The following is a 134,758-nucleotide window of genomic DNA, read 5'->3' as shown; positions in this document are numbered from 1 at the left end:
AAGCTGATCACTCTGTGTTTTATCAGCATTCTACTTCAAATCTCTGTATTTATCTTGTGGTTTATGTTGATGATATTGTTATTATCGGTAATGATATGGATGTTATTACTCAGTTGAAGCAACATCTCTTTCAACACTTTCAGACTAAGAATCTTGGTAGATTAAAGTATTTTTGGGCATTGAGGTAGCTTAGTCTAGCAACGGAAGTATGCCTTAGACAAATCTTGAGGAGACAGGAATGACAGGCTGTAGACTTGTTGACAGTCCTATGGATCCGAATTCTAAACTTCTGCCAGGACAGGGGGAGCCGCTTAGCAATCCTGCAAGATATAGGTGGTTGATTGGTAAATTAAATTACCTCACGGTGACTGGACCTGATATTTCCTTTCCTGTGAGTACGGTGAGTCAGTTTATGGATTCTCTATGTGATATTCATTGGGATGCAGTTGTCCGCATTCTTCTTTATATAAAATCAGCTCAAAGGATTATTGTTTGAAAGATCTCGGCCATGAGCAAAATGTTGGATACTCAGATGCTGATTGGGCAGGATCACTTTCTGATAGACATTTTATGTCTAGAAATTGTGTTTTAGTAAGAGGTAACTTGGTGTCTTGGACAAGCAAGAAACAGAATGTCGTTGCTCGGTCTATTACAGAAGCATAATATCAAGCAAAGGCCATGGCAACATGTGAGCTAGTTTGGATCAAACAGTTGCTCAAGGAGTTGAAATGTATGTATATATATATATATATATATATATATATATATATATATATATATATATATATATATATATATATATATATATATATATATATATAATAGGAGTAGATTATTTATTAAGTGTACTTATAAAAAAGGTTCATTGTATTACAATTAATTTCAATTATATATTTTTCTCTCGTGTTTTATCACAAGAGGTTATTGCAGTAAGATAAGAGGCGCTAGCAGGAAAAACGAGCTATTGATGGCTTATTTCAGTCAGATTTTCAGTGGGGCGGCCCTGGAATGGTACACTTGACAAGATGCTAACAAGTGGTAAACATGGGATGATATGGATCAGGACTTTGTCCACCACTTTTTGTACAATATAGACATTTTCTCGGATCGCCTATCCATGACAACATAGAAAATAAGCTTAATGAAAGGTTTAGGGATTACGGGCTCAGATGGAGAGAACAAGATGGCCAGGTCAATCCTCCGATGGAAGAAGACGAGTAGGTTAAGTATTTTCTCCAAGCTCAAGAGCCTACTTACTTTGGCCACTTGATCTCAACCATGGGTATGAATAACTTAATTACTCATTTTAGTACTTTTGAAATCATAATATACATCAATTAAATAGTAAGAAATAGAATTTATAGGGTAAATGATAATATTTTCACAACGACATTAATGAACAACCAGTAAGCACCCCCAAAACCCAGTGTCACAAGTGCATGAGCATCAACTAGGAAATATAATAAAATACAACATCTGTCTGGAATACAAATTAGACAGGAGAACATAAATAACTCTGATGGAGACTCTGTAGGTTGCGGATCGTAACATGAAACCCCACAACATCCGCGCCACTACGCCCAAAAGACCACCAGATATATATGTACCTGCACAAAAATGTGTAGCAAGTGTAGCATGAGTACGTAAATCAACGCGTACCCAATAAGTATCTAGCCTAACCCCAGAGAAGTAGCGACGAGGGGTCGACATCGACACTTACGAGTGTATAAGACAGTTACAATAAGAAGTAAACAGATATGGGGCACAGTAAACAAACAAAATAAAATAAGTGCAAATACGTGATACAATCCTCCTCTCTACAATAGACTCAAGCTCTCAATTACAATTACCTCCTCAACAAGAGCGCATATATATATATATATATATATATATATATATATATATATATATATATATATATATATATATATATATATATATATATATATATGTATGTATGTATATAATGGACCTCACCAGATAGGTCATCATAATTCAAGTCAGGAAGACTCATAGATACACTGACTTCTTGTCAAATATTACGCACGATTCCATGAGAGTGTTTTATAGAAATGCTGAGGCGTATGTCCCGATCCTATCATAATCTGTGCATTGCCAAGGGTCAAACGGCATAAACCATAGATGCATCTATTATACTGTTGAGGCAAACGGCCTGTACCATGAGAGTGTGGTACATAATTCTGCCGAGATGAACGGCCCGATCCCATTAGAATAAGAAGCTTTAACGAGTCCTCGACCCCGCTCACGAATAAACGTGTGAGTTATAATTTTAAGGAAAACATTTCGATGAAACCTCATAGCGCGGGATAAATCCATAAGAGGAACACAATTATTCCACGTCTAATCATGAAACTCATCAAATCTCAATAATAGCAAGTCTATCACTCTACGCGCGTCTAATGTCAAGTCGAAATGCGAAATAAAAGAATTAAACGAGCAAGGATAACCCCTATAATAGAAGTATGGTATAGTGTGAACCCAAGTCTACCGGACTATAACATGAATCTAGCTACGTACGGACTCTCGTCACCTCGTGCGTACATAGCCCCCGCAACAAGTAACACTTATCAAATACATCACCCGGGGGCGGTTTTCCCCTCACACAGTTAAACAGGAGACTTACCTCGCTCCGGAGTTCCATAACCGGCTCCAACGCCACTCTAATACCTCAACCTGATGCCTGTTGCTACAAAACTAGTCAAACAATGTGCAAGACAATAAAGATATACTCCAATGCTTACAATTTAACAATTTATAAAAATTCCCATCTCCGCTCGAAGAGCCAATAAAGTTAACCCTCGGGCCCACGTGCCCGGATTCCGAAATTTTTCGAAGATAAACATTACGCATAACATTACTAACTCAAATATATAATTTATTCCCAATTTCATGCCCAAATTCATGGTCAAAATCCAACAATACCAATTTCTAGGTTTTCTAACAAAATCCCAAATTTCCACTAATTTTCCATGAATTTCCATGTTAAAATCTATATATAATCCAAGTATTTAACTTGCAATAGGTGGGAATCACTTACCCTGAGTTGATTGACGAAAATCTCTCCTTGAAGCTCTCCAAAATCACCCAAACCAAGACAGAAAATGAGTGAAATGGGCAAAAATCCCGACTTAAAAAATTCTGCCCAGGCCCGTCCTTCTTCGCGTTCGCGGAAAGACCATCGCGATCGCGAAGGCCAAAAATGCATTGCCTCCAATTTCCTCTTCATGTTCGCGTAAGCTACTCCGCGTTCACGATTCCTTCAGATGGAACTGCTTCGCGTTCGCGGTAGAAGCTCCGCGTTCGCGAAGGCTTAATGGCTCCAGGTCCCCCGGCTCCCTTCCTTCTTCGCGCTCTCGACCCTTGTGCCACGTTTGCGTAGGCATGCTCTAGTTCTCCTTCGCGTTCGTGACCTCTATGTCGCATTCGCGTTGAGCAAAATCCTCAGCCCAAAATATCCTTCTTTACAAATGCGGGAGACCCTTCGCGTTCACGAAGGAGAAAACCAGATACCAGCACCAGCAACTTAGCCAAATTTGGTCTGAAACCACCCCGAAACACACCCGAGGCCCCCGGGACCCCGTCTAATCATTGAACACGTTCCAAAACATAACATGGACCTGCTTGAGGCCTTAAATAATACCAAATAACAACAAAACTATGAATTGCGCATCGATTCAAGCCTAATGTACTATTGAACTTCAAACTTCCACATCTGATGCCGAAACCTATCAAATCACGTCTGATTCACCTCAAATGTTGCACACAAGTCACATTTGACATTACGAACCTACTCCAAATTCCAAAATCAGAATTCGAACCCGATATCAAAAAGTCCACTCCCGGTCAAACTTGCCAAACCTTCAAATTTCCAACTTTCGCCAAATGACACCGAAATGACCTACGGACCTCCAAATCCTCATCCAGACGCGCTCCTAAGACCAGAATCACCATACAGAGCTATTTCTAGGCTCGGAATCCCAAACGGACATCGATAACATTGAAATACTCTTCGACCCAAATTCATGAAATTCTTCCAAAATGCCAACTTTCCGCAATAAGCGTCGTAACGCTCTCGGGTCATCCAAAAATCCGATCCGGACATCCGCCTAAGTCCAAAATCATCATACGAACCTATTGGAATCCCGATTCCGAGGTCGTTACTCAAAAATCAAACCTTAGTCAATTCTTGCAAATTAAAGCTTCCGAAATTAGAGATTTCCTTCCAAATCAACTCTAAACTTCCCGAAAATCATATTCCGACCATACGTACAAGTCATAATACATTAAGTGGTGCTACTCATGGCCTCAAACCGCCGAACGACGCGCTAGAGCTCAAAATGACCGATCGGGTCGTTACATTCTCTCCCACTTAAACATATGTTCGTCCTCGGACGTGCTAAGAACTGCTCTAGAGTTGTCCAAAATCACAGTTTAACACCTCGTGCCACCGCAACCCAGTTGAGCACATTAGCTCGAGCCAGACTGAAGATCCTTCCTGCTACCTTAGCTAACAAGCTTTAGAACAAAATTCCAACACCCGAAATTCTCCACGATACCAGATTCTAACACACGAACATCGTATCAATCACCAGACACTGAACCCAATGTGACCATGCTCCTCCGATGAAATCACACTATGCACCACATAACTCATTTGCCCAAGGCAATCTCCGCTAAGCACAACAGCAGATATTTCCACTGACCCGAAGCCTATAGTATACCTCATAACATATATAATCCCTATTCCAACTCTCGCAATACTGCCACGACGGAAGGGATCTGTAGAAACTCATAACCACCTACCGAATCACAAATCATGGAGTCTCTCCTCCTGACAAGAACCATTACTTCATTCTGAACTGAATAACGATATTTGCTCTTTAATATACCCTTCCTAACTCCGATTGCACTGATCCCATGTCCAATAACCTCGTCTCGCCCAGTACCAGCCGCTCAGGCAATAAGTCATCTCAGACATTGCCAAAAGTCTCATATGATGCCATAATGTACCAATAAGCTACAAACTCGAACGTGATACATAAGAAAAACAAACTCTGGAAAGAACTACTCAACCCACGCAACTAATTAAACAACTGAAAAGATATGAACCTTCCTCGAAAGATGAGAAACAAAACACATAAGAATAGATGTAGGGAACTGTACTCAACATCACATTGTTGCGGCATGCAACCCGATCCACACATGATACCGCTACGACGTGCAACCCGATCCAACCATGATAGTCGTGGCGGCGTGTCACCCGATCCAAATAACATACTCGTGGCGGCGTGCCACATGATCCCAACAATATACTCGTGGCGGCGTGCCACCCGATCCACACATAATAATCTATAAGGAAATACCTATCGAGCCAGATTGCTCATACCTACAAAATAACCGAATGTCGACCACAAGCATGCCAAGTGCATATTACAAATTCTGGGGAGACGGATAGGGTCATATTCTACGAAAGCCGAGCACAACTAAGGTGCAATAAATTACCTGCTTCTGGAGCCATCTTGCTCTCACAACACCACAAACTACATGGGATCTCAATACGTGTGCGAATAATAAAACTGTCTCGCAACCCACATGGCATAATAGAGATTACATGGAATAGCTGATAGCGGAAATAACATCCAAGGCCCGAAGACTCCTCCGTAAGCAATAATATACTCGTGGCGGCGTGCCACCCGATCCACACATAATAATCTATAAGGAAATACCTATCGAGCCAGATTGCTCATACCTACAAAATAACCGAATGTCGACCACAAGCATGCCAAGTGCATATTACAAATTCTGGGGAGACGGATAGCGTCATATTCTACGAAAGCCGAGCACAACTAAGGTGCAATAAATTACCTGCTTCTGGAGAGCCATCCTGCTCTCACAACACCACAAACTACATGGGATCTCAATACGTGTGCGAATAATAAAACTGTCTCACAACCCACATGGCATAATAGAGATTACACGGAATAGCTGATAGCGGAAATAACATCCAAGGCCCGAAGACTCCTCCGTAAGCAATGCTATGCTGAAATGAACACATATGGCTTGATATAGAGCACATATTCACATTTAGATCCATCCAGAGACCTCAAGACGATTCTGATCGTACCTTACTGGGCTAATAACCTTTCAAGGATCCACAATAACCTTTTCCCGTGACTCATAAAAACAGTTGTGAAATCCGGAACAAACTTCCACAGTCCACGACCAAATGAATAGAGCACCCTTCAGACATAATTTCTCACATTAGCGATAGTACCACAATCTCTATACTTAGTTTCAGTCTTTAATCAATCAAGTGACTACATGTCACACTTATACAATCTTCCCGTGGGATACGCTCCCACGATCTTCCACACCAGGTAACAAAGTCTGAACATCCATACCACCAGCCATACTAATGCTGTAAAGCAAATCGAGAATTCGCAAATCAGTACACAAAGCCTCTTACACAGGACACCGTTCTTAGGTGACACTAAAGAAAATACCAGCTTACTCTAAACGTCTGGATTCTTTCCTGCTCATCCGAGCTCGTGACATTCTTACCAACACCGAACTGCAAGTTTGATCCTCAACTTCAAATTCCCATGCCGTTCACTGCACCGAACATTCCACTACGCAAGAGTACCAGAATTTTATCATAACTCCTGAACCACTAATAGCTTAAACACTTCATCATATAGAAAATTTTCACCTAACTCATTTCAGGAGAACCATTGCATCACACAACTGAATTCGCATAACCGCAGAAAATACAAACCTCAAGTTGTGGTCTAAACCACCATAACTCTTCTGGGATCCATCTACACATAACAGGCCATAATAATCGAAGTCCTCCAATTAACTCAAATTACAGCGGTCGTCAAGCCTCGCACATACCGCCACAAATCACATGTATAATTTAACACGCTTAAGGAACTGATCATTGCCACCACCATGTCAATTCAACCATTGCTAAATGAACCAACTTCTTCTAATTTACTCCGAACTTGCTTTAGAAATAATAATAGCTCCATTCAAAATATAACGAACTCAATCTGCACTCATCCTGAGTGACCCAATTCATGAGACCCCATTGTCTCAAAACCCATGAACCATCTTGTACCTTCCTTATTCGTACATTCGCCTCTTCAGCTGGTACACCCATTTTGATAAGCCCTCTACGAATCCGAAGTTATTTTCTCCCATTTCTCAAATGCTGCACCACAGACCGATGATAACATGGAACACTCCAAGTCGCTTTCATAATCCACTGCAAAAAGCTCGATACTTAACCACACCACAAACCCAAAATCCTTAGGCACCGCGCTTTAATTTTTTTTTTGAACCCAATAGGATCGTTGTTAAAGTCACCCACTCTGACTTGGTCCCGAATATAACCAATTCTAAGGCTCTACTAGCACATGAACACCCTCTCAAAGAAGCAACCGGCTGAATTCCTTCCCTTGTACATCACATCCACATGAACCATAAATTCCGAATCTTCTTAAAACCTGAACATGAATCGATGAGGCCAAATATACCACTGATGTTTTCTTTCCATACTCGTATTAACCCACTGATACATCGATAACCAAAAATAGCACAAGTAGATAACCACGTAACTCAATTGTAGACGGTGGGGCTCCCCCACTTTGCTTGAATCTACCATTACATAACCCTGGAACCCACCAAGATTACTCCTTCCCAGTGGACATCAACTGAAATTCCAACAATACATTCCAAACTAGAAGTCATGTTGCATCCAAATAAAATCCGTGGACCTAGTCACTATCCACCATGAATTCCCCATATTGCTCTAAACTTTCCTCAAGGCATGTGGCTATCCTACCACAGAACCCATATGTTACTTTGCCACTCTCTCACTTTGGTTAAACTCTCTCCTTTAAGAAACTTCTCAACTTTTACTTTTCATACTCGACCTGCTAGTAATTCAACCACCGCGAGAGACCTCCCGCCATGCCCTTCCTTATACTTCGCTGTCCGAATATTGCCCCAAATCAAATCCATACCTGTAGCACCTGAACAAATGAGTCGCTACCAACTTTAAACCTTATAAAGATCATCTTTCTCGAGCCATCAATATTAGAAACACCAATTTGATTCTGAACCACTACACACCGCTATCTATGACAACCACTCCTGGGGCACAATTTCACAACACCCTGCCTCGAAGGCCAAAAATCAAAGAAGACCATAACACCGGCGAACCTTAATGTGTTTCAACAAGAACGATGATACCACATCAAAATGAGAATTCCACCACACTCGGGAATATCAAGTCTCACTACTCCATCAACTAAAGCCTGAGAATTCATAGACCGATTGTCTTTCCTCCACTGGATTTAAATGCGGAACCCCTAAATGATGCATTGAAAAATTCTCCTTTCAAGTCATTCACCGCCTCGACACATAGACAAGCACCCTACCATTGCACCAACACTGTGCGATAACACGTCTGAACATTATAGCAATCTGCATGCAGCCTCGAAGCTATTGAAAACATAGCTACTGAGCCAAAATGATAGAACTTCCTTTTGCAAGAAGACGATAATGACTTGCTCGAATACGCAGGGAGAAACATCCTGCCCACGTCTGTAGTACCACTACAACTCCTCGATGCCCAATTGACACAAGTGCTGAACATCGTATAAGATTGAGTAGGAATGATATAAAGGCATAAGCCTCAAAGGAATCAAATCGCACGATGAGGGATCAAGAAAGGGTAGTTCTCCTAACAGCCTTATAGCCTCTCGAAGATAAGTACAAACGTCTCCGTACCAATCCGCAAGACTCTACTAGACTTGCTCATGACTCGTAATACCTAAATTAACCTAACACTCTAATACCAAGCTATCACGACCCAAAATCCACTAAAGGTCGTAATGGCGCCTAACACCGCTATTAGGTAAGCCAACGGTGAATGATTAACTTAATTACTCATTTTATTACTTTTGAAATCATAATATTTATTAATTAAATAGTAAGAAATAGAATTTACAAGTTAAATGATAATATTTTCACAACTACAGTAATGAACAACCCGTAAGCACCCCCAAAACCCGGTGTCACAAGTGCATGAGTATCAACTAGGAAATATAATAACATACAACATCTACCTAGAATACAAATTAGATAGGAGAACATAAATAACTCTGATGGATACTCTGCAGGCTGGGATCGTAACATGAAATGCAGCTCACAGTAAGTCCCGGCAACATCCGCGCCTCTGCGCCCAAAAGACCACCAGACATATATGTACCTGCACAAAAATGTGCAGCAAGTGTAGCATGAATACGTAAATCAACATGTACCCAGTAAGTATCTTGCATAACCCCAGAGAATTAATGACGAGGGGTCGACATTGACACTTACTAGTGGTCCAATAAGACATTTACAATAAGAAGTAAACAGATATGGGGTAGAGTAAACAAACGAAATAAAACAAGTGTAAATACGTGATACAATCCTCCTCTCTACAATAGACTCAAGCTCTCAATTAGCAATTGCCTCCTCAAGCGGAGCATATATATATATATATATATATATATATATATATATATAATGGACCTCACCAAATAGGTTGTCATAATTCAAATTAGGAAGACTCATAGATACATTGACTTCTCGTCAAATATTACGCATGATTCCATGAGAGTATTTTATAGAAATGCCGAGGCGTACGACCCGATCCTATCATAATCTGTGCAGTGATGAGGGTCGAACAGCATGAACCATAGATGCATCTATTATATTGTCGAGACGAACAGCCCGCTCCCATGAGAGTGTGGTACGTAATCCTGCTGAGGCAAACAAACCGATCCCATTATAATAAGAAGTTTTAATGGGTCCTTGACCCCACTCATGAATAAACGTGTGAGTTATAATTTTAAGGAAAACCTTTAGATGAAAACGGATTGCGTGGAAAAAATCCGTAAGAGGAACACAATTATCCCGCGGCTAATCATGAAGCTCGTCAAATCTCTATAATAGCAAGTCTATCACTCTACGCGCATCTAATCTCAAGTCAGAATGCCAAATAAAGGAATTAAACGAGCAAGGATAACCCCTATAATACAAGCATGGCATGGTGTGAACCTAAGTCTACCCGGATAATAACATGAATCTAGTTACGTATGGACTCTCGTCACCTCGTGCGTACGTATCCCCAGCAACAAGTAACACCTATCAAATACATCACCTAGGGGTGGTTTCCCTCTCACAGAGTTAAACAGGATACTTACCTCGCTCCGAAGTTCCATAACCGGCTCCAACGCCACTTTAATACCTCAAACCGATGCCCATCGCTCCAAAGCTAGTCAAACCATGTGCAAACCAATAAAGATGTACTCCAATGCTTACAAATTAACAAATTATAAAAAATTCCCATCTCCGCTCGAAGAGCCAATAGAGTCAACCCTCGTGCCCACGTGCCAGGATTACAAAATTTTTCGAAGATAAACATTACCCATAACATTACTATCTCAAATATATAATTTATTCCCAATTCCATGCCCAAATTCATGGTCAAAATCCAACAATATCAATTTCTAGGTTTTCTAACAAAATCCCAAATTTCCACTAATTTTCCATGAATTTCCATGTTAAATTCTATAAATAATCCAAGTATTTAACTTGAAATAGGTGGGAATCACTTACCTTGAGTTGCTTAATGAAAATCTCCCCTTGAAGCTCTCCAAAATCGCCCAAACCAAGAGAGAAAATGAGTGAAATGGGAAAAAATCCCGACTTAAAACATTCTGCCCAGGCCCGTCCTTCTTCGCATTCGCGGAAAGACCATCGCGATCGCGAAGGCCAAAACTGCTCTACCTACGATTTCCTCTTCGTGTTCGTGTTTGCTTCAGCTACGTGGCGTTCGCGATCCCTTCAGATCCTACTGCTTCGCGTTCTCGGTAGAAGCTTTGCGTTCGTGAAGGCTTAGTGGCTCCAGGTCCCCCAGCTCCTTTCCTTTTTCGCGTTCGTGTCCCCTGTGTCACGTTCGCGTAGGCATGCTCCAATTCTCCTCCGCGTTCGCGACCTCTGTGTTTCGTTTGCATTGTGCAAAATCCTTAGCCCAAAATATCATTCTTCGCGAACGCAGGAGACCTTCGCATTCGCCAAGGAGGAAACCATACACCGGCATGAGCAACAGCAACTTAGCCAAATTTGGTCTGAAACACACCCGAAGCCCCCAGGACCCCATCAAATCTTACCAACCCGTTCCAAAACATAACACGGAGCTGCTCGAGGCCTCAAATCATACCAAATAACATCAATACTACGAATTGCACATCAATTCAAGCCTAATGAACTATTGAACTTCTAACTTCCATATCTGATGTCGAAACCTATCAAATCATGTCCAATTGACATCAAATTTTGCACACAAGTCACATTTGACATTACGGACCTACTCAAATTTCTAGAATCAGAATCCAAACCCGATATCAAAAAGTCCACTCCCGGTCAAACTTCCCAAAAACCTTCAAATTTTCTACTTTTGCCAACTTTCGCCAAATGACCCCGAAATGACTTACGGACCTCCAAATCCACATCCAGACGTGCTCCTAAGACCAGAATCACCATACGGAGCTATTCCCAAGCTCGGAATCCCTAATGGACATCGATAACATTGAAATACACTTCAACCCAAATTCGTCAAATTCTTTCAAAATGCCAACTTTCCACAATAAGTGCCATAACACTCCAGGGTCATCCAAAACCCTGATCCAGACATACACCCAAGTACAAAATCATCATACGAACCTATTGGAACCTTCAAATACCGATTTCACTCAAAAGTTAGAGATTTCCCTCCAAATCAACTCTAAACTTCCCGAAAATCCAATTATGACCATACGTACAAGTCATAATACATTAAGTGGAGCTACTCAGGGCCTCAAACGCCAAACAACGCGCTAGATCTCAAAACAACCGGTCGGGTCATTACATATACCGTATAAGAACATCAGGATTGGATACCGCCATGGCTCGCCCATTATTATCTGCTGGAACAACCCATACATCTGGCCAGACATTCCGTCAAGCTGACATGATGTGGGGATCCGAGGAAAATGAGATTTTGGCCAGTATGAGGAAGCTATTTTTAGACGAGGAAGACATGGAATGCAGCGTAATCATGGAGGAGGAGGAAGACATTACAATTCAGACAATGGGAGAAGGAGTTATTCTCAAGAACTGGACCGCTACACCATCCCGGGCTCGCTGAGTTCCTGGGTAGCTTGGCAGATTAGCATGACTTGTTTTCAAATTGTTTTGAGCATTTAAGACATTTTCAGTATTTTGTTTTGAATAATACTCGAGCCATCGAGTCGTACTTGTTAACAACTTTAAGTTTTATTAATGCATTATTGCTTTTCGCATTTATTATTATCTTTCTACACTCTTTTCAGCATAATTATTACATATCCTAATGAACCTACGACTGTGACATGTAATGAGAATGCAACATAAGGATAGTGATTCGGAAGATCTGGAAGATGATATAGTAACTGAGGAAATTGTCAAAGAAGTAGAGGATTTTGAAAACAAACCAAAGTCTAATTTGCAGGAAACAAAGGGCGTTAACTTTGGGGATTTTGAAACAGTTAAGGAAAATCGTATAAGCATTCATCTATCACCTTTAGAGAAAGAAGAGTATATCAGGTTCCTAAAGGAATATGAGGATTTTTGAATGGTCCTACGATGATATGATTGGGTTAAGCACATCCATAGTAGCTCACAAGCTACCTACCAATCCCATGTGTCCATTGGTAAAACAGAAGCTCAGAAAGTTGAAGCCAGATATGAGTCTGAAGATAAAAGAGGAGGTCACCAAGCAAATCAAAGCCAAGGTTCTTCAAGTGGTCGAATACCGACCTAGCTAGCCAACATTGTGCCTGTTCCGAAGAAAGATGGAAAGTTAGAGCATGTGTCGATTACCGAGATCTGAACAGAGCAAGTCTTAAGGATGATTTCTCGCTGCCTAACATAAACATACTGATTCACAACTGCGCCAAGCATGAACTCCAATCCTTTTTGGATTGCTTCACAGGATATCATCAGATTTGGATGGATAAAGAGGATGCCGAAAAGACCGCCTTTATCACACCATGGGGAATATATTGTTACAAAATGATGTCGTTGGATTTGAAGAATGTTGGGGCCACCTACATGAGGGCCATGACGACTATCTTCCACGACATGATACACAAGGAAATAGAGATATACATGGATGATGTTATCATCAAATCTAAAAGGAGTTTAGATCACATAGCGGACCTGAAGAAGTTTTCTGACCAACTTAAAAAATACAATTTGAAGCTGAACCCCGCAAAATGCGCCTTCAGTGTCCTTGCTGGAAAGTTGCTAGGTTTCATCGTCAGCCGCCGGGGTATTGAGCTAGACCCGTCAAAAATCAAGGCTATCCAAGACTTGCCACCCCCGATGAATAAGAAGGATGTGATGAGTTTTCTGGGGCGCCTAAATTAAATCAGCCGCTTGATAGCACAATCAATGGTAATATGTGAGCCGATCTTCAAGATGCTGAGGAAAGATGCTGCAACAAGCTGGACTAAAGAATGCCAGAAAGCCTTTGACAAAGTCAAGGAGTATTTATCTAAACTGCCTGTGTTGGTCCCGCCAGAACTAGGAAGACCTCTGCTGCTTTATCTGTCCATGTTGGATGGAGCCTTTGGCCGCATTTTGGGGCAATATGACGAAACTAGGAAGAAAGAGTAGGTGATATATTATCTTAACAAGAAGTTCACACCTTACGAGACCCAATATTCTCTGTTGGAACGCACCTGGTGTGCTTTGACATGGATAGCCTAGAAGTTGAGACACTATTTCGGCGCATACACTACATATCTCATATCAAGGATGGATCCACTAAAATACATCTTTCAGAAACCTATGCCTACGGGTAAGTTAGCAAAGTGGCAGATATTGCTAAGTGAGTTCGACATCATCTATGTGACTCAGAAAGCGGTCAAGGGCAAGCATTGGCCGATCACCTAGAAGAGAACCCCATAGACGGAGAATACGAACCATTGAAGACGTATTTTCCTGACGAGGAAGTGTCATTTGTAGGGTAAGATATTACCGAAGCATACGACGGTTAGAGGATGTTCTTCGACAGAGTAACAAACTTCAAGGAGTGGGCATCAAAGTTGTCTTAGTACCAGAAACCGATCAACACTACCCGATATCCGCAAAACTAAGGTTCCCGTGCACCAACAATATGATGGAATATGAGGCCTGCATCTTGGGACTGAGGTTGGCCATCGACATAAACGTTCAGGGGTTGCTGGAATTCGGAGATTCTAATCTATTGGTACACCAGGTACTAGGAGAATGGGCCACTAAGAACACTAAAATATTGCCATACTTGCATTGTGTACAAGAGTTGATCAAGAGGTTCACAGAGATAAAATTCAAACATGTTCCAAGGATTCAGAATGAATATGCAGACGCATTAGCCACCCTATCTTCCATGATACAACATCCAGACAAGAATTTTATCGATCGTATCTCGATAGGAATTTATATGCAGCCAGCTTATTATGATCATATTGAAGAAGAGTTCGACGGAAATCCATGGTTCCACGACATCAAGGAATACTTGGAAAAGGGAGAATATCCAGAGAATGTTACACACACGCAGAAGTGCACACTTCAAAGTTTGGCCAATCATTTCTTTCAAAGCGGAGGAATTATGTATAGAAGGACTCGTGACTTGGGATTATTGCTATGTGTCGATGCCAAGGAAGTATCTAGATTGCTCGAAGAAATACATGCCGGAACTTGCGGACCTCAAATGAACGGTATTCTTTTGGCCAAGAAGATATTAAGAGCAGGTTATTTCTGGATGACTATGGAGACAAACTGCATCAAATATGTTCAAAAATGTCACCAATGCCATATACATATTGATATGATACGAGTACCGCCCAACGAACTCAATACAACGTGTTCACCCTGGCCTTTCTCTGTTTGGGGCATGGATGTCATTGGACCAATCAAACCCGGTGCTTCAAACGGACACAGGTTCATCTTGGTGGCTATAGATTACTTCACAAAATGGGTTGAAGTCACTATAAGGCTGTAACTAAGAAGGTCGTAGCAGATTTTATCCGGGACCGCATTGTTTGTCGATTTGGAGTACATGAGTCAATCATTACTGGCAATGCCGCCAATATCAATAGTGACCTGATTAAAGCTATGTGTGAAATATTCAAGATCAAGCATCAAAACTCTACAGCATATAGGCCGCAAATGAATGGAGTCGTAGAAGCCGCCAACAAGAACATCAAGAAGATATTGAGGAAAATGGTGGACAACTATAAACAATGGCATGAGAAGCTACCGTTCGCTTTGCTCGGTATCGCACCATCGTTCGTACGTCAATTAGGGTGAGCTCAGCGATGCGGAATGGGTACGAAACTTGTATGAAGAACTAGCTCACATTGATGATAAAAGAATGAACGCAGTGTGTCATGGTCAACTTTACCAGAACACAATGGTAGGGGATTTCAATAAAAATGTTAGGTCAAGGAAATTTACACCGGGACAATTGGTGCAGAAATGGATCTTCCCACATCAGGATGAAGCAAAGGGGAAATTCTCACCCAATTGGCAAGGCCCTTACATGGTTCACCGAGTACTAACAGGAGGAGCACTTATACTTGCATAGGTGGATGGAGAGATATGGCCAAAACCTATCAGATGCAATCAAGAGATATTATGTTTAAGACTATATTTGCACTTTCTATTTGATGTAACCTGAACTACGCTTGACCTGATGCCCAATCTCATCGTTTTTAGGATCACCAAGGAATGTATCGCCAGAAGTACGCATTTAAACTGGGGCAGAATTTTGAGGAGGATCCTCAAAATTCCGAGTGAAAGAGGTTGCAATGTCTCAAAATGTGTCACGGTCTCCGATTCGAACATTACTTGTTTTATGCATCATCATATATTTTGAACAAACTGCATTATTATATAAACGATTTATCACAAACTCATACTTTTCGAAAATTTCATTTTTTGTAGTAGCCAGACGTTACCCAGGGTGACTCAAACAGGACCTCAAGTCAGGGGCGAAGGCTAAGAAAAGAATCAAGAGCATGAACCAATCTTTCCCCCAAACTCACGATTTTTCTTTGGATGCAGGCACAATGGACATAACAAGAACATTCGCAAATATACACATACAAAAAGATCACTATCTTCACACTGACATAAGTCGCCACAAACGCGCCAAGCTAAGAATCATTTTTCCCTTTTTGCATTTAATCGTTGCTCTTCCTGCATAAGGCTAAACACTGCCCTCATTCTTTGCATAAGGCTAATAACTACCTTCCTTTGCATGAGACTAAGCATTATCTCCATTCCTTGCATGAGGCTAAGAACTGCCTCCATTATTGCATAGGGCTAAATATTGCCTTTCATTGCATGAGACTAAACACTGTCTCAATTCCGTGCATGAGGCTAATCACCGCCTCCATTATTTCATAAAGCTAAGCATTGCCTTTCCTTGCATGAGACTAAGCAGTGTCTCCATTCCTTGAATGCGGCTAAGCAATGCCTCCATTATTTTATAAGGCTAAGCATTTCCTTTCCTTGCATGAGACTAAACATTGTCTCCATTCCTTGCATGAGGCTAAGCACTGCCTACATTATTGCAAGAGGCTAACCGCTGCCTTTCTTTGCATGAGACTAAGCACCGTCTCCATTCTCTACATGAGGCTAAGCACTGCCTCACCATTGCATAAGGTTAAGCACTGCCTTACCATTACATAAGGCGAAGCACTGCCCTCATTTCATACAAGACTAAGCCTTATCTCTTCTCGTTCTCGCATATGACTAAGAATTACATGTTTCCTCTATCAAACGATCGATATCACCGCATCTTTGCATTTCATGTGCTGAAATATCGCCACATTATCTGAAGGCGCCATAGTCTGAGGGCATCGTCCTCATAGCCTGAAGACATCATGCCATGGCCGGAAAATCTCTCAAAATTGCATATCATTATTCAAAGGCGTCATAGTCTAGAGGCACCATCCTCATGGCCCGAGGACACCATTTTATGCTTGCGAATCCCTTATCATACCCTTCATGGCCCAGGACGTCATGTTCTAAGGACATCATCCTCATCGTCCGAAGATAACTCTCATGGTCCGGAGGGAATATATATTCGCGTGCATCGTGTTTTAATTTTTGTAGGTAACTCGGGAGGTAACTGTTCTACAAATAAAAGCAATTCTCGCTACGATTTCTGTTCACAACGTTCATATCCTTTGATCACCTCAAACATAACCGACGATCAGGAATTGATTACCCTTTGTTTTATAACGGTTCAAATATTCGCTTTATACACCTGTAACGTTCAAATTCGCATCCATAGCTCTACCTAAAAGCATCCATTACTCACGACACTATCATATCCACAAAGATCCTTTTTGAAACACACGATCACTCTTATAATAACTCCATCAGTTTTGTTCGCCGTTGGATCCAGAACTACACACGGCCTGATTTTCGTAACACCGGAGATATGTAGGCAACTCAAGAACCAGGGTTAGGCCCCCATTTTTCCAAATACATCATTCCCCACTTATTTCGAACAAAATTGGTCATCATTTTCTTTACCCAACAACTCTTTTCGTCATTCCCGTGTAAAAGAGGGGCACTTGTTAATATCCAATTTTGTCCTCACTTTTTATAAATATCATGCATACTTTCAAAATATCATTTTTGCATTATTACCTAATTTACAAGGGTCATTTAAGTATTTTTATTATTTTTCATAAGTTTTAAAGCTTTTAAATTGATTTTCTTGCATTTAAATTGTTCAAATATTTATTAATTACCCTTTTAAATTACTTTGTGATGACTTAATCATTCTAATTTCATCATTTATATCTACATATTTGTTTTATAATATTTTACTTCATTTCATAAAATTACATTTATATTTTTAGGCTATTTACACAATTTTTGCAATAATAGCCTATGTCCTATAAATAATTACATTTATTATATTATTTATGCCAAAATATCATTTTTATATTTTTATGATGTTGAGTTATTATTTTCAAGCATTTTTTACAGCATAAATCATATTTTTACCATTTATTAGACGTTTTAATAATTTATTTTCAATTAAATTTGGGTATTTCAAAAGTTGGCCCAAAATAGGCTAATTTCAGACCAATTTAATGGCCCAAACGCCCAAAACCCTTAGCCTAATCCCCCAGCCCAAACCAAATAACCCCTTTAATTAACCCGGTCGGTACCCATTTTAAACGACCCGCCCCACTCTTTCATTCAATCCAGCCATTGATCTCTGAGATCAATGGCCCATAGGCCATCACTCATCTTTAAACTACCCAACCCCAAACCCTAACACCCATTTCCCTGAGACCGCCACCCTAAACTCCTCTCGTGCTCTCTTCTCTAAAAGAAACCCTAGCCGCCCCACTCAAATCCCAGTCCCAATCCGATTTTACATGGAAATTTTCCATGATTCCTTTATTTTCTTTCACACACGGAGATTCTTACCATCTTATAAATATTACAAGTATTTGGTACTTGATTATTTATGGAAGCTGAGTCATTGGTGTTTGTTCAACTCCGATTCTATACTATCTTCATGTTTCTAACCTGATACACTTACTAACAGCCCATATGGGTCCGATTCAGTGAGATCTTTTACTATTTTTGTTCTCTGTTTTGAACTAGGGTTTGCCGGATTCCTCCTAAATTGATTCTGAATCGATTTTGAATGTTATTATTTCCTTTTTATGTTTAATTGATTGTCTTTCCTTGTTTGTGTGTTTAATTTTGCTACTATATAAACCCATCCCCCAAATTCCCTTTAGAGAGACCTCATTACTGCTATTACTCTCACTATTCTCTTCTTTCACTCGCTCACTTACTCTGTTACACTCGAATATTTTCTGAAACTATTGAATTCTTGGTCGGCTGAAAGCCAAAGCCATATCATTAAATGGCCTCCTCCGGTGCAAGCACTGCTCGGAGCCCTTCACGAGGCTCTTGTAAACTCTGAAGCACTGGGGATTTGGGGTTCCACTGTCCTCTTTAAATTGTTGCTACTGAATCACTACTGATATTCTAAGTTCCTCACTCTTTTGCTCGTTTAACTTTGCTAATGGTTAGTGTCTATGCCTTTTACAATTTTAACTATCTCCCTTATGTTTGTCTATGACATGTGTGTTTTGTGTGCCAATATTGTTTGAAATTTCGTGAGTAAGCATGATTCAGTTTTCTTTGCTATTCATGAATCCCTGGTACTATGTTGATGTATGCTTTACTGCTATTCTATTGCCTTAGCGATGCTCTACAGTTCAATGTTCTCTAGTATTTGAACTTGATAGGCTTCAACATATGTAGTGTACTCTCATTATGTGTGTTTGACTTGAATGGATTCCGGCCTTCTTAAGTACTAATTGACTTTTATATTAACTTTGAATTTTGCATAGTCTCATCTGCCATGAGTCCCAGTATCACCTTAAACCTTCTTGAGATGATTGATGTCTTCCTTGAATTCGAATGTGTTTGTCGATTTTGTCTATGCCCACTAGCCTGCCTACTTTTTGAGTGTCAGTTATCTGTGATCATGCCTTCCTTATGTTTCATATACAAGCTGATAACTTTTCTTAAAATTAATCATGATCGTACGAGTTCTTGCATGCCAATATTGTTTAAGTTTTCAGACCAAGCATGAATTATGTTTATACCTTTAGTGAACCCCAGCAAAGTTTTATTTGTTCTGTGTAATCTTGTTATCATCCTACCATGCTAGTGTTAAATTTACTTGAGTCTAATGCCCTTGGGTAATCCTGGATGCATAACTCAACTTGCCATACCTGATCAACCTGCAGAATCTCGGTTTTATTTAGAATTAACTGAATACCTGCTAGTTACTCTGTCACCCCATGGAATTGTATCTATATGATTGTTCTGTAGGACTAGTTTCAAGCATGTCTTACTTTAAATCCTCCTGGTAAACCCCCTATATGTGAACTCCTACTGAATCAGTTCTACACCATGTTTGTCTTAAACCTTTATCTATTAAAACCTCTTTGAGAATTTTGTTCTATTCTTTTTCATGTGCTTATTTACCTCTGGGATATCATGTTTAACAAGTCCAGTTTCTTCATTAGCTATAACACCTAAGTATTCCCTCGTGTACACGTCTATGTCTGAAATTGTTTGAGTAATTTAATTTGCGTGGGTTGTTGCTTGTGACATTTGTCATTGGCTGTTGGGTAAGCAAGACAATTTTCTTCGCGTTTGGGCCTGATTTGATGGGTCATATGTGTTGTTGGACTTGGGTACTGGATTCAGGTGCATGCTAATCATCCTTGTGAGCTTGGGATTTAGGCCCGCTGGTAGTTCGGAGAGCAAGACTGTCGAAGGCCCAGAAAGTCGGAGGACTCCTTTTGTGTTGGGCTTATAGCTGTCCAATTATGCTTATGACTGTTTATTTTGTTTACATTATTATTTCGTCTGTAATAATTTGTAATAAAGAATAATGGGGAGATTGGTAAAAGGGGGTCGAGGTACTATAATACTTGCATGAAAGGGGTAGAAAATATGCCTATAGGGTCTATGTGTTCTATTTGCTATTACGTCTAGCATGTCCTATTTGTTGCACACTAATAAGAACCATGTCTATAGGAATCGCACACACTTCACCTAACTTGTCTAATACTCGTACATTATCTCAATCATGTTAGTAATCGCTATACTTGATTTCATGTCTAGCATTGTGCACTCTTAGACAACATGCCTATAGGATATTGATAATACATGTCTTCAATACTTTTGCTCATCTAAATATCATGACTATAGGATTCTAATCTATTACTTTTGTCATTTTCATTACACTTCCCCGCCTAGATGACATGCCTACAAGGATAAAGTGCTATAAAATCAGTTTCAATTGTTAATCGTTAGAAATCCTGCCTATAGGATGTCGCGCCCCCTTTTTTCCCTTTTTTGACGGGGAAGTCTGGGTTTCGACATTCATGGGGTAATAACTCATTTCCTTTTGGGATTTGGGTATTTGAAGAGTCGCCACCTAACAGATTATGGTGCGTTAGGGCACCTAGAGCGATTAACTCTCAGAATAGTTTGCATTACCAGAGATTAGGGTAAGGGCTCGAAATAACCTTGAGGGGAAGGTGTTAGGCACCCCTCTCGGTCCACAACTGTGGGTCCCGGCCGAACTTATACTTACGAATTAGTCCCTTAACAAATAAATAGTTGAAGCAAATAATTGAAAATAAAGCATGTTGGGCATTGTATAACTCAAATAATAAGACAAGAATTTAAACAAGTTATGTGCATAAAAAGGAAAGTAAAGTTTTCAAGCAAAGAGGATTTGGGAGAGAGGGGTCCTAGGTTGGTTAGCCTATAGGATCATATCACTACAATGCACGGTAATCACTCCTTAGAAAGGGGCTACGCGTGGCATTAGCACACCGGTCATCATATCCATATCTACCCTGCCCACCCCTTAATGGTTATTAACGCGAGTGTTGGGTAGCGATCTCTATTGCGTGCTGGTACCCGTCCCTTCTTAATGATCATGGAGAAAATTTAGGACCTCTACCTATAGGTGGTTCTAGACGGACCCTTAAGGTTTTAAAGGAGAAAATACTAAGGCGACAAGCAAGAACACATAGGACTTTGGCAAATAAAAGCATGAAATAGCATATAAGGGCTCAAGTTCACCTCCACAGATAATGCATGTAAAACAGCACGACTCAAACACAAATAAAGGCCATAGTGTTAATCAGTATCCTAGGACATGATATCTAAGCGAATATCAGAACACACGAGACATGTAGTTTATAAACTCAGGAGTAGGAGCCCTATCAGTTTGCCTACCGATTTTTTTATACCTATTAGAACGACATTAAGCAGTAAACACAATAAGGCAGTTTCCAGTTTTATAAGAGATTTGATTACCTAAGGCTTGCCTAGGCGTAGGGTGATGCACAACATTTATCAGAGTTATTAAAACCGTTTAGAAGTTATTTTACCTAAAGCATGTTGTTCTACGTGTTGCAAAGATATACAGGATTATGACCGGTTTTACTTAAGCAGGATAATCAAACGCGAGACTGTTTTTATGTCCTTTTTTTTCATGCGTCAGTAGTTCAACTAGGTGTGACTGAGCGAGTGTGAGCGTGATCCTAAAAACAGGGTATCTAATATGCACATAAAATGCAGAATGATTTATATGCAAAATTCCTAAAGCAGGATTTCTAAATGCACAGCATGATTGCAGAATTTCCTAAAGCAGGATTTCTAAATGCATAAAGGTTGCAGTATTGTAGAGCATGCGGTCAAGCGTATAGGAGTAGCAGTTTTGGTTTCAATGCCATTTTATCCTAGAAACAGGACTTCTAAAGGATGGCAAGAATATCAAAATGAGATGCTGAAACAGTAAACCTAAGAACATGATATCTAATGCATGACATGCTTAGAATGTATTGGTCCTAGACATGGATTCTAATGCGCATATAGGAAACGTAAACCTAAGGCATGGTTTCTACCCATTGATATTGATAACATATGTAACTACCCTCCCCTTTTCGCTAGCCAACCCCAATGTCTATTTACAAATAATCATTACAAACCAAATGAACAAATTACATACTGTAGATAAGAAAAAGAAGAATTTACGCTATAGGGAGCCTGAAGCAGGCCCAAGTAATTTCCCCAAACCTCTAATAGCCTCAAATGCCAATTTCACAGACTATATCATTGTCTAGGTGCGTCAGAGTTCCCTAAGGATCTCAAGGATCCTGGGCAGTGCTCACACCTAGACTTGGTAACCAAATTGAGTAAGTGCAGTGTGGAAGGGCCAGCTTCAGTGTGCCAGAGTTCAGAGGGTTCTCAAAAGGATCCCAAGGCAGTACACACACTAGAAGGGGCAGAACCTAGAGACTTAGGAACAGAGTGAGAGTGATTGACATAGTTTTGAAAGGGTTTTAGTAAGAAAACAGTGTTAAGAGAGACTTGTTTGAAACAGTTTTGTGGAGTAAAAGAGAGAGTCATGCAGTAAAACAACTCTGAAAAGGGAGAGTTACATAATTAGACAACAGCAGATCAAAAATAGAGCCAAACCAACTCAGCAATACTTAAGGAACACAAAACAAAAGGAACAAACCTACACACATGGGTGATAGGATTGGGGACACATAGAGCACATGATGGTAAACACAGAGGTCCACATAGATACAGAATCAGAAGCTCCTAAGGGGTTCATGGGATTGGGATACAGCATGAATCTTTAGAATTAACACAGAACCAAATAACTTTAGGGTACAAATTGTTTTGCCAAAGAGGGATTCATACTAAAACCAGTTAGACATAAAGAGGATCGAGTCACATTGACTACAGAAGATAAACATGCTGATCGTAAGGGGTAGTATATGACTAACACCAAGAGATTAATTACATGTTGAACGGCAGAAACATAGGTAGAAACAAATTAGGAACATGATGAACTGAAGAAGGAAAAGAAACATGTTGTTTTTGAGACTTTTGAAATCAGGACATACCAGTAAAGAAGACAGTAAACACAAAAGTGAAGGGGCAGGAGAGCACAATAGTCAGCCTTGGCTTGCAACCGGCTAACTCAGAGTAATAGCAAGTAACCAAAGAAAGAGAGCAGAAAGCTTTTGAGTGAGAGAGAGAGAGTTTTTTGAACCATAGTGTTCGTCTTTGTGTTAATGAGAGAGTATGTATATATAGTAGTTCGAAACTAGGTAAAATAAGGAAAGAATCACAATAGCACGGTAATTATGGAACTCGGAACCAATTAGAGCAAAATCAGTACAAGTACCCCCTTAAGTTAAGGGAATCAGTTCAAACGGTAAGAACAAGCAACAAATAAGGGAAGAAATCAATGTACAACCAATAAGGAAAGATTTCAAATATAGTAAGTATAGGGTGAACAATTAGGGCTGAGTTTCAGAAAAAACTCTAATTAAGGAGATAGTCAGTAAGAATAAAGTACCAGTGCAGACAAGGTAGGCTAATCAATCAAATTGAATAGAAAGTGTAGGAATCGAATGTCTAAAGGAAGGTCTTCTAATCAAACCATGAAACAGGGGATCCAGAATCAATCAAAGAAAAAGTCATGAGTCATGTTTTAGCATATAAATAGAGTAAGATAGGAATAGTCAGACATAGGAAGCAAAGAGGCAAGTCTTGAACAGTCAAGATGAACACAAACACATAGAGCTGATATAAGTTAGGCGTAAGAAACTCAGTAGAAGCATATTCGAGGTGAGATAGTCACAGAAACTCAAACGAGAACAGGCCAGTCACAGAAATCAAACGAAGAAACCTAGAAAATTAGGGCTTTCAACATAGGCGAGTTAAAGATGTGATAAACTCATAGAATCAGTAAAAATAATACAAGAAATAGAAGTTTAAACACAAAGAATCAGTTAAACAAAGTTCTAAAAAAGTTGCGAAACCCTAATTTTTAGAAGAAGGTGAAAAACACTCGAAATCAACGATTCTTGTAAAGAGTTCTAAGGACAGTGTAAAACATTAAAGAAACAAACTCAAATCGTCCTAGATCTTGTACAGATCTAGGAGATATAGGCAGAAATTAGGGTTTCAGAGGGAACCCATATAGAGATGAAAGAACCAATCTAGAATCCCAAGGATCGTAGAAAATACCGCACGATTCTGCCTGAAATCACATTGAAGTAGCCAAGAACAGACAAGTGACGAACCCTAGATGCAAGTCGGCATGGCCCTGGGCCCTTGAAGACCTGAGAGGAGGCAAACATGGCATGAGAGAAGCCATTGTAGGCTTAGGAGTTGATGGGAGATCACTAGAGAAGAAAGGTCAGTGGTTGAAAGGGGCTAGGGTTTGGTTGAGTTACTGAGAGAGGAGAGGAGATGAGAGAATACAGCGGCGGCGGGTTTGGGAGAATGAGTTAGGGTTAGGGTCGTTTAGGATTAAAAAAAGGAAAGGGTTAATGCGGGCCATGATTTAATTGGTTCTGGGTTGGGTAAGCGGGTTTAGGGTTTGGGTCGGGTACTTTGATTAGAAATTGGGCCGGGGTTGGGTTAAAATTGGGGCTAAGATTGAAATGCAATCTGGCTATATTTTAAATAGCCAATTTATCCCTATATAATTTATAATAAATTGTAAACAATTTCTACAAAATAATTTCATGTACTAAAATGATTTAAAATAGATTTTCAACATTTTAAAAATATAGAAGGTCAATTTTATGCATATAAATGTAATTATACATTAATAGGTCTAATATTGCAATTATATGCAAATTAGTTTTAAAAATATAAATGCAATTATAAAAAATGCACAAAAATATTTTAACCATATTTTGGCATAAACATAGAATTTAAATGACTAAATCACCACAACAATAATTTGAGGAATAACTATTGGAGATTTTATGAGTAAAAGGGAAGGAAATAAATCAATTTAAAATCTTTAAAATTATAGAAAAATTATAAAAAACCTTGTGCATGCTTATATATGCATATATATATGCTATTTTGAAAGTATTTATGCATATAAAAATATAGGGAAAAATTGGGTATCAACACCCCTCTCCGGTATTGGTTTCTTAGGGGCCTTATCCGCAAAGCGGTCTTGAGCCTTGGCAGAGACGAACCTGCTGCTATCAAAAGGACGAGTAGGAGCTGACCCGCGTGCCCTGGAATATCCAGCTTGATCGCTGGATGAAGCACCGGCGGTTTGGCATTTCCTGGAGGGAGCCATAGTAACTGGAAGAAGAATAGTATTAGCACAGCACAAAAGGTGTGACTCAACTGCGGTTACTCAGACTTCACCCNTACTAAAATGATTTAAAATAGATTTTCAACATTTTAAAAATATAGAAGGTCAATTTTATGCATACAAATGTAATTATACATTAATAGGACTAATATTGCAATTATATGCAAATTAGTTTTAAAAATATAAATGCAATTATAAAAAATACACAAAAAATATTTTAACCATATTTTGGCATAGACATAGAATTGAAACGACTAAATCACCACAACAATAATTTGAGGGATAATTATTGGGGATTTTATGAGTAAAAGGGAAGGAAATAAATCAATTTAAAAATTTTAAAATTATAAAAACCTTGTGCATGCTTATATATGCATATATATGCTATTTTGAAAGTATTTATGCATATAAAAAAATATAGGGAAAAATTGGGTATCAACATAGGATACCGTTACTAACCTTAGACAACATGTTTATACAATTAAATGTCGTTAATTCTGAGCTTTCAAACAATTTTACTGCCTCATTGCATAAACAATTTAGAGATCACGCCTATAGGGTTTGTAATACCTATAATCTGCAAATTCATTAGTCAGAAACAACAATGTTATTTGTACGATGCTGGAAATCAGAATCGCCTAGAAATTATGCCTATAGGACTTAATGACACTAAGTCTTAATTCTAGAATTGTCTACTGCCTAATATAAGAGTCTGTTTGCGTGCTTTTGTGCTTATGTGTGGAGGTCAACTTGAGCCTTTCATTGCAACTGTGTGCAGTCTTTATCCATTTTGAATGTCGCCTAATTTTATCATTTTGAGTAACCTAAGTAAAGTTTAGAACCACCTAATAGTAGGTACAAAGCCTCCTGGACCATAGGCATAGACGGGTAGTGCACGCATAGGATACGGTTTAGAATTGAATTAGAGCGCCTTTAAGTAATAACTTCAACATAGTAATCGGGTAGCATGAGATGATAGTCTGTGCCCGCTAAATAATATGAGAAACCCCTACCCTAAGGAAGTTGCAAAGTATTATTTATGTTGCACGGGGTGATCCTTTAGGCTAAAAAACTTAGGACCCCCCCCCCCCATCCTTTTTATATACTTGTTGTTCACACTTAGTCACAGATCGACGCAATTGTACTCCTCGTGATTTCTAAGGCTTGTATCAATTAGTCACATAGTTAATCTAATATCATAATAGAGTCTTCCACTTCTATATTTTTCTTTGCTCGCCTAGCTTAATTATCTAATCCACATAGTATAAAATTCGGCCAGGACCCACAGTTGTGGACCTCGAAGAGTGCCTAACACCTTCTCTTTGAGGTAATTTGAGCCCTTACCTGATCTTTGGTGATATAGACTAGTAAAATAGAGTTATTTGCAAATAGGTGCCCTAACTCACCTTAAAAATCGTTTGGTGGCGTCTCTTCTCTTTTAATACCCCATCAAGCCAAAATGCTTATACCTACAAAATACCCGAATGTCGACCATAAGCACGCTAAGTGCAAAAATACAGCCATAGGGAGACGGATAGCGCCATACGCTAAAAATCCCAAGCACAACTAAGGTGCAATAAATGACCTACATCTCGAGAGCCATCTTGTCCGTATAACACCACAAGCTACACGGGACCATAACACATGTGCGAATAATCAAGTCGTCTCACAGCCCACATCGCACAATAGAGTATGACATGGAACAGTTGACGACGAGAATAACATCCAACGCTCGAAGACTCCTCCATAAGAAATTATATGCCGAATGAACACATCCGACCTGACGTAGAGCACACACCCACATTAGACCCACTAACGGACCTCAAGCCGATTCTGATATACCATACTGGGCCACAACCTTCCAAGGATCCACGATGGCCCTATTTATGACACACACGAGCAGCCGTCCCAATCCGGAACAAACTCCCACAGTTCACAACCAAAGGAATAGAGAGTCTTCCAGGCATAAACTATCACATTAACGATAGTACCATAATCTCCATGCTTGGTTTCAATCTTTAACAATCAAGTGACTAATATATCACACTTATACATATTTCCCCGTGGGATACGCTCCCACACCTTCCTCAGGTATGCGCCTTCATACCACTAACAGTACCAATGCTGTAAAGCAAATCAAGAATCTGCAAATCAATACACAATGCCTCTTCCACAGAACACCATTCTCAGGCGACACTAAGATAATGCCAGCTTACTCTGAATATTTGAATTCTTCCCTGCTCATCCGAGCTCGTGACATTCTTATCAACATCGAGTCGCAACCTTGATCCTCAACTTCTAATTCCCATGTCGCTCACTGCACCTATCATGCCGCTACGCGAGAGTACAAGGATTCATCATAACCTCTGAACTACTAGTAGAATAATACTTCATCGGCTAGAAACCTTTCGCTTAACTCCTTTCAGAAGAACCATTGCAACACGCAATTGAATTCCCATAACCACAGAAAATACGAACCTCAAGTTGTGGTCTAAACTACTATAACACTTACGGGATCCATTTACACATAATAAGGTCGTAGGAGTCGAATACCTACCAAATCAAGCAAATTATGGTGGCTATCAAGCCCGTACTTACAACCACAAGCCACCTATATAACTTAACATACCAAATGAACTGATCATTTCCACAATCACGCCGATTCAAACTATTATTAACCAACCTAACTTCTTTCAATTTACTCTTGACTTGCCTTAGAAATAATAGTAGCTCCATTCAAAAACATAACGAACTCGATCAGCACTCATCCCGAGTGACCCGAATCACGAGACCACATCGTCCCAATACCCATGGACCATCATGTAGCAATGACCTCAAATAATGAAAATCGACAACGAAAGAGATAACGTGAACAATAACTTCAAATAATGGTAATCAACAATGAAAGAGATAACATGAACAATAAATTCAAATAATGGTAATCAACAATGAAAGAGGTAACATGAACAATAAATTCAAATAATGATAATCAACAATGAACGAGATAGCATGTAGCAATAAATGAGGCAACAAGTTCAACTAAATCATGAGAGCAATTTATCAATTAGGATGTAGAACGAGTGTTAATGAAATTATTCAAGGCATGTAAGGTTAGACTAATACAAATAAGAATAGATTGACTACGAGAAAATTTAGAACATGATATGGAATTTCAATTAAGGCAGGGAAATAGTCTAAGTAGACTAAACCGGTCAAATACCACGTACAACCTGTGTACCCACTTGTCACCTTGCGTACACGGCTTTCACACAGTACAAATGAATCAATCAATACCAATCCTAGACAAAGTTAGGCAAGACACTTACTTCAAATAGGCTAACTCAACCCTCCAAAATAGCTTCTTCCCTAAATTTTGCCTCCACGCGGCTCAAATTTAATAAAAATGACTTAATAATATCAAACAATGCAAGAGAAAATAATTACAATAAATAAAATTATGATCTTTACGTTTTTCGCATAAAGTCAACAAAAGTCAATGCGGGCCCGCCTTGGATTTCGAATCCAAGCTTACTCGAGCGAAGCCCTAGCCAATACAATCTCACAAGAATGAAAACTGACTCAATCAGAATCCGATAGCTCAACCAATTCGCCAAAACATCGCTCTTGGGTGTTCATAACCCAAGAGTCCAACCCACACTAGTTGGGTCCCATATCTCCCGCAATACTCCTCCAAAACTTGCCAAATTCAAGTAGGTTGTTCTCCTAATATAGGAGAACAGGACCCCAAAAGGAATCGGGAAATAAACGCCTCTAACTCATTTTCAATTTTTAAAATTTAGGACATAACCCTAGGTCTTGGTTTAAAGAATTAAATGAGTTTTCAATTAAAATCATGGATTAAAGCTTAAACCAAGTGAATGAATCAAAGAAAAATACTTAGGTTAAGGTTTAGACCTTACCCCATGGAAGAAACTTGAAGCACATTCTTGAATTCTCCCAATCCCAAAACTTTTAAGATGAGAAAACTCTAACAACATTTAATAGCCAAAAATACCCAGCTATTCTACCTCATTTCTTGTGCCAAAAAATTCCAAAACTCGCTTTTGATGCCTCCAATGTATACCTCCTGAAATTTCATTCAAGTTAGACTTTTGAATCACTCAATTTGACCCTATAATGAAGGAGATATGTTGGTTTCAATATTTGGAAATGGTGCAGATTTTTAAATACAAATTCAGTGGCAATTTCATAATTAATCTGAAAAAAATATGGCAACCCAATTCTTAGTAAAATGACCATAAATTCCTCATACGATGTCAAAACTTGATGATTTCAGTTGCTATGGTTCCAAAAGTACGATGCGGATATAATGGTTTAGTTGAAACACGAATCAAAGGTCGTCTGCTAAATATGGTAACTTTTCTGCTCAAATCAACGTCGAAACTGAAAACATCACCATACAACCCAAACTAATCAAAAACTCATCGAAGTTTAACCAAACTTTGTGGAAATCTTCAAAGTCATCATACAAACTTATTGGAATAATTAAAACTCGATTTCGAGTCCGTTTACCTAAAAGTCAAACCTTGGTCAACTCTTCCAACTTAAAACTTCTAAAACGAGAATCATTCTTCCAAATTAATCTTGAACCGCTTGAAAACCAAAACTAACCATACATACAAGTCGTAATACATAATATGAAGCTAATCAAAGTCTCAAACCACTGAATAAAATGCTAAAGCTCAAAACGACCGCTCGGGTCGTTACAGCCCTAGAAAGTTTTGAGCTTGTTTTTCGAAAGTTAGAAATTTGAAGAATTAGAGAGTTTTTAAGTTTGACTCGTAGTTGAATCTAATGATATTCGGCTCCAAATGTTTTTCTAAAAGTTAGAATGGGTTCGTTTGTTTTGTTTCGAACTTGTATGTAAAGTTTGGACATAATCTAGATTGGTTAGGCTTGAATCGGATGGTTGTTTGGAAGTTTGAAAGTTCTTAAACTCAAGAGAAGTTCAACTTGTGGTTTGATCTTCGATTCGTTGATGTGAAGTTTATAGTGTCACGCCCCAATCCTTGGGGAGCGCGACCGGCGCGCAACCGAGCGAACCTGGTCGAGCAAGCCTGACCAGCCTTTCCTACCTGACCCATCCAATATCCGAAGAAGAAATGCATCACCAATTATTAAACACGGGAGAGAGAGAGTTGTTATATAAATGCATAAACGTTGCTAGTTAAATTTTTACTTAAATACGACATGCCATAGTTAAGTTTCCAAAAGTACATACAGTTGACAATCTATTGGAGAAAAGTTTCAAAATACACCGTGATCCTATGACCACCCCGGCACCCACACATGAGCCACATAAACGTCTACAGAGCCTCTAAGGATACGAAAGACCAAAATGACAATGCCGGCAACAGGGCCCCGGCTATACCTCAAAATATGTAAATTTGTACAAAAGAAGAACTACAAAACCCCTGGGAGAAATGGGGGCTCACCAAGACTGCTGTGAAGAGAGAATGAGAGCACCACTATCTGCGATTGGCGTTATCACCAACGGAACCACCTACATCCATTCAAAGATGTAGCACTCCCGGCAAAAGGGACGTTAGTACTGTCGAATAGTACTAGTATGTAAGGCAAACATAATTCTTAATAGGATGAACGGTGAACACATAGAAGGCAATTATAACATCAACAAGTACTTCACAGGATTACAAGGAAACAACAAATAAGGTTCACATGGTTCCGGTTAAGTCTTTCCATTTCTTTAGGTTAATATTCTTTAATGCCAAGTGCCATAACCCATAATGCCACCGTGATTTTTACACGGAGTCCGGTCTCGACCCGACCGGCTAAGCCATCCCAAGTGAGACATATCCAAATTCATAATGATAACGGAAGTCCCACATAAATGTCACCATGTGTACAACATGGCGTCCGATCTCGGCCCGATCGGCTAAGCTATCTCACTTGGGACATAACCTCTTTCAATTATCCATTTCATTTACATTTCTTTCCATCTTTCATTACTTGACACAAGCAGCCCCATTTATTAAGTAGTTCTTGGCACTTGGACACGTTTTATAATTCGAGTCTTTCTCTTTATTATTTGCCCAAATATCGTCAATAACCATGTCAACAAGTGCTATCATATAATATAAGGCATGCGCACACAAGGAAAGGAAAGAAAACAAAAGGAAAGCTTGGAGAACATGATCACATTTTCAAATAGCATGATTTCATGGCAACTCTTAGAACAAATATGGAACATAAATCTTTTACCCCAATACATAAAGGCAAACCACTTAGTATGATCAATTCAGAACTCACGCCAATTATTCGGACACCAAGAGTTCAATACTAAGAAGAAGAGGGTTAGCCATACATACCTCAATGGAGCCTTTTTCTTAAATTCTTACAATAAATTCCGGGACTCTTAGCCACCTCGATCTATTTTATGAGAATTACAAGTTGATCCAAAAATTAGAGAGATAATCAGGATTCTAGCTCACTTGAGCATACTCTCAAGCACTAAGTGTGCATCATGAATTTTAAGGTCTTTTCTGAAAAATTCTATCATCTTACATCCCATTTGTTACATTCTTAGCTCACAATCTCCCCATACCCTCTTATCATACATGCTGCAAGACAATTAACCCTTATACCCATGAACCCATTTGTTAATTACTTATTTTAGTAGGAATTTCGAAATCAAAGGTTAAAGTACAAGTTCTTACCTCTTAGGATGAAGGCCTAGTAACTTTACTTGGTAATCTTCAAGGATTTGGCAAGGATTGAGTAGAGGCTTGGTGGGGATCACTTTCTCCCTCTAGAACTCTTGCTCTCACTCTAAATGTAGTAGAAATTAGCTCAAGAGGGTCTAATGGGGTGATTTTAACGGAATGGGGTCGGGTTTTAAAAGTTAGAAAATAGGAGCCCCGACTCAATCTGCGATCGCATATGCGACCGCATAACTGATATGCAGCCCGCAAAAGGGACAGCAAAAGTGGCCTCAAGACCTGGATACGCTGCCTGGGTATGCGACCAATATGCGGTCCGCATACCTGTTTTGGCGATGGCATAATGCACCGCAAAACTGCCCTATACAAAAATTCCAAGGAGGCTATGCGACGACTATGAGGCCTGCATATCGATTATGCGATCACATAATTGGACGCATAGTTGTTCTCAAATTGGCCAACATACTGACCTACTCTGCGGCAGATATGCGGCCCGCATTGTTATTATGCGGCCGCATAATGGGCCGCAGAAACGGGCTCTTCTGAAAAACATTTTTCCTTAACTTTTTAATGCACATATCACCCAAAAAGGTCTGAGCCGCGCTTAGCTTGGCACTACAAGTTTTCGGGTTTTTGGGTAAAAATTTTACGGGTCCTTACATATAGTATGTGTTTGGAGGCTTTGGATAGGTCCGGGTAGTATTTACGAACTTATTGGTATAATTGGACGGGGTCCCGGGTGGCTCGAGTGAATTTCGGACCACCTGGAGTATTTTTGGAGTTGGTTGATGTGCTGGTTTTGATGTTGATCGCGTTCACGAGGGGAGTCTCGTGTTTGGGATGAAGGATTTGGAGCTGAGAAAGATTCTTCGCGTTCGCGCCGCCATCGTGTACGCGATGGCTTGTGGATTTGTTCTTCGCTTTCGCATTTGGAGGGCCGATTTAGCCAAGAGAAGTTGGGAGTTGGGGGCTTTGGCCTTTGCATTCGTGAGGGCTTAGTCGCGTTCGTGTAAGAGGCTAACAGGGAAGCGTTACGTTAGCGAGACGGGCTTTGCGTTCGCGAAGAGGAATTTCAGGCATAAGCATTTTTTGTTTCGCGAATGCGAGATACGGACCGCGCTCGGGAAGAGTACCTCTGGACAGAATATTTAAATTTTGTATTTCGGGATTTTAGTCCATTCTCTCATATTTTGAACACTAGACTAGGAGAGGGGCGATTTTGCTTGGATATTTTCACACAAGACTTTGGGGTAAGTGATTTCTACTTATTTTTAATATTACTTTTAAAATCTACATGGATTAATAACACCCAAAACATGGATTTTTGAGGTAAATTTAGGGGTTTTCCTCACAACTTAAAAGAGGAAAAATTAAGGATTTGAGCTAAAATTTGGACTTGAATTTGAAAACCAAATATATATTTGGACTCGTGGGGTTATGGGTAGTTTGGATCTACTCATTGACTCGGGTTTTTATCATGTAGACCCGAGTTAACTTTTATTGACTTTTTGGGAATTAATCAAAGATTTAAGCTTTTTTGTTTGGAATTGATTCCTATGACCTTGTTTTTTGATATTTTTGAGTTGTATTTGACTAGATTCGAGACGGTTAGAGGTGTTTTCTAAAGAAAAGACAATTTCGAAGGTTGATTTGGGCTTGCTAAGGTAAGTATCTTATCTAATTTTGTGTGAGGGAATAACCCTTAGGATTTGACCCTATTTGTCTAATTGTAATGTGTGAAAAGCAACGTGTATGCGAGTGACGAGCGTATATGCGGGGTGCTATGCATGATTTATGACCGGATTCGACTTTAGCCTTCTATTATGCCTTATTTTGATTGTGTCCTCTATGATACATGTTTAATCGTTTGTATGACTACGTTTACTTATCCTTTCATACTAGAGACCATGTTTAGTTATATTATCTCCTAGTTTTCCAAGATGGGCTATTATGAAATTATTGGTATAACTGATTTAGCCGTAGTCATATTTCACATCTTGAGCACATATCCGTACTTTATTATTGTTATTATTATTATGTCCTTGTACACCTTATTGATTAATTGTGAGCATATGTCTCTTTATGATAAATTGGTATATTATATTGTTATGATTATAGCACATATGAACATATTGAGCGGGTTGGGTTGGTGTTGGCACGAGGTCTCTTCCATGCGCATATTGTGGTGTTGATGGTATTGTGGCACGAGGTCTTTGCCGTGCAGCTATGATGATATTGTTACTGTTTTGCATGTATATATTATATTGTGCAACGTGTGAATTTGGATCCACCTCCTAGGTTCGCCCTCTCATGTTTCTCTCTTGACGACGTACACGCGTATTATGATAAATTGGCTGATGTTAGTGGATTCTAATATAGAATCCGATGATGGAGAATTTTAAGCATAAATATGGAAGCTTTAACCATGCAAGTGAATCATTTATGCCTTATTAGGAATTTTGTGAGCTTTTATGTTGAATTTATCATGCTATTATATGCCTTTATTATTTGTATGTGACTCGATTGTCAAGGTTGATTTATCTATGTTGAGTTAATATCTCTTGATTTGGTAGTTGATGATATTGCATCTTGTTATATTCTTGTTGTGAGTATTATAGTTGCACATATACTTGATTAGTGAGTATCACATGATTTTAATCTCGTTACTATTTCACCAAGGTTAGTCTTGATATTTACTAAGTATACGTTATCGCGTATTCATACTACATTTCTGCACATTTTGTGCAGTTTCGGCCGTTGGCAGCAACAGATCTTAGGAGTGAACATTGTTTGCCGATAGAGAGGATTTAAGGTAATGCTGCATGATCACTGCAGACCCTTGATGTCCCCTTCCCTTATCTTCATACTATTATTCATAAATTCAAACAATATTGTACTATTGAGACATCTTCTTGTATTCAGTTTTAAATCTCATGACTTTGTACTACTTGGTTTTGAGAATTTGATATTATGGTATTTGTGTATTAGCTATTGTTTAAGATTTATTTTGCTATTTATGTTATTTCGGCCATATTATATCTTGTTTCATTGTTTTGCATCTTTATTTCATGTTGGCTTACCTAGACCCGGACATATATTGGGGGTGACGTATATGCGAGGTGACGAGTGTATATATGTGCACCATGGTTATTCATGATCCCGGTAGATCTAAGGTTATTATATGCCTTGTTTAGCTATCATGCTTCTTGATATCATGTTCTCTCAATTTGTATAACTACGTGAGCTGTTATTCGTGGTAGAAATCATGTCTAGGCTATTTGCTTATTTGTTGAGGCGTGATAGGGCTATTTTTGCTATGTTGAGTTGTTTGCCTTAGCCGTATTCATACTTTTTAGTCACGATATCATATCCATGTGTTATATCTCTGTCTCTGCATACTTTCTATATATTTTCTCACATGTTGTTGGTATCCTTGTGCGTGACACGAGTTTGAGCTTAAATGTAGCACGTTGGTATATTTCGTGTGGTATATTGAATTATATTTCTGTGAGATGTTGGCATACAGAGACTTAAGCGGATTGATGACTGATCTTGGGTCATAGAGCCGTGTTGATATTGATAGTGAGGTGACACATGCGCCAGACCCCATGTTGGGGTGTGTGGTATTGATAGAGAGGTGACGCGTATTCCAGGCCCCATATTGGGCTGAGTGATATTGATCGTTGACTTAGATCTTATCAACGCTTGGACTAGGATCCGCCCATCCGGAGTCAGGTGATAACCCACGTTACTTTGCCTTCTGAGTAATATGTGCTTAGTAAAGGGCTTATGCCCCGTACAGTGCTGAGTGTGTGTGTGTGTGTGTGTGTGTGTGATATGATCCACGGGCAATTTTCTAGGCACCGTGAGAGTGCTAAGAGTATGATTAAGGGGTACCTATGCTAGACACTATTAATGTGCTGAGATGGTGTCTACGTGATGATTTAACTGTGAAATTATTGATTTGGCATGTATATTTGATATGCAGGTATAAAGTTATATTTTTCTCATTCTATTTGGTGTTTGATGTCTCTACTTGATATTTAGAGCTTGAAAATCACAGTTTACCTTAACTAATCTCCGTCTCAGTGATTTATGTGGAAAAAGCTGATGCCATGACTGATATTCCCGAAAAGCATGTCTATTTATCTTTTATTATTTTAGAGTTGAAGTTGTTATTATCTGAGCTGCTTTTTCCCTATATGCTTTTATTCTGCTGTTATTATTGTTGTTGGCCGTGGAAAGTGAGCAACGGACCTTGCCAATCTTGTCACTACTTTCATCCTGATGTTAGGCTTGCTGCTTATTGAGTGCATGTGGTTGCTCGTACTCATACTATATTGTGCATTTCATATGTAGATCCACGTGTTGCTGATCATGGTAGTTGCCCGTGAGCCGGATCTGGACTAGTTGGAGATTTCAAGGTAGCACTGCTATTTCGTTCACAGGCCTTAAAGCCCCTTTCCTTTTTTCATGTTGTCACTGTTTAGTCTTTTCGGACAATATTGTATTGGACTCAGACCTTGTATTTACTTATTTTATAGAGCTCATCTACTCGGTGACCCAGATTTTGGGATGATTTTCAGTTGTATCGCTATTTTGACTTCAGTTATTTATATTAATCTGCATTTGAGACTAGTTAATGCTGTTATTGAAGTTTATTTATGCGTATTGGTTGTTGGTTTGCCTAGCGAGCAGTGTTAGGCGCCATTACGACTCCGATGAAAGTTTGGGTCGTGACAACTTTATATTGTCCCTTACAAATTTTTTTGTAGGAGCTATAAGGCCAATCAATTCATCACCAAATATCTAAAAGATCAAAATATTAAAATCTTGTATTTGTGTTATTTAACAAATCGTAATAAAAGTATTTTGTGTTTTTTATTTTATTTTTAGTATTAGGTTATAAAAATAATAATTTGCATAAAATATTTCTACAGAAGTTTTCAAAATTCAAAGTTACGCATTTGAGGATTTTTACGGGGCATGATTTTTTTCTTTGTTGAACTAGCAAAATGGGATTAATATTGATCGTTTTTGGAAACTTATTTTTTTTAAATTTATATTAAAACCCAAACACATTGTTTTAATGCATAATAGTTATATGATTTTTTATAATTGTATACTCATTAAAGTAAATAGAAAAGTTCAAAAAGGGAAAGAAAAGGAGGAAAACAAGAAGGATAATTTGCAAAAAAGAGGAGAAGAAGGGAGGAGGAAGAAAAAATATGAGCACCCTTCTGCTGTAATCCCAATTAACTTTGCTCGCCGGCTCTTTCTCTGGGGTTTTGTTTGGTTAAAACCCCAGCGGTCTTATCCTCCTTCTTCAACTTTCTCAGAAATGCTACTACTCTCCCAATTTCATGCGCTATAACACCAACGTCTTAGCCTTCATCACCGCCCTATTATGTATACTACTGCTACTACTACTCCATTCTTCACTTCCCCTACTCCTCAAAATCCATTCTTCAATCGCCCTAATAACCGAATCCGCTTGAAAAAATTCCCTATCAAATCTTCCTGTGAAGGAGATAAACCCAAAAATTCTCTTCTACTTCCTATAACTTCAGCTCCAGCTAGACTTCTTCTAGAGTGTTCTATCACCAAAAAAGACACAATAATACCAGATAGGTATAATAATGGCCAAAATCTTCTGAAACCCATTGTAAAGCCTTTAGTCTACACATTATTCTCTATTGCTTTTGCATTCTGCCCCATTCTAGGATTTCAATTGCCTCCTGCTATTGCTGCTCCGCCCGCTGCAGCTGAGCTGATTAACAAAACAAAAAAGAAAGGTAGTAGTAAAGGGGAAGAGAAGGATGGCACTAGACATGTATATTCACATTGTACTAAGAGATTGTTAGAGACTGTCTCGGGGTTGCTTAAAGTGATAGAGGAGGTGAAGTCCGGTAAAGAGGATGTAAAATGCGTGGAGGGAAAGCTAAAAGATGTGAAAATGAAGAGGAAGGAGTTGCAAGAGGAGATCATGAATGGTCTCTATGTGGAACTGAGATTATTAAATAGCGAAAAAGGCGTGTTGGTCAAGCGTTCGGAGGAGATTATTGATGTAGTGCTGAAGATTAAGAGGGAGGAGGAAGGTTTATTGAAGAAGGCTAAGGGAAATGAAGATGCAGTAGTAAAGGGAAAAGTTGCGATATTGGATGAGGAAGTGAGACGGAGTGAGGAGGAATATAATGGATTGTTGGAAAGGATTGCTGAGATAGATGATGAGATTATGAGGAGAGAAACACTTGCATTGAGCATTGGTGTAAGGGAGCTTGCATCTATTGAGAGGGAGTGTGAAATCTTGGTCAAGGAGTTTCTAAGGAAAATGAGGCTGGAAAGCATCAAGAGGTAAGACAATATTGAAATTTTAGGTCTTTGCTACAAGTAATGATAGCAAACAAGCTGTGCTTCTTTTAATCTAACACCTGATATTGGCATGGAGCTCTTTTGTTTTATTTGTGCACTCAGGTTCAGGGAAATCTTGGGATGCAACTGCCCCTGTGCACGTACTAATTTAGTTGGCACCTAAAACATATAGCTCTGTTGTGAACTGATTGTTTTTTCCTTCTTTTGAGGATTTAACCTTGTAAATTGTTCTGGTGTTTTCCTGGAATACCTCATCTAGATATTTTGTTGCTTAGTTCGCTATTATGTTAGCTAGAATTTAAGTCCATCTCCAATTTTACTTGTTCCCTGGTCAGCTAATCTACTTTATGCTGGTGACTAAATAGTTGACATTTAGCATGTTATTCTTGTAGGCTGTAGATATCCTTTTGTTCTTTAGAAGAGGTTAGTTTTGTTTAATACTATTTGTAACAAAACTTGCTATCTGATATTGTTTGTGAACTATATTGTTCCAATCATTTAATATACTTGTGTTCTATGTGTTTGCAGTGTGCCTGAAAACTCTCTCACCAAGCTTTCTAGATCTGAGATAAAAGAAGAGCTGCAAACTGCCCAAAGACAATTATTAGAGCAGATAGCTCTACCCAGTGTTTTGGAAAATGAAGAGAATGTACTCCTTTTTGATCAAGACTCTATGGTATTTGCTCAGCGAATAGAACAAACACTTAAGAACTCCAGAGAGATGCAACAGAGTCTCGAGAGTCGTATTAAGAAAAAAATGAAGAGATATGGTGATGAAAAACGTTTTGTTGTAAACACGCCAGCGGATGAAGTTGTTAAGGGTTTCCCTGAGATTGAATTAAAGTGGATGTTTGGAAACAGGGAGGTCATAGTTCCAAAGGCCGTTAGCCTCCATTTGCATCATGGTTGGAAGAAATGGCGTGAGGATGTTAAAGCAGAGCTCAAGAGGGATTTGCTGGAGAATGCTGAGCATGGTAAAAAGTACATGGCTGAAAAACAGGTAAGTTTTGCTGAAATGCTTAGATATGCCTGCTTATGTTAGGTAGTGCAATCATCCGCTTCTACTTTTGCCTTTCTATTACTATCAGTTTGATAATTTATCATTAAATTGATCATCTTGGAATTCCTCTTGTGGTTCATCGCTATCCATAGCTTATCTTTTCCTCTGTAGTAAGAGTTACTTTGTATCTAATTAGCTAGTGTTTCTCAGTAACTGTTTGTCTCATATCTTGGCTTCGATTTTGTGATCTAGAAGTGTGAGACTCTACATAAGTGAGGGGTTGGTACATTATAGATTGTGGGGTTGTGGTCTCATGGCTAAATAGGTGCCTGTTAGGTTGGATGATTTTCCCTAATAAAGTTCACTTCTACTCGAGGGATAGCTGGTTTTCCTGCCAAAACTGCTGTATTGGGTATCAGCAATCAGGAGAGAACATGAAATACTGCACCTTTAGAACTTGTATTAACCGATTTCATGGTCTAATCTTGAATGCTCCATTATGTGCCCCAATGAGGATAGACAGAAGAGCAGTCTAAAAAAAATAAGGATAGGCAGAAGAGAATCACATCACCAGCTATTTTTATGCTCTGGAGCAACCTATAATCGGGTTTCAATGGTAGAATTAGCTGAATATATGGATACTAACCTATGCCTATGCCATCCGGCCCTCTCCCCAGAGGAGAAATAAAATCTAGCTCATTAGGAATGCTTACAGGTTACAGTTATCTTAGAATGAGATCCTTCTGTTTTTAATTTTCCTGTTTGTTGGGCTGAGGGTGGGGATTACCTTCTGTGAGATCATATAAATGTGCTCAGATTGTGACTGGTACATGCTGAGGATCAATCTATAGGAATTTTCTAGTCCTTTTTAAAGATAAATGATGCTCCTGCAAAACACCCATTGACAGAACTAGAATTGCCAACGGCAATAGTTCATTTTTTTTTTCATTTTGTTACAGGATTTTTGGGGCTTTTGTTCCTTTGATATTTCACTTAGATATTTCACTTAGATAACTCTACAAACCAGTTTTCTTCATTTTGACTAAGTTCACCCTCTAAACCATTGAAGAATCGGTTGTTGTGCGCTAAAAGGTACTTACAAATTTTTGCATCAAGAACCCTCTTTGTAGAGAGCCATATTATTTTGTGGATTCGCTGCAATTCGGTGTGCAGCTTGCCTATAGGGTTTCCCTAGTCATTTTATTTGCCTTATATGGAAAAAATGAACGTAGCTCAAGAAGGGGAAAAGAAACTTTGCTCTTTTTTATGATGACTATTAGGTGTTTATATTACTATTTGACTTGCAATAGACTGTTCAAAATGATAAAACTTTGAACTATTTATTTTTTAGTTTTTAAATCGGTAAAGATAACTTCTATTTTCTCTGTCCGGGTTTAGTGTCATACTTTCTGTTTTAGTCTGTCCCGAAAAGAATGTCATACTTCCTTATTTAGAAATAATTTGATTTTAAAGTTTTTATTTACCCTTAATGAGATGATTTATAACTGTACATATATCTATGGCTTATTTTAAACCACAAGTTTGAAAAATCTTCATTTCTTTCTTAAACTCCGTGTCCAATCAAACACCACCACATAAGTTGGGACAAATGGAGTATATTAAGAACCAACATACAGGTACTACTAGGAAACATAAAAGCAAGGCAAAAAGAGCTCTTTACAAATTATGCAATGAGCAAATGAAGTTAAACATGGTGGTAGGGTCAGAGACATTTATATCAGCCATGTTACACCAGAAATTAAGCCCCCAAAAAATGTGTTTGACATGTATAACATTGTTCTTTCTTGCTTTCTAGATGCACCACCAGACTGCAGCTGGAATAGTCTTCCATTTGTTGTTCGAAGAGCATTGTGTACCTTTCCCGTGCCATCACGGCAAAAATTATACGACTTTTTTGGGCATACACCAATCAATTCCCAAGATGTTAAGAATAAAATCCCAATTTTTTTGCAGTTAATTTGTAATGGAGAGATGGGTGTTCTATATGCTCTTCACATAAGAGACATCTGGTACAAAGCTGCAGCCCTTTTCTGCTGGTTGCTTTGCATGAGACAAGCCTCTTTGGCCACCAACCATGAGAGGCACTTCACCTTGAGAGGCTAAAACTTTCCAAATGATCTTCCAAGGCCATATGACACACTGTGGGGATGTATGGGTAGATATAGAGTACAAGAACTAACAGAGAAGCTGCTTTTTGGATGCCCATTAAAGACAATCAGAGTTGAAAGAAACCACATGATATATGCTTAAACTTAGAATGTCTAATAAGGATAGGTACCTGTATAATTCCCAATTATTTAGATTCTTTTTGACAAACCAGCCATTGCCAAATATCATGCCAAAATCTTGTGCTCCTACCATCGCCTACATTTAGAATAAAGTTCACAAAGGAAAATTCCCATTTGGCTCTAATTTTTTGTTTTCCCATACCAAGTGGGGGAGGGGAGGAACATATTTGGATATTCAGGGATTGAGAAGTCCGTAATTAGTGCATATTACGACTCTCTAAAGAGCATTTTCTTCTTGATTGAACCTCCAAATCCACTTGCAGATCAAACTGTTGCGTTGTTAAGTGCCTTCAATTCTCTAACCCCCAACCTTCCTAGTTTCCTGCTTTTTGTGACGGTCTTCCACTCAACCAAATTGTAAGTCTTCTTTTCTCGATAATCTTGCCATAGGAAATTTCTCTGTATTATATCCAACCCCTTAGAGGCCTTTTGAGGCATAAGAAATAAATCCGTGATACTTATAAAAAAAAAGAATGAAATAAACCATAATATATATGGGTATAGACGTATAGTATCCGTCACACGGTAAATGAGAACTAATTTACCTCCTGATGAAAGATATTAATGTTTCAATTTGGCAACTTCTTATTCGAATGAATAGTTGGTAGGATTTATCAAACTACTTGCCATTACATTTCAAGCATTTTGAATGACCTGCTTGTGATATTCTTAGTTCTGGTGGGTATAGAAAGATGTAGTAGTTAATTAATAGATATGCTGAGCTAAAAGGTTGTCTAGGACCCTAGGTCCCATACAGGCTATTACAAGTTGTTGGCTCCTGTCATCTTTGTCCCAACAAATACCATTGCCAGATTAGCCGTGCAACTTCATCCTATTAATTGAAGATGCTCCATTTTAAAATTTCTCCGAGAAGGGAGGGGGGAGCTATTTTAAAGAGGTCAAGAGGAGCCATGTTCTCTTTACTTAATGGAGAAAGAAAATTGAATTTCAGGATATTTGGGGAGCTTTTGAGCCTCGAGATCCTTATTGGGTTTTTGCATCTAGTAATTGGTACATCAATTATTTCATGATTTATATAATGGAAGTTTGTTGCCGTAATCTTTTGGTTCTATTTGAAACTTTTAAAACTTTGTATGAAGAACTGGAGGCCAAAGGCAGGGATAGGAAGCTGTACAGGTTGCTAAGGTGAGAGAAAGGAAGTTCCGCGACCTGGACCAAGTGAAGTGCATCAAAGATGAGGACGACAAAGTATTGGTGGAAGAGACACTATTAGACGAAGATGGAAGGCATACTTCCATAAGCTCTTGTAGGAACATTGTGATAGGTGATTTGGAGCACTTTGAGAGTCATCGAGATTTTGGATATTGTAGGCGTATTAAGGCTGAGGAGGTTGTTGGGGGCTATACGCAAGATGAGCAGGGGTAGAGCAGACGAATTTCAGTGGAGTTTTGGAAGTACGCAGGCAAGGACGGTGTGGAGTGACTTACTAGGTTGTTTAATGTCATTTTTAGGACGAAGAAGATGTCTGAAGAATGGAGATGGAGTATGATGTTTCCCTTCTGCAAGAACAAGGGCGATATCCAAAATTGCAATAACTATAGGGATAACAAGCTGCTAAGCCATACCATGAAAGTTTGGGAGAGGATGGTGGAAGCGAGGGTGAGGATGAATGTGTCTATTTTCCAGAACCAGTTCAGATTTATGACTGGGAGTTCGACTATGGAAGCAATTCACCTCCTTAGGAGATTGGTGGAGCAGTATAGAGAGAGGAAGAGGGACCTGCATATGATGTTCATCGACCTAGAAAAAACATATGACAAAGTTCCGAGGGAGGTCTTATGGAGATGTCTGGCCTCCAGACGTGTTCCTGTAGCTTACATTAGGGTGATTAAGGACATGTACGATGAAGCCAAGACTCAGGTAAGGACGGTGGGTGGGGACTCATAACACTTCCAAGTTGAGATGGGGTTGCATCATGGATCAACTCTTAGTTCTTTTTATTTGCTTTGGCGATGGACGTTTTGACGCATCACATTCAAGGGAAGGTGCTATGGTGGATGTTGTTTGCTGATGACATAATTGATTGACGAGACGCGAGGTAGGGTTAACGCAAGGTTGGAGGTTTAGAGACGAACCCTAGAGTCAAATGGTTTCAAGTTGAGCAGGATCAAGATGGAATACTTGGAGTGCAAGTTCAACGATGTGACTCATGAGGCGGATGTGGACGTGAAGCTTGACTCACACGTCATCCCCAAGAAAGCTAGTTTTATGTACCTTCGGTAATCTAAGATAATGAGGAGACTGATGATGACGTCACATATCGTATTGGAGCGAGGTGGATGAAATGGAGGCTCGCATTCGGTGTTTTGTGTGACAAGAATTTACCTCCGAGACAAATGTAAGTTCTGCAAAACAATGATTAGATCGACTATGTTGTATGGGGTAGAGTGTTGGCGTGTAAAGTAATTCCACTTCTAGAAGATGAAAGTGGTAGAAATGAGAATGGTGAGATGGATGTGTGGGCATACCAGGAGAGATAAGATTAGGAAAAAAGATATTGAGGACAAGATGTGAGTGGTCTCCATGGAGGACAAGATGCGGGAAGTGAGGTTGAGATAGTTCAGGCATGTGAACAGAGGGCACTACTGCCCTAGTTAGTAGATGCGAGAGGTTGGCCGTGGTGGGTATAAGGAGAGGTAGAGGTAGGCCAAATAAGTTATGGGAGGAGGTGATTAGGTAGGATTTGGCGCAACTTCAGTTAACCGAGGACATTGGCCCTTGGTAGGAGGGTGAGAAGGTCGAGGATTAGGGCAGAAGGTTAGTAGATAGTTGAGCGTTTTTCTTTGCCATACCATTAGCATTATTGATCTTGTATTCCCTTATGCTTATTTTTCTATTACCACATGTTCTGGTTTTTTAATACTATCCCTAGTCTTGCCTCTTTCGCTTCGATTTATCTATTATCATGTTGTTGGTATTGCTTCATGCTATTGCTTTTTTCTCATATTTTCTCGTGCCGAGGATCTATCGGAAACAACCTCTTTACCCTCACAAAGGTAGAGGTAAGGTCTGTGTGCACTCTACCCTTCTCAGACCCCACTTGTGGGATTTCACTAGGCTTTTTTTTCTTTTTTTCTTGTTGTTGTTGCTCATTGCTTGTCTCAGTGCAAGATACCATGTCCTCTCGTAAGGTGGAATTTTTTAATAATTATTTCCAAATGCTTATTATAGGAAAGGATCCTCCTGGATCGGGATAGAGTGGTGGCAAAATCATGGTACAATGAAGAAAGAAATAGGTGGGAGATGGATCCTGTGGCTGTTCCCTATGCCGTGTCCAAGAAGCTTCTTGAGAGTGCTAGAATCAGACATGACTGGGCTGCCATGTATGTTATGTTGAAGGGAGATGACAAAGAGTATTATGTTGATATCAAGGTATGATGCTCTATTTGCAGTGATTTCTCTTTCTGATGTAAATATCTGTCATTGGTTTTTAACCTCATCATTTTTATTCCAGGAATATGATATGATTTATGAAGATTTTGGAGGTTTTGATGCCTTGTACCTGAGAATGCTTGCTTCAGGTATCCCGACTGTGGTTCAGCTGATGTGGATTCCTTTCTCAGAACTGGACTTCCGCCAACAATTTCTCTTGGTCACAAGACTCTGTCTTCAATGTCTAAATGGATTGTGGACTCTGAGAATTGTTTCTCGCGGAAGAGACTGGATTGTGGAGAAAGTTAGAAACATAAATGATGACATCATGATGATGATTGTTTTCCCTACTGTGGAATTTGTCATCCCTTATCGGGTATTTATATAGCTTGCAACTTGACCCTGTTGATTGTTTAATCTTCCTTCTTGTTTATTAACTGTGTTTTCAAAGCAGTCTCTTGCTGTTGTGGTGTAGGTGAGGATGCGGCTGGGTATGGCTTGGCCAGAGTATGTCGATCAATCTGTTGCCTCAACTTGGTACTTGAAATGGCAATCTGAGGCTGAAATGAGTTTCAGATCAAGAAAAAAAGATGAATTGCAGTGGTATCTCTGGTTCTTGATTAGAACTGCAATATATGGCTATGTATTGTATTATGTGATACGCTTTATGAAGAGGAAAATTCCACGGCTTCTTGGTTATGGACCTTTAAGGAGAAACCCCAACTTACGGAAGCTGCAGAGAGTGGTATAATTACCTCCTCGACTCATTTATATATCTAGTGTCTAGACAAATGTATGTTTCTGTTTATGCATAGTACAACTTCTTTCTTCATTAGATGTTACTTGGATGTTGTTGAAGCCTGAATTGAATTGTAAAATATGTTAATTCCAAATTTCGGGCTCCAATGTGGAGAAAAACCTAGTTTGTGTAAATGACTTGTGCTGATATATAGAGTGCTAAAAGAAAGAAAAGACGGTAGACAAGTTGTTTGGGGTCTTTTGTTTCAATGATAGGATAAGAGCCTATTATAGTCAAATAATTGAAATATAAGAATGTATTATGGATGCATGAAATGTGGTGGGACAAATAGGGGTTTTGTTAAAAGGTTTCCATACAGTGTTTTGTTCATGTGATTAAGGGCGAAATAGATGTGACATTGAGTTTTTGATGAGAATACTTTTAGCAATGCAGCAAATACTCTAGAATTTTGTTTCTAAGGGCCTTTCTTTTTGTTTGGCTTATCAAAATCGTTTCTGAATATTAAAATTGTTCTTTAGAGAATTTGGTTAAGATAATTAGTTTTGTTACTCTAACGAAACTAAAAGTTGTAAATGACAGAAAGTATGCTGGATTCTGTTAGCTCCCTATACAGCTTATTGTGAAAATACTTTTGTATATTTGTAAACTGCACTTTCTTGGTGCAAATTTTGAATAAGATGAACCTCACTTTAAGAAAAACAAAGTAGCTTGATTGAAGTAATTTTTTGTTATTAGCTCTAAGAATTGATTTTTGGTATGATGTTTGTATATTTGTAGACTAGCTCAGATCTTTCTTTTTGCTGCTAAAGGTTTTACGATTCAGGATATTCTTGGTCCAAGGGTAATTTCCTTGAAGGATTGTATGTGGTCAACTTATATGTTTCTGCATGAATCATTGCTAGATAACAGCTTACAAGTAATTGTTACTTCTTGCAATAATTTCAAGTAAGTCAAGTTTATGCATAATAATTGTTATACTTTGCTGCAGAAAGCATATTTTAGATTTAGGACGAGGAAAATAAAGCGAAAGAAGAAGGCAGGCGTTGATCCAATCAGTACTGCTTTTGATCAGATGAAGGTTTGCACTTTTGTTCTTTAACCATGACAATGCCGTGGTATACTTGCTTTCGGTGATCAATTCTCCTTTTCTCTGTTTCCCAGAGGGTGAAGAATCCCCCTATACGTTTGGATGACTTTGCAAGCATTGATTCTATGAGAGAAGAAATTAATGAAGTCGTAGCATTTTTGCAAAACCCTCGTGCTTTTCAAGAAATGGGAGCTCGCGCCCCTCGGGTATGTTACTGCAAGTCTGTTTGATTGAAGCAGAATTTCTTAGTTTAAGATAGGCGTGAATATGTTTTTCTTTAAGAGGTTTGCTTCCTTACTGGTGCATTTTTGTTTAGATCAATGTGACTGATTAAAAAGGCACTTCCACTATGTACCTACTACTTGACAGTTATACATTCATATACTAATAATTTAAGAGCCTTCGCTTTCCTATGAAGAATTCAGTCATATGGTTGTTTAAATATCTTATGCACCAATAAACGATAAACCTGTGTGAAAGAATGATGTTGATGGAGGAACTATTTTCTGGTGTTTAAAATGAACTAGTCTTATGATACGCGCGTTGCGCGTGTAACCTATTTAAAGGAGTAAAAAGTTTTTAGAATTTATATATAAATATTATGTTTGAGTTATAAAATAAAAATATAAATTCATGTAGAATAAGGAATATTAGTTCTATATAGTCAACTCAATAAGGAATGAAACTGCCATAGTCCTCAATCATCAAAATATAATTAAAAAATGAACAGTCAAAATACAAATACTGGGGAAGGATAAAGAAAATCAAAAGATCATTTATAAAAAGGATATTTGTCCGAAGTGTTTGGTTGGGGTGGGCAATTAATTCTATATTTTTGTGTTTTTTAAATCTTCATGGCAGAGAAAGCTGTCTAATAACACAAAATATTAAATTCCCGATATCTTAATTACCAACCGAAATATGTATTGTGCTAAAAGTCACAAATAAATGATAGAATACAATTACTTGTATAAATTTATGAATAGATACATACCATTTATGTATACTAACTAAAGTATATAATCTGAGTATTTATTATTACTTTAAATATAAGTATTACTATTATTTTCAAAACGGTGGCATGTCATAGTAATCTTGTTTACAGATATTTTCTTACTCGTCCTACTATGTGTATTAGTTTGGTTTTGCATTGTATAGTAATCTTCAATTTTGAAGGCATAAAATTAGATCTAAATTTTCATTAGTAAATTTGTAATGTATGTTTATATACACTTTATCACATACATATAGGAAAAAGGTTAGTTACTTTATACAATCTAAATAAGGAAAAGTTTTATAAGTAAAAAATTTATTTTATTTTAAATTTCTAAATAAGAGTTTTTATAGCCAAAATTTTAGTAGATTTCAAAGTCCTAAATATTAGGAAAATAGTTAAATTACAATTTTGTCTAATGTGAAGTCTATTTTTAAGGGGTAAAAAGACATTTCGCTAAGGGCTTCGTGCTTTTAATATAGTATAGATGTTATGGTCCTCTCAACAATAATCATAATCTCTGGTCCTACAAAAATGGTTCTTGCTGTATTTTGAAGTCAATTTGTGTATTCAGTTAAGTTCAGTGGCTTTCTATGTGCAGACTGCAGAGTCAAAGTCGCTGTGCTAACTTGACATCAAGTTAACTGCAAATTGGTGTAGATCTCCGATATATCACTTTTAGACTCCAATTCATCCTTTAAGTCTTGATGTATTATGTTACAACTAATTCAATAGGCTCATAAGTGACATCAAAGACGAAACAAGAAGATGGATAGGTAGAATTCTTCCTTGGCCCAGTTGTTGGTTTTGGTTGTTCCTGGACTGGTGTGGCTATCTCAGGCTCTCTTAGGTTAGTAGTGTAATCACATACTGGAAAAGAGTAATTCCGATTTTAAGAGTAACAATGCATAGTCTCTCTGTCCTAATTTATGTGATGGTATTTCCTTTTTACTCCGTCCTGAAAAGAATGACACTGTGAAACAAGAAGAGAAGAGAATTTGGGAAATAGATTGCTTGATTATTCACTCAAGCTATTGGGTTTAAATAATCTTTACAAGAAACAGAAAAAGCAAAGAAAATAATTATTTCCTACAAAATCTCCTAATAACTTAATTACAGGGATTTGGGATCCTTTCCATATTTACATTGTATCTGTATTTGACATATTTAACACTCTCTCTCAAGCTGGGGCTTACATATCGTATACTCCTAGCTTGCCACAAATGATGTTAATTCTGGACCCTCAGATTGATTTTGTGAAAACATCTGCCAACTAGTCTTTTGTTGACAAAACTTGTGACAATGCATCCAGATTCAATTTCCTGTCCAATCAAATGAAGTGATGATCTTTTTTGGTTTCGTTTTGTTTTTTGCCAAGACTTTAAGGCTCAAAATAGGCTAAAGTTTTCAATTGCAGGAGTTGCGAGAAATGGCCCAATTGCATGCTCTAGCCAGCTTATTGCACACTTTAGCCATTGTTTAGTTATGTAGTGGCTAATTTTGTAATTAGGAGCTAGCTACTATAAATAGTAGCATAGCTATCATTTCTCCTTAGACTTTGATGATGAGAGACATGATGTCTCTTTATTTCCTTTTATGTATTTTTGAATTTATGTATTTATATTTATCTTAATTGTTTCCTTCAATTTGAGCTTAATTAATGTATAGATTGTGAGTGTTTAGTAGTGAATTAATGCACTGCTTGATTAACTTTGTCCAGGAATTTGCAAGAGTCCTGATCTCTTGAGGATTTCCATAGTTTAGGTGCTTCATTAATTGTTCTTTGAGTTGATTAGGCTTTCTTTAGTCTAATTAACTTCTAGACTTGATTCCTTGTTGAATTTCCTTATCCATGTTTCCGTCCTTGTTTGTTATCATCTTGGTATCAAGATGATATGAATCAATGTCAAGAACATGGATATGGAAAACAGGAAAGAAAATAAGGATACAAGATTGATACAAGCAAGCAATGAAGTAATAGACAATGATTAGATGAGAAGATTCCTAATTATTTTCTATCAGAATCAAGAACAAACACCTAGGCAATTTGGATCCTGAAGAAAAATGCTTCCTCTTGCAAATCCAAGGGCAAGTCAAAAGGCAACATTGGGGTTTTCACCAATCACCATAAATCTCTCACAAAACTAATCACTCACAAGTTAAAACTTAATATCCTCAAATTAAAGAAAGAAATTAAGATAAACATAAATACTTAAAAGGAAATAAAGAGACATCATTTCTTTCATCATCCAATCTAAGGAGAAATGAGGGCTGAGCTGCTCCTTATAATAGCTAGCTCCTAATTATAAAATTAGCCACTACTTAACTAAATTATGACTAAAATGTGCAATTAAGCCGGCTAGAGCAAGCAATTGGGCCATTTCTTGCAAATCCACCACTTGAATCTCCAATTTAGCCTATTGTGAGCCTTCAAGTCTTCTTGGGAAGATCTTGTAAGCCTCCATAAGCTTGGTCATGTTGTAAGTTGTCATAAAATTGTTGACATTTGGTAACTTTTGCTACTTCTATGACAAACAGAAAAAGGAGAGAACAAAAAGCATCTAAATTTCAGAATTGAATTTGGTTATTGTGCACCAATTTTACAGGACATTCTTTTGGCAATCCTCAATTTTAATAAAGTAAAAAGAATGAAAGAACTTGCAGAGTTTGTCAAAGTGATATAATTACGCCGATGAACGTCATGTTATTGCTATAGATATAATGGTAGAGTTGTACCATAATGAGTAATATATGGCCAATCTACTGTACGATTAACAATGGTTCTTGTAAAAGGTTACCACCATATCATGTTGTGGGATGTATTGATATAATTACCAGCACATAATCCCAATCACAAAAAAAACCACTGTAGCATTGTTTGTGTGAGCGTGGGTGAGTATGGATGCGTATCCACAACACGTGTTAAAGCTAAAACGATGCTTTATGCTTGCACTAAGTTCTATTTCATGTGTGATATGACAGGGAGTTCTTATTGTAGGGGAGAGAGGAACTGGAAAGACATCCCTAGCACTAGCAATTGCAGCAGAAGCTAAGGTGCCTCTTGTTGAAGTTAAAGCCCAGCAGTTAGAGGCTGGTTTATGGGTTGGCCAAAGTGCATCAAATGTTAGAGAGCTGTTTCAAACAGCACGTGATCTGGTGAGTCTGGTTTCTTTGTGTATTGCCTCTCCTAACAATTCCAAATACCTGGTTATGGTGTCCATCTGCAACTTCTTGCCGTTATTCTAAAAAAGAAAAAGAAAAAGAAAAGGGTCTTGTTGAAATTGGCTGCTGATATAGCATGGATAATGGATAAAGACACTTCTCTCTTTGCACGAACTGACAAAAGCTGATTGATTTTGTTTCTGTGCATGTTTTCATTGAAAGGAAATCAAGTAAAACATGGCTTATCTTGAACTGCAACTATTATTAATTTTATGCAAGAGATAATAAGAAAGTTGGCAAAAGCTTACCGGGGTGGAACCTTTTTGTGGCTTAATCTTATGATTTTTACTTGACTGACTGAGTGAAAAGCCAACAATACTGGAGGAGTAATATAGAGTATGATTTCAAGGAACACATCTGGTGCATTCTTCAGAGCTGTTTTTCTGTGGTGATATCTGCTTACGTCATTATCCTGTTCAGGCCCCTGTAATCATATTTGTGGAGGATTTTGACCTCTTTGCTGGAGTCAGAGGGAAGTTTATCCACACTAAAAAGCAGGACCATGAAGCCTTCATCAATCAACTCTTGGTGGAACTTGATGGGTAAGTGTATTCTCATGTTCTTAAAAAGTTCAGATATTGCAGCAACAGACAAGCATCATGTTGATGTAAATCATACCTCAGGCAAATGGCCTCATATAGCTATTGTTGAGTTACCCAGCTCCTCTTATATAATAGTTATATAAGAGCACCCAGGGCTTTGATTCAGTGGTAAGACGCAATATTGTATGTGTGGATAGAGCACACGTTATCTTCACGAGGAGCCTAACATTTAAGTGGGAGCAGGGTAAGGGGAGCCATACTTCATCGAGTTTTAAACTTGTGGGTCAACTGATGTTGGGGTGGCCGTCCATAGGAGATTTCTCGGCTGTCATAAGGAAAATAAGGGTGGATATGATTTACTAGCTGTCAATTCTTCTAGGAAGAGCTTTTATTATTTACTAATTGTTCTAAATTTTCAACTGTATCTTCTTTTACATTGTTGAGTTGTGTCTACCATCTCATATAACATTTTAAAATATTAAAAAACTTAACTTGTTTATATTAGGCTTGCCATACGGTTTCTCATGTGCGAACCTTGTAGATTTTGAGAAGAAGAAAATGCTTCTTGTATTTCTGTATGTGTTTATATCACATGAGCAAGTGAATTTATACAAAGCTCCTAATGCTTATTAAGGAAATAAAATAAATCTGTACAATCAATCCAGCTATCAAATCAAATCAAATAAAATCAAATCTCCTAAAATCATGCTAATCGAACAATCTCCAAAATATAATAAATCTTCTTGAATCATGCTAATTAACACTCCTCCTCAAGTTGGTCCAAATATGTCGCACATGCCCAACTTGCAACTCAATGTATGGAAAGTTCGCTTGTTGAGACCTTTGGTAAACATATCAGATAGTTGTTTTTCCGATGACACATAAAACAAACTCAAGACACCAGTTATAACTTTTTCTTTGATGAAGTGTCGGTCAATTTTCATATGCTTTGTTCGGTCTTGCTGGACTAGGTTATGAGCTATACTGATGGCAGCCTTATTGTTAGATTACAAGGAATGTTTTCCTTTTTCAGACAGTCTCAATTCCTCTAATAGCTTTTGTAGCCAAAGCAGTTCTCAATCACCCTAGGCCATAGCTCTGTATTCTGCCTCTGCACTTGATCTAGCAACTACAACTTTGCTTCTTATTTCTCCAAGAAACCAAGTTTCCTCTTACAAGCATACAATAACCAGATGTAGATCTTCTGTCATCTAGAGATCCAACCCAATCCGCGTCTCTAAGGGTTTCTATTTGGAGGTGATCATATTTGGAAAAAAGTAGACCTTTCCCGGGAGCAGACTTCAGATACCGCAAAACGTAAAAGACAACTTGCATGTGAGGATCTCGGGGATCATGCTTGAAGTGACTCACCAGACTAACTGAATATGTTATGTCTGGTCTAGTGTGGGAGAGACAAATGAGTCTTCCAACCAACCTCTAATATCTTTCCTTATTAACTGACACTCCAGCTCCGCTTTGTAACTTGTGATTGCTTTCAATGGGCGATTTTGCGGATCTGCAACTTGTCATAGCAGTTTCTTTCAAGAGATCCAGAATATACTTCCATTTGGGAAATAAAAATTCCTCTTTTTGATCTAGCAACCTCAATTCCCAAGAAAGACTACAATTTTCTGAAATCCTTGATCTCAAATTCATGCCAAAAATTTCTTTAATCAGGCCATTTCCTCTTTGTCATTTCCTGTTATTATTATGCTATCTGTGAGAAAGCACGAGAGAAAATATTCTTCATTAATAATGACAATGATACAATGAGCCCTATATATATAATACATGTCCTACTCCTAATACATATGGGATTAGGGTTATTTACTACTATTTAACTATCAAACTAACACTCCCCCTCAAGCTGGTGCATATAAATCATATGTACCGAGCTTGTTACATATGTAACTAATACGAGGACCAGTGAGGGACTTGGTGAAAATATCAGCAAGCTGATCATTCGACTTCACAAATTTTGTAGCAATATCTCCCGAGAGTATCTTTTCTCTAACAAAGTGCCAGTCAGTCTCGATGTGTTTAGTTCTCTCATGGAACACTAGATTTGACGCAATATAAAGAGCAGCTTGATTATCACACACAAGTCCCATCTGACTAATCTCACCAAATTTTAACTCCTTGAGCAACTGTTTTATCCAAATTAGCTCACATGTGGCCATAGCCATTGCTCGATATTCTGCTTCTGCACTAGACCGAGCAACCACATTCTGTTTCTTGCTCTTCCAAGACACCAAATTTCCTCCTACTAAGACACAATATCCAGACGTAGAACGTTTATCAGAAGGTGATCCTGCCCAATCAGCATCTGAGTATCCAACGATCTGCTCATGGCCTTGATCCTCAAACAATAAGCCTTTGCCTGTAGCTGATTTTGTATACCGAAGAATGCGGACAACTGCATCCCAGTGACTATCACAGGGAGAATCCATAAACTGATTCACAACACTCACAGGAAGGAAATGTCAGCTCTAGTCACTGTGAGGTAATTTAATTTACCAACCAACCGCCTATATCTTGCAGGATCGCTAAGAGGCCCCCCCTGTCCTGCCAGAAGTTTAGAATTCGGATCCATCGGAGTGTCAACAGGTTTACAACCTATCATTCCTGTCTCCTCAAGAATATCTAAGGCATACTTCCGTTGTGAGATCACAATACCTGAGCTAGACTGAGGGACCTCAATACCCAGAAAATACTTTAATCTGCCCAGATCCTTAGTCTTAAAGTGCTGAAAGAGATGTTGCTTCAACTTACTAATACCATCCTGATCATTGCCGGTAATAACAATATCGTCAACATAAACGACCAGATAAATACAGAGATTTGAAGCAGAATGTCGATAAAATACAGAGTGATCAGCTTCACTACGAGTCATGCCAAACTCCTGAATAACCGTGCTGAACTTACCAAACCAGGCTCGAGGAGACTGCTTTAGACCATAGAGGGACCGGCGCAACCGACATACAAGCCACTAGACTCCCCCTGAGCAACAAAACCAGGTGGTTGCTCCATAAAAACCTCATCCTCAAGGTCACCGTGAAGAAAAGCATTCTTAATATCCAACTGATAGAGAGGCCAATGGCAAACAACAGCCATGGATAGAAAAAGGCGGACTGATGCAATTTTAGCCACGGGAGAGAAAGTATCACTGTAATCGAGTCCAAATATCTGAGTATATCCTTTGGAACAAGACGAGCCTTAAGTCGATCAATCTGGCCATCTGGACCAACCTTGACTGCATACACCCAACGACAACCAACAGTCGATTAAAGCAGACATCTCGTCAATCATAGCCTGTCGCCATCCGAGGTGAGACAGTGCTTCACCTGTAGACTTGGTGATGGAAATAGAGGACAAAGATGACACAAATGCACAGTGGGACGATGAGAGACGATGGTAACTTAAACCGACATAATGAGGATTAGGATTAAGTGTGGACCGTATACCTTTTCGTAGTGCAATCGGTTGATTAAGAGGAGACAAGTCCGCAGTATTAGCAGGGTCAGGTGCAGGATATGAATCAGCTGGGCCTGATGCTGGGGGCGGACGACGATGATAAGTCAGGAGTGGTGGAGCTGTAGAAGGTTGAACTGGACTAGGTGGTGGCACTGGAGCTATAGTTGGTGGAACTGGACTAGGTGGTGGTACTGGAGCTATAGGCGGAACTGTAGGCGGTGGAGCTATGGAGGAAGATGAATGGGAGATAGGGACTGAATCTCCAAAAGAAGGAACGGGTAGCACCTCAGAAATATCTAAGTGATTAACTGGACCTGTGAAGTATGATTGGGTTTTAAAGAAGGTAACATCAGCAGACATAAGAAATCGCTGAAGGTCAGGAGAATAAATCGATATCCCTTTTGTGTTCCTGAGTAACCCAGAATTTGCACTTAAGAGCACGAGGAGCTAACTTATCTTTTCCTGGAGTAAGGTCATGAACAAAGCACGTACTCCCAAAGACACGGGTTGGAAGAGAGAACAAAGGTAAGTGGGGAAACAGGTAAGGAAGGAAGTGGACTTGCTTGACCTATTGCAGTTGCCATGGCTTGAGACCCATCGGCCATTGTGACTGTTGGAAGCGATTGAGAATATGAGATACTAGTGAAAAGAGATTTGTTACCAAAAATATGATCAGATGCACCTGAATCAATGACCCAAGACTCAGAAGGTGAAGATTGGGAGACACCAGTCATGCTACTATTTGTTGGAACAATGGAGGCTAATCCTGAAGATGTTTGTTTACGTGCTTTGTACTGAAGGAGCTCAATATAATCTGGTAAAGAAACCATCTGGATTGGATTTAATGCATTCTATCCAACGAATTGTGAGTCTAAGGCTTCTAATAAGAATGACATTATAATGTTCACGCCGGAAAAGCTCAGAAAATTGTTTGGAAATCACTGTTTCACTGTTACTGTTCACCGGAAACACTGTAGCTCGCTGGAAAATAAAAAAGTCGTCGGAATCTGATGTAAACTTGAAGGGTAGGCTCGGAAAAGCAAGGCGATTACACTGTTCAAAAGAAACTTTTTGAAATTCTAGCCGGAACAACCCTCACCCGCCGGCGCGTGGGACAGACGCGGCGGAACTCCGGCAGGCGCGTGGGGGCGCGTGGCTGAGTGTTTTCAGGTGGTTTTTTCTGGGGTTTGGTCGCCTATCTCTTTGGGACCTTTTGGTGGTATTGTATTTTGCACAACACTGATAATTAGTGACTTTGACGCAAATAGTCACTTAGGTCACCGGAAAATCTCACGGTGACTGAGTTCTTTCTTCCCGGATGTCGCTGGAATGACGCACAGCGATCTATTCTCACCAAAGCTCTGATACACGGGAGAAAATATTCTTCATTAATAATGACAATGATACAATGAGCCTTATATATATTATACATGTCATACTCTTAATACATATGGGATTAGGGTTATTTACTACTATTTAACTATCAAACTAACACTATCAACATAAAATATGAGAAGAGTGAGTTTACCCGTTTGATGTCTTATGAAAAGGGAGTGATCAACATTGCTTTGTTGGTAACCAAAAGAGATCATTGCTTTGCTGAATCTGTCAAACCAAGCTATTGGGGATTGCTTCAGTCCGTATAAGGCTTCCTTCAATCTGCATACCTTTCCTTGACTTTGGGCAATATCAAATCCAGGAGGAATCTCCATATACACTTCTTCTTCCGAGTCTTCATGAAGAAATGCATTTTTCACATCAAACTGCTGCAAGTCCCAATCAACATTAGCTGCACAAGACAAAAGAACTCTAATAATGTTGATCTTAGCAACAGGGGCAAATGTCTCTTGCTATTCCCCTCCATAAGTCTGAGTAAATCCTTTAGCCACCAATCTTGCTTTGAATCTTTCAATTGAACCATCGGCTTTGGGCTTCACAGTGAAGACCCATTTGCACCAAACCAACTTCTTGTCTGACGGTGAAGTGACAAGTTCCAAGTCTTATTTTTTGAAAAGGCCTTCATTATTTCAATAATTGCTTGCTTCCATTTAGGATCTGCAAAAGCTTCCCTCGAATTCTGGGGAATAGACACAGATGAAATAGACAAGGCAAAAGCTCTATAGAAGGGAGACAAAGAATAGGAGACAAAATTAGATAAAGGGTGTTTGGTGGTGCAAGATCCGACTTTTTTTCTGTGAGCAATAGGCACATCTAACTCATTAGAAAATGTAGATAACTCTGAAGATTTTGAGAAGAAGAAAAGGCTTCTTGTATTTATGTGTATGTTTACATCCCATGAGCAAGGTAATTTATACAAAGCTCCTAATGCTAATTAAGGAAATAAAATAAATCTATACAATCAATCTAACTATCAAATCAAATCAAAATAAAATCAGATCTCCTAAATATAATCAAATCTCCTGAAATCATGCTAATCAACACTCCTAAATCAAGTCTCCTTGAATCATGCTAATCAACAAACTCACCGGTAGAACAAGGTTCAGCTTCGGTAGATTGCATGATGGCTTCTTCGGTTTTATTTCTCCTTGAGTAAGTTTTCAAGTCAGGCCTATCCAAACGCCCAATAGTCTCTCCTTGAATTCTTTCTCCAATTTCCCTTTCCCATGTGACAATGTCATCAAGAGATCCATTAATGGTACTAGGTAGAATCACCTCTTCCTCTTTACTGCTCTCCCCCTGAAGAGGTGATGATGTAATACTTAAATAGGGCTCAGATTCTCGAAAGTTACATCCATGCTAACGAAAGATCTCCTAGAGGGAGGATGATAACATTTGTAACGTTTGTGTGTTGGAGTATACCCAAAATAACACTTTATAGCTCTAGGATCAAGTTTCACAGAATTCGTAGTGTGGACAAAGCAAACACACCCAAACACCTTTGGTGGAACAATATATTCATTCTTACTCTTTAAAGCTTCCAGAGGACTTTGAAAGTTGGGGGTTTTAAGTGGCATTCTGTTAATAAGATAGGCAACCACCAGAATAGCATCGTCCTAGTAAGATTTTGGTTGATGCATGGTGAACATAAGAGATCTTGCTACTTCTAATAAATGCCTATTTTTTCTTTCCGTGACCCCATTTTGTGCACTAGTATGAGGAAAACTAGTCTGATGGATGATCCCATTGGATTCCAAATAAGTACCAAATCTTTTATCCATGAATTTGTTGCCATTGTCAGTTCTGAAGATTTTTATTTTGGCATCTTACTGAGTTTATGAAATGATTAAAAACAAGAGAAAATTTCATTTTTGGCTTTTAACAAATGTACCCAAGTCATCTTAGTGCAGCAATCAATGAAAGTAACAAACCTAATTCTCCTGAAATCATGCTAATCAACAATCTCCTAAAGATAAGCATATCTCCTTGAATTATGCTAATCGACAAACCTAATTCTTTTTCTTGAGCCCAGCACATCTATTGTTGATGTATTGTGGTGAGACTCGAACGTAGGGCCTCTGCCACTTTGATACCAAATTGAATTGTGTCTACCATATAATTTGAAGTTTAATCCGTTAAAGAAGGAACATGGCAACCTATTTGGTTTAGGTTTGCAGCATATACCTACAATGAGGTATGTCCATTCTCTTGGGTGATTATCTTGACCAATTTCATGCCAACAAGTTAGATGGAGTTCAGATTTTGTGTTCCATGTAAGCAACCTACAATGATGAACGAAACAATGCCTTACCCTTATAAGAGTAACTTTAGTATTCATCTAGCTACGTGAAATTCTCCATTGAATTTCCTTAAAACAAATTGTAATAAGAAGTAAACATTCTAATTCATATAACGAGTGTTCTTACATTGGTCATTACTCCCTTTTCTAGTCTTCTTATCATTACATCATATTAAGACATAATGTTCTTTTTCTTTTTTTCATCATCATCCTGCTTTTGTGTCTTCCTTGTTTTCTCTGTGCCGGTGAAATGCATTCTTCATCACTATTAGATATAATAATGCAGTTTATACTCAGGTCGAGTCTCATGTGGGTTAATGGTGTTGTCTGTGGTCCCTCGCCTCATGAGCTAGTTGGAAAATACATTCTGTGTCTTCCTTGTTTTCTCTGTGCCGGTGAAATGCATTCTGTGGCTTCCTTGATATTTTGGAATATCAGGCTAATCCGCACTCATATTAGTAAATTCATGGCCCTGTTGGTGCTCAGAGGATTTTAAAAAAAATTCTATTCAATTGTCTGCAAAACTTGCAGGCCTGTAAGTGGTGCCACTATGATTTTAGGAATGCCAATTTGTTTATACCAGCAGGAAATAAACTTGTCACACTTGATCTTGCTTAGGACAAACAAATTTTGATCTCCTTATTTGTTGTAGTAATAGTTTTTAAATAATATATCCAAAACGTTTATGTTGCAAGCAAGGACATAAGTTTTGTGCTTTATTTTGTTCTTCTAGGATTCTCACATATTGTAAACTGTAACTAGGACATACTTCAGGTCATTGTTACCTCGTAATTGGTCAAAGCATAATCTAAATTGATTGAAATAAATAATAAATGCATCTTCATGTTTAGTTTCTTACTGTTCTCTCATACCATCTTATGTTGCAGGTTTGAAAAACAGGATGGTGTGGTCTTGATGGCTACTACTAGAAATCTCAAGCAAATCGATGAGGCGTTGCAACGTCCTGGTCGGATGGATAGGATATTCCGTCTTCAGCGGCCTACTCAAGCAGAAAGAGAAAAGATACTTACGATAGCTGCAAAAGGAACTATGGATGAAGAACTTATAGATTTTGTAGATTGGAGAAAGGTGCACTTATTTGGTCTGCAGACCCTACTCTTGTAGAGCTCATCAATTATCATTTTTGTCACAGAATCATATAGGCCTGCCCTTCAAGTTTAATGAATTAAAGAGAAGCTCAGGCTACTTCAAACTCCGAAAGCACTTTCTCTTTTTTTTTTTTTTTTTTTTGATAAGTAAACTCTGGAAGCAATTCTTATACTCCCTCTGTTCCAGTTTATGTGAACCTATTTCCTTTTTGGCCCGTTCAAAAAAGAATGACCCCTTTCTAAATTTGAAAATAATTTAGCTTAAACTTACAATTGTACCCTTAATGAGAAGCTTTTATAACCACACAAATACTGTGGGCCACTTTTTGACTTGTTTAGGTCCACAAATTCCAAAAGTCTTCATTTTTTCTTAAAGCCCGTTCAAACAGGTTCACATAAATTGGAACGGAGGGAGTAGCTTGTTTCGCCAAGCTAGAAAAATCAGCTTATTTTGAAAAGTGCTTTTTCTAAAAAATGCTTTTTTCAAAAGTACTTTTGGTGAAAAGCAGTTTGTGTTTGGCTAATTAATTTGAAAAACATTCTGAGCAACAACTAGGGTTTGGCCAAGCTTTTAAAAAATGCTTCTAAGTGTAATTTTCTCAAAAAGTGCTATTGAGTTGTCCCACATCGATGGGATTTGAGGTCCTTGGTCTCCTTATATAGTCTTGGATAATCCTCACCTCATAAGCTAGCTTTTGGGGTTGAGTTAGGCCCAAGGTTCATTTATCAGGTTGATCCCAATTATGTTACCCCGTGTTGGCCCCCCATTTATGTTGTCCACGCTCCAGTTTGCCGGCCTGGCGTGAGGAGGGGGGGGGGGGTGTTGAGTTGTCCCACATCGGTTGGATTTGAAGTTCTTGGTCTCCTTAGATGGTCTTGGGTAATCCTCACCTCATAAGCTAGCTTTTGGGGTTGAGTTAGACTCAAGGTTCATTTATCAAGTGCTTTTCAAAAAGTGCTTTTGGAGAGAAGCTACTTTTTTCTGCTTCTACTTAAAAGCACTTTTTTTTCTTCTAAAAGCTTGGCAAACACTTCAACTTTGAAAAAAAGCACTTCTTTTTATAAAAAGAAGTGCTTTTGGCTTTGGATAAGTTTGGCCAAACAGGCTATTGGACAGCTCCTTACTAATTTGAAAAACTTCTTGATCATATAGGGCATGAGAATCATCCTAGATCATGTATGGGGATGATGGTGTATTCTAAACTCTGTTGACTTGGATACCTGATTATCTGAACTAGAAATGATTACAATTTTGTGGAAGTCTGTCAACAACGATAATTTAAACCTAGTTTGATAGTTTTGCATGATTTGTATTAAAAATTTCAGTGTCACAACTTAGTGATTGTGAGAATTAATAACTCCGAAAATTATATTATTGATATATTGACAATAATACAATGAGTCCTATGTATATAATACATGTTCTACTCCTACTGAATATGAGATTAGGGTTATTTACATATAACTATTTAACTAACAAAGTAACACTCCCCCTCAAGCCGATGCATATAATCGTATGTACCGAGCTTGTTACATATATAACTAATACGAGAACCAGTGAGGGACTTGGTGAAAATATTAGCAAGTTGATCATTTGACTTCACAAATTTTGTAGCAATATCTCCTGTGAGTATTTTTTCTCTGACGAAGTGACAGTCAATCTCAATGTGTTTAGTCCTCTCATGGAACACCAGATTTGATGCAATATGAAGGGCAGCTTGGTTATCGCACACAAGTTCCATCTGACTGATTTCACCAAATTTCAACTCCTTGAGCAATTGTTTGATGATTGATACAAATTATCTCACAAGTTGCCATAGCCATTGCTCGATATTCTGCTTCTACACTAGACCAAGCAACTACATTATGTTTCTTGCTCTTCCAAGACACCAAATTGTCTCCTACTAAAACACAATATCCAGACGTAGAACGTCTATCATAAGGTGATTCTGCCCAATCAGCATCTGAGTATCCAACGATCTGCTCATGACCTCGATCCTCAAACAATAACCCTTTTCCTGGAGCCGATTTTATATACCCGAAGAATGCAGACAACTGCATCCCAATGACTATCACAGGGAGAATCCATAAACTGACTTACAACACTCACAGGAAAGGAAATGTCAGGTCTAGTCACTGTGAGATAATTTAGTTCACCAACCAGCCACCTATATCTTGTAGGGTCGCTAAACGGCTCCCCCTGTCCTGGCAGAAGTATAGAATTCAGATCCATCGGAGTGTCAACGGGTCTACCGCCTGTCATTCCTGTCTCCTCAAGAATGTCTAAGGCATACTTCCGCTGTGAGATCACAATACCTGAGCTAGACTGATAACTCCGAAAATTAACAGTGATAGTTTGCAAATCTTATGTTGATTATGCTTTGCTTTCTTCTGCTGTTCTCAACTTGTTTAGAAGTTATTGTTGTTAAATGTTAAATGCAGAGCAGAAGAGCTTTGTCAAATTTAGTACTGATATTTTATAAAACTGCTACTTTGCCTAACAGGTTGCAGAGAAAACAGCTCTTTTGCGTCCAAGTGAACTGAAACTTGTTCCCGTGGCCTTGGAAGGTAGTGCCTTTCGAAGCAAATTCCTGGACATAGATGAGCTTATGACCTACTGCAGCTGGTTCGCGGTAATTACTGCCAATACCAGCTACTTTACTGCACTATATCAGCATGTACTTCAAGCTCCTTTCCAGCATATTTATCTGTGCACACTTCCTCTTCCACTATTGGTTGTTATGCTTCTGTAATTAGGATTTATCTTTTCCACTTTGGGGAGTCAAATGTTCGTCCACTGCATGTGTTTACTATAACTTGCCTAGTACTACCTCCGTGGCATTTTGTTTTTGCTTTGCATGCCAATACAGTTCATAAATTACTCCTTATGTAACAAGGGTACATTAAGTGCACTAATTACTCCTTATGTAAAATAGGGCGTGTTATGTGCACTTTAACGATGTGTAGACATCAAGGAAAAAAGCTGAAATGCAATTGAATCATTTTTTTTAATCAAGAATGCAATTGGAATTTTTTTTTGATAAGATAAAATAATTTTATTAATGATGGGGAAACACCCATATAAAAGATCTGACACATCGACGGCGTTGGAACTTTGGGAGGCTACTTGACAACACATGGAGGTGAGTATCCTGAAGTGGTTTGTTGGGGTTTGCTCGCCGCAGATCGAAAGGCATTGTGGTTATGTTGCTCCCCTAACTCCATCACTTTTCCCCTGCAACCCCGTATACCCACCTCAATACCCCCACCTAACTCCAACTGAAGCATCTCTTTCTAGTTTCTAACTCCAACATGGAGTTTGACTACTGCCCCCAGTTATTGCCCTTAAAGGCTGTCCTCGAAGCTCCTTCTTCATCCCTCCCTTTCTAGTTTCTAGTCCTAATACCTTCTTTCTCCTTGTATTTACCTGATTTTGTGACCCCATAAGGCCCACCTCCCTATTAAGATTGCTAGCAAACACATTAGGAGCTTGCTGCCTAGGTTGTGGCCTGAAGGAAGAAGAACCCAGGTCTTACAACCTTCCCTTAGGGGTTCGCTGCCCTTCTTTCGCTTTCATTTCTTGTTTATTCGAAGTTTTATCTCAAGCTTCAGGCAACTTGTGAAATTCTGTGGCTTCAGAAAAGCACGGGTTGTTCGTCCTTCCTCTAGGGTTTGCTCCCCGTTGTTCCCTTTTCATTCGTGTTTTTTAGAAGTTTCCTGCTTTCTTGAGCTTCAGGCAGCTCTCTCATGGAGTTTTCTGGTGGTTTCAGCATTCAAATCCTGTTGCCTGTCCTTTCTCATTCCCCTTCAGTTTAAAGTGTTTTGCCAGTCAGTTTTTATAGTTGTTAGCAGTATGACCCGTTTTTATTAGTGAAACGGCTGCATCGAGAAGTATTACTAAAGCCATTTTAATTATATCAGTATTAATTCAGCCATTTTCATTGAATCTTCAGATAATTAAGCTTTCTATACTTGAACGTGAAGGGATCCAGAAGTAGAGAGAACACAATTTTCCATTTCGAGGAAGTAAAGTACTTTAACATGAAATAAAAACAGCGCTGCTTAGTGAAAGAACTTTCTAATATGAGACAGCTAACAGTTGGTGTATTTGGATTGAAAGAAATAGCAGTTGTTTTGATGGTATTTCAACTCCTAGAAGTCACCTGAAAGCTAAATGTTTGGTTAACCTTTTTAGTTGGGTGAAACTTTCCCCTGTAAATAACTCTGATATGTTACTGGATTTTGTCAGCTCCTTAGCCTTATGATAGTTTTTTTTGGTATTAGAGCTGACATCTTCCCTCTTTTGTAATCTGTGCATCTTCGTGATGCCTTTTAATGACATTTCACTTACCTTATCCGAAAAAAAGAGAGACAGCTAACAGTATCCTGAAATAGGCTGTGAGAGTATATTCCAGGTATGGTAGTTAAGTCATGGGATATGATTGTTGGAATAATGCAAATATTTCATTTGATTGGAGCTCCTGAACAAAATGCATACTCTTATTTGTTGTCTACCCAGTAAAAGAGAATAAACTTGGCAAATTATGAGCATCTGTTTTCTATCCTAATAACCATGAAATACATATTTTAGAGGGCCAGTATATCTGAGTCTGGATAGAAACACATTATGCTTTGGGTCATTGCTTGAAAAGGTAATTGCTCCCATCTTCTTGCTTTGGGGGTGTGAATTGCATAGGTTGTTGCCTATTGTTTCTAAATAACGACATTATGTGTACTCTTGAATAATTTTGACTGGCTAAAATTTCAAATTTTGCAGCTATTGGACTGATTTATGAAAATATGCAATCTACCCTAAAGGTTTTTGATAACCACGACATTCAGTGTATGGTGTGGAGAAAACTATAAAAAGCATCTATAAAAGGATGTCAATTAGCTTCGTCTCCATATTCTAACGCACATTCCATTAGACAAGACTGATTTTTGTTCTGATGTTCACTCCCTATAATATGAGATACTTTATTCATCTATGTTGTTGTCCGTTGTTCACTTTCCTGAGCAGCTCAGCTCTTTGCACATAGTGGTCATGGTAATACTTTGAATAATGTTGCAAATACAGGGCTTGAACTTCTTGTTAACACATTATCTCCAGTGAATAATTATTCTAAAAGCTGGTGACTAATTGGGCTTTTTACATCTTGAAATGAAAATCTGATGGTGTCTATAAAGGTTGTGGTAGTAACATTCTCGCTTATCTAACCTATAAAGCCTGCTGCATCAGAATTGGCTCTAGCTGCCTAGGAATCTCATGACATTATGTTAGAACTGAAAGCTCATAATTAAAGGCGAATAAGAAACAATGATATCCGCGAGTCTACTGAGAGAAATAGAAAAGGGGGAAGATGAGATTACCATGGATCTCGTTGCTCTTTTGTAGACTAGACATGTATTTGAAGATTCTGAGAATTTCAAGAACATGGTCAAAGGGCACATCCATGACATCATCATTCTGGTGATGATATACATCTAAAATCCTGAACTTCATGAGAACAAATCTCTTAAAATCAATTCTTTTTTTTTTGAAAACAATTACGCATTTTGTAAAACCAATCTTATGATGAAAAAAATCTAGTACTGCTATATTGAGCGATTTGCAAAGGATTGGGAAGCTGAACTTGATGAAGTTTCTCTGTAAAATATAGAGTTTCACCATGTTCAGCTACCATGGGCTGATTTTCAATACACTTGTTTTCTTCAATTGTTATGTATATACTGCATAACATCTCTCAAAAGCTTCATCACTGAGATTCTCCGCATAAAAAAGAAGAATTTTTACTTTTGTCCTCTTCACTAGCCATTTTCTCAACTGGATAATTGGGTTTGCTGTTCGGCAGACCTTCAGCAGCCTTGTCCCGAAATGGTTAAGGAAGACCAAAGCTGTAAAGCAATTAAGCAGAATGCTGGTGAATCATCTTGGATTGACATTAACGAAAGAGGATCTAGAAAATGTTGTTGATCTGATGGAGCCTTATGGTCAAATAAGCAATGGAATCGAATTGCTAAATCCTCCTCTTGATGTAAGCATTCCCATTTTTATTTCCTTTATCAGTATGCATTTTTTGATGAATGATTAGACATCCTGTACGCTGCTACTGTATTTCCTTGACCCCAGTTAGGTGTAAAGCTATACTTATGCTTCCTGTTTATGTCTTTTCATTTATAAGTTCAGTTTATATATCATATATTTTTTATTCGAGTGATGATTGTTCCTCTTGATATACTAGGAAATGAAACCTTTCCCTAGATCATAATATCCTTTCACTATATTGTAATTGCACAACTTTTTTTGTCATTACCGTTTTGTCTTTTCTAGATCATTAGGGCATTTCTCCTGGAATTATTTTTGTAGGATTCTCAGTTTCCGTCTGATCACGTAAGCTGATTATAAGAATGTAACAAGTAGAGAAGCCTCTAACAACGACCATATACGTAAAGTTTAATGAATCGTCTGTACAAGGCTGCAGTATCATGGGAAATCCATGAAAATTAGGGCAAACAAGGAAAGGAAGAGCAAAGTTTCGCAAGGTGGAAGGGAAGCCTTCCAATTGCTCCTTAATGCCCATGCATGAGTACATGTTGGGCTATTTTCCTGGTGCTGCCCCCTTGGTTGCCACTCCCTTCACTTTCCAAAACTGGAGGAGCTGTTTTGCTGCAGCCAGCAGCACTATCCAAAAAGTGATTCAACGGAATATAAAACCGAGTTTTCTGTGCTGGTAAATGTGATTTTGAGAATCTTGATGTACTTTCAAGGTTTTGCACCTCTCAAGCACAAAGAAGAGAGAAAAACAAAAGCAGCCCGCTAAAGTTTTTCACAAAACTAGCGGAAGCGTTCTTCAAACTCACGTTAGAAGAATATAAGATGAAAAGAAACCTCACGCACACGTTTTTCAATCCCGCAAGATTGCAAGAAGCGTTGAATAAAGGAAGAACAACGAAATAAAAAGCAAATCACATTTTTGAAGTAAGAGCTTAAAAAAACTAATCACCCATGTTTATTTTTAGCATATTAAGTCCTATAAATAGGTCTTACAATGAGTAAAATTGATAAGATGAAAAACTTATCCTAATTAAACTAGAATAAGAATAAAGTTAAGAAAAGCCTATTCTAACTAAAATAGGAGAAGGAATTTTAGTAGGAATGGAATACCAACTAATAATCCTAGTTTGACTAGAACTACAAATATAATCATACTAAAAGAGGAAATAAGAAATCCTAATCTTAATTGGATTCTTGGACTTCTTGAATTTCTTGTATTCTGGGCTTTCTTGATCTTGCATCAACTCTCCACCTTGATATTACAAAATTGTGAATTTTCTGCTCTCTTTATGATGCACATGATCTTGTCTTACTGATTTGTGAACATCAAAAGACACTCTTTATCATAGGTGATTTTATTGAAGCTCTAAAAAAGCTAGTGAATCATCTCTACATGATGGAATATCGTGTGTGCTATATGTATAAACATTAATCACTTCGTTAAGAAATGCAGAATTCTCTTTTCCTTCAAACACCAAGTAAGTCGTTTTAATGGACGACGTTGTTACTTGAGGGACCAAACTCTATGCTCTATGATTCACATTTCTCCTCCATCTCTATAGAAGATAATCATATTTTCTCTAGGTCCTCTATTGTTTTGTATGTGGGATTTCCCATAACATCAATAGAATTATGACAATCACAAAACGGTTGTTGAACACCCCTTGGCATCATCCTTTGATGAATTCCTAAGGCACTTTGCAGGGGTATACTGAATAGTAAAACTTAGAAAGATTTGAGAAATGATATTAACCTTCTAAGTCAATCACCTTTATACCAACCAAATGCTACTTTTTTAAACCTCTAGGTTCCACCCCTTCTGAAATTCTAGAGCGGATAAATTCTTTTGCCAGTGAAGCAAGAATACAGAAAGGGACATAGTAGGTAGGTAAACAAGTTAAGGTGCTTGTAAAATAGTGACAGCTTTACCTCCTTTGGACTAGTATTTTTTCTGCCAGAAGTCCATTTATTCTTAAGTTTATGAAGTAATGGATTTCACACCTAAACATCTTTGTGGCAGCAAAGGAAGATGAAAATAGATGGGTGGGATTTAACTCAGCTTGAACCCATGGATTTGTTTAAGTGGTTAAACTACACTTCCCAACTTGGATGATGTCACATTCATTTTAGATTAACCAGCCTCAAGACTGTTTGCTACTAGCAGTATACTCTATCTGTTCATTTTCAACAGCATCACACAACAAGTAAGGTATCATATTTGAGGAGGTGAGCTTTTGCTAGACTTAGCCTGCCCATGTCCTGGTTGGAGGCCCTTCAGATATTCACCTTCTGCTGCTTTATCTAGGGTTATGCCTCCCATCACAAAGTCAGAGGCATAACTGATATTTCATCATCACTAAAAACCCCTAGAGTTTTCAAAGAAAAAGAGTGGATTATTAATGGAGATTGAGAATCTGACAATAGATATGCAGTACTAATCCAGCTTCTCCATTTTTCTTGGAACCCATCTTTCGATCAATGAACTCCGTTTGTGTGACACATTACCCTTTTTCCAAGTTTATTACCAGCACTTTCATTCAATTCTCTCGAACCAGTTAGTTCAGTAGCAATTAAAACTACATCAAGAATCGGCCTCTCATCAATAAAAGCATTTCAAGCGCCAGGGATTTCAAGTGCATTCTTCAGTCTCGTTGTTAGTAGTTCAGTAACTTTGTGAACTAGTGGCAAAAAAGATTAACCAGCTTTATAATTTGTAGAGCTGAGTTATCTTTAGTTAATACTGCCTATACTGAAAGCATCTTTATTGTCTCTTCATGTGAGATACAACATGAAATTTACTGTTCATTTGATTTTTTGTAGTGGACAATGGAAACAAAGTTTCCGCATGCTGTTTGGGCTGCCGGTCGGAGTTTAATTGCTCTTCTTCTACCAAACTTCGATATTGTGGATAATCTGTGGCTCGAGCCTTTCTCGTGGGAGGTACCATATTCTGTTTCTTCGTTAGAAGTAGCTTTTTTAAAGTATGATTGTAGTTATAGCTTTGTCATTTTTCTTAAAAGAGAAAGCAAGAGAAACTTATCGGACTGATGTTATTGATCTATGAGAGAAGTGATGGTTCTACAGAGTAAGACTGTAAGAGTCGCACTAAGTGTCACAAAAAGAAAATAAGTTATCAGTCAGCACTTGAATTATGGTGGCCAACCTTTTTGTTGTTTGTTCTACACAAATTTTACTTTGGAACCAGATCGGAGATCACAGATTAATTAGGAGAGCTTTGTTTTTTTTTTGTTTGAGAAAAAGGTAACAGAAGTTATAAACTTCAGCACAAAGGTAGTGCTGGAGGCTAAATTTACAAAACAAAGGATAGCTCCAGTTCATCATTGATTCTTCTTACAAGAATTCTAAAGCTTCTAAAATAGAGACTGAATCATCTGTATAAGTTTCTTTACACCAAAAATGAAAAAGTAAAATGCAATTCATCTTGTTCTTCTGGGTAGAACTATATCTATCTTCAGAACATGTTGAGTTTCTTTCCTCCCAGATAGTCTACCATGTGCATGCATGGATTAATTTCCATCTGTCTTGTGTCTGACACTGTTCTAACATGCCGACAACTCCCTCGTTGATCTTGGCATTATCCATGTAATGCCTATCACGTTTAGGAAAAGCTGCCAAAATTGATCAATTATTCCACAATGCAAAAACAAATGGCTGCCGCTCTCTAGCTTCTTCCCACACAAATTACATTTTGAACATAGATTAATCCCCCTTCTCTTTAAATTTCCTGTGTCAGGCAAGCTTCTTTTGCTACCAGGCCACACATAACAGGCCACCTTATATGGAATTTTAGTTTTCCAGATATGTTTCTATGACCACCAATTAGCGTGCTGGCCATTATGGATCAAAGCATAATATGCAGATTTGTTATCAATTATCAATACCTGGTGATTCTAGTGACTAGAAAAATGTCATCTACATATGTAATATTTACTGCAATATCTGTTCATTGCCTGAAGATGTGGTTTGTTTCATCAGAATTAGTGCTAAGCTCTTACAAGAGTATGTTCAATTGTTTGGTATAGGTTCTCTACTTTTTGGTATACTTGTATACATGAGTTTTCTTCTCCCAACTTTAATAAAATCATTTACTTTTCTTGTTAAAAGAACAAGGTTATTTACTTTATCAAAGAAAAAAAAGGGAGTACGTTCAGTTGCTCACCACTCAGTAACTACACTCCTATCAGCTGTATGAGCTTTTTATTCTCTTAACTTCTGCCTCCAAAAATAGAAGGAAAAGGGAATAGAAAGTTTCTACTATTCTCTACATTTTTCTTAATTTACTGTTTATTTTTAATTTCGCCTTCACATCAAGAAGCAATCCTTGAGCCTTTGAGTTCTAGTTGGGTGAATATGTTGTTATGTTGTGCTTTTCTTTAAGGTACATAATACTCCCTTTCTCTCATTTTATGTGACACACGATTTTCTAATAAGTCTTTCTTTATTTCTTGAACTTCGTGCGTAGTCAAATACCGTCACATAAAATGGGACCGAGAGAGTATAACTTGATGATTACGTTCTTGGAAATTTTCCATACATGTGAGTTTCAATAACTAGTTTACTCGTTTGAATGAGTATGGAGAGAGAGTTGTGATAAATTAATGAACTTAAAAGGATGAATATAAATTGTCAACTTAATGTTTATGTATTTTTGAATGTCCGGTTATACAAGATTAGATAAGATTAAAAATGACCACATTCGCCAGAAGCTTCAAGTAGCACGCACTGAGGATAAAATGAGAGAAGGTCGCTGAGATGGTTTGGCCATATAATAAGGTAAATGGTATTACTAAAAAAATGGGAAAACTCCCGTATACAAAAGGTATACCAAAAAGTAGAGAATCTACAACAAAGTATGATTTTCTACAGAAAACACTCAATCATCTATACAAGTGGGAATTTCAAGGAGCACCAAAAAGCAATCAAAGACAAAGGCTATTCGAGTGTACAAAATCATTTTCAATTCCCTCAAAGCTTTCTATTTCTCTCTCCATACAACCCGTATAAGACCTATCGGGGCAACCTTCCATGCCTTTTGTCTTCTATTATGTCTACCAGCCTACATGTGCAATACATCTCTAACAGTACCCCTCGAGCTCATGCAGTTCAGTGATTCTTGTTGTGCCCGCATCTTCCATGTCTAAGTTTAGCTGCTTCAATGCCCACCACGCTTTATGCTCAAGTTCCACTGGCAGGTGGCAGGCCTTCCCAAATACCAACTTGTATGGTGACATACCAATTGGAGTTTTGAAGGCAGTTCTGTAAGCCCAGAGTGCATCATCTAGCTTTCTCGCCCAATCAGTTCTTGTGGCGTTCACAGTTTTGGTTAACACACTCTTGATTTCTTTATTGGACACTTTAACCTGTCCACTAGTCTGCGGGTGGTAAGGAGTAGCTACCTTATGACGCACATCATACTTAGCAAGCAACTTTTCAAAGGCTCTGTTGCAGAAGTGAGTGCCTCCATCACTGATAATTGCTCGTGGTGTCCCGAAGCGGGTGAATATGTTCTTCTTCAAAAATCCCACTACCACCTTTGCATCGTTGGTGGGTAATGCAGCAGCTTCCACCCATTTGGACACATAGTCTACAGCAACAAGTATGTACTTATTGCCATAGGAGCTGACGAAGGGACCCATGAAGTCAATCCCCCAGACGTCAAACACCTCCACCTCTTGAATTGGGTTCATGGGCATCTCTTGGCGTCGGGAAATGTTCCCGGTCCTCTGACATTCATTGCAGCCCTTCACCCATAGGTGCGCATCTTTAAACAATGTTGGCCAGAAGAATCTAGCCTCTAGCACCTTTGCCGCTGTCCTAACTCCTCCAAAGTGTCCACCATACGCCGATGCGTGACAAGCCTGCAAAACAGAAAATTGCTCTATCTCGGGGACGCATCTCCGGATCATATTATCAAGGCATATTTTAAACAGATAAGGCTCTTCCCAGTAATACTGGCGGCTTTCACGATAAAACCTTTTCCTTTGGACTGATGAGAGGTCGTGAGGAACTATACCACTGGCCAGGTAATTAGCAAAGTCTGCATACCATGGCGCTTCCTGATGAGTGGTGGCGAGCAGCTGCTCGTCTGGAAAAGTTTCCAGGATTTCCTCAACCTCTACTACATTTTCAGCTCCCTCAAGTCGTGATAGATGATCAGCGACTTGANATCGTGACCTCCCTACCAGTCTGTCCAACATCTGATCAATGAGGGGAAGTGGGAAGTGGTCTTTCCAGGTGGCAAGATTTAACTTCCGATAGTCCATGCAAATTCTCCAGCCTGTGACGGTTCTTGTAGATATCAATTCATTGTTGTCATTTTTCACAACCGTCATGCCACCCTTTTTAGGAACACATTGAACTGGGCTCACCCAGCTGCTGTCAGAGATTGGAAAAATAATTCCCGCATCTAACCATTTTATTACCTCCTTCTTCACCACTTCCTTCATGTTTGGGTTCAGCCTCCTCTGGTGTTCCCTGGAAGGTTTGTGACCCTCTTCCAGCAGAATCTTGTGCATGCAGTAGGCGGGGCTGATCCCCTTGATGTCTGCCATGGTCCACCCAATGGCAGTTTTGCACTCCCTTAGTACCTGTAAGAGTTGTTGAGCCTGCACATCTAACAAGCTAGATGAGATAATAACAGGTAATGTGGAGTCAGGCCCCAGAAATTCATACCTGAGGTGGGCAGGCAAAGGCTTTAACTCCAGCTTTGGTGGTTCTTCAATAGATGGCTTGGCTGGAGGAGTTTCCCTTTTTTCTAAGTGCAAGGGCTCAAATTCTAGATTTCTATCCCAGAACCCTCTACCTTCTAGTGCCAACACCCATTCCGCTAGATCCTCCCCATTCACTTCATCTAAGTTCATCAAACATGCAGAAAGGGGGTCCTCAATAGTCAACACCTCATCATCAGACTCTACTATTACATCCACGGCATCAATAAGAGAGCAATTGGCGAACTCGCTTGGTCGCCTCATAGACTTCTGCACATTGAATGTTATTTCTTCATCATTAAGCCTCATCTTGAGCTCCCCAGTCTCACAATAAATCAGAGCTCTTCCCATGGCCAAGAATGGTCTTCCTAAGATTATAGGAATCTCTTCATCCACTTTGCAATCCAAGATCACAAAATCTGCAGGGAACACGAATTTCCCTACCTGAATCAGCACATCATCAAGGATACCAAATGGACGCTTCACAGTCCTGTCGGCCAATTGCAACAACATGGAGGTGGGTCTAGCTCTCCCAATGCCCAACCTCTTATAAATAGCCAGAGGCATAAGATTAATGCTAGCCCCTAAATCACAGAGCGCCTTAGCAAAGGCGAAATTTTCGATAGTGCACGGAATTGTAAAGCTCCCTGGGTCAGACAGCTTTTCTGCAATTGGCCTAGTCACCACTGCACTACAGGTCTGAGTAAGTGTAACTGTGGCCAAGTCTTGAAAGTCAAACTTCCTGGACATCAAGTCCTTCATCATTTTTGCATATCCAGGCATCTCCTTTAAAGCTTCGATCAATGGTATATTCACCTGGATTTGTTTAAGCATTTCAAAGAACTTCTTATATTGCTCATCCTTTTGATGCTTGGCCAACCTCTGTGGAAAAGGTACAGGAGGTCTCTTCTTCCCAATCACTTGGGACTGATCTTTACCAGCTACTATCTCAATTACTGGCTCCTGAACTGGGTCAGCTGCTTCCTCGGTCTCCTGCTGAATGCTCTCTTCTTCTTGTGCAGGCTGGACTGTCACCTCTGTCAGTTTAGTTGTCTCATCCAGCTCAATGGGCACTGGTATGAGTGTTTCATCCTGAATATTTCGTCGAGCCCTCTCTTGTTCTACATCCAGATCTCTGCCATTACGGAGACTCACCGCCATCAACTGCTTTGGGCCCTGATCTTTTGGATTTATTTGTGTGTCTGCAGGTAATGTCCCTTGAGGACGATTGTTCAGAGACATAGAAATCTGGCCCATTTACACTTCGATATTTTTGATTGCTGCATCATGTGCATCTACTCTCTCATTGATTTTGGCATTGGACCCAATAACCTGCTGCATCATTGCTTCCAGTCTAGAAAACCCATCTTCTTGTCTTCCACCATGCTGCTGCTGAGGTGGATGATACCCTTGCTGCTAATTGTGATTGTTGTACCCTTGTGGCGTGGGATAAGGTGCCATATTGTCGGGTGGTCTCATACCTCCCATGTTTCCTGTGTTAAACTGTGGCTGCGCCGGCCTGTATTGCTGCTGATTTTGCTGGCCCCAGTTCTGATTGCCCTGTCTCTGGCCTCCATAGTTGGACACATAGTTCATGTCCTCAGGGTGTTGATGCTGATGATCATGTTTTGCGTTCCAAGGATTACCAATTGGCTGGCTAATGCAAGATGTGCACAAGCCCCCGTTGGTAGTGTCTACAATATGTACTTGCTGTTTCTGCCCTGATTCCTTCACCTTTTTGGTGAGTATGCTCATCTGTGTCAGGAGGGTCGCCATATTTTCAGCCATGGTATTTGAGGGATCAAGAGGCACTGAGTGCACCACTGGAGTGATAGGTGCATTCCTGGTCGTCCACCCCGAATTCTGTGCCATCTTGTCAAGCAGATTCTGGCCTTCTCTCCAGGTTTTGCTCAAGAATGCCCCACCAGCTGAGGTATCCACAATATTCTTCATGCTGTCTGACAGTCCCATGTAAAACCGTTGTCCCAACATCTGTTCTGGAACACCGTGGTGGGGACACATAACCAACATTCCTTTAAACCTGCCCCATGTCTCATGTAGTGTCTCCATTGGTTTCTGTTTGAAGCTCACGATCTCATCAATTTGTTGAGCAGTTTTGTTGGGAGGGTGGAACTTGTTGTGAAATTGCTTGACTAACTCATCCCAAGTTTCTATAGAGTTTATGGGGAGCGAGTTTAGCCAAACCTGAGCAGTTCCTGTCACCGAGAATGGAAACAATAATAGCCTGATTGCTTCCGGAGTCACGTTGGGTTGCCTTTGAGTTTTGCAGATAGATAGGAAGTTCTTCAAGTGCTGCTGAGGATCTTCTATTTGCGTCCCAGAAAAGAGTCCCTTGTTTTGCAACAAGTGCAGCATGTTATTTGTGATTTGGAACGATTCAGCTTGTATTGCGGGCACAACAATGGCAGTGGCCAGATTGTCAGCTGTGGGTTGTGCCCAGTCATATAGTGCACCCTCAGGCACAGGAGGTGCCACTTCTCTGGCATTTAAGCCAACTTGCTCATTCCTGACGTTTCCGTTAGGATCGTTTACGTCTCCCATGTCAATTTCGAATTTGTGTGTTTGTTGGGATTGTTGAAGTCTTTTGTTGGCACGGTTCAATGTCCGGAATATTTTCTTGGGGTCTGGGAGTCCTTCAAGTAGTTCTCCAGTCCTCGTAGAATTTCTAAGCATACACCTGTGCAACCAGATCAACAACCGTCAAAATTTCAATGGAAAATTGGGTAGAGAGAAAACTGACCACACAAAGAATTTTTGTATTTCTATCAATGGTAATTGATAATTCCGTTAATTCCCCGGCAACGGCGCCAAAATTTGATCACACCCAACTATGCCTTATAAAAAGGACAATGCGGACGTTGCAAATATAACCTGAGTATTGTGCCCAGAGTCGAATCCACAGAGAATTAACCTATCAATCACTATCTTTAGACCTACTAAACTCTTTAGAATCAATTTCCCAAACGTTGAGAATCACAATTGATGGTGTTTTTAATAACTAAGATCAACAGTAACTAATAGCTACAAATTAAAGATGCTAAGCTGTAAACAATAATGAGAAAGTGCTAAGGTAATGATTTCCCCTATTGATGGAATTCCTTCTGTTTATGCTTCATACAGATTTACCAACACATCTCTATTAATCATGAACGCTCTTCTTACCGTAAATCTCTCCCGAGTAATCACAGTAATTTACTAGTTGCACTCTCCCGAGATACACTAGCTTGCTTTATTTAACACAATTCACTTTAGATTACACCCAAGGCTTCGTTATCCCTAATCCCGCCTTTAAACCCTCGGTTATTGATCCCTCATATACTTTGGGAGTGGTGTTGTTCAACAATTACCTAAATATGCACTCTCTCCCGAGTTATGCACACTAAATAGGCACAACTAATTGAGGATCCTGTCAATTAACTACAACAAACACATAGTTGAACAAATAGAGATCGGAACTAGCAATTTGTATTCACATAAATAAGAAGTTCATCCCCCAATAGGTTCCATCAAAACCTTAGACAAAGGATTTAGCTACTCATAACTATGGGTAAACAAACTAAAAAAATATTCATCATAAAACTTGCAATAAAAATCAAAGAAAAGAAGAAAGATGTTTTGGGTGATCTCTCACAATTGTTTTCCTTGCTAAAATATTCTCCAATACCATTCTTGCCTCCTTTGGGCGAAGTCTAGTATTTAAAATAGGGTTTTGGGCTAAAAATCCCGTGTTTTGCACTTAAGTCCCTGAACTCTTCCGCCTCTGCCGCGGTCGCGGTCAAACCGCGGCCACACACCTTCTCTGAATCTCAACTTATCCGCGACCATCTTCTACCGCGGTTCTGCCGCGGTCGCGGTGGAACCGCGGCAGTCCTTCTTCAGGCTTGGCTTGAGCTGCTTCGCTTGGTTCATTTGGCAAAATTTTACGATTGGCCTCTTTTTCTCCATATTTGATCCCAAAAGTACTCCATAGCCTTCTCTTGTCATATATCACCTGCAAAGCATGAAAAGCACTAATCAGAGCATTTTGTTATCACTTTTATCATCAAAACTATACAAGAAGGTGGTTCTTTAGGGCCTAATTATAGTTAAATTCACCTATTATCAACACCCCACACTTAAACCTTTGCTCGTCCTCGAGCAAGTTAAACCACACTTCTAGGCCTAACCGTTGTATGTATTGCCCCAAGTTTATGCTATACCCGCCATTATGAACGAATAACCTAAGCAGTGCAACAGTCACACTCAGATGCAGACTCTAACGCCATGACACACTCGTGCTTACTCTAGTTACTCTAACAGAGGTGAAAACTCACTTTTTCTTCCTGAGTCACATGCCCTCACATCACAAATCTGAGAGAAGTTCCACACATAATAAATTAAGCAACAAGGAACCATAGATAGACAAAATTCACTCACTCTCAGCAAAGAACATTCACATGCCACACAGATACACCATAGGCTTGCCCCTAGTGTAATACTCTACTAATCGAGCTGTTCAGTCAAAGATCAAAAGGTCTTTATTTGGTTGTAATGTAGGCTAAGGGACGGGTAGGATATATTTGGATATAGTGACTAACCTCCCTAAGCACTTTTAATACAAACTTCCTTTTGTTTCAACTTCCATGTTCAGCCCAATCGTTCTTCCACATTTTGTTGCATATTTGCCCCCCACTTTTCTTTAGGTGCACTGGCCTTTTTCTCTTTTCTTTTCTTTCTTTTTTTTTCGTTTTGTTTTGTTTCGTTTTCTTCATCTCTCTNCCCTATTATAAAAAGGACAATGCGGACGTTGCAAATATAACCTGAGTATTGTGCCTAGAGTCGAATCCACAGAGAATTAACCTATCAATCACTATCTTTAGACCTACTAAACTCTTTAGAATCAATTTCCCAAATGTTGAGAATCACAGTTGATGGTGTTTTTAATAACTAAGATCAACAGTAACTAATAGCTACAAATTAAAGATGCTAAGCTGTAAACAATAATGAGAAAGTGCTAAGGTAATGATTTCCCCTATTGATGGAATTCCTTCTGTTTATGCTTCATACAAATTTACCAACACATCTCTATTAATCATGAACGCTCTTCTTACCGTAAATCTCTCCCGAGTAATCACAGTAATTTACTAGTTGCACTCTCCCGAGATACACTAGCTTGCTTTATTTAACACAATTCACTTTAGATTACACCCAAGGCTTCGTTATCCCTAATCCCGCCTTTAAACCCTCGGTTATTGATCCCTCATATACTTTGGGAGTGGTGTTGTTCAACAATTACCTAAATATGCACTCTCTCCCAAGTTATGCACACTAAATAGGCACAGCTAATTGAGGATCCTGTCAATTAACTACAACAAACACATAGTTGAACAAATAGAGATTGGAACTAGCAATTTGTATTCACATAAACAAGAAGTTCATCCCCCAATAGGTTCCATCAAAACCTTAGACAAAGGATTTAGCTACTCATAACTATGGGTAAACCAACTAAAACAGTATTCATCATAAAACTTGCAAGAAAAATCAAAGAAAAGAAGAAAGATGTTTTTGGGTGATCTCTCACAATTGTTTTCCTTGCTAAAATATTCTCCAATACAATACTTGCCTCCTTTGGGCAAAGTCTAGTATTTAAAATAGGGTTTTGGGCTAAAAATCCCGTGTTTTGCACTTAAGTCCCTGAACTCTTCCGCCTCTGCCGCGGTTCTGCCGCAATCGCGGTCAAACCGCGGCCACACACCTTCTCTGAATCTCAACTTATCCGCGACCATCTTCTACCGCGGTTCTGCCGCGGTCGCGGTGGAACTGCGGCAGTCCTTCTTCAGGCTTGGCTTGAGCTGCTTCGCTTGGTTCATTTGGCAAAATTTTACGATTGGCCTCTTTTTCTCCGTATTTGATCCCAAAAGTACTCCATAGCCTTCTCTTGTCATATATCACCTGCAAAGCATGAAAAAGCACTAATCAGAGCATTTTGTTATCACTTTTATCATCAAAACTATACAAGAAGGTGGTTCTTTAGGGCCTAATTATAGTTAAATTCACCTATTATCAGTACCTGACATCACCCATTGTGCAACAAAATAATTCAGGACCAACCTCCACAAACCTGATGCCACTCTACAATGCACCACTAGATGATCAACTTCTTTACCCGAACGTTTGCTCATGTAGCACCAAATGACATAGGTAATGCTTCTCTTACACATATTCTCAGCTGTCAGAATCGCTCCCGCCAACCATGCAAAAAAGCACACCTTCCTAGGTGCCATAGCAATCCATATTGATAAATGTGGAAAGCGCGTCTCTTCTCTCACCAGCAAACTCTGGAAGATAGATTTGGCTGTGAACAAACCATCACTTCTTAGCGCCCATCTCCACGGATCATTGTTAAAGTGAGGTTTGATTTGCTTGTGAAGTAACTCCACTAACCTTTGAAACTCTCCCAGCTCCCTGTCTTGCAGATTTCTCCTAAACGTGAGATCCCAAAGTACTTCTCCTTCATACTCCCTATGAATCTGATGGAATGTCATCTCCTTCTGGTTCGAAACTCTGTACAGATTAGGGAATGAAATCCTCAAGGAGTCTTTCCCGCACCATTTGTGATTCCAAAAGTTAATTCTTCTCCCATCCCCAACCCTAAAGATGATCATTGTCTCCCACCCCTTCTGTGAGAATGCACGGGAGAAAATATTATTGATTAATTGACAATGCTACAATGAGCCATATATACAATACATGTCCTACCCCTAATACATATGAGATTAGGGTTATTTACTACTATTTATACAATGAAACTAACACTCCCCCTCAAGCTGGTGCATATAAATCATATGTACCGAGCTTGTTACATATATAGCTAATACGAGGACCAGTGAGAGACTTGGTGAAAATATCAGCAAGCTGATCATTCGACTTCACAAATTTTGTAGCAATATCTCCCGAGAGTATCTTTTCTCTGACAAAGTGACAGTCAATCTCGATGTGTTTAGTTCTCTCATGGAACACTAGATTTGACGCAATATGAAGAGCAGCTTGATTATCACACACAAGTCCCATCTGACTAATCTCACCAAATTTTAACTCCTTGAGCAACTGTTTGATCCAAATTAGCTCACATGTGGCCATAGCCATTGCTCGATATTCTGCTTCTGCACTAGACCGAGCAACCACATTTTGTTTCTTGCTCTTCCAAGACACCAAATTTCCTCCTACTAAGACACAATATCCAGACGTAGAACGTCTATCAGAAGGTGATCCTGCCCAATCAGCGTCTGAGTATCCAACGATCTGCTCATGGCCTCGATCCTCAAACAATAAGCCTTTGCCTGGAGCTGATTTTATATACCGAAGAATGCGGACAACTGCATCCCAATGACTATCACAGGGAGAATCCATAAACTGACTCACAACACTCACAGGAAAGGAAATGTCAGGTCTAGTCACTGTGAGGTAATTTAATTTACCAACCAACCGCCTATATCTTGCAGGGTCGCTAAGAGGCTCCCCCTGTCGTGGCAGAAGTTTAGAATTCGGATCCATCGGAGTGTCAATAGGTCTATACCCTGTCATTCCTGTCTCCTCAAGAATCCTGTCTCCTCAAGAATATCTAAGGCATACTTCCGTTGTGAGACCACAATACCTGAGCTAGACTGAGCGACCTTAATACCCAAAAAATACTTTAATCTGCCCAGATCCTTAGTTTGAAAGTGCTGAAAGAGATGTTGCTTCAACTTACTAATACCATCCTGATCATTGCCGGTAATAACAATATCGTCAACATAAACGACCAGATAAATACAGAGATTTGAAGCAGAATGTCGATAAAATACAGAGTGATGAGCTTCACTACGAGTCATGCCAAACTCCTGAATAACCGTGCTGAACTTACCAAACCAGGCTCGAGGAGACTGCTTTAGACCATAGAGGGACCGGCGCAACCGACATACAAGGCCACTAGACTCCCTCTGAGCAACAAAACCAGGTGGTTGCTCCATATAAACCTCATCCTCAAGATCACCGTGAAGAAAAGCATTCTTAATGTCCAACTGATAGAGAGGCCAATGGCGAACATCAGCCATGGATAGAAAAAGGCGGACTGATGCAACTTTAGCCACGGGAGAGAAAGTATCACTGTAATCGAGTCCAAATATCTTAGTATATCCTTTGGAACAAGACGAGCCTTAAGTCGATCAACCTGGCCATCTGGACCAACTTTGACTGCATACACCCAATGACAACCAACAGTCGATTTACCCGAAGGAAGAGGAACAAGCTCCAAAGTACCACTCGTATGTAAAGCAGACATCTCGTCAATCATAGCCTGTCGCCATCCGGGATGAGACAGTGCTTCACCTGTAGACTTAGGAATGGAAACAGAGGACAAAGATGACACAAATGCAACATGGGATGATGAGAGACGATGGTAACTTAAACCGATATAATGAGGATTATGATTAAGTGTGGAACGTATACCTTTTCGTAGTGCAATCGATTGATTAAGTGGAGACAAGTCCGCAGTATTAGCAGGGTCAGGTGCAGGACGTGAATCAGCTGGGCTTGATGCTGGGGGCGGACGACGATGATAAGTCAGGAGTGGTGGAGCTGTAGAAGTTTGAGCTGGACTAGGTGGTGGCACTGGAGCTATGGTTGGTGGAACTGGACTAGGTGGTGGCACTGGACTCGGTGGTGACACTGGAGCTGTAGGTGGTGGAGCTGAAACTGGAACTGTAGGCGGTGGAGCTAGGGAGGAAGATGAATGGGAGATAGGGACTGAATCTCCAAAAGAAGGAACGGGTAGCACCTCAGAAATATCTAAGTGATTAACTGGACGTGTGAAGTATGATTGGGTTTCAAAGAAGGTAACATCAGCAGACATAAGAAATCGCTGAAGGTCAGGAGAATAACATCGATATCCCTTTTGCGTTCTTGAGTAACCCAGAAATATGCACTTACGAGCACGAGGAGCTAACTTAACTTTTCCTGTAGTAAGGTCATGAACAAAGCACGTATTTTCACGAAGACACGGGGTGGAAGAGAGAACATAGGTAAGTGGGGAAACAGGACAGAGAATGGAACTTGATTTTGGATAGCTGAAGATGGCATACGATTAATAAGATAACAAGATGTAAGAACTGCATCCCCCCAAAAACGCAGCGGAACATGAGATTGTATGAGTAGGGTACGAGCAGTTTCAATAAGATGTCTATTATTTCTTTCAGCTACCCCATTTTGTTGGGATGTATACGGACAAGATGTTTGATGAATAATCCCATGGGAGTTCATAAACTGCTGAAATAGGGAAGACAAATACTCTAGGGCATTATAACTACGAAATGTACGGATAGAAACCCCAAATTGATTTTGAATTTCAGCGTGGATGGTCTGGAAAATAGAAAACAACTCAGATCGATTTTTCATCAAAAATATCCAAGTGCACCTGGAATAATCATCAATGAAACTGACAAAGTAGCGGAATCCTAAGGTAGAACTAACCCGACTAGGACCCCAAACATCTGAATGTACTAAAGAAAAAGGTGACTCTGCTCGATTATCAAGACGCCGCGGGAAATGGGAGCGAGTATGCTTACCGAGCTGACACGACTCACACTCTAGAGTGGACAAGTGAGATAAGCCAGGTACCATTTTCTGAAGTTTTGACAAACTGGGATGTCCTAACCGTTTATGTAATAAATCTGGTGAATCAGTAACGGGAGAAGTTATTGGAGGAAGACAAGATGCGAGTCCATGTGATTTTGCAAGGATAAGGTAATAAAGTCCATCTGATTCACGTCCGGTACCAATGATCTGCCCTGTACTGCGTTCCTGTATAAAAATAAGGTCATCAAGAAATAAAACAGCAGATTTAAGTGATTTGGCTAAGCGACTAACGGCTATGAGATTAAAAGGACTACCAGGAACATAAAGAACGGAGTCTAAAGGTAAGGAAGGAAGTGGATTTGCTTGACCTATTGCAGTTGCCATGGCTTGAGACCCATTGGCCATTGTGACTGTTGGAAGAGATTGAGAATATGAGATACTAGAGAAAAGAGATTTGTTACCAGAAATATGATCAGATGCACCTGAATCAATAACCCAAGACTCAGAAGGTGAAGATTGGGAGACACAATTGATGCTACTATTTGTTGGAACAACGGAGGCTAATCCTGAAGATGTCTGTTTACGTGCTTTGTACTGAAGGAACTCAATATAATCCGGTAAAGAAACCATCTGGATTGGATTTAATGCATTCGATCCAACGAATTGTGAGTCTAAGAATGACATTATAATGTTCACGCCCGAAAAGGTCATAAAATTGTTTGGAAATCACTGTTTGACTGTTACAGTTCACTGGAAACACTGTAGTTCACCGGAAAATAAAAAAGTCGTCAGAATCTGATGTAAACTTGATGGGTAGGCTCGGAAAAGCAAGACGATTATACTGTTCAAAAGAAACTTTCTCCAAAATCTGGCCGGAAACACTGTAGCTCGCCGGAAAATTCCAAAGTTGTCGGAATTTGTTAGGGATAGCACTGGTCGACTCGAAATTGAGGTGCGAGTGACCTTTCCTGAAGTAAGTTCGTCGGAAAATGGCTGGAAGGTGTCTCACGCGCCCGGCGCGTGCACAGATCTCGCCGGAAATTTTTTTCTCTGCCCGGCGCGTGAGGGCGCGTGGCAGTGATTTTTCCGGCGGGTTTTGCTGGGATTTGGTCGCGGGGCTACGGAGGACCTTGTGGTGGTGTTGGTTTGTTCACAACACTGATAAATAATGACTTTGATGTAAACAGTCACGTAGGTCACCGGAAAATTGCACGGTGACGACTGATTTCTTCCCGGATGTCGTTGGAATGACGCACAACGATAATTATCTCAGCAATGCTCTGATACCATGTGAGAATGCACGGGAGAAAATATTATTGATTAATTGACAGTGCTACAATGAGCCATATATATGCAATACATGTCCTACCCCTAATACATATGGGATTAGGGTTATTTACTACTATTTATACAATGAAACTAACACCTTCATTATGCTCCTCCACATGCTACACCCAAATGGAACTGTAATAGTTCTAGTTCTCCATCCCCTTCCATAAAACTATACTTCTCAACTACTACCTCCCTCCATAAGGCGAACTCCTCCATCCCAAATCTCCATGATCACTTTTCCGATAGAGCTCTATTGAACACCCTAAGATCTTTCACTCTAGTCCACCCCACTTTGGTGTTGTAACAACCTCCCAATTTAGCAGGTGGATCTTTTCGGTTTCCGGTGCCATCTGTCGCATCCCATATAAAATTTATTTGAAGCCTTCCCATTTTTCCTGTGACTCTCACTGGTGCTTGCAACAAAGAACATTAGTAAGTGGGAATACTTGATAAATTGCTTTTAGTGAGTACATCTTTTCCTTCAACAAGTATCGTTTCGCCCCTGCTAATCTCCGTTCAACCCTTTCAATAACAGGATTCCACTGCGAGATCCTTATTTGAAGCACACAGAGGCAAGTCCAAGTATGTAGTAGCCCAGTAGGTAAATAAGAGTCCACCTTATCATTGATACTTGTGCTAGTTCTTCAATGTTGTCTACCTCGCCTACTAGGAAAATCTCACACTTGCTGATGTTGATTTTGAGACCTGGCACGATCTGAAACCACTTAGGAACTTGTTTCAAGTATGTCAGCCGGTTATTATCTGCATCACAAAAAAATAGCCAATGTGTCATCTGCAAAGAGCAAGTTTGAAACCCTTACAGTACTATGCTCCCTAATCAAAGCCGTGAAACCCCTCAAATAACCACCACTCGCTGCCCTATTCGTTATCTTGCTCAGAGCTTCCAGAATAAATAGCATAAAGGATAAGGGGTTCCCTTGTCTGAGGCCCCTCGAGCTACCAAAAAAACCACACAGGCTACCATTGACAAGAACAGAGAATCTGACAGTGGAAATGCAAACCTTGATTCATCTTCTCCATCTTTCACTGAATCCCATCATCACCATTAAAAGATCCAGAAACTCCCAATTAGCATGATCAAAAGCCTTCTCAAGTTTTCCTTTTTTCCTTCTAGAGTCCACAACTTCATTTGCCATCAAAGCTGCATCCAAGATCTGTCTCTCTTCCACAAACACATTAGGTGAGGTTGACACTGATGCAGATATGGACCACATGACAAGGTAGACCTATAATTACATGGAAAGAAGTTGTTTAGACCTACAAATTCTTGGAACCAGTGTAGACTTAGCTAAAAATAGGCATAATGGAAGATAGCGATCCATATAGGTGAAACTTACTAGTTAGGGTCTTAGGGATATGCTTTAAATGTTACTATTTTTCTTTTATATAAAACTTATTTTCACTATTATTATTTTATTTTGGCATGATGATGATATGAGTTGAGCTTGAAGGAACCCCGACTTTGTTTGGGACAGAGGTGTTGTTATTGTTGTTGTTGTTGTTGTTGTAATGCTTATGTAATTTCTTTTTACCCTTGTAAGAGTGGAGCATATTTAGTACTGAAACCCTCTTTGGGGGTTTATCTATCCGCATTATCCTCCCTGCTTTTTCAAGTAACAAATCTCCTTTGCTGCCCCTGTGGTTTGATCAGTCTTCCATAAGGTTGGGTGAGTTGTACGCTGACACTCCCATTAACTCCTTATGTATTTTTCCCCTATACCTTTTGGTGATTTCACATAGTGACACATAGAGGTGTGCTTACAACTAATGTTCCTACCTAAACCCATGAAAGATTGCCTCATTGGATGTGTGTTTGGTCTGTCCCGAAGATGTTGACTTTTACAAAGTTTGGGCCTGCTGATTTCAGGGAATTGGGTGTACTAAGATCACCAAAGCTAAAAATGAAGGTTCTATCAGTGGGAATGTTGAATCAAGATCATATCTTGAAAAAAGACTAGTTTTTTGCTTTGGTTCTTATGTTGCGGCGCAGCTATTGCTTCCATTTGGGGAAGAAAACATTCTTTCTTCATCAGAGCTGAAGCAGGCACAAGAGGTTGTAAAATTCTCTTCTTGCCCTCCTGAACTGTAATTCTCTCATATACTCTGCTGCGGATACTGGGACCTAATAATTCATAGTATTTTCTGACAGATAGCTACAAGGATGGTGATTCAATATGGTTGGGGCCCCGATGATAGTCCTACGATTTACCATCATGGCAATTCGGTATTTACCTTTATTTTCCCCATCTTATTCTTGACTGCATGATCTGTTATTTCATTCAAAGATTTTTCCCCTTTGTATCTTCACTAAAGTTTGATATCCCATAGTTTTCATGAACCATTTCTCTTTCCTAAGACATTAAGGGGTCGTTTGGTTGGAATATGTTTACACTGGTATAAGTTATGCCGGTATAAGTTATATTGGGATAAGTTATGCTGGGATTGTTGTTTATTCATTGTTTGGTATGTTGTATTAAGAATGACAATTGCATAATTTCTAAGAAGAAGGTATAAGTTATACCGGTGTTAATTACCCCACCTTTTATAAGGTATAAGTTATCCCAATGTTAAAATTAACACCGGGATAACTTATACCTGGTTTACTAACCAAACAAAGTATTAAGGTGGTATTAAATTTTTATACCACCCTTATACCTTCTTATACCTCATATCAAACGACCCCTAACATATTAATGAAATGTTACAAGTTAGCTTGTGAGCCACTTCACTTTGTTTGCTATGATGACCTTGGCTGCAAACAGTTAGCGGTGGAACCAAACCAGAAGATAATTCACCTCGACGCTAATGGGTGAACCACATCTCTGCCACGAAAATATCTTGCCAAAAAGATTTGCACATGGAAATGGGAGCCCAAATGTATATATATGTGTGCATGTTAAAATATTTGTCAAACATAAGTAACTGATTAACGCTGTATATCTTGGTGCGTGACTAATTTGCTCTTTTTTCATTGATATATTTTTGTCTCATTGTGTTCTTTTTCGTGTTGCTGCTCTGAATAGGTCACAGCTTTGAGTATGGGAAACCATTTTGAATATGAGATGGCTGCAAAAGTGGAAAAGGTATAAAGCTACCTATTGAGTATTCTCCCTGGTCGTTTCGACTGATGATATGAAACATTATTTTCTTGTTATCTGAGAATTCTATGTGCAAATTTTTCTTGCTTCAATGGAACTGTGGGCCAGAAATGGTACTTAATCTTTGTAATAAATCCAAATATCCAGAGTCAGTAAGAACTATCTTTTTGGCCTCTTCTTACAGCTCCCACCATCTGGCTTGACTTCAGCTAAACTCTACATGTAGTAGTCATAGTGTGTGCTTGGGCTTATTATCAGAAGGGTTTAACATCTTTGATAAGAAATAAGAGAAAAGATTGGGAGAATGTGTGAAAACAAAGGTTAAGTTCAGGTATTTGGATAAATGTATATATAGGACACTCATATCACACTATTGTATTTGCACGTTTATCTAGGTAGAAGTTTAACCAAGTACACCCATAACACTCTTCCTTGGTTGGTTGCATGCGTGTTATATGCATCAGGCTTGTTGCTTATGCAGCTAATCCAGTGGCTTATAAGTGACTTGTTGAATATTTTTGTCAGTTGATCATTTGGTTTAGCCAGTTGGGTTTTTGGTTTTACAATTTTATTTTGTGTAGTGTTGGCCTAAGATGAATTTAAATGGAGATACATGATATTTGGGGATCCATATGGCCAACCCTAACTTGTTTGGGATTGAGGCATAGTTGTTATTGTTGGTCATTTGTTTTATAAATCTAGGGCCAATGTTTTCTTTTCTCTACCAAAATGACAGTTGCTTTTGATATGTTTGGTTCTCTAAAAACATCTTTATATAGCATTTGTCGCAAATATGCAGTGCAACTTGATTACCACTAAGAAATTGTCATGGTATTTCGTGGATCTCTAATCTTCGAGTAGTTGAATATATTGGAGTATTACTTGGTTTATTAGACATGCTCAAGCTACCAGGGTGTACAACCATAGAGGCAAGGATGAAATATAGCCTAAATGTAATTGTGTTTATTTGTTACTCCTTTCGTTTCAATTTATGTGTCTTAGTTTAACTAGGCACGAAGTTTAAAGAAGTAAGAATACTTTTAAACCTTGTGGTCTTAAACTAAAGATGTGTATAATGTACCAAAATATCCTTGAATCTTGTGGTATTAATAATGTCACGTAGAAAGTTGGAGTTAAAGAGTTACTAAATATAGTAAGAGACATTCTTTTTGAAACACACGAAAAAGAAAAGTAAGACACATAAATTGAAAAGGAGGGAGTAATTACTATGTTTATTTATTTACATTACTGTCCCTAGTAGTTAGAGAATGGTTATTTTGTGTCATTTATATTAGAAAGAAAGAAGGAAGGGGTTCGATGGTTTAGTCAACTAGAAATCACATTATAAAAGCAAGAGATGTCATTTGTGTATAGGGCATGAGCCTTTTCCCAAACTAAAAAGCAGGTCTAGGATGGATGAAACAAAGGCATCATTTTAGAATCAATAGTGTTCCATAAGAGGCTAGACAATTGAGCATCGATCATTTCTCATTCTGCTCGAACTTTCTCTTCAATACACATAGCTTGTTTAATTAGGTGATCTTGAATGCCTTGTCTTTTGCACTATAACTGAACAAATGAGGATCAAGAGAGGCATGTTGCACTACGTACTAATGTTTCTGTTGTAATTACTTGGTTTGAATTACTGGATACCATAGTTTTAGAACCAAAAGCATCTGATCCAAGCGACATTTTCGATGAATCAAAGGAGTTCTTTCACCAAAATATGAAATCAGGGGAAAGCACCATCGTAGCTCGGTAGGTCCAAGGGTTAATAAGCGGGTTGAGTCAGCTTTTAGTTAGTTCATTCTGATGTTTGAGGACCAAGTCCCGTTATTTCCAAAACTGGGCATAAGTATTTTGTTACCTTTGTGAATGATTTCTCTCGAATGACTTGCATTTATTTTATGAAGAGCCGCTCTGAAGTGTTTACTCATTTTTTTGCCTTTTCTGCTGAAGTCAACTCAATTTAATGCTTCGGTACGGATTCTACAGAGTGATAACGCTAAAGAATACATGTCAAAACTATTTCAGTCCTACATGAGACAACATGGTATTCTCCATCAGTCTACATGTGTTGATGCACAGTCTTAAAATGGAGATGCTGAGAGGAAGAATAGGCATCTATTTGAGACAGCTCAGGCACTTATGTTTCAAATGAAGGTCTCTAAACGGTTTTGGGCCGATTTGTTCTCTATTGCTCGTCTTCTGATTAATCACATGCCATCTACGGTGCTTGTTGGTAATATGCCTTACAATGTTCTTTTTCTAAATAAGTCACTATTTCCAGCGGAACCTATGTTATTTGGAAGCACATGTTATGTTCGAGATGTTAGACCATTTGTTACCAAATTGGATCCGAAGGCATTGAAATGTGTCTTCTTGGGCTATTCTCGCCTTCAGAAGGGATATTTGTGTTATTCTACTGAACTTGGCAAGTATCTGGTGTCAACAGATGTGGTATTTTCAGAGACTACACCATTGCTCTATGCACCTCCAATTTGTACAAGTCAAGGGAGGAAGATGAATGGCTAGTCTATCAGGTTACCCATGCTTTGACACAACAATTAGATGATGTTCCTCCATCACTTAGTTCTTCTATTGAGCATCAATCGACTATTATACGGTCACCACCTACTCCGTCTGCATTAGCAAGATCGTCAATTGTTCAAGTTTACTCGAGTAGGCGAGACCAATAATACATGTCCTGCACCAGTTCCTTCATCATCAGATCCTCCTTCGCCTGAACCTTCAGAGAACGTTGACCTTCCTATTGCTCTTTGCAAAGGTACACGAAATTGCAAATCCACATATTTCATTGCTAATTTTATTTACTATGACCGCTTATCCTCTACGTCTAGATCTGTGATTGCTTCTTTAGACTCCGTCTCTATACCCAAAACACTGAATGAGGCTTTGAATCATCCTGGATGGTCGATGCAATGCTTGAGGAAATACATGCCTTAGAGGATAACCACACGTGGGATTTGGTGAATTTACCCAAGGGAAAGAAACCGGTGGGATGTTAGTGGGTCTTTATAGTTAAAGAATCCAGATGGTTCCGTGCCAAGACTTGAGGCCAGACTTGTGGCTAAAGGGTATGCTCAGACTTATGGGGTGGATTATTCAGACACTTTCTCCCAGTTGCCAAACTCACTTTTGTCTCCTTGTTTATTTCTTTAGTCACTTCTCAGAATTGGCCTTTATATCAGTTGGATATCAATAATGCATTCCTTCATGGTGATCTTCAAGAGGAAGTGTATATGGAGCAGCCACCAGGTTTTGTTGCTCAGGGGGTGTGTGGGAAAGTCTGTCATTTAAAGAAGTCCTTATATGGCTTGAAGTAGAGTCCCTGGGCTTGGTTTGGCAGGTTCAGTGAGGCAATTCAGGAGTTAGGCTGGAAATGAGCAAATGTGATCATTCAGTCGTCTACCAGCCTCGTTGTATATGTTGATGACATTGTCATCACAGGAAGTGATTATGCGGGAATCTCTTCCGTTAAGTTTGTCCTGCATGCTAGGTTCCGTACAAAGGATTTGGGCCAGTTGAAATACTTTTTAGGAGTAGAAGTAAATAGAAGAAAGAAGGGAATTTTTTTGTCTCAAAGAAAGTATATTCTTGACCTACTTTCAGAAACTAGAAAGTTGACAGGCAAACCGTGCAGTACTCCAATGGTTCCCAATGTGCATCTAATGAAAGATGATGGTGATCCTTTTAATGATCCAGAGAGATATAGGAGGTTAGTTGGAAAGTTAAACTACCTCACGGTGACTTGTCCAGATATTTCTTTTGCGGTGAGTGTTGTTAGCTAGTTCATGTCCGTGCCTACGATCACACATTGGGAAGCTTTGGATCATATTCTATGTTACTTGAAAGGAGCTCATGGACTTGGCATATTTTATAGCAATCACGGCCATACTTGTGTTGAGTGTTTTACTGATGCTGATTGGGTTGGATCGAAAATTGATAGAAGATCTACTACAGGATATTGTGTTTTTGTTGGCGGGAATCTGATATCATGGAGGAGTAAGAAGCAAAATGGTGTATCTCGATCCAGTGCAGAATCTGAGCATAGATATATGTCACAGTTTACGTCCGAGATTATGTGGATACATCACCTTTTAACTGAAATTGGGTTGAACTATTATACACCAACAAAATTCAGGTGTGATAATCAAGATGCTCTTCGTATTGCCTCAAATCCGGTGTATCATAACGGAACTAAACGTCTTGAGGTTGACTGTCATTTCATTCGTGAGAAGATTCAAGAAAATTTGATTTCCACTGGCTATGTGAAGACGGGAGAGCAACTAGCTGATTTGTTCACCAAGGCATTGAGTGGAACTCGAGTTGATTACCTTTGTAACAAGCTGGGCATGATCAATATCTATGCTCTAGCTTGAGGGGGAGTGTTAAAGAATGAATGTAGTCATATTCGTTGTTATATACATGATAGCATAACTAAGGGATTTGATAGCATATCTGTAGGATTTTCCTTTTTTGATTCTTTCTATAGTTAGGATTCTGTACATGTATATATACTGATTACTTCATGGAATAAGACATCAACTATTTTCCCATACCTTGTTCAATAACAAGCTCCTTAATTCAATAATTGTCTGCCTTGATTTTTTGGCGCAGATATACTATATGGCTTATGATAAAGCAAAACAAATGCTACAGAGAAATCGAGAAGTGCTAGAGAAGATTGTAGAGGACCTGCTCAAGTATGAAATCTTGACAAGAAAGGTAAGTTGATGCAGAAGTATGTGTTTGAAATTTTTGCAAAAACTAAATTAAAATAAAATTATCTGAAATTCGTCCTTTTTTTAACTTAGTTCTTCATGGTGCCTCTGGGTCTTAATAGTTTGAGGTTTTTGGTTGGGATAGCACTTTGGCATTCTATTTTGCATGAACAAGGTTTTCTGTAATTCTTGTGATCTTGCTTTGCCCTTTGCAAATCACAAAATCTAAGTGAGTCCTCAGTGATTAAATAAAACCAGACCTGCTTAAATTCCTAAACATATAATTCCTGGATAAAGCTGTAGAAATAGAAGAAGAGAAGACAAATATCTCATTGCACTGGTAGTTATCAACATACAAGGAGGCTCCCGCTCCTCAGCTAGGAGCTTTGATTTGGAATTCCAAATTATTCTGTTAAAATCACTAAAACGATTCTATACAAATATACAATTTTTCACTGATTCTCTTAACTTTAACTATGCCCCTTCAAATTGTTGGCGAGTCGCCCAAATTGTTTCACGAAATAGTGAGCAATTACAGGAAGAAAAATGGTGCTGATGTTTTACCCCTCAAAAATTGCTGGTAATTGCATAGTTAAAGAAAATGTTTCTTGTAGCACACACAGAAGGGAATTAATCTGAGACACCAAAAAGTGGTACGGTAATATAATTAGTGTAGTTTAATTGGTGTGTAAATTGTAACGAGAATGTTTCCGGAGCATCAACACAAAAAAATCCTGGAGAAGTCGTCAGAAGAATAACGTCTTACGACCATCACACAAAGAAGTGGTTCCATTGGAATGGTTACCAGAAAGAGGCAACAATATTAAAATATATAATGAATTATAAGCTCTGGTCAAGTAAGCAGCACATTGAAAATTGTGACTTTCCCCATTGAAATTCAGTATTGTGTAAAAATTCTTGGGAAATATCTATATTTCAAGTTTGCCTCAATTGTTTAACAGGAGTACTAGCTTTCGTCCATTTTCAGTGGCTATTGGAGAGTAGGATTAATACATTGCCCTTTCACTATGACATTTACCAACCCTCAAGTCCTAAACATATCTTCATACATTATTCATAATTCGTGTTTTCTCCCTGTATACTTTCTTCATATGATTTTTTTCCCAATATCAACTAGGGTAGGATTATCCCAAGGGTCTTTTACAATATATTCTGAGATGAGTTGTTTTGATGCGGAACGAAGGCGCTTTCCGGGGAGATGGAAGGGTGACGGAGGGGAGTAGTAAGGTATGAAATCACCCTCTCGACAAGCAGGCATATCTCGTTGAATCAGTCTTTTTCGCCACATCGCGTATAACGGGAATCGAACCCCTCCGCTGTTGGCGGGCAGATGTATAATGTACTACTTCGATCCAGCAACTTGTTAGGAGTAGGTTTTGGCTTGGGAAAAACCCGTGGATGAGCGAGAATATATGAATATTTTTTTGTTAGATGGGCGGCTCATATTTCAAATAAAGATCGTCTCGTGGAAAACTCATCCCTTCCTATTTCTTTGTTTGTCCTGTCAGATAGAAAGAAACGAGAAGACCGTACTCATGTGCAACTAATTCAATAGGACCGGTTATGAACCCAAGAGCGGAATCTGCCTTCTAACCCGAGGTCCAGGTATTCCGGCCCCAGATTGCTATAGTGAGTCTTAGGCCCCTAACCGGAAATACGCTATTTGGACTCTACAATCCTCCTTCGATGCCTACTTACTTAGGTCTAGCTGACCCAGCTTCGAGGGACAAGCACCGCATCTAGGTAAGCGCACGGATCATACGTTATCTCATCACTCACTAAGGCTAGCGAAAAGTGATCGAATAAAGCATTTGTGGACCTCTCAGTAGGATTCGAACCCAGATGAAGTTCTGACCATCTATTAGAGAATCGCGAGCTTGTTGTAGTCGGTCCTAAGGGGAGAACCTTCTTTCAAGCTAATAAGCTACTTAAGAAAGAAACTAAAGAGAAATAAAAAATGTTAAGATATTCTTAATGATATTCGATTCCTTTTTTGCCGAGTATACGAGAAGCTTTGAGCGGGAGACAAGGGGTACCCCCGCAGGTTCTGAGAGCTCCTTTCTGCCAGCACTTTCTCTACCCGGGAGTCACTTTATCAGATAGGCTTAAAAAAGGGGATTTGCCACATCGTTGAGTGATCTTTAAAAAGGAAGTCGACTTATAAATAGGAAGATAAGGCGTTAGCAGACTGCCTTCTCTGGAGACAGAGTTTTTACTGCTACCTCCGAGTCTGACAATCTAGTCTTCTAGGCTTTTCGCTTTTAGAAGCTACTGGGACTGCGCATGGGCATCCTCACTGACGCTATTTAGTTATTCGGGATCAGAAGACTTTGGTTGGCTAAGGAGAAAAGGTGTTTGTTGGCATTGCCGTTCGACCTGAGGAAAGTGCGGTCAGATTCAGAATCCCCAATGTCCATCCAACGAGTTGCATACCTCTTAGCAGTCCCCTAAAACTTATTAGCTTAGTAGCATGGAAGTCACAATAGTTCTAGCAGAGTAAGCTAGAAGATGACCAATCCCGCCCACTTCTTCCAATAGGAGTTATTCTTTGCCTTGACGCTGTGAGAGCTTCCGGTCCTTGAGTATGAGTACTCCTATCCGCGATGGGGGTCAAGACGCTGTCGGGCGCCCTCCGGGGCACAGTTGAATGTAGATATCATGAACACGAGGTGCAGGGACTTGTTTCAATTGCCTTTCGGAGGAGTAATGCCAAGCATACGAGCGAAGGACTCTACCTACCCCAACGAATGAATGGGACTCCTCGTCCTGATCGAACCAGAGATTCCGACAACGCAGAGCTTCAAGTGACTTGTTAGGGCTGTCGAAGAGCAAAGAAAAAAGTCACTCGAAAGGCTCTGCTTGTTGGCGGAGGATGAAAAGATCTGCCCTGAAAAAACGTAATAGGCTGCTACTCTAGGCTCGCCTTACTGGCACTGAAACCTTCAAGGACAGGCGTAAAGCCCTCCTCACCGGTTTCAAGATCTCCATTACGTCGTACGATATATCGATCCGGCGAGAGGGAGAAGCGGGGATTGATAGCTTTCAAGAACCAGTGGCTTCTATTGGTCAGGTCTAAAGGTCTAAGGGGAAGACCTTTTCTTACTCTTCAACTCCCTGGATTCCATCTCTCTTTCGGTCCGAAGCCGATAGGAAGGGAAAGTCGCGGGAACCTCTCGCTGGTTTTTGGAATTCGACAGCAGGAAGTGTTTTCACACCATCGAGCTACCTACTGGAGCTTCGACCAAGCACCACCGGTCAATTCCGCTTTGGGGCCACCCACACGTTAAAATGGGCTTACAAACTACTTCAGGGCTGGAGGGCCAGCCGCAGCAATGGAAGGTTGCCTAACCGCTTTCTTTTTAGGTCGTCGCTGAGATGTCCAGCGGATTCCTAGGCCTTGACGAATGGCCGGCCACCTTTTACGAAGGGCAGGAACCTTAATACCTGAGGAAAGAGATAGAAATGGATTACTTGCTTCTCCAAAGGCCCAACGTATTTCTCGAGCGCAGGATGATGTGGACTACTTGAATTTAATTAAGGGGTCCTACTCGGATTGGTTTCCCCACCTTAAAGTACCGAGCATTTTAGGGGTCTAGCTGCCCGAGGTTAAGGGTTCATCAGTGAATGGAGTTAGGCCGGTTGAAGGTGTCTTGGAAGACGGGTCGAAATCAGATCTGGTTTCACTCCTCTATATTCGAAATATGCCTCTCTCGAAGGCTTTGTATCAGACATTTTCGCTAGAAGACAAGAAGTAAAAGACATATTTTGAAAAGATGGGGATTTGGGCTATTGATCCGGAAAGACGAGATGGAATATCTCACCCCTGATCTCTATGGTTGGTTGAAGGTGTCTTGGAAGATGGGTCGAAATCAGATCTGGATAGAAGATTCATCTACGCTGGCAAAAGGGCGCAGTGGAGGCCCCGGTTGGCCGTCCTTCGGTGTAGGCCACTCTATCTGCTACTAATTTCTAATTTCTTACTTATTAAGAAAGGGTCATGGTCATATAGCCCATTCGCAGCAACGCACTCTGGTAGTTCATTCGCTTCTGAACTGCGAGAATAACTGACTAAGCCGTGCCATAAGGGGTCATTCTCCAAACGGGACGGGGCCAAGCCTTTAGGTACCAAGTATCAACCCTCAGTACATGACTCGATTTTGTGTTCATTTCTTGTTTACTGACTTTCTCTACGTGATGCTTCTTTTAATTGCCACTATTCTTCTTTAACTTGCAGGATCTGGAGAGAATTCTTGCTGACAATGATGGGCTGCGTGAAAAAGAACCATTCTTCCTTTTGAAAGCAAATAATGAGGTACTGATTCTCAATCCTGTGGGGACAAGTGATGTATAAATTTGGGGCCCGTTTGGGTTAGCTGAATAAAAGCATCAAGGGCTTAAAAACACTTTTTAAGTGCGGGAGCTGGTTTTATGAATATGTAGTTACGTGTTTGGATAAAAATACTGAATCTGAAAACAAGCAGTGATGCGTTTGGCGAAAAAGTGTCGTTAAGCGCTTTTTCTGTTAAAATTACTGAAATGTCCTTAAATCTGTTAATATTAAAAATATTGTTTTAAAAGAATTTTCTCTAAATTTTTTAGAAATGTTTGTGGTTAGATTTTATTTTTTGATAATTAGTGTTTGTTATTCTTTACTACTAACAAGTTTGCTTTTTGTTTGGTAAAAGAAAATAGAGTCTCTAACTCCCAAAAAAAAGAAAAAAAGATTTTCAAGAAAAATATAATAAAAATTATTTGTGAAACTTGCTACTAACAAAGGAGGATGTTTTTTTTTTCAAAAAAAAGGGACTCAATCCTGAATCCTTGTCCCTTTGAAGACCATCTGAAATTGCATAGAATGATCGTAATTTCAAAAGCTCCACCAAATCTCAACTAGGCACAATTATCTTTTTCAATTCCATAAATAAAATGAGATCCTTATAGAAGCTTTAAATTTTTGAGAGTTTCAAGAATATCAACAAAAAGAAGAATACTCTATATGATGGTTGCTTTCTAACTGATGCACAGAAAACAAAAACAGTGGGAAGATAGGTTGCGCACACCACTGGTTTATGCCATAGAAATAGCCATGGAAGTCAAAGATGAAAACTTGTGGAGGAATGAAGAAGAAACGAAACTAGTAGAGTTGGGGCCTTTCGTTATGTAGGGTTCTTTTGGAAATTATGGAAAAGTGTAAGGAATAAAAAAGGTAAAATCATTGGTCAAACAAAAACAACTTTTAAGCCAAAAAGCGGTAAGTTGGAGTTGCCCAGCTTATGGCTTTTGGTGTGTTTTAAGCACTTCTACAACTTGCCAAACACTGAAAAGAGCTTCTGTGATAGAGATTACACGGAGTTAACCTCGGGCTGACCTAACCACAAACAAAAAGAGACTCCCTGGACTGGCTAGATTTCCTAAATAAATATGGAGAAATTGCCGTCAGACATGCTTGAAGAAACAGCTGAATGATGCTAGGTTAATTTCTGACTAAGTTGCTAATAAATGTCTATTAATGGACTAAATAAACCTGAGAAGTAGTTCAATGAAGAAATATCATCTAGTGTACTTAAGCAATCCAGATGCTTGCTTTGACGTGAAATACCTAGAGGACACTATCGAAATAAATAATTGTTGAAGACATAATTCAACAATTAAGTAAATAAAAGTGTGTTCTCCCTTACGGCTTAAGCTTTTAGATGAGATGGTCACACATTTCAACATGGTATCAGAGCCGGGAAGAGTTCTGGGTTCGAGTCTCACCACCACCAAATATCAAAAAGAATTTTTACGTGTTTGGCTCATAAAAAAGAATCAAGCCTGCACGTGAGGAGGTGTGTTGAAGACATAATTAAGTAAATAAAAGTATGTTCTCTGTAACAGCTTAAGCTTTTAGATGAGATGGTCACACACTTTGACAGTAATACTAGTTAGTTTGAGATCCTATGTTATAGGTTAACACAATAAGAGATAGTGATATACAATGAGCTTAAAGACATCTCTGATCTGCATACAACAAACATTGGTGGATTGCAAAGTTAAGCGAAATTTCTTGAAAGAGAAAAGACAAATCTTCTACTCAGTAAGCCTAAGTTTCTGCCAAAAATATTCTTGATAAGTATTGTGCAAGGCTTCCAGTGTTCGGTAAATATCTTTTGCTGGTTCCTCCATAACTTCTTATCCTATTTTTGGAGAATGCTGAAATTTTGTTCTTTTTGCAATTTGGATTACCATGCTGGAAGAGCATTCCTGCTTTAACCTGACAGCTGGCAGTTATGCTTCTCTTTTCTGTATACCAATTATCTTCAGCTTATAAGAAAACTATAGCGTAAACCTACGGTCATGTACATTGTTTCTTCCCCAAGTGTGGGAGCTGAGAGAATTTTAGTTGAGATAATTGGGCACCACAAAGCATTAGTTGGTGCTTGATGATAATTGATAAGTTCTGAACCTGTAGAGTTAGGCATGAGAAAATAGTGCTAAACAGTTCATCTACAAATTTCAAGCCCAATGGATGAGCTGAAGGTTGAGAGTTGCCTCATCATTTGAGAGCCACAAGATACTGAAGATTTGTGACTGTACTGTTTGGTCTGTTAATGGATATGTTCTCTGCTTCTTTAACTTGTGGCACAATTTCTTTAGTACCTGTGAGCTGATCAAGAATTGAGCGACCCAGTGAAAAACTAAACTAACCTAAAGAGCTTTTCTATGCTTGGTGTACACTAAATCTAGATGTCTCAGAAACTTCAGCTCGGAATTTCCTTCATCTATGTCATGCTTTCACTGCTTATAACCAATCCTTCTCTTTTGTATGCCAAATTTACAGAAAGCTTTTACCTGTGCAGCCTGTGCTAGATAATTTCCTCGAAGAAAACGGGAAAGCTTCATCAATGGCATTTCTAACAGCTGCAAATTAAATAGGAATGTCACATATCACCTTATGGCACGTTCATGCTTGCAGTTGTCCACCGTCTGATTTGGATATTTTAGCACATGCATTTATTTAGCCATTTATCAATGTAAGATGTAAATTCTTTTCCTCCTTTTTCTTTTAATTTCTTTATTTTTTCATTTATGTTTTCTTTCTTTTTATTTTATTTTATTTATCTTTTGCTCTGCCTCTTCATGAGGAGTAAGAAGAGGGTTTGGAGAAAAAGGTAAATAGGGGTACGTGCTGGATAGGGCAATACTACACTTTGTAGATTCAGGTTGAGAAGAGATGGCATCCATTTTTCCTTCTCATCTTGGATGAGATTTTGTTTATTTTCTTAATATATATTTTGCTAATTTTATTCTAGGAAAAGTTTATTTAGTACTAGTAAGAATCTTTTTGCCTTGCTCTGTACACAATTACTTGAGCTGATAAATTACTGTCAGTTTCTAGGGTTTGGAAAGCAATGCCACCAGAATTCTATTGAAATGCATTAATTTTTAGAAAATCTGTCAGTTGTTTACTAATTCTTTCATAGTGATCTTCATACAAGGTTTGAACCTTTGACATTGAATTTTCATTTTTAGCGTTTCATCTAGCAACGCAAACAAAGGTATTTGTTAATCAATATTGAAATTAACGAATTTTATGTATACAAGTATATATATATATTAACAGTAGTAATTGATTTAAGCATTGACCAAACAATAAAGCCCCAAGAAATCCAAAAACTCCAACAATAGCTCTAATCTCTCATACGAATGTGAAACAATCTCTGGTCCGCCTTTGAACAAGCTCTTCCACCAATCACATTTGTTTTGCTTAGTAAAAAGAATTGAAACTTCATTCTGATCTTCTAAACTCCAATAGCACACATAGTCATCACCTTTCACTGCCTTGAAAAGTTCACCATCTATGATTAGTGGTTGGCCCTTTAGTCCAACTTTGAGGGAAGTATTCTTGATGTCAGCAACCAAGAATCTTGATTTTGTACCTGGAGGAACTGGGACATTGATGGTGACTTCTTGAAGGGAAATAATTCTCCATGTCAAGGCCATTTGACTTGTTTGGCTTTAGCTTCTTGTTTTCTTCTTCTTTGGGTGCTGAAGAAGAATTTTCTTTTTCGTTATTTATAGGCTTCATGGATTGTTCTTCCGTATAGTCCGAAAGAACTGCCATTCTTGAAGAATATTAAACATTTCTTTTAAGAAGATGAGAGGAGAAGTGATCAAGCTAAGAGGTCTAGCGGTCATTATAAATATAATTTAGTTTACAAGTCCGGAGTCGAATCCCACAGGGAATTAATCTACTAAATACAACCACTAGTTTCACAAGAATTCAAGTACTCAAACCTTTAGAAATGGTAAATAATGTTTTGAGTGTTTACTAACTAAAGGCAAGGTAATTAAAAAGTTGTAATTATAATACTATCAAGGCAAATGTTGTGGACAAGATTGGGAGGGTCTAGGGTTACGATTTTCCCTCTCGTCGGAATCCTCCCCGCCATGTCTCATATAAATTTGCCTAGATATTCTCTACCGATCGTGAGCACTTTAGGTGTCGTAATTCTCTTCCGAGCAAATACAACAATTTACTAGACGTATTCTTCCGAATTACGCTAGCTGGTACTAGTTTACCGCTCACTAAGATCGCACCAAGGTTTCGTTATTCCTAATCCCAACTTAAACCCTCCGTATTGATTCCTCATATACGTTAGGAGTGATGTTGGTCAACAACTACCTAAATGTGTACCCTTTTCCAAGCAATACACACCAAATAGTCACAGTCAATTAAGGGGCCTTCAGTCAACAATAACGAAAACATAGTTGAACATGTAGAGAAAAATCAAGGCAAATTTATATTAAACGTAGTGGAAAATCATCCCCCAATAGGTTCCATCAAACCCTAGATTAGAAAGTTTAGCTACTTATAACCATACAAACAATCATAATAATAATTGAAAGCATTAAAATACAGATTAAGGAAGAGTGGGATCAGAAAACTCTCGTGATTCGTTGTTTCCAAGTGTTCCCGTAGCCTTCTTGTCTCTTCAATAATGCCTAACCCTTAAGAAATAGGTTTAGAACCCCTTTTATACATGTTGGGGGCGTGTAGGATCGAAACTACCAAGTCCTAGCCGAATTAGGATGAAATTCGCCCTTTGCCGTCTCGCTTGGCGTCTGGCGCCAACCTGGACACCGAATTTTTCCAGTTCTGTGATATTTTGCCATTGGCGTTTTGGTTGGTGCCTGGTGCTAATCTGGGCACCGAAATCATACTCCCTTCAAATTCTTCTGTTTTTACCTCACTTTGCATGCAAGCTTGCCAAATCACTTCAAATTGACTCCTACACTTATAAACACCATTATTAAGCTCGAGTCACAAATATTTACACCAAAGTTAACAAGATTGAGGTACAATGCAAAGCAAATTACATGCAAAACATGGATTTTTAGCCTAACATCACCACCCCACACTTAAGCTCTTGCTTGTCCTCGAGCCTAAAACCTTGCTAACCAAACAATGCATGCAAGAAATCATACAATGGAGGAACCTATGGTAATTCAACACACTACACTTAACAATTAAGCCCTTGCATACGCATTCATACCTTTTCCAACTTTCACATACCGGAATATTAATGACCAATTAAAAATGCTCAAACAACCTGCCCATAACCACCCAACCTAAAAGACCGACCCATCGCCAATAAGCACTCTCAACTCGTGCACTCACCCGACCATGATGTTTAATAATGTCACCTATCCGTCATGGAATCATGTGCCTCACCAACGATTGAGAGGATATTTCGTCCACACATTCAAATATGCATTCGATATAATTTAAGGACATCACATATATGAATAAAGAACCACTCACACTCACAAAGAAATTCATGTGCATTCCGTAGCTGTACCATAGGCTTGCCCGTAGTGTATATCCTCACTAATCCAAGCTCGCAAAGTCTAAGATCAATTAGGTCTTTACGGGTTGTAATGTAGGCTAAGGAACGTGTAGGATATATTTTGGGTATAGTGACTAACCCTCCTAAGCACTTTAATACACGGCACTTAACTTTCAAATACACACTTTTCATGACTAAATCAAGCAATGCCACGAAACCATATACAACTTGGCCTTTCTTCTTTAAGCACAACTATGCATTCACTATCCCGAATCACGATGAATAGGAGGTGTATTTTCTCTCTCTCTCTCTCTCTCTCTCTCTATATATATATATATATATATATATATATATACACCGACAGACTTTTTTTTGTCGCTTATAGTAATTAGTAAGTGTATTAGTTATAATTAACTTATAGATTGACATTACACTAAGCATTAGTNTAGCAAATATAGGTTAACTTATGTTTAGATGTGTGTGTGTGTGTGTCTATATATATATATATATATATATATATATATATATATATAGAGAGAGAGAGAGAGAGAGAGAGAGAGAGAGAGAGAGCAAAACATACATGCACCTTTTGGTCTTTTCATGGTTCCACTCAAAAGCTACCCTCACCTTACTCTTCTAGCGACTTAAGTGCTTTCAGACGTAAATGTTCAAAAAGATTTAATTAAGAACAAAATGGGAATCGACTTGTAATGTGAGTGCCAAAGAAAAACTTATATGCTCAAATGGGCTATCTAAGAATAATTTTATTTATGGTGGCATAATAGCTCAATGTATGATGATATGCTATAATTACGTATTTTATTCGATTATTACACTCAAATTCACTGCACTTTAGTTGAGTTTGCGCTTTAATCGCTAGTGTTTTGCACTAACGATGTGTTTTATGCCTTGTAGGAGTGATTTCGAGTTATATAGATGTTATAGAATGAATTCAAGTGATTTGGAGCTTTGAAGTCTGAGTAAAATCCCAAGTAATTAAGCCGGGATCGTATTCGGGGATCAACGGATGATAGAGCAACAAAACGAAGAATCGAGTAGGCATATTGCGCACTGTCTAGTAAAATGCACATAACTTTTTGCTCAGAACTCCATTTGGGCTTCACAATATATGGTTGGAAAGCTAACTCAAAGGGCTACAACTTTCATGTTTTACGTTTTTCCAAATTCCAAACTTAACAGGGTAAAAAATACAGTCGAAACCGCGATCGCGGACCTGAGGCGGGGCTGAGGCAGTATACCTGCCATATACCGCGGTTGACCGCGGCAGTCCAGACGTGAAATATTGTCCTTTTTCCCGTAGGAGAAGGTATAATTGTTTGGGACCGACCCTACTTGGTATATATACATGAAAAAACGGTATTTTTGAAGGTGGGACACACTTTTGACATAATTTAGACCTAAGGAGGCTAAGGAAACCGGGGATTCGACCTAAGGAGTCAAGAACACACTGGGAGCAAGGCGGAGGAATTCTTCTACGAGTTTTTCACTTCCTTCTTCCTATTTCCATTATTTGCTATGAATTCTAGTATTGTATTTTTGCATACTATTATGAATAGCTAATTCGTTTTCTAGGGTTTTTATGGAACCTTTTGTAGGATAAATTCTTGTTATGTTTTTATATAATTGAGCCATTGGATTTCTCTACTTGTTCAACTACGTGTTTGTTGTTGTTGATTGAATGGCCATCAATTGACTGTGCCTATTTAGTGTGTACTGATTGAGAGAGAGTACATATTTAGGTAGTTGTTGAGCAACGTCACTCCTAACGTATGTGAGAAATCAATATATTGGGTTTAAAGGTAGGTTTAGAAATAACAAAGCCTTGACGTGGTCATAATGAGCGGTTAGATAAAGCCAACTAGCGTAGTTCGAGAGAATATGTCTAGTAAATTATTGTAGTTGCTCGAGAGAGAATTACGGCACCTAAAGTGCTCACGATCAGTAGAGAATACATTGGCAAAAATTGTAGGGAACATAGCTAGAAGGATTCCGACAATTGGGGAAATCACAACTCTAGACCTCCTTAATTTAGTCTCCAACCCTTTGTCTCATTTGTTGATAATTTTACCGCTTTGTAGTATTCGCTAGTTAATTAGTTAGAAATATAAATCTCAATCTTTATAATTTAGAAAATTATTCAATCTTGTCTTTTTAGTTATATTAAACAGATATAGCTAAGCCTTAGTTCTCTGTGGGATTTGACTCCGGTCTTTTTAGTCCGGATTATATTTGCAGCGACCGCTTATCCTTTTTAGGACTAGAGTTAGGCGTGATCAATGTACAATCAAAGAAACGCCTACATCATCTCCTAGACTCAAAAACTTACTTATTTCGGTTCGACTAACACACCGGGCAAATTCTAGACAAACACAAGATAGCACAGAATGTGATCAAAACCTCACATCACACGATGCACATGAACCCAGTCGGGACGGTTCCATTCCAACTCTCAAATTTAGTAATCACAAAGTCAAAAAGTATTAAGCAATAAAGCACTACATGAACAATGAGTCAACTAAGTGAGAGAAAGCGATACAGACAGGCTATTCAATTTTTCGCGGCATCAATTCCCATCAAAATATGTTAGGAAGATAATTTGCATGCTAAGGCATAAGTATGATGGTATCAAACAGGTCAAAAGGCACATATGAGTACTCAAGCTTTCTTCCTTCGATTTCCTAAAAAATAAAAAAAATAAAAATTACCCAGTTCAAGTTACATCCCTTGGAAAAGAACCAATGCCAAAAGAGAAACCAAGGAGCATTATTATCTACCTACGACTAACTAAAAAAAAAGGAATTGTTTTTTTTCTTCTTATTATTGGACCTTAATCCCTCTAGAAAGCTGTCCAAGAGATCCATTGTCAGGAAAAGTCCAATATATTTTTTTTGTTAAACAAACACAACTAAAATATCATAGAAAATCACTCAGACAATCTCCTCACCCCACACTTAAAATTGTGCATTGTCCCCAATGCACACCATAAATAACAAGAGGGTGAAAGAAACTCCCTGATAGGCCAATGGCCGAAGCATCATCAACCCATGGGATACTCAGACTTCTCCCAAGTCTGGTCCTTCATGCGGGTACCTCACACTAAGTTCCAACCATTTTGTTTGCTTTGGCTTCCTTCCAGTGGATTTATGTTCCATGTTCATACACATACAAAATAAATATAAAAAAAAACAAAACAAAACGACACTACAAGAATAATAAATTAAAAAAATGTAAATAAAATTTTAAAAAATAAATAAATAAAGAAAGCAGTAATGTAGGGTTGCCTCCTAACAAGCGACCGATTTAACGTTGCGACACGACGTGAATCAACTTTACCACTTTTCTCTCCACTTGGAAGATATGTATTGGGCACCTAAATTGAAATCAAGCTTGTGGCCACGAGCAACGGGGGGCGCTAAGTAGATGATCAAACCAAACATCATTTTCTTCGTTTTGCCTTTCTTGGCTCTCTTTTGAGGGATGTCATTTTGCGTTCGTGAACATGCAAATTGCAGGATGTATGGCTCTTGTCTTTCTTCTTTTTCACTCCCTTATGGATTCACACGGCTCAAATCCCCCATGAAATTCCAAAGTTGAAAAAATGCTTAGAATGTGCAATCAAGCCTTCAAATGGCCAATTTTTTTGGATTTTGACATCCTATTTTTCCCTCGAACTAGAGTCATTTTCGACCATCTTTCCAACTACATCGGTTGACTCTAATTCCCTATTTTTCTTGGCATCACCAACTCTAATTCCAACTCAGCTTTCGACCTTCTGCATTTACTGCCTCACCCTTGCACCTGCGGACCCGCCTCTGCAGAAACCTCATCGCAGAAGCGCTTCTGCTTCTGCGAAAAAACCACTGCATCTGCAGACCCAACACAACCTGCCCAGATTCGCTTTTGCTGCTCCATGTAGGCATTTGCGGACCTACACGTGCAGCCATCCTTTTGCAGGTGCGAAAGCACTACAGATCAGAAAAACAACAACAATGTACTAAGTCCGAAAATGAATCCGAAAACCATTCGAAACACACCCCCAGTCCCCGTCCAGCCATTCCAACCAATCCCAAGACATAACATGAATCTACTCAAAGCCTCAAATCAAATAAAACAACTTCGAAACCACGAATTGCACTACGATTAAAGCCTAAGGAACTAATGAATTTTTAACTTTTAAAACTCATGTCGCACCACATTAAATCCACCGGAATGACCTCAAATTTTGCATGCAAGTCTGTAGTGACACAACGAACCTATTCCAACTCCCAGAACCACAATCCAAACCCGATATCAATAAAGTCAACTCCTAGTCAAACCTACAAACTTCTAAACCTTCAACTTTCTAATTTTTGCGAAAAAGCGCCAAATCAACCTATGAACCTCCAAATCCACATCTGTACTTACGCCTAAGTCCAAAATCACCATACGAGCTATTGGAACCATCAAAACTCTATTCAGAAATTGTCTACACAAAAGTCAAACTCCAGTCAACTCTTTCAACTTAAGCTTTCAACCTTCAAACTATGTGTTCCAATTTACTCAGAAACTTCCTCGCAACCAAATCAACCACCCCGGCAAGTCATATAATCACAATTGCACATATGTAAAGTATTAAATAGGGAAAACATATCTAATAATATCCAAAACGACCGACTGGATCGTTAGACTAATAGTGCTTATAATGGTGCAACAGATATATTAGTTCTACTTTGAGTATGAACTGGTCTCACAAACATATGGTTTTCCTGATATTTTAGGATACATAAACACGTAAAGTGATTTGAAACTGATTTTTAAATTTCTAAAGAAAATCTAATAACGTTGATTTCATCAATAGATAGAATTAACATTATATGTTAATTTTTATCTCATCCAACTCACTAAATTTATAAAAAAAATTATTTATACATTCATTTTACAGATATAACACCGCGTGAAGCGCGGGTAACTTTACTACTCCCTCCGTTCACTTTTACTTGTGTACTAGATTTTGCACGCCCCTTAAAAAATAATAATTTATGATGATACCCATATTAATCACTGTATATTCTTAATAGATTGGGTTTACTACCAGAAATGCTAGCGCTGTAGCCATAATTATTTAAGTAACATCTAATGTTTTGATTTTGACGATGCAGTTGCCGCTTGAATAAAGAACTAAAGTTGCAGAAACAAAAATAACATGAGAACTTGCTTTCGCACCAGCAATAGCGAATCCAATCGTCGATGCCGAGTATATAAAAGAAGTTGAAAAAGCTAGTCGAGATTTCGGCGCTCTGATCTCCAACAAAAACTGTGCCCTTATCATTCGATTACGACACTCTCTCCCTCCCTCCTTTCTTCTCCGAATAAAATTACTTTTAAACGGAGGCGGATTCAGAATTTAGATTATATAAGTTTAATTTTTAAACTTTTAGCATTCGACCAATTATATTTGTATAATTATGAGTTCATTTATGCTATTTTTTTTATTTTCACATATAAATTTTTACTCCGCATCGAAAGTTATGGGTTTAATTCAACCTGTTATTCACACACTACATCCACCTTTGCTTCTAAATATTTTTTCACTTTTACTTGTCCATTTTAGCAAATCAAGAGAGTTTTTTTCTTCTTGTTTTACCCTTGTCATTGATTATTTATTTCCCAAATCATTTCTCAATACTTTTTGAAATGATATTATTATATGGGTGAAGTTGTAAAATATATATTTTATTTATTTTTTGTTAAAGGGATTGCAAAGTCAGAAATAGACAACTAAAAATGAACACAAAAATTAATTTTTGCAACTAAGAACTCCGGGAACACTCCATGAATTTCTGCTAGAGTTCAAACGGCACATTTCAAACTCTCCAAACTCGGTAAACGTTCATGGAGTGTTTATGTATTTTAGCTAAAGGTATTTTTGTCCAAATTTTATGTTCGCATTAACAAGTGGATATTTCTCAATTACATTTCAAATTGGAGCTAAATATTATAAGAAGCATTCCAACAACTAAGGACCCCAGCCACTTCTAACACTATTCTCCCATCATTGATTGATTTAAGAGACTTGACCTTTTATTGATACATAGAGAAGAGTAATACATTTGACCTTTTCTTTGTATGACCTGGCCATTTTTCAAAGGTTGAAGAAATATCTCACCGTATGAAATGAAATTACTGAAAAAAGAAAACAAGGAGAATGACTGTTGCATAATTTTTCCTTATAACAGCAACTTTTCTCTTTTGAAAAAATAACGTTGCAACAAGGAAAATTCTTGGTGCCTGCTACTCAAACTATTACATATTTTTTAAGTCAGAGGTCTCCAGTCAAGTCTTTTTATTTTTGTCAAGTCAGCACACCTTGGCAACAACTTGGCACCAACTTGGTCTAACCAGAAGAATAATTGCACTTAGTCATCTAATAACCCCATGACCTAGATTAGATTTTAATTGAATTCTGCAAAGTAGAAGCACAAAAAGTAATGGAAGCCATAAATATTCATTTCTTCTTGTTTTTCACATTGATTCTTTATGGTGCTGCAGATACCATACCAGTAGATCAGCCTTTAACAGATGGAAACACCATCATTTCATCAGGTGGAAAGTTTGAGTTGGGATTTTTCTCCCCTGGCACATCCAGGAAAAGGTACATGGGAATATGGTTCAGCAAAGTTTCTGTACAGACAGTGGTATGGGTTGCTAATGGAGACAGTCCACTCAATGATAGAAATGGTACGCTAAATTTTACAAGACAAGGAATTCTTACTCTTCTTAATGGTTCTGGCCATGTCATTTGGTCCTCCAATGCCACCAGAGATGGGAAAAATTCAACGGCGCAGCTTCTTGATTCAGGCAATCTTGTTGTTCGAGATGCAACTGTGAATTACTTGTGGCAGAGTTTTGACTATCCCAGTGACACATCTTTGCCAGGAATGAGGGTTGGAATCGATCTTAAGACTGGTTTTCGGCGTTCCCTCTGGTCATGGAAGAGCACAAATGATCCTTCCAGGGGTGAGTTTTCTTGGACATTCGATCCTCATGGATTCCCACAGCCATTTATCATGAACGGTTCCATTGAACGCCACAGGTTTGGACCATGGAATGGTCGAGGATTTGCTAGTGCACCATCTCGGCTACCAAGTCCTGGTTATAAATATATATATGTGTCCGATCCTGAGACAATATCTATCATGTATGAGCTCACAGACAGCTCTATCTTTGCAAGGGTAGTGATGCAACTAGATGGGGTTCTACAGCTTTCACTATGGAATAATCAAACACAGAATTGGGATAATTACTTTGGTAGCGCACCAGCAGATGACTGTGACATTTACAGTCGGTGTCAAGGATATAGTTTGTGCAATAATGGCAACTCTTCAATCTGCAGCTGTTTGGATCAGTTTGAACCCAAAAACCCAACAGAATGGGCAAGGGAAAATTGGTTAAGTGGCTGTGTTAGAAAGACAACATTGAATTGTCAAAAGAAAGTTAAATTCTTGAAGTATCCAGGCATCAAGTTGCCAGACACTCGTTTTTCTTGGTACAATCATGGAGTGAATCTTAGTACATGCGAGGAATTGTGCTTGAGAAACTGTTCGTGTGTCGCATATGCAAATCCAGACATAACAGGGACAAATGAAGGCTGCTTGCTTTGGTTTGATGAGCTGATCGACATCAGAGATCTTGGTGCTAGTGGGCAAGATATCTATATAAAGCTGGACTCTTCCCAGTCAGGTACAAGTCTCTGCTACTTTACTTGTGCATGTAAGGCTGTAAAGAAAGCTACATTAGATTCTAGACAAAACTAAATGTCATAAAATGTGCAAGCTGAGAGGCCTGAGGTTTTTCAACATCATTTAAAATAAAATAAAAACAAAAAATATTTCCTACTTATGAAACTCAGATGAATTTATTTGAATCCTCAGAGAACTCCAGCGTAGAGAAAGCAAAGAAATTGAGAATCAGCTTGCCGTTGGCAGCATCGATTCTTCTCTTAGCAGTATGTTTGATCTTGTACATAAAGCAAAAGAAGAAGAAGAAGAAGTATCAGGATCAGATACGTTTTGGCGAAGGTACCAGACAATTTTTCTGCTTTGAAATTTGTGTTAAGTAGCTTGAGTAAATGTGCTTTAATTTCTGGATTCATTTAGTTTCAGGAATTTTCTGTTTACGTCCAGTTAAGTCCTTATTTTCATCAGGAAAAGGAAGAAAGATCTCTGAAATGTTCAACACCAATGAAAGTAAAGATGAAGTTCCAGATGTACCGTTGTTTGATTTTGCGACCATCTTGGATGCTACCGATAACTTTTCACTGAACAACAAGCTTGGAGAGGGTGGTTTTGGTCCTGTTTATAAGGTAACAAAGTAAGGGGCAACTCTTTCTTTTTCCTTCAAAAACAATGCCCAACAACTGCAGGACATTATCTTATGATGGAACATTGACTATCTTAACTTCAAAACATAAGTTTTGGTTAGAAAATTTGTTTCCAATTCTCCTATTTCCCTTAAACAACAATGTGATATTAACTAACCAACATTCTGGAGAAGCTCTTTCATCTAATTGCATGATGATATCTAGGGTATGCTGAAAGAGGGACCAGAAATTGCAGTCAAGAGACTTTCAAGATACTCAGTCCAAGGGACTGATGAGTTCATGAATGAAGTTATCTTCATTGCCAAACTCCAGCATCGAAATCTTGTTAGGCTTCTTGGTTGCTGTATTCAAGCAGAAGAAACAATGTTGATTTATGAATACATGCCTAACAGTAGTTTGGATTGGTTCCTTTTTGGTTGGTTCTCACTTTTCTTTATTCCTGAATCACATTTAGCTTTCATGAATTATCTAGAAAAGTAGTAAAATCATAAGCTTTCGATTTCTGCAGATAGAGATCGGAGCTTTCTACTTGATTGGCCTAAGTGCTTCCATATTATTAATGGAATTGTGCGAGGACTTCTCTATCTTCATCAAGACTCAAGATTGCGGATAATCCACAGAGATCTTAAACCTAGCAATGTTTTGTTAGATATTGATATGAACCCAAAGATATCTGACTTTGGAACAGCAAGAAGTTGTGGAGGAAATGAGACTGGAGCAAGGACAACCAGAGTGGTTGGAACATAGTAAAGATCTTTAGACCAATGATGAGTAAATTCCTCTTCACTAAAAAGCTACTTACTTTCTTTTGTTTAATATTGTCCTGCAGTGGCTACATGTCTCCAGAGTATGCAGCAGAAGGAAAATTTTCAGTGAAATCAGATGTATTTAGCTTTGGAGTTCTGGTACTGGAGATTTTAAGTGGGAAGAGAAATAGAGGGTTCTTCCATCCAGACCATCACCATAATCTTTTGGGACATGTAGAAACTCTTCCTGTCTATCTTAAAACTCATGTTGGTTGGTAAAACATATAGCATCTAACTGCATGATATCAAATGTTCAGGTGTGGATCCTCTTCAGAGAAGGCAGGAGTTTGGAACTAATAAATGCACATCTAAGGGAGTCAAGCGACCTGTCTCAAGTGCAAAGATCATTCCATGTAGGTCTATTGTGTGTGCAGCACTGTCCAGAAGATAGGCCTTGTATGGCATCAGTTTTGCTGATGTTGTCTAGTGACATTCCATTGCCCTTGCCTAAAGAGCCAGGTTTTTTTACTAAAGCTTACAGTTCATCTAGCACGCAAGGCGAAAGTTCTGTAAATGACATAAGCATCACAATGTTGGATGGTAGATAGAAGGAAATCACTGTTTGCTTCCAGAGGCCTTATTTACTCAAGAGCATCCAGTTGGTCAACTTAATAGAGAATTTTGTGTCCAATAGCAATGTGTCCTCTGTCCAGTATAGTGTTTCACGGGGGAATCCATTGTCTGTAGGATTCTTTCATAGAAATTGCAAAAGGGGTATGTTGCTGCCATTTTGAAAGGATTAAGAAGCACCCAAGTAAAAGTAATGTCTAACCTCCTGCTCTGATTGGCACAAAGCACAAGAGAGATGGTCAAATGTGAACAAGTTCTTTTTTAGTCTATTCTTCACTCAAGAAAAAAATCTATATACTTCCAAGTTCTTTGTAACAACATGGATAAAGAAAAGTTTAGTTTCTTGGAGACTAGGAAATTCGTTCTGGCTCCTTTTCTTCATTCGAAAAAACAACTTATAGAATTAAGGAAACCCAGTACAATCCCAGACAGTGGGATATGAGGAGGGTAATGTGTACGCAGACCTTACCCCTACCTTATGAAGGAAGAGAGGTTGTTTCCGATAGACCCGCGGCTCAAAGAACAGTGAAAAAGACACAATAAACAAACAGTAACAATGGCAAGGAAATAAGATAACAGAAACAAATAGCACGGCTAGTAATAGCAAAGGGACTAGGAATACGAACCTACAAGAGAAGTGCGAAAACTACCGACACTAATGCCACATCGTCTAACAACAAGGAACTCGGAGTAAGCGAATATAAGACTAGTACTACTACCACTAGTATGACTATAAGAGACTCTCGACTATCTGTCAACCCACAACCCTAATCCTCGACTTCCACACCCTCCTATCGAGGGTCATGTCCTCGGTAAGCTGAAGTAGTGTCATGTCCTGCCTAATCACCTCTCCCTAGTATTTCCTAGGCCTCCCTCTACCTCTCCTCTGCCCCGCTATGGTCAACCTCTCGCATTTCCTCACGGGGCATCGGTGTCTCTCCTCTTCACATACCCGAACTATCTCAACCTCGATTCACATACCCGAACTATCTCAACCTCGATTCCCGCAGCTTATCTTCCACGGGGCCACACCCACCTTGTCCCTAATAACTTCATTCCTAATTCAATCTTCCTTGGTATGCTCACACACCATCTCAACATCCTCATCTCTACTACTTTCAGAGTAACAATCAAAAAAATTCTATGCTTAAGAAAAAAGATTTAAAACAGTAGCTTTAATATTAACGTCCAAATAGGTTGTAGATGCACATCATGGACGAATTCTCATACTTTACACCTAATTTTGAAAGCTCATCGATCATTTGCATAATCATAATGTTTCAATCATTTCAATAATTATTATAAAGATATAAATCATAACCCTATCACTCTAGTTCATCAATATGCACGTAATACTTGAGTTGTGAAGTTCATGTTCTATCGTATGACATAATTCAATTAATAAGGTCCGAAACTGATTCCATGTGCAGTGTTCTGATATAGAATTCCAATAATACAATTCTAAAGAGTTCGGGTTAAAGGGTAAGGTTTCCATTATTAAATTATATTTTTATTTCCACGGCCTCACAATTACAACAATGTCAGCCATTATAATGTGTTCCCAATTCAATTCTTGTCACTACTACAAATATAATTCATAATGATTCCTTTTCTTACTTCAAAGAATACAAGTTTTGGGGTGAACATAATAATATACCTAAGTACCAATATTGATTTGAAGAGTTGTCCTCTCCTAGCTCTCGATTCACGACGCCATCCACTCCACCAGAGAACCCCTGTAGCCTTTTCTTTTCAATTACAGTACCGATGTCACTCTGCTTTCTCTAGGTTTTTTTTTTCCACTTATTTATTTCTCAGGCGTGACTTTAAAGTTTAAACCCGGCAACAAAGAAGAATGGGTTTCGCCCACTTCTGTCTAACAAACGCCCAACAGGTTAGTACTAATTTATCATTAATTAATCATATATAATATAAAATTTGGCTTACTATCCACCTATTTTATTATTGTTTACCCTAAATCGGATAACAATTAAATTTTTGCCCGATTTTAAGGATACGTGGTTTGATTCAACACAAATAATCGAGAATATTCTATAAACGAGTTAAAGACAAAATATACGATTAAACCAATTGTAATGTTAAGGCCTAGGCTGAACTTAGATTGAACAATGACCTAGTCCTCGATTGGTGCCTCGGTTCAAGCCCAATTGTGAATGAAGAACATAACAATTAAATAAGAACTTTAGCAGTAGCTAAAAGGCAGAAAAATAAACTTGTATTGCTTTGATTTGCGTTTTACAATGTGTGTTACAAAAGAAAAACTTCCCCTTTATATAGTAGGAAAATTTCATCCCTGGTATAAGTCTAAAAAGGGTAAAAATCTTCCTTTCTTGTCAATTACTGATCCATAACTGACATCACGCTAGATTCGCGCCATGATATCTAGTTGGGCGCGAATATCACGGCCCTATATCCGTCGTGTGTAATTGTTTATCGTGTTTCCCGAAGTCTTATAACTCATTCTTGGCCCAGGGCGTGTCGCTTTATCATACCCGATGACGAGCACATCGTTCACTCTTCCTGGTCTCTTTACAAGGGATCTCTAATCTCGATTACAATCTCGTGCATCCATGCCCTTTTTCCGTTTTGTCACCGGGCCGGGAATCGGGGTAGACATTACCCCTAATTTTACCCGTACACAGATAGTTCCCTCGTTTTTTGGAGAGTAGGTTTATCGAAATGACGGCAAGCGATAGATGAACCCCAGTTCCTTCCTTCGTACGTTACAACCGAAATGACGGATAATTCGAAACATTCCATCAGTCGCGTCGTTCTCACTTCGGACACGTGTCAGTCACCGGTTGAATGTCCTTGAATGCGAAATGTCACGCATTGATTGTTTTTCCTCTATAAAAGCTTCGACCATTTTTCACTTCTTCCACTTTCCGATTCTAGAATTTACCCTCGAACTTTCTAATTGCTTTTAACTCCTCCAGATCTTCATACATTATTCCTTGAACCTTCATATCTTCATCTTCAATCCTCGTACATTTTCTTTGGATCTTCAACCCAGACCTTCATACCTTCATACAATCTACAAATCTTTATATAATCATTCTAACCTTCATATTTCTTCAAACCTTCATATTTTCCAGATTACGATGGAAAAAACCTCCAAGTCAGTGCCTCAGCAGGCTGCTCTTTCATCTTCCCACCCGGCCGCAAATGTCGAGGTGGCTGTTCCCGAGGTGGCTCAGGAGCCTCCATAAAAAGTTTCATACCTGGGGGCTGCTCTATCGAGAATGACTTCAATGTCGAGAAGGCCTCTAGTCAACCGGACCGAGGCAAGGGATCATGGAGATACATATGCTCCGGTACTGAGGAAGCTCTACCCATAGTCCGAGCGGACTGTAATTGGGAGGGTAAAGATGTGGTCGTCCTCGGGCCCGATGACGACATCACTACTCACGTGGAGGGGTATTTAAGTGTTTACACTAACCCCTTCACACTTGCCCCGGTGGACCGCATAGTCCTTGCTTTTTGCAAAAGGTACGAGATGTGCTTAGGGCAAATCCACCCGTCCTTTTAGAGGATAGTGATCCTCTTCTGTCATTTTGTGAACAATACTGAAGCCTCTCAGGTCACCCTCGACCACCTACTTCACCTATACAACCCCCGAATCTTCTGAGAGGGGTTGATCAAGCTCGTTCTCCGAGCAAGCAAGGCTCATTTCTCAAACATCGACGAGGACCGAGACCGAGTAGGGGAGCTGGGTGAAAATTGAAGACCTGATCCCTTTCGAGTTTCTATCGTTCCCTGAGAAGTGGAACGCATCCTGTAAGTATTGTCTCTCTCGAGTATTCATTTACTTTTATTCTTTCTCTTATTGATTGTGTTTATTGCCAAGCAGCCATTTCCCAAGTCCCTAATGTAGTTCCCCGCCTCAAGGAATGGATCGAGGGGATCTACAAATAGATGTTGTACTCCGAGCGCGCATGTCGTAAGTTCTCGAAGGGAAAGCGGGAGGCTCGTTCTAATGGTGAGGTTCTTTCCTGATTAATTACCTCAATGCTTTTAACTTACACAATGCTAACCCTTTCTCCTTTCATACATGTTTTCCTAAGACCACCAAACTCAGGTCGTTAGATGAGGACGAGGATCCGTCCTCTCTTGCCGAACCCTCCGTTTCGAGGCAGATCGGGTCTGCCGCAAAAGAGGAGAAGAAGAAGAAGAAAATAAAGTGCTCGGGTTACCTATAAGCCGAGGCGAAGAATAAGAAAGTGACCACCCAGGTATGGAAACCCAAAAAGAGCACGAAGTCCAGTGTATCGGACGTTGATTCCCTCTACTGGCTCAAGGATGAGCCCGAAGACGATGACCTTTTATCGCTCATGGGTCGACCCTTAAAGATGGGGAGCGGGCGACGATTGGGAAAGAGGGCCATGAGGTCGATCCCCCATCTAACTTGAGAACCAAAGGAGAGACGGAGGCTGCGACCCTCCTAGAAGCCGCTCCCGTCTCGAATGAGGCAGCCGGTGTCATTGACATCATGGAGACACCCTCCTACACTGATTTTGAGCTTAAAGAGCAGGTCCGGAAGAAGGACATGTACATGGCTCTTAGTGAGAAGTAGGATTAGGCCCTCAAGGACCTCCCGATTCTCCAAGACTAGCTGGAAAAAGCCTAGAAGGAGGCATCGACCCTGAAGCGGGAACACACCGATTTGGTTGAGAAGGTAAAGATCTTTGAGGCTAAAAATGAGCAGTTAGTCATGGTAACTAACAACACAACTTTGTATGTCCAGTAGAAGATAGACCTGATTGACCAGCTTCGGGCTGAGATGGATGAGGTCAAGGCCACGAACGAGGTATGGAAGGGCAAGATGAACCTGCTGGCTTCAGAGAAAGAAGTTGCAAAAGTGGAACTAGCATCGATCAAGAACCAACTTTGGGTGGCGAAGGACAAAGCCGATAAGTGGTCTCGGCAAAATGATGATCTCCGGGCACAGCTGGGCTCGACCGTCATGGAATGGGATGCCCTCGGACAAGAATATGCCGCACTGAGGTCCAAATTGGATGCAACCTCTTCTAACGCCAAGGAAATGTTGGCCCAGTATAAGGCTGATATGGTGGTAGCCGAGACCTACTTAAAGACAAAGACTGAGCACATAAAGCGGCTATCGCGGAGAGAGACCCTCGAAGAGATCCAAACCTGAGATTTTGACCTATTGGCTGAGAGGAAGCTAGGAGACTCGAGGCCGAGTAAAAAAAGCTCTACGAACCTGAGGGTCCCGAAGGCTCCGAGGGCTCTGACTGTTCTAACGACGAGTTGGGCCCCGGTGAAGACCGGGTGTAGATGCCTTAGTTCTTTTTCAGCTTTACCATATGTATATTTTATTTTTATTTTGAGGCCGTTCTATTGTGCCTTTGTAAATATATTTTGGAGTATATAAAATTTTCTCCTTTTTGGCAATATTGTGTCTTTACTTTTCCAGCATCTACTTGCAATTTTCTTTTTGCGTATTGTTTTTAATGCCTTAGCATAAAATCAGTTGTAATTCTAGAGCATCTATTTTTCAGAGGCCCAAACAGAGCCTGACTTCGATGCAACTTCGGGTTACTCTCGGCCTCGAATCCTCGGTAAAATCGGAGGTCTTTAAGATGCTTAAGTGTTTTTAGACGATGTTTTTACCGAGGGTAACCTTTTAGTAGGTTTTGATTTTCTATAAAGGCCTTTCTGGTTACGGAATTTGGACATCTCCGAGCCGTTTTTAGGGTGGCTTTAGCCCTTCGTATTCGGGCACTGCTAATAGGCTTGGTGCCTCCGGGATTCGATAGCCTGGGTTGTCCGAATTTTCATCGGGCGACAACCCCGAGTGGGGGCAGCTCGTGGGTTTGACAATCCCCGAGTAGGGGTAGCCCGCGGGCTTTAGGATCTAAGATCGAAGAAGCAAAATGCACAGTAATGAAGTATAAGGGAAGTATAAATTTCTTTCATTGCTCGATATGTAAGGTACATGATCGGAGGCGCAAAAAAAACCTTGTGTTGTGGCTAGAGTGGACTATGTGGGCATCGTTCGCATGACCATTTGACCCTTACAATGAATCCTAACCACCAAGCCTAAGCTTTTGACACATAAATTTTTCTTTCTCCTTGCTAACTATCCTTATCTAGGGGTAATGGCTCCCAGTATTTGAGGCCAAACTAGTGAGGGATCAGATACTATTAATCCAATGGCAATGATTACTGATTTCGGTTTAGAGCCGGTCTTCAAATCTAAGGTAGCATGTTTTACTGTTGCCTCATTAAAAACCTTGTCGAAAAACACAATTCGGGAGAAAACTGGTTCAAGGGAAAGAGAGTGCAACATGTGCTTTCAGACCTAATAGCCACATCCGTCCTTGGCCGATTACCTGCATACGTTAGTTTGACTTATAACAAAATTAAAAAGGAATTGAATTCATACAGTTGTATCTTTTTAAGTGTGTTACGTTCCAGTTGTTTGGTAGTTGTATGTCATTTTACGCTTCGAGTTTATATGAGCCTTTGTCGGTTATTCCGACGAGTCGATACGGTCCTTCCCAATTCGGACCCAGTTTCTCTTCATTTGGGTTCCTGGTGTATAGTGTTACCTTTCTTAATACCAAGTCTCCGACTTGAAAATTTCAGAGGTTGGCTCTTCGGTTGTAGTATCTTTCTATTCGCTGCTTCTGGGCGTCCAACCGGACTATGGCGGCCTCCCCTCTTTTGTCCAACAGTTCCAGACTCGTGATCATGGCCTCACCGTTTAACTCTTCGGTAGCATACTAGAATCTGAGGCTCAGTTCCCCCACCTCAACTGGTATAAGGCTTCAGCTCTGTAGACCAGAGAATACGGGGTGGCCCCGGTACTTGACTTCGAAGTCTTACGGTATGCCCGTGGGACTTGGGGCAAGATCTCCTTCCATTTTCCTTTCGAATCGATCAACCTCTTTTTTAGGTTTTGGAGTATAGTCTTGTTCGTTGATTCCGCCTGCCCATTCCCACTAGGGTAATAGGGCATTGATAGTATCTTCTTGATTGTGATCTTCAAAGAACCTACTCACATTGTTGACGACGAACTGTTTTCCGTTGTCGTAAACAATATCACTTGGTATCCCAAATCGACATACTATGTGATCCCAAATGAAGTAAATGACTTCTTTCTCTCGGACCATCTCGAACGCCTGGGCCTCGACCCATTTGGAAAATAATCAGTCATAAATAGTATGAATTGAGATTTACCCGGTGCCCATGGAAGGGGACCGATGATGTCCATTTCGCACTTCATAATGGCTACAAAGACAGGACCGAGTGGAGCATTTTTCCCGGTTGATGGATCATCGGGGCGTGTCTTTGGCATTCGTCGTATTTCCGTACGAAGTCTTTCACATCCTTCTCCATTTTGGTCCAGTAGTATCCGACTTTGATGAGTTTCTGAACCAAGGATTCTACCTTCAAATGGTTCCCGCAAGTGCCCTCTTGAACTTCTCTCATGGAATATTCGGTCTCTACCGGTCCCAAGCATCTGGCTAGTGGGCCAAAGAAAGTTCTTCTGAACGATGCCTCTTCACCAAGCTAAATCTGGCAGCTTTGGTGTGCAGGGCTCTCGATTCTTTGGGGTCCGAAGGCGATTTCCTTGTTTTCAAGTAATCTATGTATTTGTTTCTCCAATCCCAAGTTAAACTCGTTGAGTCCACTTTGGCGTGACCTTTTTCTATCACTGGATTCATTAGTTGCATCATTGCTCCCGAGTTGAATTCATCTGAATCGACCGACGACCCCAAGTTAGCTAGTGTATCAGCCTCACTGTTTTGATCTTGAGGTACATGTTGCAAGGTCCATTCCCTGAATTAGTGTAGGGTTACCTGCAATTTTTCCAAGTAACTCCGCATCTGTTCTTCTTTTATTTCGAACGTTCCATTGACTTGATTTACCACGAGGAGGCAGTCGAACTTGGCTTCGATCACTTCGCCCAAAGGCCTTTGGCCAATTCTAGACCTGTAATCATTGCCTCATACTCGGCCGCATTGTTAGTCAATTTCATAATTCTAATAGACTTCCAAATTATATTTCCTGTAGGTGGTTTTAATACAATACCGAGCCCGGACCTCTTCGCGTTGGAGGCACTGTAACACCCCGTACATTCGGACTAGGTACGGATATGTTAAATGGGTATTAATTTGATATTTTAGACATATGAAGTCCTAGCGGGATGATTGTGGGTGAAAATAGTTATTTCAAAATCAAGATGGAAAGTGAGGTGCATAAGATTTGACAAAATCGACTAAGTTTGCAGAAGGTCTGTATTCCATCAGCGTTTAGTGAAAATATATAACGAATTTAAGAAAACTTAAAGCACGAAAGTTCTAGGCCCTTGAAATAGCTTTCCAACGATATATTATGGAGCCCGAACGGATCTCTGTGCAAAAAGTTATGTGCGTTTTTTGGAACAGTATGCGTATGCGCGAACACTCGCGCGAACAAGCCTTCAGGTGCGCGAACTCGCGCGTGGGAGGCAGTGTTACTGCCGTTGAGCGCGAACTCTCGCGCGAACAGGCCTTCAGGTGCGTGAACTCGCGCGTGGGGGGTCGTTTGAAAGCTATATTTCGTCCCCCACAACCCCAAAACATAAAAAACTTGCTCTAGAAAGGAGAACTCTAAAAAACCTAACTCCTTAAGGGTCCTTCCACCACCCAAGGTAAGTTCTAATGGTGATTTTAAGTTAATTTCAACTTCCCAACATCTTATTAACATGGGTAAACCCTCCATATCATTAGATATTCGATTGGGACTGTGAGCACGTGATTTTTGCCCTAAGCAATAATTCCCAATTTTTTTTTTTCAAACAAAACAATTTCTTTAGTATTTCGTAATTTTTCGTGAAGTTTGTGTTATTTTCTGGTAATTGTTTGCATTTATTTGTGCATTTTAATTCATATAAAAAAATATAAGAAAAAATACAAAATACTTGGCGTTTGCATTTAGAATTCAATTTCACATTTGTAGGATTAATTAATAGTTGAGTTATTTTTAGGAAGAGGAAAATAACAAAATGGTCCTTTTTGCATTTTTAGTTTTAATGTGTTTTAGTTTACATTTTAATTTAGCATTTAATAAAATCAAAATATAAAATTGAAAATCAGAAATTGAGCTGAACAAAAACAAATAAAAAAAAAAGAAAAAGAAAAGAAGGCATTAAAAGAGGATTGATTAATATAGAACCCAAATTGGGCCATTTCAGTCAAATTAATCAGCCCAAAAGAAAGACCGCTCTCCCAAACCCGGTCTCCCAGTCCAAGCCCAAATCACCCCAACCCGGTCCAGCCTCCACACCCTACCAAAACGACCCCGTTTTCCCCAATTTAATCACAACCCTCGATCCTTTTGATCCAACGGACGAGAACTGCCTAGGTTTTGTGGTATAAATATGTCCTAACACTACCCTACCCCCCTCAGACCCCCTCACCCTCCCGTCTCTCTCACCTGTTCATCAGAGACGCCTAACCTCGCCGTCCTCCGCCGCCTGCCGCCGGCCGGAAATCGCCTCCGCCGGCGGCGATCATCCAAATCACCTGAAAATTACACCACTTCTTCATCTCATCTTCCTCGTCACGATTCTAGCCTTATTTCTCCTCGAATCCCACCCCAAAGCTTCGAATATTAGATCGAAGTTTTCCGGCCATGACACAACTCCGTCCAAACCACCCCAAATTAACACCACATAACCGCCTTCACCTCCCCGTTCCATATCTGTCATCGGTTTCTCTCAAACATCACCCAAACGTCTCAAATAATTCAAACCCTAGCGCCGCAACCGCCGTGTACGGCGGAGCTGTCCCCAAATCCTCCCAAAATCGATACCCCTTTAACCACCAGACCTCCCTCATCATTAACTCATACTTAGAAACCTTCAAATCTGCCCGAAACATTACAAACTCTGAATCCCAAAATTCCGGCAGAACCCTAACTCAGAAAATCTTGGGAATTTTGGACCGTAATTTCCCTAATCACGTGTTTTCTTTTGAAAACACACGATTAGGGATGTTACGTGTCAAGAATCCCGGAGGATTCAAACAACAATAGCTGGTCAGAGTTCGCCCCATAGTCAGTCAAGTGCTCAAAATTAGTAAGTTCTGTTCGATGCTGTTCTGATTTTGTATGCTCTTGTTCAAACCTGTTTTGATAATCTTTAACTCTTTAGGGCACTTTTGATTTCAATTTTTCTTCAGTATTGGAGCCTTTACTGTTGTTATTGGTTAGTAGTAATCAATTAGTTTAGTTTAGTTTAATTCAGTAATTGCACTAGTAATTCCATGTTCAGGATCTAGCTTAAGTTTTGTTCTTCATGTCAATGCTGTTCCCAGTAGTCATATACGTATAAGTGGTCTGATTTTAGGTTCAGTTAGTCGACTCCTAATTGTTTACTGCAATTTGATTTTAATTGTTCCAACCTCTTGAGTAGCTAATTTGTCTAGTTTGATTAGCCCTAGAAATAGATTGCTTGGTTATAGTTAATGGACTGGTTTAACTTGGTCAGTAATTTCAGAGGATTCAAAGGGTAGTTTAGGCATGGAAAAGGGTAGTTTCATTAAGATTGGTAATTATTGAATTAAAGTAAGGGTAGAATGGGAATTGTAATGGGTATAGAACCTTCTAGGTTGGACTATAGTGCATATTTCAGTAAACTTAGGGTAGTTACTTGTGTGACAAGTCAGAAAATAAAGGATAAAAATAGAATTAAAATAGGGACCAATGGGGTAAAGGGAAAATCTAAAAATTAGACCTAAGTTCACCTATAAATAGGCATTCATTTGCCTTGATTCAGAAGTTTTTGGGGGAGCCTCACAAAAATCCCCTCCGATTCCTCACNGCAATATCAATTTGACTGATTTGAACAGCTAAGAAGTCACTGGTAGGTAAATAATAAAGTAATTAGGCTGTGATATTAAATCCAACGACTGATATGAATACTGGGCGTGTTTTGAGCTTGCAATTGTTTGGCCCATTTGTTAATTTTTGGGGCTGAAATCAAATCGTGTGAGACCCCACGAATCTGTTGGGTTATGTATTCTTCCTGGGCTAAGCTTGAGGCATAAAGGAAACTAATGAAGTTCTTATAAAAGTCACGGACCCAAGAGGATAGTAGCTTTTGAACAATAATAATTAATTAGGGCTTCTTCTTTTATTATTAGAGACAAATAAAAGTAGAAAATTATAGATTGCTTTAGGTTTGCCTTTAAATAATAAACAAGGTGAGCCTCGCCGAATAAAATGCAGGGCCCTCAATATATGTCATATAGAATACTTAGAATCCGGGCGGACCGTTTAGCGAATTTCACGGTCTTCCTCAAAGATAATAAACGCGTAGTTGCTTTAGGCGCGTATTTTAATAATATTACTTTCCTAAATATGGGTGCACATTTATGTGACCCAAATCCAAATCTCAACGAAGTTGAAATGTGTTGACAATTACGGGTGCACTGGTGCGACGTGGTTCGAGACGCATTTTCACGACGTTGCAATTCTTATTAAAAATAACAATAAAAACGGTTTACTACTAAAAGGCATATAGGTTAGAATGTGTTTTAAAATCAGATAAAAGCAAATACAACAGTTGAGCGACCGTGCTAGAACCACGGAATCCGGGAATGCCTAATACCTTCTCCCGGGTTAACAGAATTCCTTACTCGGAGTTCTGGTTCGCGGACTGTTAACAGAGTCATAATTTCCTCGGATCGGGATTCAACCGGTGACTTGGAACACCATTAATCTCCCAAGTGGCGACTCTGAATCTTTTAAATAAATCCCGTTTCGATTGTCACTTCAAGTGGAAAAACTCCTTTACACTCTTCCGGGGGTGTAGGTAAAGAGGAGGTGTGATAGGGAGACCATTGTTGAGAGAAGAAACCCTAGAACTCGAATTCAAGAAGATTGAACGTCAAAAAGGTAATATCTTCACCCTCTAATTAATTCTAACATTGGTTTAATGATTATAAACCCTAGTTCACGAGATATGAGTTGATGGGTTTGATAGAAAAGCATGAAAAATTATAGGATTGGGTTGTTGATTGTTGATTATTGATTAAAGATATCGTTTATCTTATGGGTGATAAAGAAGGGTATTGAACATAGCAATTTGATGCTTTAGAATTTATCTAGGAACAAGAGAATGGGTCATTGGGTGTAGAGACACCATTAATAAGGACTATGAAGCTTTATTTTCACCAAGTCTTTGATAAGATGCTTAAGTGACCAAAACATGAGAATCATTGCTAATATGGAATCTCTTTGACTTGTATTGATTTAGATTAAAGTTGAAAGGGGTTGACAAAAGTTGTATTATGCTCAAGAGCAGGAAGTTAAGGTATGTGAGGCTAACTCTCTATGTTTGGGAATTTTAATGATTCTCCCTACACTGCGTTTCTTTTACAACGTATCAATTGCCTCAGAAATACAGTTAAGCCTTGTTCCTTGAATAGTTGTAGAACTTCTATTCCCTAGCTTCATAACTCGTTCATGACTTTCATTCTGAACGTTTTGAGCTCAGTTCGTATTCAGTATAGACTTGGGTTTGATTCCCCGAAGTCTCAGTATAGCTTACTCAGCATGTCATAAACAGTTGCAGTTTCAGTATATTATTAGAGGCTTCATAGACTAGAGTAACAGTTAGACAGAGTCACAGACTTTTCATATTAAGCCATGTTGGCAACAAATATGTTTCATCATTGTATTAGTATTTCCACACTTTGATTTATATCATCCACAATTTTCAGTATATCAGCATGTGTTAGTTTATCTTCTGCATTCAGTATGTTATGATACCACATGTTGATTCAGCCAGCCAGTTGGTTCGCTCGGTCACATGTAGTCGGGCGCCGAGTGCCGTGTTACGTCCAGGCCCAGGTTCGGGGCGTGACAAAGCTTGGTATCAGAGCACTAGGTCCAAGAGTCCTAGGGAGTCTATGAAGCTGTGTCCAGTGGAGTTTCCTTTATATGTGTGTGCCGGCTACTCATATAAATGGTTAACTACCAAGATATTCAGGATTGTCTCACCTCTTTCTACTCTAGATCGTGCCATGAAACTTAGAGCAATAGGTAATCTTCTTTTCCTATTGAATTCCAAACGTATTGGATGCCCAAGCGACGCGCATGAGAAACCTAAGGTCCTAGAGAGGATAATTGCCCATTGGGGTATAATTATGGAGTACAGCTTGGTAAATATGAGACTTGAGAGGATGTCAAAAGTGGGATGCAATGGATACTAGCACACATTAGAGCATAACCTTATCAGAAAGTACAAAAGCAGTTATGATGTCTTATGGTTATTAGTTTACCTCAGTTACCAGTTATACAATCTTTCAGTTAGCAAGTTTATGGTTACGCTAGTATTCGGTTATATGTTTACCAGATCTCCAATTTTCAGTGTATCAAAATTTCTATAGACTTATGAGTATACAGTGAGGCATATGGATGCTCAGAGAGTATGTAAGTAACAGTGATTATAGCAAAATCTTCGCATGTTTTAGGGATTAAGACACAAGACTCATTGGATGGTGCATAAAGTGATTTATCAGATATGTATGGCAGTGTATCCGTATGTCAGACCCCACGGTGTATCAGGTTAAGAATTCAACCGCAGCGGGCATANNGTACGAGTATGTCTAGAACAGGACTTGTCCCCCCTTAGTAGCCGTTGAGAAGGAGAAACAACTTGATGATCCCTACGTGTTGCAGTTGAAGAGGAGATTCACAAGTATAAGATGATGGCTTTTAAATAAGGGGGAGATGATAGGACTTTGAGGTACTAGGACAGATTGTGTGTCCCAGTAGATGGACTTAAAGAGGGAAGATCATGTTAGAAGCCCATAATTCTAGGTATTCTTTCCATCCAGGTTCCCAAATATGCATCATGACAAGGAGATTTATCGGTTGAACGACACGAAAAAGAACGTCATAAACTTTATGGCCAGGCAGAGCATTTTATTTAAGCAGTTGAGGATATGTCCTTGATGTTAAGAGTAATTGGGATGATCACATACCTCTCATTGACCTTGCTAATAATAACCTACCATACTAGTATCAGGATGGCACCGTACGAAGCTATGTATGGGTGAAGGTGTAGATCACCAATTGGTTGGTTCGATGTTGGAGAAGTGGAGTTGTTAGGACCCGATTTGGTCTATCAGACTATAGAGAAAGTTAAGTTGATTCAAGAGCGTTTGAAGAAAACTCAGAGCCGCCAAAATGTCCTATTCGAGCGTGCGGCATAGAGACCTAGAGTTTCAAGTTGATGATTAGGTGTTTCTGAAAGTTTCGCTTATGAAAAGCGTTATGAGATTTGGGAAGAAGGGAAAGCATAGTCCCTACTATATTGGGCTTTATAGAATCTTGCGAAGGATCGGTCAATTAGCTTATGAGTTGGAGTTGCCACCAAAATGAGTGGTGGTACAACCAGTATTTCACGTATCATGTTATAACATTCAAGTTTCCAGTACTCAGATAATCATGTCAGTTCAGTACTCAGATACTCATGTCAGTTCAGTACTCAGATAATCATGTCAGTTCAGTACTCAGATAATCATGTCAGTTCAGTACTCAGATACTCATGCCAGTTCAGTACTCAGATACTCATGTCAGTTCAGTACTCAGATACTAATATCAGTTCACTACTCATATACTCATGTCAGTTCAGTACTCAGATACTCATGTCAGTTCAATACTCAGCTATTCAAGTCCGTTTAATACTCAGCTACTCATGTCAGCACAATACTTAGATATTCATGCCAGCTTAGTACTCTGATATTGATGTTAGTTCAATCCTAAAATATTCGTGCCAGTTCAATATTCAGATATCCATGTTAGTTCAGTATTCACGTATTCATGGCAGATCAATATTCAGTCAATGTAGTTCAGTTCAGTATCTCAGCAGTTCAGTAATCATGTATTCATTTTGTTTAGTATGCAAGTGTTAATGAAAGTTCATGGTTCCACCAGACCCGTTTAAGGTGCGGAGTTAGCAGAAGTTACAGTCAGGACAATCATTCGAGGACGAATGATCCCAAGGGGGAGATAATGTAACACCCCGTACATTCAGGCTAGGTATGGATATGTTAAATGGGTATTAATTTGATATTTTAGACATATGAAGTCCTAGCGGGATGATTGTGGGTGAAAATAGTTGTTTCAAAATCAAGATGGAAAGTGAGGTGCATAAGATTTGACAAAATCGACTAAGTTTGCAGAAGGTCTATATTCCATCAGTGTTTAGTGAAAATGTATAAGGAATTTGAGAAAACTTAAAGCATAAAAGTTTTAGGCCTTTGAAATAGCTTTCCAACAATATATTATGGAGCCCGAACGGATCTCTGTGGCAAAAGTTATGTGCATTTTTTGGAACAGTACGCGTATGCGCGAACAAGCCTTCAGGTGCGCGAACTCGCGTGTGGGAGGCAGTGTTACTGCCGTTGAGCGCAAACTCTCGCGCGAACAGGCCTCCAGGTGCGCGAACTCGCGCGTGGGGGGTCGTTTTAAAGCTATATTTCGTCCCCCACAGCCCCAAAACATAAAAACTTGCTCTAGAAAGGGGAACTCTCAAAAACCTAACTCCTTAAGGGTCCTTCCACCACCCAAGGTAAGCTCTAATGGTGATTTTAAGTTAATTTCAACTTCCCAACATCTTATTAACATGGGTAAACTCTCCATATCATTAGATATTCGATTGGGACACCATTGTTGAGAGAAGAAACCCTAGAACTCGAATTCAAGAAGATTGAACGTCAAAAAGGTAATATCTTCACCCTCTAATTAATTCTAACATTGGTTTAATGATTATAAACCCTAGTTCATGAGATATGAGTTGATGGGTTTGATAGAAAAGCATGAAAAATTATAGGATCGGGTTGTTGATTGTTGATTATTGATTAAAGATATCGTTTATCTTATGGGTGATAAAGAAGGGTATTGAACATAGCAATTTGATGCTTTAGAATTTATCTAGGAACAAGAGAATGTGTCATTGGGTGTAGAGACACCATTAATAAGGACTATGAAGCTTTATTTTCACCAAGTGTTTGATAAGATGCTTAAGTGACCAAAACATGAGAATCATTGCTAATATGGAATCCCTTTGACTTGTATTGATTTAGATTAAAGTTGAAAGGGGTTGACAAACGTTGTATTATGCTCAAGAGCAGGAAGTTAAGGTATGTGAGGCTAACTCTCTATGTTTGGGAATTTTAATGATTCTCCCTACACTACGTTTCTTTTACAACGTATCAATTGCCTCAGAAATACAGTTAAGCCTAGTTCCTTGAATAGTTGTAGAACTTCTATTCCCTAGCTTCATAACTCGTTCATGACTTTCATTCTGAACGTTCTGAGCTCGGTTCGTATTCAGTATAGACTTGGGTTTGATTCCCCGAAGTCTCAGTATAGCTTACTCAGCATGTCATAAACAGTTGCAGTTTTAGTGTTCATAACCAGTTCAAGAATACATGTCTCATTCCAGTCCTATTCAGTATTCCAGTATTATGTAACTCAGTATAACTCTGTATGATTCAGTATTCCAGTATAATGTAACTCAGTGTGATCCAGTATTCCAGTATCATATAACTCAGCGTGATTCAGTATTTCACTATTATGTATTGTAGTATAATTCTCAGTTCCTGATTTTAAATCCCTGAATGTTGAACACCTATCTTTGGGCCTGAGGCCGCAGCTAATGCTTTATGCATCTTTGGGCCTGAGGCCGCAGTTTATGCTTTATGCATTTTGGACCTGAGGTCGCAGTTATGTATACGTATACTTGGGCCCGAGGCCGCAGCTTGTGCACATATATATATATATTGGGCCTGAGGCCGCAGTTTAATATTCAGATAAACAGGTTGTTCATCATTTAGAAGAGGGAGTATTCATATCCTTACTTCCTTTATTCAGTTCAGTTATCAGTTATCAGTTATCTTTTCAGTTATCAGTTCAGTTATCAGTTATCAGTTCAGTTATCAGTTATAAGTTATGAGTTATCTTTTCAGTTATCCGTTCAGTTACCAGTTCTCACTTTAGTTTCAGTTTCAATAGTTATCATTTCAGTTATCAGCTTAGTTTCAGTTTCAGCATTTATAATTCTTTCTTTCAGTTTCTTTACATACCAGTACAATTCAAATGTACTGACGTCCCTTTTTGCCTGGGGCCTGCATCTCACAATGCAGGTAATGATTAACAGGTTGATGATTCAGAGCGCTAGGATTCTCGTACCAGCTAATTTGGTGATCCCCAGTTCTTTCGGGGCATTATCATTACCTTACAGTTTTCGGTACTTAAAGGCAGTCAGTATTTTCAGTATATTATTAGAGGCTTCATAGACTATAGTAACAGTTAGACAGAGTCACAGACTTTTCATATTAAGCCATGTTGGCTACAAATATGTTTCAGAATTGTATTAGTATTTCTGCACTTTGATTTATATCATCCACAATTTTCAGTATATCAGCATGTGTTAGTTTATCTTCTGCATTCAGTATGTTATAATACCACATGTTGATTCAGCCAGCCAGTTGGTTCGCTCGGTCACATGTATTCGGGCGCCGAGTGCCGTGTCACGTCCAGGCCCAGGTTCGGGGCGTGACAGGCACCGTCCCTGAAGAGGGTCCAGATTCCCGAAGTAGTCCCCGAGGTTAGCAATAGTTCCCTTTTGACTTCGAGTATTAAGGCTGGTGTAAAGTCGGCCATGAAGTCTGCCAATCTTAGATTTTATGGAGGTTCGGGGTCGATACTCGATATCGTACCCGCTAATCTCCACGGCCCATTTGGCCAACCGACCTGAGAGCTCGGGCTTATGCATGATATTCCTTAGTGGGTAAGAGGTTACGACACATATAGGGTGGCATTGAAAGTACAACTTTAGTTTCCTGGAAGTGCTTAGCAAAGTGAGCGCTAACTTTTCCAGGTGAGGATACCTCGATTCGGCCTCGCCTAAAGTTTTAGTGACATAGTAAATAGGAAATTGCATACCTTCTTCCTCTCGGACTAAGACACCACTTATCGCCACCTAGAAACCGCCAAGTAGAGGTACAGTTGTTCGTCTACCTTCGGAGTGTGCAGCAGTGGGTATTTTGACAGGTATCGCTTGAGTTCTGCCAAATCTTGCTGGCATTTAGAGGTCCAGGAAAATTTTTTCTTCTACTTCAATAGTGAGAAGAATCGATGACTCTTGTCTGAGGACCTCGAGATGAATCGGCCCAAAGCGGCTAGGCGCTCGATTAGCCTTTGAACTGCCTTAACATTGTCCACCACAGTGATGTCCTCTATGGACTTTACTTTGTCGGGGTTGATATCGATCCCTCGATTGGATACCATGAACCCGAGGAATTTGCCCGATCCGACCCCGAATGTGCACTTCTCCAGGTTTAGCTTCATGTTGTATTTCCTTAATATGTCGAAGGTTTCCTGCAAATGTTTCAAATGGTCCTCTGCTTGCAGGGACTTGACCAACATATCATCAATATAAACCTCCATCAATTTCCCTATTTATTCTTCGAACACCCGGTTTACTAGGCGTTGGTAGGTGGCACCAGTGTTCTTTAACCCAAAGGGCATTACGTTATAATAGTAGGTGCCGAATTTGGTAATGAAAGAGGTATTTTCTTGATCGCCTGGGCCCATCCGAATTTGGTTGTACCCCGAGTAGGCATCGAGAAAGCTGAGTATCTCGTGCCTGACCGTCGCTCGATCATTCGATTGATGTTAGGCAAAGGGAAAGAATCCTTAGGGCATGCTTTGTTTAGATCTTTGTAATCCACACACATTTTAGTTTATTTCCATTTTTAGGTGCTACCACTACATTAGCTAGCCAGTCCGGGTATTTAACTTCCCGGATGGATCATATTTTAAGAAGTTTGGATACCTCATCCTTGATGAACGCATGTTTGACCTCGAACTGTCGCCTCCTCTTCTGTTTGACTGGATGGAACTTCAGGTCCAAACTCAGCTTATGAGTGGCTAGCTCCGGTGGGATCCCTGTCATGTCAAGGTGGGACCAAGCAAAATAATCGACGTTATCTCTAAGAAAATCAATAAGCTTTTTTCCTAAGCTCGGGGGTTAACCCCGTGCCTAGGTATACCTTTTGATTTGGCAAGTGTTTGATTAATATGACTTACTCCAATACCTCAACCATCGATTTGGTGGCATCGGTGTCATAAGGAGCTATGAAATATCTCGGACACCATAATCGTCCGCCTCGTCTGCTCCTTGTTCCTCCAGTTTCTCCGGTTCGGCCGAGGCCGGTATCAATGACTGATATTTAATCTCTTCCTTTCTGGTCGGTTCCGCATTCCTTGATATCGAAATCGCGGGCATCGAGGTTACCTTATCGACATCAAAAATCTCCTTTGTTGTCGGCTATTCTCCGTAGATAGTTTTGACTATCCCTGGTGTGGGAAATTTCAACGCCTGGTGTAAGGTCGAGGGTACTGCCTCATGTTCTGAACCCACGACCTTTCAAATAGAGCATTATACTTCATCTCCTCCTCGATCACGAGAACTTTGTTTCCTGGATCATCCCAGTTGTGTTTACTGGCAAAGTTATCTCCTCTTTAGTGGTCTCACATGCCATGTTAAACCCGTTCAACACCCGGATTGCCGGCACGATTTGGTCATGTAACCCTAATTGCTCTACAACCCTTGATCTAATGATGTTGGCCGAGTTACCTGGATCAATCAACACATGTTTAACTCGATATATATTAATAAGTATGGATATTACAAGCACATCATTGTGAGGCTGCATGATGCCCTCGGCATCCTCATCGCTGAATGAAATTGCTCACTCCGGGATGTAATCCCGAGTGCATTTTCCCCTCATGATAGATACTTTAGTGCACTTCATCATTGGTCCTTGGGGGACATTGACTCCTCCGATGATCATGTTGATTACGTATTGAGGATACTCTTGTTTGACCTGTTTGTTGGCGTCCCTATTCCTGAAGTGGTTTTTGGCTCGATCACTCAAGAATTCTTGGAGGTGCCTGTTGTTGAATAATCGAGCAACTTCTTCTCTCAACTCTTGGCAATCCTCGGTTTTGTGACCATGAGTTTCATGATACTTACACATCAAGTTAGGATCCCTTTGGGTAGGGTCACACTGCAATGGTCGAGGCCATTTGGTCTCTTTGATGTGCCCAATGGCTGGCACGATGTTGGCAGCATCCATGTTGAAGTTGTACACTGATAGTCTCGATGTTTCCCTACTCTCGAGCGGCTTGTTGAAACCATTTTTGATTATCAGACATCGACCACTAGGCCCTCGATCGCGTCTCTTCTCGTTCCTTGTGGGGTGACGCCCGGACCCATTTACCCTTCGGTCCACGCTATATGGTGTGTACCGATCCCGTATCGGTCTTGGTTCATGATCAACGGATCTCTTAGACCTATCATCGGCCTTGATGGGGGTAAACAGACCTAGAAGGAGCTCCGAGTTGGTCGTCCTCGATCCTGATCTTTGACCGATACATGTTGTGGACGTCGGCCCAGGTCACCGCCGGGTACTATACCAAATTTTGTTTTAGCTTTTGAGAGGCGAAGGAACTTCGGGGGTTAAGCCCCTGAGTGAATTCCTGAATGGACCAATCATTTGCAACTGGAGGTAGGTCCATCCGTTCCATCTGGAACCTTGACACGAACTCCCTGAGCATCTCGTTGTCCCTCTGTTTGACCTTGAAAAGGTATACCTTTATGGTCTCGACTTTGATGGGCCCAGCATGGGCTTTTACAAAAGCATCTGCAAGCATAGCAAATGAGTCAATGGAATTTGGGGCAAGTTATGATACCATATCATTGCTCCCTTGGATAAAGTCTCCCCAAACTTCTTCAGTAACACCGACTCGATTCCATCGTCTTCCAAGTTGTTCCCCTTGATTGCTCACACATAAGAGGTCACATGCTCGTTTGGATTTGTGGTCCCGTTATATTTAGGGATAACGGGCATATAAAACCTCTTTTGGGACTGGCTTCGGTTCCATGCTCGAGGAAAAGACTTCTGGATAAATTTGCTCCTTGGATCTAATCGTCCCTGGAATTGTATGTTTTCACCTCTTGTCATTAGCCTCAATTTTCTTCTCACTTGACTCCACCCGCTTTGTTAATGCTTCACGTATTTTTATAAACTCGGGATTGGCCCTGGGCTCGGCTTCACCCTATCACTCGATGATCTGTTCATTTCTTCGGGTGCTTTCTCGGGATTGTTCGGGCTTGACCCTGTTGGGGGCGTGGATTTGTTTCTGTAGTTGGGCCATTGCCACCTGTTGAGCCCGCAACATTTCGAAGATTAGTCGTAGGCTTACCCTATTACCTTCGGGCGCCTCTCGAGCTGTTGGTCGGGGTCCCTTGTGAACACTATTTTCAGGATCAGTTGGCAAATGGACGTCGATGGCCACCTGTGAGTTAGCATCGATCAGATTGGAAACTAGGATACTGTTGGGATAAGCTGGAGGCACCTTGTTGTTTCGTACCAAATTATTATTTTCGCCATGATGGCCAGACTCAGAGTCAACGTTAAAGTGAGCAGACTGAGAGTTCACTATTTTTGGGCTGACTTGAAATTAAGACTTCAAAGAACAAGCGTAAAATAGGGTGTGTTATGGAGATTTGTATCAAATTATCACTATTATCCTCAGCCCCACGGCGGGCGCCAAACTGTTTACCCCTAAATTGGATAACAATTAAATTTGTACGCAGTTATAAGGATACGTGGTTTGATTCAATACAAATAATCAAGAATATTAGATAAACGAGTTAAAGACGAAATATACAATCAAACCAGTTGTAATGTTCAGGCCAAGCCCAAACTTAGATTGAACAGTGACCTCTTCCTTAATTAGACCATCGGTTCAAGCCCAATTGTGAATAAAGAACAGACCAATTAAATAAGAACTTTAGCAGTAGCTAAAAGGCAAAAAAATAAACTTGTATTGCTTTTATTTATCTGTTACAATGTGTGCTATAAAAGAAAAACTTTTTCTTTATATAGTAGGAGAGTTTCATCCCTGATATAAGTCTAAAAAGGGTAAAAATCTTCCTTTCTCGTCAGTTACTGATCCATAACTGACATCGAGTGAGACTCGCGTTGTGATATTCGGTTGGGTGCGCATATCAAGGCCCTCTATCCATCGCGTGTAACCGTTTACCATATTTTCCGAGGTCTTAGAACTCATTCTTGGACCGGGGATTGCTTTATCATACCCGATGACGAGCACATAGTTCACTTTTCCTGGGTCTCGATACGAGGGGTATCTAACCTCGATTACAATCTCGTGCATCCGTGCCCTTTTTTTGTCTTCTCGCCGGGGAATCGGGGTAGACATTACCCCCGATTTTATCCGTACACAATTATATTAATTTCCCTTCTACTAGATTAGTATTGGGACCAAAGAGTTACAAATAAAATTAATTTTCCAATCTCGTAATTAATAAGTATAGGAAAATTCTGGTTATTACATATAACTAACAAATTTGAAAGATATTTAATCACACAGTACATATATAAGATATGGAGTTCAGAGAAAACGACTCTATGAAAGGGGTTATACTCATATATATATATATATATATATATATATATATATATATATATATATATATATATTATCTATTATATATTACTATATTAAAAGTGGGAAGCCCTTAAATCAAAAGTTAAATTACCAAAATACCCATCTTATTTTTACTAAATAGCTTATTTAATTGAATAAAAAAACTAAAGCCTAAAAAACCTAGATNATGGGAGTTTCAACAAACAAAGCGGCAAAGTAGGGATAGGAGGAGTTCTCAGGAACGATAATGGAGAATTTATCATGGCTTTCTCAATCCCTATCATCTATGGTAGCAGCAATGTCGCGGAGTTGAGGGCGATTAAATTTGGGTGCGAGTGGTGTGTCAACAATAGAATCAACAACTTCATGGTGGAAATTGATTCTTTGGTGATTCACAACATGCTTCAAAATAGAACTTTGCACAACTACACTCTAAGGAAGGAGATTGAAGATACCGTTGAGAT

The 134,758-nt window shown here is 39.3% G+C and overlaps 3 protein-coding genes across 5 annotated transcripts; 2 read left to right on the top strand and 1 right to left on the bottom strand.

Moving 5' to 3' along the window:
- The first annotated feature begins 37,752 nt into the window (after positions 1–37,752).
- On the top strand, positions 37,753–99,575 carry LOC109209814 (probable inactive ATP-dependent zinc metalloprotease FTSHI 5, chloroplastic). The gene is made up of 19 exons (XM_019373158.1): positions 37,753–38,925; positions 39,472–39,943; positions 45,445–45,645; positions 45,728–46,021; positions 46,121–46,390; positions 47,394–47,483; positions 47,567–47,698; positions 51,469–51,642; positions 52,129–52,250; positions 60,309–60,510; positions 63,035–63,163; positions 66,383–66,565; positions 69,406–69,525; positions 86,146–86,331; positions 86,428–86,502; positions 87,302–87,361; positions 92,018–92,125; positions 96,377–96,454; positions 98,982–99,575. The coding sequence occupies exons 1-19, from the start codon at positions 37,979–37,981 to the stop codon at positions 99,051–99,053; spliced, it is 3,915 nt and encodes a 1,304-aa protein (XP_019228703.1). The 5' UTR covers positions 37,753–37,978; the 3' UTR covers positions 99,054–99,575.
- A 181-nt stretch (positions 99,576–99,756) lies between these two features.
- On the bottom strand, positions 99,757–100,125 carry LOC109209817 (protein BOBBER 1-like). Its single transcript, XM_019373161.1, has one exon. The coding sequence runs from the start codon at positions 100,123–100,125 to the stop codon at positions 99,757–99,759; it is 369 nt and encodes a 122-aa protein (XP_019228706.1).
- A 7,973-nt stretch (positions 100,126–108,098) lies between these two features.
- LOC109209813 (G-type lectin S-receptor-like serine/threonine-protein kinase SD1-1) lies at positions 108,099–112,081 on the top strand. Of its 3 annotated transcripts, none has more exons than XM_019373155.1 (7): positions 108,099–109,712; positions 109,904–110,050; positions 110,177–110,334; positions 110,557–110,767; positions 110,861–111,098; positions 111,182–111,332; positions 111,416–112,081. In XM_019373155.1, exons 1-7 carry the CDS (start codon positions 108,461–108,463, stop codon positions 111,704–111,706), a joined length of 2,448 nt encoding a protein of 815 aa, XP_019228700.1. In that variant the 5' UTR covers positions 108,099–108,460; the 3' UTR covers positions 111,707–112,081. The 3 variants fall into 3 exon arrangements, with proteins under 3 accessions (XP_019228700.1, XP_019228699.1, XP_019228701.1); XM_019373154.1 differs by having other exon boundaries at positions 110,129–110,334; XM_019373156.1 differs by lacking the exons at positions 108,099–109,712; positions 109,904–110,050 and having other exon boundaries at positions 110,274–110,342.
- Positions 112,082–134,758: the final 22,677 nt, after the last annotated feature.

Source organism: Nicotiana attenuata, unplaced genomic scaffold (genome assembly GCF_001879085.1).
Source record: "Nicotiana attenuata strain UT unplaced genomic scaffold, NIATTr2, whole genome shotgun sequence".
In the NCBI taxonomy this organism is placed as follows: Eukaryota; Viridiplantae; Streptophyta; class Magnoliopsida; order Solanales; family Solanaceae; genus Nicotiana; species Nicotiana attenuata.
The sequence above is the reverse complement of the archived record's forward strand: the minus strand, read 5'-3'. Positions and strand labels throughout refer to the sequence as shown.

Bases quoted from the DNA above. Each gene is read 5' to 3' on its own strand.
- LOC109209813 (XM_019373154.1), top strand. From the start codon at position 108,461: ATGGAAGCCATAAATATTCATTTCTTCTTGTTTTTCACATTGATTCTT. The intron at 110,051-110,128 runs GTACCAGACAAT...GGATTCATTTAG, and splicing joins TCAGATACGTTTTGGCGAAG to TTTCAGGAATTTTCTGTTTA. The intron at 111,099-111,181 runs GTAAAGATCTTT...ATTGTCCTGCAG, and splicing joins ACCAGAGTGGTTGGAACATA to TGGCTACATGTCTCCAGAGT.
- LOC109209817 (XM_019373161.1), bottom strand. From the start codon at position 100,125: ATGGCCTTGACATGGAGAATTATTTCCCTTCAAGAAGTCACCATCAAT.
- LOC109209814 (XM_019373158.1), top strand. From the start codon at position 37,979: ATGTATACTACTGCTACTACTACTCCATTCTTCACTTCCCCTACTCCT. The intron at 47,699-51,468 runs GTATGTTACTGC...GTGATATGACAG, and splicing joins TGGGAGCTCGCGCCCCTCGG to GGAGTTCTTATTGTAGGGGA. The intron at 87,362-92,017 runs GTATAAAGCTAC...TTTTTGGCGCAG, and splicing joins TGGCTGCAAAAGTGGAAAAG to ATATACTATATGGCTTATGA.